A 144,179-nucleotide genomic window follows, 5' to 3' on the forward strand; every position below is an offset into this window, starting at 1 on the left:
CTTAAACCTGTAATATTAGTCTTTGAACCCTATTAAAGAGGATTTCATCAATAGGTTTATGTCTATTTGATTAGCTGTAAAATTAGTTTACATTCTCCATTACAGACTTATTCTTACAGAAGGTAGTAGCTTTAAAACATGACGAGATGACTGTTACATGGTTCATATTAAGAGCTGAAAAGAAAAAAGAATCTAAATCACACTTGGACCCAAATTGAAGAAATGTCTAAGCATCTAGATTTAATCCAGCCCCTGTGAGTTTTTATTTACTGCAGCTATCATTGCACTGTAGTATAAAATAAAGCCAAAAGTTACACCAGATATTTATTTAAAATGGCAAGGAAGATTTTTTTTCAGGACTACTGTAATAAGGGATATAGGCTATTGCAGTGGAAGGGAGAGACTGAATTCAGCTCATCTACAAGAGGACCATGTTGAGACTTATGGACAATGGTAAGGATGAGGAAGTAGATTTAAATTACTAAGAGGGGAGTTCCCACCATGGCTCAGTGGTTAATGAACCCAACTAGTATCCATGAGGACATGGGTTCTATCCCTGGCCTTGCTCATTGGGTTAAGAATCGGCATTGCCATGAGCCGTGGTGTAGGTCACAGACGTGGCTCGGATCTGCATTGCTATGTCTTTGATATAGGCCAGCAGCTACAGCTCCGATTCGACCCCTAGCCTTCCATGTGCTGCGGGTATGGCCCTAAAAACAAACAAACAAAAAAAGACCAAAAAAATTTACTAAGAGGAACATACTTAGGTATCAAGGGTTGGGGAGGGGAAGGAGAACTTGATTAGATAAACAATAGAGGGAAAGAGCTTAACTGGATATCAATGGTAGGAAGGATAAACGGACTTTGCAGGATTCTTTACTACAACTAGACTCTAACAAAGATGGGGTCCAAAGAGAGGCTTCATCAAAAAGAGAGCTCGAAGGAGCCTGACAATGTTTGGGCAAGGAGAACCTCCTTGGCAATGGTTCTTAGGAGTTAAGAATGGCCATGGGAGGGCCCTGGGGCAGCATAGTGCTCAGCCCTAGAATATGATACTTAGAAAAGTTGTGATTGTGTGAAATTCTCCTATCCATGCTAGAAAGGAGGGAAGGAAGGAAGGGAGGAAAAGGAAAGAAAGAAAGAGCAAGAGAGACAGAAAGTGACTTATCCTAAGGAGGTTCATGTGATTATGAAGGCTGAAGAGACTCAGTATCTGTAACAAACCATCTGGAGACCCAAGAGCCCCGATTGTGTAGTCACAGATTCTGGGTCTCAAGGCCTGAGAACCAGAAGAGTCTGGCCCAAAGGCAAGAAAAGACCAGTGGGCCAGCTCCTTCAGACAAGTAGACAACTTCCCTCTTACTCAGCCTTTTTGTTCTATTCGGGTTTTCAATTGATTGAATGAGGCCCACTCACATTAGAGAGGACAATTTGCTTACTCAGGAAACTAATTCAACTGTTACTATCATCCACGAATACGCTCATGAAAACACCCAGAATACAGTTCAAATAGTGTCCCCCCTCCACCCCACCCCCTGAGAGTCCCTAGAAACGCCCTCTCATCTCTAGGCCTTGAATTTCTATCTTAAAAGATCCCTTCTCCTTTAAATTGTAAATACTTGTAAGTTAGTCACACTCAAGTATTAATTAATTTATAGATTCTTTTTCTTAATGGAAAAAAAAATGAAAATATTACAGAAAAGGAAAGGGGCTTTTTTGCATGTTGGATTTAGTTATAGCCCTGCCTAGATCTGGGTCCTCCTTGTCCAGAGACATTTTTAGTGTCACAAATAACAGGTTGCTCCTGACATCTAGTGAGTAGAGGCCAGGAATGCTGTTCACCATCCTACAATGTCCAAGACAGCATCCCCCTCCCACAGCAACAGAGAATTATCAGACCTAAATGTCAATAGTCTGAGGCTGAGAAACTCTTGTCTAAAGCAATGAGAGTTGGACACCCTGAGAACAGAATTTTGTTTGTTGGGAAAGAATATCCAAATGGGAAGGGAAATTAAAGAGTATCAGCAAACTGCCTCTCTTTGATGACAAGGAAACCAAGATTCAGGATTTAAGGGTCTGCATGCTGCAGCTGGTCAGCACAGAACCCCTGTCTACTGACACCAGGGCAAGACATGTTCTGGTTACTCCACTCATCAAATGGAAATCTGATTAAGTACTGCATGCTTTTTTCATTAATTTTTCACTTGTAAAATCTTCATCTGTGTTGGGCAGTTTGTAAAACGGACCCTAGAAGGATCCCCATTCCTGGGGACTTTGTAACCCCCTCTCCTTGACTGTGGGTGGGGCTTGACAGACTTGCTTCTAAACTAATGGAATAGGAAAGAGTGTCACTTTTGAGATTAAGTTACAGAAAAGACTCAGGCTTCTCTCCTGGCATGTTCTCCTTCTCTCTCAGCTAGCTTTCTCTGAGAAGCTGGCTGCCAGGGGTATTGCAAGCAGATTCACTCCCAGTCAAGCCCAAAATGAAGGCAGGCCTGTAGACTCTTTGACCACAGCCTCCTGCCAAATCCTGAGCCAGGGGTACTCAGCTGATCTGCATCCATTATTCTGTAGTAATTTGTTACGTTATTATAGTAATAATAAAAATCCTGAAATAGTTTAAGAGGAGGAGAGTAATTCAAGTGTTAGCTTATCTTTACAACTTGGGAATTTTCAAACCATCTTGAGGCTATCTTATTGAATTGAATTGAATTGAATATAATGAGACCAATAGTGAGACAACCATTATAGAATTAACTCAAATACCATTCAGCTTCTGGGCATATTTATTGCTGATAAAATTTTAATTTGTAGGTTTTTAAACCTCTGGGCATTATAGGAAAGAAAAAAAAGGAAATGAAATCTATGTTTGTCCACAATCCCTATGGTATACATTTATGCAGTAGAAGAAACTGTCACTTAACAAAATAAAAGAAATAACACATTTAATTGATACTATTTTCACTCACATCCAATGCATTTGCAGAAGAAATACTGAAAACTCCCTGGATGTATTTTAAAAAAAAATACTTTACTACCCCCAAGTGGACATAGACATTATTTTTATAGACATAAAATGTAAAATCGGCCTTGTCTTTGAAAAACAGCAAAACAAAATGGTATGCAATGATTACATATCAGAGTCAGAATCTAAGAGCTGGTTAGCACTTTAGAACTTAAAAATTTAGAATCCTAGGACAGTTGAGATATTTTAATTCCCTCTACAATTTATCATACACTGGTACATTTTTAGTTCTGTAAGTTTGCCACCTACCAAGAAAGCTCATTCTCTTTGCAGACAGCTCCATTTAGTTATTCCAGTAAGTCTTCATTTCCCTTGCGACCTGTCTGCAAACCATGCAAGATCTCTGTCACTTACACGACCCTTAATGCTCCTAGTGATTTCCAGAAAAGGAGATGCTACAACTCTCCTAAAAGTCTATTCAAATAATGCACAGAACTGAATTTTGACCTTTCTGGGGTCTACCCTAAAAACCTTTCCGAGTATTTTTTTCCTTTGTGAAAATGACCCTGCTGATCCTAATATACAAAGGAACCCTGTAAAAAATTAATAAATAGTAATCTTAATTACGTAGAGTTGGGATACCAAAGGGGGAGCTCTCATATGCTCCAGTGATATTAGAACCCCAAAGGAGGAAGGGTTCTAGTCTTCTTTACGGGCAAGGACTCAGCCATGTTAACTGTTAAACTTCTTTACGGGCAAGGACTCAGCCATGTTAACTGTTAAAATGAAAAGCCATGGTAACTATAGTAGTCCCAACTTTCTTTTCTCCTCTATAAAAGTATTCTCCTTCTGGTGCTGTGTGAAGACTTGCATGTGGTTTGCCGTGGTTGAAGACCCTGAATTGCAATTCCCTGCTGATCCTGGATAAACTCATCTTGGCTAGAGAAATATCTGACAGTCTATTTGTTTTAGGCCAACATTTTGATGGCCGGTACAGGGACTAGATAAGATCCCTTGAAGGCTCCAGGGCTGATGAGCAAACAAGTTTGGTACCCTGACTTGAATCCACTGAGCTCGTTAGTTTTCTTGCTGATCCCTGTAGTTTAAAGCTACATCTTTCTCCTGGATCCAAGCTCACACCCTCTCTGCCTTTGAAGCTCTCCAGGCTTTATTAGGCATCTGCTTTAAGGTTTCATCTTTCTGATTAAGGTTTTCTTTTGTATGCAAGTACTAAACTGACATTTCAGTCTGAGTTTGAGATGTGTCTGGTTCAGTGAAGCTGGTTGAGATGCCTTCAGGCTATTCCTTCAGGAGCAAGGGCTGCTTTGGTGAAGATGGGCCAGTTCAGCCATCGGCCCATTCCTTTGGAATAGGAGCTGCCTGAGACTAAACTGTTACCTTAGAAAGTGCTGGTATTAGGCCTGAAGAATGCATGCATTGCAAGTTGTTTGAATTGAGCTCTTTGAGCCCTCTGAAAATCGCTCTTTTACTCAAGAGAAAAAACTCTGAGAAATGGAATCAGTTATCTCAGTAGTTTGAGAGTTTCCCCTGCAAGGAGCCTGGCAGATTTCATGTTTAAAAATCATATCCTTTCCTCATGAGCATTTCTAACTAAATGGACCCAACCTGACCAAAGACAATTTAAACTAGCCATGGCCATTATAGGGAAATTTCTAAATTCTCAAGCTTAATTTTCTTCAAACTGAGTTAGATTACAATAGCTCAAAAATTTCCAGCACTGAATGGAATACCTATTTCAACTGCTATTTTGAGGTTTTCCAACCTTATCAGGAATCTAAAACTACCTCTCTGCAAATGCAGATTTTCAGAGTAACTGAGACACACAAATGATTCAAGGAAGATAAAATAGATCTGGAAGTCTCAGTCTGGTCTCCCTTGGCATCTCTGTCTCAGGCTTGCCCTCCGTCTGTCTTGCCCTGCTCCTTTGGCTCCTCAAGCTCATACTCCATCCCTGGTGCCACATTCGCCTTTCCCTTCTATGCCACCTATGCCTCCTCTAGGCCCTCAATTCCTTCATACTCATTCTCTTTTGAATTCCCCCTTTCCTCTGAACTCTCCCACCCCTTTTCCTCTGAATGGTCAGAAATTGTCCCTTTCAAATTAAGCTTTCTAAGGATCCAGAGGCTAAACCCTTAATTTCTTACTCTCCCTGGACTAAAGCTGAGCTGTGAGCCGTAGTCAAATTTCTTCTCAAAGGAACCAAAGATCCTCCAGATGGGCTGGGAAATTGAATATAGTCACTCAAACTTACCAACGTGGTTTCTCCGACTTCTATCAGCTAGTTTATATGCCTGTCAGGGAAAGCCAGCCCGGCATGGGATTGGGAAACGGCTGATTGGAAAAATCCTAAACTGTCTCTAGAATTACAGTGGGGAAACCAGCCCACTAACTGATTATATGATCAGGCTTATAATCACCAGGCAACTTCATAGAGCAATCCCTAGGGCTTTTCCAAAGCCTGTGCATTGGAACAAAATTCAGATTTGCACATAAAAATCTGATTAACCTGTTCATGACTATTACAATTTACTTTATATTATTTTAAAACAAAAGTCTAGTCTTCCTTCAGATGTTGACTCCACTGGGTAGCTTTTAACACTTCTTTATTAGTATACTGAACTAAAATCTTTCCCTTCTACTAAAAAGGACCAGGATGGAATGGGGAACTGTGTTCATTCCAGATGTAGTCAGTCTGGCAAACCTGCTTTCTCTACTGGAGATGAGTCACCTCAAGGAAGAGAGCCAACATTCTTAGTCTTCAATTCCGGCAAAAAAGACCCCTAAACAAAAACAAAACCATCTAGTTTCTGCTGTTATTGCACAGAGTGGGACACTGGTGATGATATGGTTACAAATTTAGGCACTTCAGGTGGCTTCAGCCCTCTAACTAGCCTTTACAACGTCCCTCAATTCCCAATGACAGGGCTCCAAGGAATTACAGGGCTCTTCCCATTCCTCCCACTAATCATCTTGAAAAACATATTTCCATATTTCAAAGAAAATATTCCAGTCCTAATTGGCATGGAGCCACACTCAACTCCACTAACCAGTCTCTGCTCAGAATACTCCAGTTCACACAGTGATGCTTTCATGAACTCCAAGAGATTTCTGTCTCTGAACCTAGTCCCCCCCCCCTTTTTTAGCCCTTTTGAGAGAGATACACGCTTTTCTTCTTAGTTGTGCCACCCATCCATTGATTTGTCTAAGACTTCTTGGAGAAACTCATGCTAGAATTTCTTACGAAAGGGGGGAATCATTCTAGAAACTGACAGTAGTCACCAAAGTAACAAACCAGGTGAATTAAATGACCTCTGACATCTTTTATGTGTTCTACCTCTGATAGCACTAGAGCTGATTCTGGAAGTACTGATCATTTGTTCCTGATAAATCAGCTACTACCCTCCTTATGGGCAAAAGCTCCAATGGAGCAAAACTCACAGTGCACCTCCCATCAAGATTCAGATGGATCTCCCAACGTCCCTTTCCAGAATTAATCAGCACCCTATAGGTTAAAAAAGCCCATTAAGTTATAAAACCCACAGCAGAATATTACAAAGCACAAGGCCTCATATTTTTCCCTGTATTAGTCCCTACAACACTCCCATTTTAGCTGCAAGAAAACCTAAGCACTGAAGGTGGAGATTTGTCCAGGACCTCCACTCAACAAGCATTGTTTTCCCTCCATACCCTGTTTTTTCTAACCTTCACAGGTTACTAATATCCATTGCCATCAGATATAAATTCCTTATTATTATAATTACATACATAGCTCATTCTTTAGTATTCCAGTTGATGAAGCTAGCCAATACTTTTTGCCTTCACTTGGGAAGAAAAAAAAATTCGCCTGAACAGTAATGCTTCTGGATTTTGTGGAGAGTCTTTATTGCTCACAAATCCGAAGGCTGATCTGGTTGACATGTTCCCTTGGGCTCTACTTTGTTGCAATATGTGAGTGACTTGCTTCTTGCTCTCCTTCTCAAGTCTCTTCAGAGAAGACATCATCTACTTCCTAAAGCTGTTAGTCTTAAAGGAATATAAGGTAAACAAAGAAAAACAGCAGTTTGCCCAAATCCAGGTTTTATATTTAGGGCATCTGGTACAAGATCAAGGACCACACCTAGATCCAGAAAAACTTTATGGTATCCTGGGTATCCCAAACCCAAAACTAAGCACCAACCATGAAGTTTTCTCCAGACAGTTGGTTATTGCTGAAATTAGATTCCAAATGTCTCTATCTATCATGGCCAAATCTCTCTGTTTTAGAAAATAATAACCACCTCAACACAACTTTATGGGAAAATCAGGACAGCACAGTTTCTAAGGCCTTAAAGGAATGTTGGATGAACCCACCTGCCATTGGGCATCCCAATTATCATATTCCCTTTTCCTTTTTGTTTATGAAAAGCAAGGGTGTGGTACCACCCCAAAACATGGGAGCCCACGTTGACACACAGGGGTATTATAACCAGCATCCAGACCCTGTGGCATGGGGATACCCCTCTTGCCTAAGAGCCAGTATAGCCACTGCTCTTTTGGTTAAGACCACCAAAAATTTTGCTGTGGGATTCCCTTTAACAATTTCTGTACCTCATGCAGTAGAAGCTCTCCTGAATTCTTATCATTCTCAATATTTTTCATTCAACCACTTCACCTCCTATGAAATCCTTTTGTTAACTGCTCCTCTCATAACTCTTGTGTTGTGATAACCATGGCCCTGCTACTCTTTCGCCCGCCGTCACCGTGGAGGTCCCTTATGTCAGTTAACAGCAACACACAACTTCCTGACGCCTCATGATGACTGAAAGGAAATTCCCCTGGATAACACTGACTTTTCATGATTCAGTGATGATTCATATTTAAAAGGTGCTAATGGCAAATAGTACGCTGAGTATGCTGTTGCAAGTGCTTTTGATGTTGTTGAGGCCGCATCTTTAACTATGGCTGCTTCAGCCCAACACGCTGAATTATATACTCTTACACAGACTTGTACTTCAGCCAAGGGCAAAATTGCCAACCTTTTACTGATAGTAGACATGTTCTCAGAGTAGCTCATAATTTTGGAATGCTGTGAAGGCAACGTGGCTACCTTAGTTCCAGCAGAAATAAACCATAAAATCACCACTACGTGCAGCAATTATTGGGTGCAATGATGTTACTGCCACTTTAGCTGTTATTAGATTCTGGGACCGTCTAAACTCGACTCTCTGGAAGCTAAAGGAAGTCTTCTTGCTGATATTTCTACAAGACATCCTGTCCTTAAAGGAAACAAAGGCAGGTCAAACCTCCATCACGGTCCAAAGGGATATTTTCCCAAATGGTAATTTAGAAAAAACTGGTATAAGAAACCCACAAGTGGCCTCAGAAAAGGAAAAATAAAATTGGAGCTTCAACAATTGTTGTTTTTATAAACAGAAATCTCTGGTTTAGATCAAAAGGCAACCCAGTCCTACTGGAAACTCTAAGATTTCCACCCCTCACTACTATACATGCATTAATTTACTGGTGTACTAACAAAATGGTCACATTCATGAATCAATACTGGTGAGGAACACACACCAAAAAAGCTGCAGAAAGTGCCCTCCTCACTTGTTCCACTTATCCAAAATACAACCCAGGGAAAAACCTGTTCTTACTGCTCTTGGAAATTTTAAACTGCCTGATGAAAAATTCGAGGTCTGGCAAATGGATTTCATACAACTTCTTCTATCTAATGAATATAAATAAGTTTTAGTCATGGGCTGTATGTTTTCTCACTGGCATGAAGCCTTCCCTTACAGATGGGCTACTGCCTCTTCTATGGCTAAAGCCTTTTTGGGAAAGTTTATCCCTGCTAGAGAAACTCCTGTCAAACTTCACTGTGACCAAGGAACCCATTTCACAGGTCAGGTACATTGACAAGTGTGTGCTGTTTGGCTGGTTTTAAAGTTTCACTGCATTTACCACCCTCAATGTTCTGGTTTAGTTAAATGTGTAAATAGCATTGTTAAGACTTAATAGCAAAATCTGCAGTGACCTTCCAAATATCTTGGCCAAAACACTGCCTTTGGTCCTTCTAAGTTTTAGAACTGCCCCTTTTGCAATTTATAATCTTTCACCCTTTGAGATAGTCACAGGAGGCCCAATGCACTTGCCTCCTATTTCTTTTGGTCCACAACGGAGAAAAGGAGAGATACTCCAATATGCAAAGGACTAATTTCCTTCTATTAAAAATAACTATTTTGGAAGACAATCTTCTCACGGTGTCCTCTTAGAAGACAAGACCTGAGCCATCATGCTTTTCAATCTGTACATTTCTTCTAGTGGAAAAGACACCTCCAGAAGAACTCTCTTCATCCTTTCTGGGAAGGCCCCTCTCAGGTATTGCTAACCAACACTTGAGCAGCCACACTCCAAGGAATAGACTCTTGGATTTGCACCTAAAGAAAGCACCCAACCCTGGCTGAAACTGCACATTATCTAGTGACCTGACATTAAAGATTTTCCAGAATAGAAGCAGACAACCTCTGATGAGACAGTTTACCCAAGATGCCCAGTCCAGGCTAATTGGAAATCTTTGATGATGACATAACGCTGCAGATGATCACCAACATCTATGACCTTAATAACATATGAAGAACTTTAGATAAAAAGCATCTGGGAGTTTTCCCTCCTACCTCTCTTAGTTACTCACTTGGGACCTCAGGAGGTTTCCAATCTGTGCACTTTCCCTCCAACATGAGATATCATCACACCAAGGAAAAGCCACTAGGCTTGAGGGACAAAAGGCCTCTAGAACTGAAAAATCTGACTCTTGACCAGTGATGCTTTCAGAGAAAAATCTTGATTCAAATGGAGACTGTAAAACAATAAATGAAAACTTTAAAGTTGACAGATCAGAAGAGGGAACTCTAATGCCCTATAATGACTGCAGAACCCAGTAAGAATAAAGACCTCTCTTCTTTCCTGGAAAGAATTCAGCCAATGAAGAGTGGACCCTCTGTTTGGCCTGGCCCTGACACGTTCCTTTTCCCCAAGTGTTCTTCTCCTGCTGTGTGGCTCACCATGGTTGTTAGCCTCACATTTCAACTCTTTGCTGATCCCAGCAATAAACGTAACTTGGTTGCAGCAGTATCTGGCATACCGCTCCCTACCCCTTCTCTTCAACCTCCTTTATCCATGAGCCTGGCGCGAGATGGTAATAATCCAAGATTTAGATCGGCAGAGGATAGGAAGCCCCTTGTGTGCCTTAAGTTATAAATCGTATGCTTCACTATGGTCGTTTACAGGGCAGCCCTCCGCTGGAGTTTTGGACACGTAAGCAGCTATTAATAAAGTGGCATTTTGTTCTTACTCCATTTTTCCTTATAGATACTACTTGTCAAAGGATCTTATGGAAAAAAGAGGTGTCTTTCAGGTAAGAATTTGGGCATTTTTAGGAATCAGAACCATAATGGCCTCCTAATTCCTGTAAGATTCCATTCTTAAACCAGCTAAGCACATCTTATTCCCCTTTTAGAGACTCACCTTTATTGTGACATTTTAAGGGTCTCTCGGGTTCTACACTCAAGAGATTTGCTTAACTTTGTTTTATTTGGAGTTTTCATGTCTGTGTGGTCATTGTACCCTACCATGGTACTATTACTGAGGGCACAGTTTAGGAAATTAGTATAGGCTAGTGGATCAGCAAATTTTTTCTGTCAAGGGCCATATGGCAAAGATTTTAGGCTTTTACATCCATACACTTTCTTTCACAACCAATCAATGCTGTCATGGGAGCATGAAAGGGACCGTTGACAACAGGTAAATAAATTAGCACAGCTGTGAGCCAATTAAACTTTATTTACAAAAAAAAATTACAAAAAAAATCAGGTAATAAGCTGGATTTTGGAGGGACATTTCCTCTTAGGTCCACGAGCTAATCCTATTTTTTAATGTCTTATTTTTCTTTTTGGCCATATCCACGACATGTGGAAGTTCAGGCCGGAGACTGAACCCACGCCACAGTGCAACCTGAGGCGCAGGAATGACAATGCCAGATCCTTAACCCACTGGCCACCACAGAACTCTAAGGTCACTTCTTTGATGGCAAAAAAATTGGAAGAAAAGGAAAACACTGATTCATCGTTTTTACCTAAACCAATCGGGATTAGTTTATGCTTGAATTTTATTGTTTTGATTTCTCTCTCTCTCTCTCTCTCTCTCTGTGTCTCTCTCTCTCTTTTTATATGCAATTAGGAGTTCTGGTCAGGACAACTGGCTTTCTGAAAAGTGAAATTCTAAAGCACTGGGCAGAAACCCAAAATAGGAGAAAGGAGTATCATGGCCAAGAAAGGATGAGAACCAGAGGAAGAGACCCTAAACGAGAGGACAAGAGGGACTTTGCCCAGCACGCAGCTGCTACAGTTTCTCCTTTAGGCTTCCTTCTAGACCTCTGCCAATTACCAAGGTGGTCTGGCTGCTCCTTGGAGTCCAGTTCATCCCTGATCCATGGGGGTGGTCTTTCTCGCCCATGGGAATAGCGAGAGGTTAAAGGAATAGAGAGGAAAGACAGTCTCCAGGGTCCATTTAAGATTAGCATAAGTGACCAGTAATTATAAATAAATCCAGTCCTTCTTTGTTGTTTTTTCAAATTCTAGATTCACTAAATAATCATTTTTTGCACCCTGTACACTTTCCCTCCATTTATCTGTTTTTCTTGCACAGAAAAATTCCATGAGAATCTACATTCCCTTAGGCTCTGTCTCTACTTTGTCTTTACTTTTTCTTGAAATCACTCCAGTCAAGCTTTTTTGTCCACTTCTCTAGGGAAACCACATTTATTAAACTCAGCAATGACTTCAGGTGTCAATTACCAAGAATCCTTTTGCTCTTCTTTTCCACAGCACTGACTGATTTGATTCTCCTCTTTACTGAGATATTGTCTTCACTGGCTCCCTAGACACTATTCTCACCTTCCAGCTACTTCTCCAACATTTCTTCACTACCGCTCTAACCCAAGCCCTCCTCCCTTGCTTTATCAAACAGCTTCTTAGCTCATTTGCTTGATTCCAATTTTGTCCCTCATAGACAATTCTACACAGGAGATTCAGTGGTAGTTGATTGGATGCTTTAAAAAAGTCCCAACCTGTTCAAAATCTACTGACATTCCAACACACTGAGAACAAAACTCAATACTACTGCATGGCTTACAGAGGCCCTACATAGAATGTGATGCTAACAGCTATCTCACTTGCTCCCAGTCATACTGCACCTACATTACAGTGGCCTTCTTTCATCTCATTCCTATCTCATGGCCTTTGTACTTGTCCTATCTCCCTGTAATGTATTTCTCCCAGGTGTTTTTCTGGCTCGCATCTTTGCTTCATGCAGATCTCTACTGAAATATCACATTTTAGAAGAGCTTCCCCTAACCAATAATCTCTCTTCATTACCCATCCTCCTTATCTTGCTTTGGTTTTATTTGAAATACTTATCACATCTTAATTATGTCATATTTTTGAGTTCGTTGGTCTACCTGCCTCAATAGAAAATAAGGGTAGAGACTCTGCCATTTACTCCTCTATTCACAGCACTAGAATGCTGCCTGGAATATAGCATTCAGGGAATATTTCTTGAATAGGCTGGCCCTGGGATGTGAAATACTTATAATGCCTGGCCTTAAAGAATTTCTGTAAATCTAACTCAAAGTATGGGGTAGGAAGCAATGGAGAATCCTGAACATAGCTGCAAAGGTATGATGCAGATTGTCAACAATAGATAAGCAAAATTTTACAAAAGCATGGTTGGCTTAGACATTGCCTCTGACTAGGGCAAGATTTTACAGAGCAGATGGCATTAAGCTGAATGTTAGTGAATGCATGTTTTCCTTGAAAGAAGGGGAAGAAGGAATCACATGAAAAATGCTAGGGAGGTAAGAAACGATGTTCATTCTTTCGTTTAATGAATCTTTATTGATTTTCTATTATGACTTTGCTAAGCATTGTTCTAAATACTGGGGATTGGGAATGAATAAAACAGAGAAGAATACAAATTACAGCCTCAAAAATTCATATTCAAGTAGGAAAAGTTAGTAAGGAAATTAGCAAAGAAATAGAGCAAACAATTTCAGATCATGAAATGAGAAGAGTTATAACACACTGGAGGATGGGATAAAGAATTCAAAAGGACTGTGCAAGAGACAGAGACCCTGCTTATAGACTTGGAACAGAAGTTCTCTCAGAGAAGTTCTGGAAACTAAAGGAGGAAAAGGAGCCAGCTCTGCACAGAGATAAAGGAAAATCATAGCGGGCCAAGGAAAAGCAAGGGCACAGGCAAAGCATCATTAGTATGCTTGCTGACCAGTTTTGGTTCTTCACCTCCCAACACATGTTGAACTGCATTTCCTTGTTCTTGTGTTAGACAGGGCTCTGTGATTAATTCTGTCCTCTAAATTTGAGCATAAGCAATGTGTATCACCTAATTGCTGATGTAACATCTGCCAGAGTTATGTTTTCCTTCTGGAATAGAAACTAACAATTGTTGGTAGGAATGGTGGCCACTTCAACACTTAGGTCCCTGAATAATTGCAACAAACAATTGTCCCTCTGCTGATCTGTAATGAACAGATAATAGATAGCATTTAATTTCATTTTTTGTGTGGACATTGGTTTTCATTTCTCTTGAGGGGAGGGATTATCTAGGAACGGAATTGCTCAGTGCTATAGTAACTCAATGTTTAGTATTTTAAGAAATTGTTTTCCAAAGTGGATGTGCCATTTTGCATCTCTAACAGCAGTGTGTGAGGGTTCCAATTTTTCTGCATCCTCTCTGACACTCATTACTGTCTTTTAATTATACCCATTCCATGAGTATGAAGTGGTAAGTTGTGGTTTGGCCTTGCACTTCCTAATGACTAATGAACACCTAATTTAATTGACACTAGGCAAGAATGTAGACAAGGAGACCACTAAAGAGGTTCTTTCAAAAGTCCAGTCATAAATGATGGACAAAGTGGTTACAGCAAGGAGGATGTGAACTCTAACTCCTACAGCACAAACACTGTGCTGTGGCACTGGATTTATCTGTAGACTAGTTTCCACCTTCACCAGGCCACATCCCTAAAGGTGAACCCAGTCCTGTGCGAGTATTCACTCTAGAAAATGCAGTGTGGCCAAGCTGCAAAATGTGCCTTGTTCCAACTCACACGGCCAAACTATTCTCGGCAATTCTCCACTTATACATTTCTGTAATTTTCCACTTCCTTACAGCCCCTAATTCCTTTTTGTCCCCACTTTTGTACTTCCTAATAGCCCCATTTTTATCCGTTTTCCCTTTGAACATCTCAGTTACTGTTTCCTTAGTCCGAATGGAGTTCAGTTTAAGACTAGAGTCTCTCCCTTACTGCATCAGTCTGAATAAAATCTGTCTTGCCATCTATCAATTTTTGGTGCCATTGCTCTTTAGGTAAAGAAAATATATTTCAGAAATAGAATGAAGTATTATGATGAAGGACTTTTAAGTAGACAATGAAAAGTAAGGAATGAATCCATGCTGATTCCTGGGATTTTGTCCTAATAAGAAATCTCAGTGATTTCGTAGGTAGGTGAAAGTGTCATTTAATGATAAATTATCTCAGGAGGGTGGGACACATGGAAGGAGAGGAAGGAAAAATTTAAAACTCTGTTTTGAAAATGCCAGTTTTATATGCCTATTATGTCTCCAATTATCAACAGTAAAAAGTCAGGTGGATATATAAATCTGGAATGCAGAAAAAATACAGATATAGATTTGGAAGCCATTTTCATCTATTTGGTATTTAAAGTTATGAGATAGATGAAATCACTGTAGGAGAATGTGCAGACAGAGAATTGGTCTCAGACCAGTTAGTAGAGAACTCAAAGGCAGGACTGAGATGGAAAAAATCAGGGGGTTAAAAAGTAGGATACAAAGGGGCAAATAAAATATTATGAGATAGTAGCTTCTAAGACACCAAGTAAGAGTTTTAAGAAGGAAAGAGTGGGGTGCTCAACAGTAAATGGTTAATGAGAATTTCTAAGACATACCCATTAGTTTTGGCAATATGATGATCATGAAAAGGAAAGGTTTTAGAGAAGCAATGATGGTGAAAGCCAGATTGAAGGAGATTAACAGTGGGAGACAAGGACCCAGATCCAGCACTGAGTGTAGACCAATCCTTCAGGATTTACCATGAGAGAAAATAGAGAAAATATGGTGGTAGAAAAAGCAGAATTCAGATCATGAGAAGGTAAATTTGTGAGAAACTGGAGTATATTTTTAGGTGCAATGGGAATGATTTGGATAAAAAGAAGAAAGCGTGATGCAGAAGGTGGAGGAACTGCAGAAACAAATGCGTGAGAAAGTTACAGGATCTGAATAGAGAGCACAGGAGGAGACTAGCCCTTGATGGAAGAGTGAAAGCATGGAAAATGGGAAATATTTATGAAGATATGTTCTTGACTTGATAATATATGAATGAGATCCCTCTGCTTCTATTTTTCAAGCAAAGATTATCAGGTAAGAGTGAGGGCACGGACGTGGTAGAACACCCAGGGGAGTCCAGTATAGAAAGTTGTGCCACAGAGGAAAAAACAAACTTAACAGGATGAGAATTCTAGGTAGTGTGAGTGCCTATGTGCAGTTTTTAGTCTTGAATTTAAACTGCAGCAGATTAGTCACCACTCTGTGTGTGTCTTCTCCATTTGGGTGCACAATGTTTATCCATTTAGATACAGATATAGACAAGGTAAGTAATAAGATTCAATCTGCTGCCTTGGATTTGGCTAGGCAAACACATCATAGGGTTAGAAAGGCAATGTTATTTGGACTTTGTATAAGGGGATGATTTTCATGCTCGAAAAGAGAGACTGAACTGAGTTAAGAGGCAAGAAGGAATGGTCTGTGGTGCAAAATGGAGAAGTTAAAGCATTGGAGATCTATTGGGGCCAAAATATTGCTGAGAAGACAAAATAATTAAGTCAGAAGCACAGAGGCTGGTGATCAGAGAGGAAGATGCTTTAAGATTTCGGAGGTAATACAGCTACTAATGATAGCCAAGTCTAGGATGAGGTGGGGTGGAAAACAAAAACATTAGTGGAGGTGAAAGTGACCAGTGGATCATCTTTGTGGACATTAAAATCACCAAATCACCAAATCCTCTGATAAGCACACACCTTTTGCATATCCTTCACATTATATTTAAATGGGAGAGCCTCTTAGCCTACAGCAGTTCATTATTAAAGACCAAAGCCTTCAACTGAAGGTATCATCAAAATATGAAACATGTTGTCCCAAGCATTATCAAAGGCTATGTTAATGATACTCCGTGGAGTTACTGTACAACATGTGTAGCTCTATACCGCAGCCCTGCAGACACACTGACCCTGATCAATGGTCTAATGCAGTTGTTCTTAACTGGTGATTCATCTGGGCGTGATTTTGGTCCCTTTATCCCCAGGGAATAATTAGCAGTGTCCAGAGACACTCTGGGTTGTTAAAGTTAATTTTAGAGGTATTGGTGATATTGTTGGGTAGAGGCCAAAGATGCTGCTAAAAACCCAATAATGGACAGAACTTCCCTCTATGATAAAGAATTATGGGGCTAAAGACAGCAATAACACCAAAGTTGAGAAACTCTGGCCCAGTCCTAGAAGTTATTTGGGGGAATTTCTTGTTTTTGTCTACTAGGCAGATAACTACGTTGCTCAGATATAAAACACCATAGCAATTTCTGTATCACAGCATGGGGTTCACACAGACTCCTCTATCAAGTGGCCCGTACCCTCATCTCTCCTCCCCTTCCCACCCATGTTTCTTTTGCAACTTGTTCTTATTCCTGGCTGGAGACTGAGAAAGCATCTATAATCACTAAGCCATTCAATTAATTACCTGATGCATAAAATTAAGGTAATTAAAAAGGAAGAATTAGGTCAATCCTTCTCAATTGGCCACACTCTAGTTATCCCATGAGTGGTTTGTCTAATTGTGGAGGCTCCCTGCTCTCTGACAAATACCCCAGAGGTATTTCTTGTCTTTTCTCAGTCAGTGTGCCAAAAGGCTTGCAAAGGGCGTTCTATGTTAAGCAGCCAATATCAGGGGAGCAAGTTCTGAGTAATGTGCTACTTGTCCTGAGACCTTTACTTATGTCTTGTGCCTCGATAGGTCTTTATTTCAGAAACCACTTCCAATTCCCACCTCTGCCGCTAACTTGCCATGCCACCATGGAGAAGTCATTTTCCCTCTCCAGATTCAATTCACTGCCAGCAGCTTGAGGAGGAGAGATAAACTAGGTTCTGTCCAATGTGCCAACAGGTTTAGCGGTGAAACTGACAGACCTGACTGGTCCTATGAGACATTCTCCAGTGAGGGAAATACAGTTACTAAACACATAATCATGAAATGTGAGGAGTCCATGTAGGAGAAGGTCATAAAATTGCCAGGGTCTTACCATTCAAAGTGTGGTTCTTGGATCAGCTTTATTAGCCTTACTTGTTAAAAAGGCAAGATCCTGGATTCCCACTCCAGACTTATTGAATCATCTACATTGTATCAAGATCCTGCAAGTGACTCTTATGCACATTAAAGTTTGAGAAACACTGTTCTAGGGATCAGGAGGATTTCATGCACTTTTAGTAAGTAGGAGGTGGGAATAAAGCTAGAAAGACTGTCTCCAAATGGGAGCCCAAACTGGCCCTAGCCTAAGATAGAATAAAGCATTTAGGTAGTGGAAACACGGTATCAAAGGTGGTATTTACGAAGATTCAACTGTCCATGTGTAAAAGAGATTGTAGAAAGAAACTAGAAAAAGGGAGACAGTTACTAGATTACTTCAACAGTGCAAGTAATGATATCATGAAGATAAAGAGAAAGCAATGAATAAAACCTAATGCTGTTTTGTATTTCAAAGGTATGCTTACACAAACTACTATTTTATTATTTTAGAGCTTGTGTTCAGCCACTCAGACACTTAAATCAGGAGAGATTTTAAATCTTTTCCCAAAGTGCTTGGGGGAAATTTTTAAATGGAAGCATTATGTAAAATAATATATACAGTTCACATGTACAAGTAAAATCGGCCACTTATAGACATGAGTATTTTATTATCCATGGGTTGCTGGGTTGTTTCCCATGGCCCTAATAAATAAATATTGGGTACTCTAAAAATTAATAAAAACGCATAGGTAAGTCACTTCCCTTTTCTGTACAAGCACCATGCTGACTGCACCAGTGGAGCTCCTCACTTCCCTTCTCTGGAACTCGCTCTTCCGATCAGCCAGTTGTGACCGTCAGATTAATCTCTCAAGGGCTGTTCAACTCTGATGTCGGGGAACTCAACCTTTCTATAGTATCCATTCATTCAGCAAAATATTTATGAGAATCTATTAAATAGGTTCCGTTGTATATATACCACATCTTCCGAATCCAATCATCTGTCGATGGACATTTGGGTTGTTTCCATGTCCTGGCTATTGTGAATAGTGCTGCAATGAACATGCGGGTGCACGTGTCTCTTTTAAGTAGAGTTTTGTCTGGATAATACTACTCAGCCATAAAAAAGAATGACATAATGCCATTTGCAGCAACATGGATGGAACTAGAGAATCTCATCCTGAGTGAAATGAGCCAGAAAGACAAAGACAAATACCATATGATATCACTTATAACTGGAATCTAATATCCAGCACAAATGAACATCTCCTCAGAAAGAAAATCATGGACTTGGAGAAGAGACTTGTGGCTGCCTGATGGGAGGGGGAGGGAGTGGGAGGGATCAGGAGCTTGGGCTTATCAGACACAACTAGAATAGATTTACAAGGAGATCCTGCTGAATAGCATTGAGAACTATGTCTAGATACTCATGTTGCAACAGAACAAAGGGTGGGGGAAAAATGTAATTGTAATGTATACATGTAAGGATAACCTGACCCCCTTGCTGTACAGTGGGAAAATAATAAAAAATTAAAGAATAAAAAAATAAAATAAATAAATAAATAAATAAATAGGTTCCGGCACCAATGCCAATGCGTGTGGTGAGGAGGGAGTCCCACCCCACAGCAACAAGAAATTCTCACAACACCAATTGGGTGTCCTATGATTCAACACAATTCTGACCATCTTTACCCAGAGACAGCATCAGATTCCACAGGTTAAGGGTAGAGTCCTACCAGGCAGCCCCCCCACCATCGCACTTCAGACATTGGTCAAAAGCCCTGGTTGTTACTTGTATATTTCTGCACAACTAGCTATAAATATGAGGTTCCTAAGACCACCAACTTGAGTGTGATTGACTCACTAGAGCAGCTCACAGAACTCAGAAAAACAATCCACTTACTTGTTTGTAATCCACTGGTTTGTTTTAAAGAAGGTAACTCAGGAACAACCAGACAGAAGAGATGCTTACAGCAAGGCATGGGGAAAGGGCGAGGAGCTTCCACACATTTCCCAGGCAGTCATTAGCTATCATCCTATCACCTTCACGTGTTCACCGACCCCAAGGTGTGACAGGAAGGGGGACCCCTTCAGAAACCTAGAATGAGATCTTGTCTAACACTGAGAAATGAACTATCTGAGGAGACATGCGTGCTGACAAAGCAGAAAATTTTATTGGGAAGGGGCACCTGGCAGAGAGCAGTAGGGTGAAGGAACCCAGGAGAGCTGCTATGCCATGTGGGTTGAAGTCTCTGGTTTTATGGGGGGGTTAGTTTTCAGGGTGTTTCTGGCCAATCATCTTGTTTGGCCCACAAGTGGTCTGGCTCAGGATCCTTCTTGGTGCCAAGTGCGCCTCTCAGCCAAGATGGATTCCAGCGCCAAGATTCTGGGAGGTTGGTGGTCTCCTCACTCCTAGTGACCCCTCCCCAATTCTCTAGCTTAGTTTTCAGGGCAGCATCATGCTCCCTATCAGGGCCTCCTGTTGTGAGACAACTCATGCAAGCAGCTATTATTGTGCCTTCCAAAGTGGGCAATTTCAGTCAATGTCCCTAACAAAAGTTCTCCAAGCCCTCTCCTTTACAGTTTGTATGGAGGTTTCATTACGGACATGGATGATTTAATCACAAGCCATTAAAACCTCCAGCTCCACCCCCCCCAGTTCTCTCCTCTCCCCAGGTGTGGGGGAAGAGGGGAGCCTGAAATTTTCAACCCTCCAATCACAAGGTTGTTTCTCCTGGCAACCAGTCCCTCATCCTTAGGCTAGGCTTTCAAAAAGTCACCTCATTAACCTAACCAAACATACCTTTATTGCTATTATTACAGGAAATTCCAAGGGTTTTAGGAGCTGTGAGAAAAAATTTTTGGACAAAGACCAAATATATATGAGAAGTATATTTTGGTTATCTGAATGACCAAATATATATTTCTTATAAATCACAATGTCATACTTATGATTACCCAATTAGCTATCCATGCATGTGGACAGGATGATGAGTTAAATATGCAGCTGTTGCCCTCATAGATCTCTGAGGGAAACCTTATGATCCCTTTGGGGAGACAAACCTTAAGTTGCCACAATATCTCCTGGAATATTTCAAAGCTCAAGTTGGAAAAGTACTTTGCAACAAATGTTACAAATTGAGTGGTTTAAAATGATAAAAATTATTTCTAACAGATCTCAAAGCCAGAGTCCAAATCAAGGTGTCAGCAAAGGTGACATCTGAAGCCCCCAGGGACAATCCTTCCTTGCTTCTTCCAGGTTCTGTTGGCTCCAGCATTCCTTGGTTTGTGTCCATGCAACTCCAACCTCTGTCTTCATTTGCACATGGATCTCTCCTCTCTTCTCCCTGCTCCTCCTCTTCTGCCTCTTATAAAGACATTTGTCATTGGATTTAGGGTCCTCCTGGATAACCCAGGATGATTTCATCTTGAAATTCCTCACTTAAGTACATCTACCAAGACCCTTTGTCCAAATATGACCACATTCACAAGTATTAGGTGTTTAGTTTTGGACATATCTTTTTTGAGGGAGCTACCATTCAACCCACTAGAGAAGGCACACTCATAAAATGATTAGGTATTATTAATCTGGATATATAAATAAAACTATAAGTCACCAAGAGAACCAACAATTGGTACTATCTCCCAGGTTGCCCCAACTTGAGTAAAAAGACCTAAACCAAGAAGAAAACTGAGGTGTTAGAGAGGCGTCACTTTGCCACTTCCATTAAAAAAAAAAAATCCAGGGTCCTTAGGGATGACGGCAATAACCCTTCGGTAGTGCTTGAATAAGCTCACAGAGCTTCAGAAAAGCAACACTTAATTGAGGGGCCAATAATGTGAACCCTTTTGTGGAAAGCCTCCCAATATCACTCATTACTAGAGCTCTATTTCAGTGGACAGGGTAATAAACCATAGTCCCATTATGCTTAGGAAAATGAGTAAAGTCAAGGGAATGAATTCTAAGGCCAATAAGTTTGATAAGCTTCAGACCCACTTTAGTGTTTTTAATCCACAACCATTTAAAGCATTCAACAAATGTGACCCCTCACAGTCTCATTGCTTATTGAATGGGTGTCAATGGACAATAGAAGTATAGAATAAAATAGTAACTATTCTGTTTAATAATTTTATTATCCTTAATATTAAGTTGTAAAATTTCATATCAAAATTTTAATAAAAATTTTGATTAAAAAATACATTTTAACATTAACCACTCTTTATTATTTTAGAGTATAAGTTGGATAAAAATAATTCATCCACCATGAATTACTGAAATCTTTCAAGCCAGGGAATCCCTACATTATGCTCCACTGAGCTTTTATATTAATTTATAAAATTATCTGAAAGTGGTGATATATGTCAGAACTGACCAAAATATAATTATAGCCACAAAATAAACACATTTCTAACTCAGGCCTCAGTCCTAATAAAATTATTAACTTAGCCTAGTGCAAGACACTTCCTCCCCTGTAAGCTTCAGTGTTTTGTTTTTTGAGAAAGGAATTTTCTCTGTGGTCATGCAATGTAGGTCCAGGGAAAAAGGAATATTAAAGTCGAATAATCTTGGGAAGTTGTGCAAAGTATATATTCTTCCTAGACATTCAAAATTCACACTAATATACTAGTGTTTCTAAGAAGCCACATAATCTTTTAAAAAGTATTTATGGAAGCTACTTTGTAGATGTCAAAAAACTAATTCTAAAGTTTACATGGAAAGTCATCAGGTGTAGAATAGCCAGCACAATCCTAAAGAAGAACAGTTTCAATATATACCACCTTATTTCAAGATATTATAACTACAGTGACCAAGACAGTGTGCTAGTTATGAAAGAACAGAAACATAGGTCAGTGGAAGAGCACAATGCCTAGAAATAAACCCTGACAAATATAATCAAAGAGCTCTTGACAAAGACACAAAAGCAGTTCAATGTAGAAAGGGTAGTCTTTTCAACAAATGCGGCTCAAATAACTGAAAACGTATACAGAAAAAATGAACCTACCCACAGACCTTATACCTTACACAAGAATTAACTCAATGTTGGTCATCGAAGTATAAAACTAAAACTTTAAAACTTCTAGAAGAAAATATAGGTGACTTCGAGTTTGGTGATAAGATTTTAAATGCAACATCAAGAATATGATTATAAAAGAGAACAATTGTTAAGTTTAATTTTATTAAAATTAAAGACTTCTGCCCCATAAAAGTCATTGCTAAGACAATGAAGAGACAAGCTTAGGATAATATATTTGTAAAACACATATCTAATAAAGGACTTCTATTTAAAATTCATACAAAAAATTTTAATTCATCAATAAGAAAAAAACAACCTCATTAAAAATGTACAGAAGAAGTGAAATAGCATTCCACCAAAGAATATATATGATGGCATGAAAAATTGTTCAATATCACTTATTATTAAGAGAATACAAATGGAACACTGTGGTATATGGAATGACTGGCCCATGGGAACCTGCTCTCTAGCACAGGGAACTCTACCCCATATTCTGTGATCATCTATATGGGAAAAGAATCAAAAAAGAATGGATACGTGTATAACTGAATCACTTTTGTGTACAGCAGATATCTAAAAATTGCAAATCAATTATATTTCAATAAAACTTTAAAAGAAAAAAAAAAGGCAATGCAAATGAAAATGAGGTACTATCATATACGTATCTTCCTAGCAAATCATCAAACCTGGGGATTTCTTGGAGATCTCAATATATACTACATTCTGGAAAGGCAAAATCAGGGTTTCCAGGAGTTGAAGGAGGTTAAAGCAGAGTGGATTTTTTTTAGGTTACTGAAACTATTCTGTATGATTCTGTAATGATAAATATGAGACATTTTGCATTTGTCAAAACCTAAAAAAAAAAAAACCTTTATAGCACAATGAGTAAACCTAATATACACAGTTAAAAAAGATTCTAAAATCAGGGAATCTCAGGATGAAATGCAGAATGTGACCAAGGAATCCGTGTAGCACAAACATATGAAGCCCCTCACTCATGGGAATGGAATAAACCTAACTTTGGAAATTAATGGAACCTATAAGATTTAAGGCAAAAGGAACTACACATATGCACTGTACCCTAGCTGATAATTTTTTCCCTCATGGAGTTAACAAGTCAACTCTGAAGCCATTACACAGGTATATCAGAGTGGGACAATTAAGGAATTGAGTAGCAGATGGTGGAAGGCAGGTTTTTAATGCTAAGTCTGAACTTACACATAAGCAAGGGGAGGAAGCTAAAGTGGTTCTTGTAGAAACAGATTAGAGTTAGAGACACAAAGATGAAATCTTACTTACCTTAATATTGAAATAGATGGTTAAATGCAGAAACATTTATAAATATGTATATACACATGTTACTATATTTCCATGCTCTGTCAGCAGAGACTTCCTAGAAGCCATGACACTCTAGTTGCAAAAAGCATATCTAACACCCAGATCTTTGTTCTAATATACACACACATGTGTGTGCACACACATACACAGAGAACCAACTAAGCCTTTTTGTAAAAATGGCTGATTCTAGGACTGGAGCAGGAAATGTGTAAGATGAGCCTTAAACATCTGATAGTAAGGTAGTACTAATTTATATATAAATACCCACAATGATGAATGTATGTCAAAATAACCCAGGAGACAACTTAAAAAGCTCCCAATGACCAAAGATGGAATAATTTGAGGAACAAAATAAAATTATATTGAATCATAATAACTATAATATCTGGATTTATGACATAACCCTTCCAAATGGCCACATGCAAGCTACCGTTCCCTGGGAATAAAAGAAGGAAGGTCAGTCCTGCCTTTCAGTGGTTTTGGTCAGTTCACAGTGTCCTTGGAAGTTCTTCTACAATTCTCACTTTGCTATTTCAATTTCAGGTTTGTCCCTCCAGGATATACACTTAGAGCATGATTGGATCCTCTCGCCAAAATGTCTCTTGTTTGAGAGACACATTTCTGTTGCAGTCCTTACCTGACAGGTGAGCAGCAACTGAGTGACCTTCCATTTGGATCCAGCTTCATGTTGCCTTGTACTTGGTGCTATGTGAGTTCAAGCCATGGTCCTTCTCTTTACAAAATGGGGAGCTTGTAAGTGTCATTTTACCCAAGGCAGCATCTTCACCTTTGAAAAAGAGATTATGCAATTACCATGCTGTTCCCATGAAAACACTGTCTCAGTCAAAAAGGAAGATAAATGGCAGTAAACACCATAAATTGCAAATCTTTACCTGCCTATGAAAGCAAAGGATGACTCCCTTAGGCACTCTTCCAAGCATTTGCTAACAATATCATCCTCAAAAGGAGGACAATCAACTCTCCTTATGAAAACTCACCCATCTTTCAAAACTTATCTCAAAAAATCCTTCTTCCATGAAGCTTTCCCCAATTCCCCAGCCCATGCTCCCATAGTTCTCACTACCGTTTTATACTGCTTTATACATCCTTTCCTTTGTACTCAATTTTTTGTCCTGTAGTGGTCATTTCATTCAAGATGGATCTGAACAGTATCCTTACCTCTTCTCTCACTTACCACATACATCCAAGCCATAAATAACCCTGTTCTTCGGTCTTTGCATTTCATGTCCCTCTTCTCATCATCCCTACTACTGTCTACGTCACTGTCACCTATCACTTGGCTAACTCCAACAGCAATCGTAACCCATCTCTCCAGCTCTGGTCTGACTCAGCTCCACTCAATGCCCCACTATGCTACTAGAAAGATTTTTTTAAATTCAAATATCATCATGTCACTGTTAATACCTTTTAGTAGCTTTCCATTGCCCTTGGAGTGAACATCAAAATCCTTAGTATAATGGCTCTTCAATTTTTTTTTGACACTTTACCTCATGTCTCCCCTCTCTGATCTATTCATATACAATTTTCCAAAGTTTTCTAAATGCTTCATTTTCTCATGGCTCAGCCTCCATACTGCCTCAATCCTCCCACCCACAGACTTGCCACAGCTTCCCCATTCCCTTTGTTTGAGTGACCTCTAACCATTCTTTTAAGATTTTTTTCCAGGTGCCATCTTCTGAAAATTTTCTTTGGCTGTCCTCAAGTAAAACTACATTGCCTCTTCTATGTTTTGTAGCCTCTGGACATATTGTTATATATGTATGGAAGGAAACCAGACTACGTCACCCCAAAACTTGCCTCTTAACGTAAAATTGGCTTAATATGAAGGCCATCAAGAAGCAGTAAACACAGAAAAAACTCCTCCTTTTCTGTCTGAAAGACAGAATATAAATACTTCTTCTTCCAGATACAGACTCTTATCAGCCCTGAGGAATATGCACCTCAGCCTTGTTAAACTAACCCTCTTCACTACCGAGTCCTAGCTGGACTATCCCTAGCGCAAACCCCTTCGTCTCGTCAATTCTTCACAAACTTACTCTTTATCTAAAAGACACAAAATCTTCCTTATCTAGTCATTTTTTAGGATCTTCATTCTCTTGTGAAGACTCCAATACATGTAAAATTCAGTAAAAGGTGAATTTGTTTCTCCTGTTAATCTGTATTTATTAGTTTAATTTTCAGACATGGTCAAGGACCCCAATAGGGTCAAGAAAAACTTCTTTCCTTTCTAATAATCAAAAGTGAGTATCTCTTATGCTTGCTATTATTTGTCTCTCCATTAGACTGAGTCCCTATTCAGATAAACAGACAAATGAATGATGTCTATATGATATTCCAGGAAGTTCCATCACCAGGGTGGTTTTTTTTATTGGGAAAGACTGCTACAAAACTAGGATTTTCCTTTTGAAGTAACTGGGCCCATGGCATAGTTTCTGAGGGACTGACCTAGTTTATTGTATACCATAAGCTAGTCTTCCCCTAGTTGTTGGTGACCTAGAACAGATGATAATTTAATTCAGGGGAATGATGTATTAGTTACAGTCACTAATTAGGTGTTTTCAAATGAACTGCTGTCTCTGCCAAATAGAAAACCATCCAGTTTCACAGAATTGAATTCTTGGCCAGTTGGCCCAGGGCCACCTCAATTTTCTGAAGAAGCCAAGCGACCTCCTCTCATGCATGGGCTGAGTAGATGGAAAACTACCTCCGTGATGTGGAGCAAGGAGAAGGCCTGTGAGGAAGATCCCTCAGTACCCCATCCAGGAAAATAGTTTCCCTTCAGAGAATTTTTATGCCAAATTTGCTAGCTCATTTCTTTCATTACAGCAAATGACATTCCTGCAATTGAACTAAAGCAGGGGTTGTGTGTAGTCATTTGGTATGATGTCAAATCCACTTGTTCATGACAAAAATGAAGTTGTTCTTAAGAGGGAAGTTGTTTTCAATAATGAAGTTATTGTTTGGACATAAAATGCCATCATCCACATCTCTGGTTACCAATAAGCTCTCAGTAGCTCAGCTGGGGCTTATCTATAAGAATGTATGAGGAAGCGATTACGGTGGGCACAATTCTATTATAATACTCAGAGTCAGTAAGGACTATACAATCGCCCTGGGCAAAGTAACCTTATGCTGATCAAATAGCTCTCTGAAAACCCTAGGGCATTAGCTCCTGCCATGGTAAAGGTGATTTTTTTTTTCGCCACAGCCATGGCATAAGGAAGTTCCGTGGCCAAAGATGGAATCTGACTCACAGCTGCAATCTATGCTATGGATCCTTAACCCACTGCACCAGGCCAGGGATCAAACCCGCACCTCTGCAGAAACCCAAGCTGCCTCAGGGATAATGCCAGATCTTCTACCAAACTGTGCCACACTGGGAACTCCACAAAGGTGCTTCTTTTACCGGCAGCTGTGAAAGCTCTGAGGTGGCTCCTTGAAGATCATCTTGCCTGTCTACAATGGTGCCACTCTTCCCAGCAACATGCACTACCAACTAGTAACTTTCAGTTTTTGTGCTGACAGCAAGATGTCAGCTCTCAGTTGGCTAAACCACCTTCCCTAAGAACCAACTGGTAGAAAGGCTTATCTCAACTGAATGTGGACTTTATTCCTTTCATCTCCTCTTGCCTGGAATAGTATGGTAATTAATCTACTGTTGGTTTGGAGTTAATTATTTCTTTATTGGCTTAGACATTTTTCTCTGTGTTCTTGGCTTGAAACATTATAATTTTCACAGTGAAGTTGTATTATGTAAAATACTGGCAAAGACAATCTTAGACTCTGAGCATCATCTGACCCTAGACAAAACAAGGGGTCAGCACAATTTTTCTTCAAGAACTTGATAATAAATAGTTTGTCTTGTGAGCCAAGCAGTACAATTGAGGTTATTATGCAAGTACAAATATAACCACTTAAAATGTAATCAGTTAGAAATTCATAAGATACATCCACAGCTCGCAGACTATGTGGCTGGACCTGGCCCTCGGGCTAGAGTTTGCCAACCCATGTGCTAGAGCATCACCTGTCCTCCCCACAATAGTTCTTTGGGTATTTGAAGATTGGACTTATTCCGTCACACTCCCAAATGCTACCCTATACTCAATCCCCAGCCATAGCTTTGACTTTCTTATCCTTCCCTTTTCAAGATCTCCAGACCCTTCCCTCCTAGTATGAGTTGTAATGAGTAATCTATTTAAAGACATGACACTCTGATTATATGCAATACTCTAGCTCTCATTGGTGCACCATAAATTTGGGCCAACATCACGTATTCAGAATCCATACTTCTATTTAGAAAGCTCCTTTGTTCTCCTTCCTACCTCTGCTTCACATAAGCAAGCTCCTACTCAGCATTTAAATCTCAAATTAAAACTCATAGCAGCCTCCTCTGGCCACCGTATCCTCCAATGCTGAACTCCCTCTCCACCATTCATGGCTATTTCAGTGGCCTTTGTTTCTTTGCTTTTCTTCATAGAATGTATCACATGTTGTGATATTTTCTAATCTGTCTGTTTACTGGGGGGGGGGGGGTTGGTTTGTTTCCTCACCCAGCAGAATAAAATGGAAGCATCACAAAAACTAGGGTAAATTCTAGTTCTTCCCTAAATGGAGTAGATGACATCAGATTAAATCTCCCCTACAAAAGCTTCTAGGATAAATTCTAGTTCTTTCCTCAGTGGAGTAGATGGTATCAGATTTAATCTCCTCTCTAAAAGCTTAATATATACAATTACTAATACAAGGATATGAGCCTTAAGAGAAGGGATTCACATCAGGTAAAACCCTCCCATTTATACCAGTTTCCTCTTGAGGGCATTTTCCAAATTGTGATGCAGAGAAAAAGAGTCAGGGAGACAGCAACAGTTTGCTGGGTTGAGGGAAAAGAGCAGAGTTTACTGCTGCTATGATGACTGGGATTTGAGGTGCAGAGAAAGGGGAGGAGCAGAAAAGGAGCCCTAAAAGTCTATGTAAAAATCCCTCTTGGGTCCTGGGACTGGCTGTTAGCGATAATGATGAGGAAAAACCATACCCTTTGTAAAACTGATTGAAATTTACCCACTTCTGGGTGTTTATTTCAAAGAACTGGAGGTAGGATCTCAAACAGACATGCACACGCCCATTACCACTGCAGCATGACACACAATAGCCAAGAGGTGGAAGTAACGCAGATGTCCATCAATGGATGGGGGAGTTAGCAGATGCAAATTATTGCTTTTGGAGTAGAAAGCAATGAGGTCTGCTGTATAGCCCAGGGAACTAGATCTAGTCACTTGTGATGGAACATGATGGAAGATACCTGTGTGAAAAAGAACATATATGTGTGTGTGTGTGTATATATATATATATGACTGGGTCACTTTGCTGTACAGAAGACATTGACAGAACATTGTAAATTAACTATAATAGAAAAAATAAAACTCTTACCAAAAAAAGAAAGAAAAGACAGTCTATACACACAATGAAATGTTACTCAGCCTTAAAAAAGAAGGAAATTCTGATACCCTGGCTACATGGATTAAACTTGAAGACATATGCCAAGTGAAATAAGCTAGTACAAAAAGATAAATACGGTATGATTCCACTTCTATTTAATGTATTCAAACTCAGGAATCCAAAGCAGGATTGGGGTTACCAGGGCCTGGGGGAGGGGAGGAAGGAGGTAGAGGGAGGGAGAGTTGTTTTATGGGGGCAGAGTATAGGTTTTCGAGATGAAAACATTCTACAAATATAATAAATATAGTTAACACTGCTGAACTGTGTGCTTAAAAACGGTTTCAATACTAAGTGCTATGTCCCACGGCATTTACCACAATTAAAAACAAGTAGATAAAAAAACTCATTGGATTTTTTAAATGCTTATAGACACCTCACTTCATAACCCTTTTAACAGTCATGTAGAAGGTGAGGAAGATTCAGCAAAGGTTTAACTAGTGGTGGAAGACATGTTTACAATTAGTAGAAGAGCTAGAACCTGTAAGGAGATGATGAAACTAACAGTAACTTTTTTAAAAATATGTCGTACAGGAGCTCCCGTCATGGCACAGTGGTTAACGAATCTGACTAGGAACCATGAGGTTGCGGGTTCGATCCCTGACCTTCCTCAGTGGGTTAACAATCCGGCGTTCCCGTGAGCTGTGGTGAAGGTCGCAGATGCGGCTCAGATCCCACGTTGCTATGGTTCTGGTGTAGGCCGGCAGCTACAGCTCCGATTGGACCCCTAGCCTGGGAACCTCCATATGCCATAGGAGTGGCCCAAGAAATGCCAAAAAAAAAAGGCAAAAAAATATGTCATACATATTTATAACAGTAATAATTATTTTAACTAACATTTATTGACCACCTCCCCACGCAGATACCATGCTAAGCCCTTTCCATCAACTATCTCATTTGATCAACAAATCTACTTTAAGAAGTACTATCACATGCTGAACAACTGTGCTACACCCTTGGCCCCAGAGCCTCTGCCTCTGTTGCTTTTTTCATAGTAAAGTACAACTTCCTTATTTGTGCTTCCTTGGAACTGAGGTTGTCAGGAACTGGAGGCATTGACACCATTTCTTCAGTTTCTCTGTCCGGATGTGAAAAGTCAGTCTGCTTCCGAGCAACTCTGACCCCGGCTCCCTCAATTTTTCCTACTCATTATCTTCCCCATGATCAAGTACAGATTACCCAAATTTAGGTAGGTTTTAGACGTCCGAGAAATGGAACCTGAAAACATTGGCTCTCTTGGCATAAAGTGTCTCTGAGGACCATGCTTACCGAGGACAAAGGGAAATGGAAGCGGCCATTCATCTGAATGTGCCTATGGATTTGGGAGCCAGGCCACCCAGGATAGTCACTTAAGTGCAATCTTTTGGCCATTTCATGGAAGGACAAATATTCATCCCAAGAGGAATCATCATTTTGGTTAAAAGGGATCCCCATGACAGTAATTACCAATAGGGTGGTTTTACTCTCAGCTCTATTGTGAAATCTCTAAATGATCCCACCCACCCCAGCCCCCACACCTTAATATTCTGAGAATCTGAGAACTATTCAAACTTACATCCCCAATACCCTTGCAGAAACATGAAATATGAACCCTATATCAATATAAAATGCAACTAGGGACTCATACAGCCCAGATCCTCCTCAAGCTCAGGGTTTTCCAATCATGAATAATCTATACTAAAGGCAATTTTCTCAAACATACTCCTTTCTGGAATTACTTCCTAAAATGTCTCAACGAAGCTAATTTTAGAACTGTGTCCAGAAGCTAAGGTTAATCCTGGGTGACGTGGATTGTTAGTTTACTTTCCACATTTATTCCCTCATATTTGTTTATTCAGTGCATATTTTTAAGCACCAACAATGTGCCAGGCCTTGTTCTAAATACAGGATACATGGGAGACAACAAGCCAAAATCCCTGTGCTTGGTTTTATGAATGGGTCTCTTCTTTCAAGCCTGTAGTGGACTATACTTCCCTGCCTATGTGAAGGAAGGGCTTGATTTTTCCAATGAAATATCAGCTATACTGATGCGTGCTGCTCTGGGGCGGAAGTTTTAAAAGCCAAGGTCTGTTTGCCATGCTCTCTTTTCCCTCTCAGAAACTAGCCTAGTTCCTGGAGTTAAGAGAAACTCATAGGAGAGGCCCCAGGAAGCCCAACATAGCTATTTAACATCAGTAAGAAACGAACCTTTGTCATTGTACGTCACTGAAAAATACCTTATTAAAATCTAACTTTTTTGATTGACACAGCCCATTTGTTTTGGACATAGATTCAAAATTCAATCTCTGTCATATAAAGTAAGTCAGAAAGACAAATACCACATGATATCACTTGTATATGGAATCTAAAACAGGGCACAAAGGAACCTATGTCCACAACAGATTCACAGACATAGCAGAGACTTGTGGTTGCCAGGAGGGAGGAGAGGAGGGAGTGGGATGGACAGGGAGCTTGGGATTAGTAGATGCAAACTACTGCATTTAGAATGGAGAAGCAATGATGTCCTACTGTATAACACAGGGAACTATATTCAGTCTCAATATTTTCCATCATGGTCTATCCTATTAAAAAAGAATGTATATGTGTGTGTATACATACACAGAGAGAGACAGAGACTGTGTGGCAGAAATTGGCACAGCATTGTAAAGAAACTATACTTTAACTTATATGGAAAAAAAATACACGAAACACAAAATTCAATCTCAAGATATCCACCGAAGTCCCACCTAACCTGATCATATGGGTTAAAAGCTAATGGTCACCCAAGACAAATCCTGTTGCTCTAATATGAAAGAATGTTGAGATATACTTCTTCAACTGTCAAGGCAGCAGAAGGATAGGAAGGAAGGAGTCTTAGATTACAAGTGAGAAAACCTGGCCTCTTGCTGTCATAAGCTGGCTCAGAATCTAGTATGTACAGGTAGCTCAGGGCCTATTAAATCTGAGGTGTGCAAACCTGACCCATCATTCGCTTTTCTACCTGATCTTTTCGAAAGAATTCTCCAGAAGATCAATAGATCTGGACATGTGCCCTGAAATTAAGCTCCCCATGTGATTTTGATGCATCACATGGCTTTTGCTGTCATTACTCTAAGTCATAAGCCTTCTCATAACACATGTACGTTGGCCCGTCCATGTGACATCACCTCTAACTTGGTTCCTAATTTGCACACCTACTCCCATTCTGAGAGTGGGATCCGTTTCTGAACCAGAGCTTATTAGACTGGAGCCTTGACCACACACATGCCAGTCTCTTTGTTCTGGTGATTGTCTTGTTACCCAAGCTCCCAGCCATTAGTTTCAGTCTTAACATATACGACATGGGAAGGAACATGACACCTCTGTGATTCAGGGTAACATCACTGCTTAAAAAGAGGCCCTGCTGAGTCTCACTATGGAAGATAAAGTCGGGACACCAGTAAGTCCACATTCCCTCATCGGAGAAATGCCCTCCCAACCCCTGGAGGAGTAAAAGTGGGTTCATTTTAACATGTAATCCACTACAAGTCACAGACAACTCTACAGCCTAAAATGCACAAACAAGGCAACATGAGGAAAGCCAAGCCACTCAATGCTAGCAGATAATGGGTGATCTTCCTGGAGAATTTAAACAAAGGGGGAAAAAACCCTAATCAGACACAGGTATATGTTTAAACAGAAAGATCATGTGGAATCATGCAGTCCTGGATGTGATGGTCATTTTCAATCATTCTTAATGACAAGTTGTCTTAGAAAGTTGTATTACAGGGAGAAGCCAATCAACATTCTTTAATGTTCCAGGGAGAGCAAACTAGATAGAGGAGGAACCTCAGTCCTTAGGACCTGTTTGGCAAAGTATATGCCTTTCTGGAACAAAATACAGTTGCCCCTAAAGCAATGGAGGGGCTAGGGGCACCATCTCTCCACACAGTTGAAAATCTACCTGCACAGTATGCCTTCTGCATCTGTGGTTCACTATCAGAAGATTCAACCTACCAAGAATGGTATAGTGCTAATCCACAAATTTATACAAATATAACTGGACCCAACAATTCAAACTTATGTTGTTCAAGGGTCAAAGTATATAGTTGTATTTCATTTCTGTGAAATGCTCCTGTAAACTCTCCTTTACTTGGACAGCTTGAATGGGTTCAGTTCTTGGACAATAAAAAGATTTGCTTATGTTGCATTCCCTTAAGTAGTGAACACTGGTCTTATTCTAGCCTGGAGCTGTTTCTTGGGTATGACAAATTAAACAATTACCCAGACTAAGTCCGTATTTTCTCACCAGCCCGGGCTACTAAAGTCCCAACATTACTCTGAGCTGAGTCAATCTTAATTATGCAAATATTTTCCCAGCTTTATTGATTTATAATTGAAATATAAAATCATAATATACTTCAAGTGTACAACATAATGACTTGATACATATAAACATTAGGAAAGGATTCACATCATCTGGGTAATTAACATACCCATCATGTTATGTATTTTTTTTGATGAGAACACATGTTCTGCCCTGAACAAAATTCACTTATACAATGCAGTATTGCCCACTATAGTCACCATGTACTATACTAGATCTTCAGACCCCATTTATCTTATACCTGAAAGTTTGCACCCTTTTACCAACCTCTCCCCCACAATTCCACAGACCCTAGAAACCACCATTTTAGTCTGTTTCTATGAGGTCAACTTTTTTTCTTTTCTTTTAATATTCCACACCTATACGATACCAGTATTTTCCTTTTTCCATCTGGTTTATTTCATTTATCATAATGTCTCCCAGAGTCATTCATGTTATTGCACATGGCAGGATTTTCTTTTTTTTAAGGCTGTATAATATTTCATTGTGTATATATGCTTGTAATTTTAGTTTCTTAAACTCTCATATTTTTAGTTGTTTTCCATAGTGACTATACCAATTTGCATTTCCACCAACACTACACAAGAGGTCCCATTTTCTCCTTATTCTTAGATAAGCAGTTATTATCTTTTTGACAATAGCCATCATAACAGGTATGAAATGATACCACATTGTGGTTTTTGGCTTACATTTACCTGATGATTAGTGATATGTCTATTAGCATTGAAAAAAGAGACTCTATTCAGACCTTTTGTCAATTTTTTAACTGGGTTATTTGGGTTTTTTGCTCTTGAGTTGTATGAGTTCCTTATACATTTTGGATATTAACTTATTATCAAATAAGTGGTTTGAAAATATTTTCTCTGTTTCCATAGTTTGACTTTTTATTTTGCTGATGGTTTCCTTAACAAAAGCTTTTTTAAGTTAAGGTAGTACCACTTGTTTATTTTTTCTTTCATTGACTTTGCCTTTAATATTAAAACCAATAAATGATTGCCAAGACTAAACTCAAGGAGTTTACCCATTATGTTTACTTCTAGAAATTCTATGGTGTCAGGTCTTACACTCAAATCTCATCAATTTTGTGTTAATTTTTAGGTACGGTGTAAGATAGGGGTTCAATTTTATTCTTTTACATATGGATATACAGCTTTTTAGCACTATTTATTAGAGATTATATTTCCCCATGGTATATTTTTAGAATATTTTCCAAAAATTATTAATAGATCATACATGCATGGGCTTGTTCCTGGGGTCTTTATTTTGATCCATTGATCTTTGAGTCTGTTTTTATGCCAAAGCCATACTGTTTTGATAACTATAACTTTGTAATATATCTTCTGAGCAGGAAAAACAAAAAACAAAAACAAAACAAAAAACTCCTCCTTCAGTTCTCCTTTACTCACCCAACTCTACCACACTTCACTTCTGAAACCAAATGTGTTGATTTTCCACACAGCAAGCTATAATAAGCAGCATCAGCTGCATGCCCTATAATTAAACTCAGTGGTGGCACTAACTACCTGGAGATAATATCAGATCCCACAGGTTAAGGGCTCAGAACCACAAGACTTATCTCCAACTTCAGATGTCCATCACTAGTCCAGGTTGTTCCTTGTACTTCTAACAAATGGCTATAAATCAGAGGTTCTTATGCCCCCCTCCTAAGGTTAGATTAATTTGCTAGAGTGGCTCACTGAACTCAGGGAAATAATTTGATTAACTATATTCCTGTTTTATTATAAAAGGATTTAACTTAAAAACAGCAAGATTGCAGACATTCATTGAGCAAGGTATGTGGGGAAGGATTCAGAGCTGTCTTTCCCAGTATGCCACTCTCCCCTGACCTGCACAAGTTTACCAATCAGGAAGCAATCTGAACCCCACCTAAACCCTGTACTTTGGGGATTTTTATAGATGCTACCTCACAAAAGCATGACTGATCATTACCTCATTCTCCACTTCCACTCCCCTTCTTGGAAGATGGGAGTGGGAATGAAAATTCCACATTTCTAATTATGATTTGGTCTTTCTAGTGGCCATCCTCCATCTTGAACCTATTCAGGAGCCTATAAATAGTCACCTCATTAAAAAAAATATCTAGCCTATCAAGGAGGAAATTTCAAGGGGCTTGGGAGGTCTTTGTTAGGAATCGAGGTCAAAGACCAAATATTATACCAAAAGATTCTTCTAGTGTTCTTAGCACTTACAAAAAGCGCCAAGATAGGGGTGTTAGGATCTCTTTTCTAGGAACAAGATACAGAGAGAAATATTTATTTTTCTATTTTTTCACAGTTTGATATCCGACAGTATGAAGCTTCCAACTTGGTTCTTTCTCAAGATTGCTTTGGCTATTCAAGGTCTTTCTTGGTTCCATACAGATTTTAGAATTTATTTTTTCTATTTCTCTGGAAAACATCATTGGAATTTTGATAGGGATTGCAATGAATTTGCATTTTTGGCTGCTCCCTCTGCACTGAGCCCAGGGGAAAAGGCTACAAGGAGTGATTGTACACTTATTTAACAAATGCTTCTTTGTTCCCTATCATCCATGGGCCATTATGAATGCAAGCCCCATCGACTTTCAGAGCTGGGCGATTTGGGAGACTGTTCCTCCACTTTGAAAGTTTTGGTGCTACATGTACGGTCCATATACTTTTCTTCTCAGGAAGAAGCTGGGAGTTGAGGGTTTCCTCCCAAATGTAAGGTACTGTGCCAGGGATGGGGTTGATGGTGAGAATGTGTCTCAACATTTCCTATTCATTTTGATGCGAGGAATGTTCTAAGATGCCCAACATGTGGGAATCATTCAACTAGTTTCTGGATTTGGAACTGGCTCACATATAGTTATGCATTCAGTGCATCCATGCAGGGAAGCAAATTCAGAAACCTTCTACATGATGCCAATGTTTCAACAAGACTTTACTTTTACTTTCTCCTACTCCTAAATTGAAATACCTTTATTATTCTTTGGATGCTTTTGGAAAATTATGAAAAATGACATGAAAAGATGTTCAAATCACTAATTATTAGGGAAATGCACATCAAAACTATAATGGATCACCTCAAATGGATCAGAATGGCCACCAAAAAGCCTATCAACAATAAATGCTGGAGAGGGTATAGAGAAAAGGGAACCCTCCTACACTCTTGGTGGGAATATAAATTAGTACAACCACTATGGAGAACAATATGGAGGTTCCTTAAAAAACCAAATATAGGGGCGGAGCAAGATGGCGGAGGAGTAAGAGGTAATGCACAGGTTCTCCCACAAACACATCAAAAAAAACACATCTACATGTAAAACTACTCACACAGAACATCAACTGAATGCTAGCAGAACTTATACCTCAAAAAGGGCAAGAAACTCTTGACATAACTGGGCAGAACAAAAGAAAAAAGTAAGAGAAAAGGATCAAGACAGGACTAGCATTCCTGAGAGGGAGCTGTGAAGGAGAAAATGAACCCACCTCCTGAGAAGCCACCTAACTGACGAAAGATCAGCCGAGCTGGAGGGACCTCAAATCACCTAGAAAAGTGTAGCAGCTGGACTGAAAACAGCAAAGCAGAGTGAGAGCTGCACACACCATCTGAACCACCAGCCCAGACACTCCGGCAGGGGCTGGAGCTAAGACTTAGGCTCCGGAGGTCAGTCCCAGGGAGAAAACTGGAGATGGGATAAGGAGCAGTGCACCATGGTCTAAGGAGAGGAGCACCATGGCAGAGGGAACATGGGAGAAGTTCGGACCCAGAAGAGGCAAGACACCATTGCTGGGGAGGGGAGAAGAGGAGGGGTGGACTGCCATAGGAAAACTCCCTGCGCCTGCATGCGCATGCCCATGGGCTTAGAGTGTGGAGTGCTCTGCAGAGGCTATGGGGCAGCAAAAGCTCTTGCTCATTTAGGGAGATTAGGTGCTTCTTGTGCTAGGTACCAGTGGCCAGGCACCTATTGTGTGGGCTAAGGGCATAAGGGGTCTAAGTGGATGTAGTGCCTCTTGCATGATCCACAGGTGGCAGGGACAGACTGCAGCAGTCATCTCAGAGGCCAGAGGGAGATATGGCTTGCCACCACTGAGGCTCCACCTGCAACTCCTGTCACCTCAGGGGTTGGCGAAGTAGAAAAAAGAGGGCATTGCAACCAAGCACCATACACTGTTGCTCACACCCCTGGGAACACACCCACCTGCAACTGCCACTGCAAACGCTCTGATGATACCCAAATGCTTCGTCACTGTCCTTCCCAAGATCCTACAACTAGGAACAACTGGTGCATCACTCCTGCATGGGCTAAGTGGGACAGGGTGCTTCTTGCATGGTCTCAGGTGGTGGGGACAAACCGCCGCATTATCCCTAAGTCCAGAGGTGGGTGTGTCCTACTGCCAATGGAGATATCTGAGCAAAAATCACTTGCAGCCCCATTCACCTAAAGGGCACTACAGAGGAAGGCATTGTGACTGAACACCACCTTCTGGTGCTCTCACACCACTGGGAATACACCCACCCTGCTGCTGCTACTGCCAAACATTCTGGGCAGTACCCACACACATCATCTCTGTCACTTCCCAGGATCCTGCAACTAGGAGCACCCTTTAAAACACCTCATATGTGGGCTAAGTGAGACAGGTTGCTTCATGCATGGTCTACAGGTGGTGGGGGCAAACCACCACAGTTATCACTGACTCGAGAGATGGTCATGGCCTGCTCCCATTAGGGGTCCCTGAACAGTGACCACCTGTGGTTCCAATCACTACAGAGGATGGCATTGCAATCAAACACAAGCTCCTGTTGCTCTCTCGCTCCCCTGGGAACTCACACACAATGCTGCTGCAACTACCAAATGCTCTGGTCACCTTGAAGATCTGCCTAGAGCTTATTACTACTACCCAGGGCCCTGCAACTAGGAGTATTCTGTGCCACCTTCCTGCAGGTCCTTGCTGCTATTGACAGCCCAAGGACCAGGCAGTGACTGCTGGCCCTACCCATTGCCTGCTTCTCCCTGAAAACACACTGAGCATCCTGGGAACAACAGCCTGCTCCCACCAAAGAAAGAGACAGCAAATATTCAAACTCCCACACCAAAAATAAATAGTAACCTCCCCAAAAAAAATACAAAGGAGCATTCTTGCATAGAAGTAGCCTTACAAGACTACATTTTGGCTTCCCTAATCTCGCAGAAAAAGAAAAACACAAGCAAGATGAAGAAGCACAGAGACCAGTCCCAGTTAAAGCAACAGGAAAATTCACCTAAAGCAGTCAGCAATTAAACAGACCTCTGCAGTCTGACAGACACTGAGTTCAATAGGGAGGTATTGAAAATACTGAAGGAAGTAAGAGAGGATAGTAACAGTAATGTAGATTCCTTTAGAAAGGAAATAGAAAATATAAGGAGGATCCAAGAAAAACTAGAAAATTCACTTGCAGAGATACAAATTGAGCTTAAGGCAATAAAGAGCAGAATGAATAATGCAGAGGAATGAATTAGTGATGTGGAAGATAAAATAATGGAAATCACCAAATCAGGACAGCCAACAGAAAACCAAATGAAAAAACATGAAAGCAATATAAGAGACCTATGGGATAATATAAAGTGGGCCAATTTATGCATAATAGAATTCCAGAAGGAAAAGAAAAAGAAAAGGGCATTGAAAATATATTTGAAGAAATTATGGCTGATAACTTTCTAAATCTAAAGGATACTGATGTCAAGATACAGGAAATCAAGAAGGAAATTAAAATACTTTAAGACAAATGATAATGAAGACACATCCACTCACAATCCATGGGATGCTGCAAAAGCAGTGCTCAGAGGGAAATTCACAGGATACAAGACTTCCTCAAAAAAGAAGAAAAATGTTCAATCGACAACTTAACCCAGCACCTGAATTAGAAAAAGAAGAACAAGCAAAACCTAAAGTCAGCAGAAGGAAGGAAATCATAAAGATCAAAGAGGAAATTAATAAAATAGAGATTCAAAAAAAAAACCACAAAATCAGTAAAACCAAGAGCCAGTTCTTTGAAAAGGTAAACCAAATAGACAACCCTCTGACTAGACTCACCAAGAAGAGGAGAGAAAAAACTCAAACAAAATCAGAAATGAAAAAGAGAAGTCACAACAGATACTACAGAAATACAAAAACTATGAGAGAATACTATGAACAATTGTATGCCAACAAATTTGGCAACCTAGAAGAAATGGACATCTTTCTAGAGACTTACAGCCTGCCAAAACTGAATCAAGAAGAAATAGATCGACTGAACAGATTCATCACTAGAAATGAAATTGAATATGTCATAAAAACACTCCCTACAAATCAAAGTCCAGGACCAGATGGCTTCACAGGTGAATTCTACCAAACATACAGAGGAACTTAAACCACTCCTTAAACTTTTTCAAAAGGTTGAAGAAGGAGAAACACTCCCAAAGACATTCTATGATGCCACCATCACCCTAATTCCAAAACCAGACAAAGATACCACCAAAAAAGAAAACTATTGGCCAGTATCTTTGATGAATATAGACACAAAAATTCTCTACAAAACTTTAGCCAACCGAATCCAACAACATATCAAAAAGATCATACACCACGACAAGTGGGATTCATTCCAGGATCACAAGGATGGTCCAACATATGCAAATCAAAGTCATACACCACATTAACAAAAGAAAAGTCAAAAACCACATGATCATCTCAATAGGTGCAGAAAAACATTCGACAAAGTCCAACATCCACTCATGATAAAAACTCTTACCAAAGTGGGTATAGAGGGAACATACCTTAACATAATCAAAGCCATTTATGACAAACCCACAGCAAATATAATGCTCAGTGGAGAAAAGCTGAAAGCCTTCCAACTAAAATCTGGAACAAGACAAGGATGTCCACTCTCACCACTGTTTTGAAACATAGTACTGGAAGTCTTAGCCACAGCAATCAGACAAACAAACAAATAAAAGTCATCCCAATAGGAAGAGAAAAGATAAAAGTGTCACTGTATGCAGATTACATGATACTATATAGAAAACCCTAAGGACTCAACTCAAAAACTACTTGAACTGATCAACAAATTCCGCAAAGTAGCAGGGTATAAGATTACATTCAGAAATCAGTCACATTTCTGTATACTAACAATGAAATATTAGAAAAGGAATACAAAAACACAATACCTTCTAAAATTGCACCCCCCAAAAAATCAAATACCTGGGAATACACCAAGGAGGTAAAGGATTTATATGCCGAGAACTATAAAACATGAATCAAGGAATTTAAAGAGGATGCAAAGAAATGGAAAGATATTCCATGTTCCTTGGTTGGAAAAATTAATGTTAAAAAATGGCCATACTACCCAAAGCAATCTACAGATTCAATGCAAACCCTAGCAAACTACCAATGACATTTTTAACATAATTAGAACAAATAATCCAAAAATTTATATGGAACCACAAAAGACCCAGAATTGCCAAAGCAATCCTGAGAAACAAAAACCAAGCAGGGGGCATAACTCTCCCAGACTTCAATCAATATTGCAAAGCCACAATCATCAAAACAGTGTGGTACTGGTATCAAAACAGACAGACCAATGGAACAGAACAGAGAACCCAGAAATAAATCCAGACACCTATGGTCAATCAATCTTTGATAAAGGAGGCAAGAGTATAATATGGGAAAAAGAAAGTCTATTCAGCAAGCATTGCTGGGAAATCTGGACAGCTGCATGCAAATCAATGAAATTAGAACACACCTCACACCATGCACCAAAATAAACTCAAAATGGCTGAAAGACTTAAATATAAGACAAGACACCATCAAACTCCTGGAAGGGAACATAGGAAAAACATTCTCTGACATCAACCTCATGAATATTTTCTCAGGTCAGTCTCCCAAAGCAACAGAAATATGAGCAAAAATAAACCAATGGGACCTAATTGAACTGACAAGGTTTTTTTTGTTTTGTTTTGTTTTTCTTTTCAAGGGCTGCACCCATGGCATATGGAGGTTCCCAGGCTAGGGGTTGAATTGGAGCTGTAGCCGCGGGCCTACACCAGAGCCATAGCAACGTGAGATCCAAGCCACATCTGCAACCTACACCACAGCTCATGGCAGCGCCAGATCCTTAACCCACTGAGCAAGGCCAGGGATCAAAACCACAATCTCATGGTTCCTAGTCAGATTCATTAACCACTGTGCCACAATGGGAACTCCTGTAAACTGACAAGCTTTTGCACAGCAAAGGAAACTAAAAAGAAAACTAAAAGACAACTTACAGAATGGGAGAAAATAGTTTCAAATGATGCAACTGACAAGGGCTTAAACTCTAGAATATACAAGCAATTTATACAACTCAACAGCAAAAAAACCAACAATCCAATTGAAAAATGGGCAAAAGTGCAGGGAGCCCAGAAGATACAAGAAGCCGAGGAAGGGAGCTTGCCTGATCGGTGCAATTCTGAGAGCAGGCTCCTAATCAGGAAAAGGGGCCTGCCTGAATGGTACAATTCCGAGGGCAGGTTCCTAAACAAGGGGATGCCTGCCTGCACGGCACAGTTCTGAGGACAGGCCCCAGAAGACAATAAGGCTCGCCCACTGACATAGGTGGAAAACTAAACTTCCTAGGAAATAATTTCCATTTTGTGTTGCTGAGTGGGGATTGTTCCATGGATAACTTAGTCTTTTCTGTTATTCATTAGTTATTCAGTTTTCTTCAGTCTTTCCTGATTATTTACTTATTATTCCTATTTTCCATTCTTATTTTCCTGTGGTGATTTGTGATTTAACAAAATTGCAACAATAATATAAGAAAAATTTCATCCTGAAGGACTTTCCCCTATTCATATCCAACTTAATTAAAACATAGTGTTTATCTACTGACTAGTTACAGTAAACTTTAGAGTTAGGATTTTAATGAGGTTTATAGAAGTTAGACATATATTATTCTTGATCAAAAGAAACCCAGCTGTGAGTTTTGTCCTTGATTTTAGAAGCTTCTAAGTGGTAGCTAATTAAGTTGATTTATATTTTCTTATACTGTCTTCCTGCCATAACGCTTAAAGATATATATTGGTCTAAAAATGAGATTTGTAAATGCAAAATTCTTGTGTCCATGACCTCTTCATCTTGTGGAGACTTGCTGGCCGTGAGATGATTTGTACTGAGTCTCCTCCTTTCCACATGATGTATTGTACCTAATTGCCCTTAAATTTAGTTAAAACAGAGATCTTAGAACATGATGTATAGCCGCTGTACCATGTAAAAGTTAACCAATGTACTTTTAATACTATGATGTAATCTGTAGTGAAAAACTGTCTATATAATCAACCACCTATGCCAATAAAATTTGAGCAGTCCAGCGCCCTGAAAGAAGGGACAAAGAGGCTGTCTCCGTATTGTACATTCGCCAATGCCGTCCATCTCTGATCAGGAAAAAGTGTACACTCCCTGGCTGTCGGAGCTGGCCTCAGGCACAACAGACTTGAATAGACATTTTTTCCAAGTAAGATATACAGATGGCCAACAAGCACATGAAAAAATGCTCAACATCACGATTATTAGAGAAATGCAAATCAAAACCACCACAAGATACCACCTCACACCAGTCAGAATGGCCATCATTAATAAGTCCACAAATAACAAATGCTGGAGGGGTGTGGAGAAAAGGGAACCCTCCGGCACTGTTGGTGGGTATGTAAGCGGGTACAGCTATTATGAAGTGGAGGATGGAGGTACCTTAGAAAACGATACATAGAACTACCATATGACCCAGCAATCCCACTCGTGGGCATATATCCAGACAAAACTTTCCTTAAAAAGGACACACAAACACGTATGTTCATCACAGCACTATTTACAATAGCCAAGACTTGGAAACAACACAAATGTCCACTGACATATGATTGGATTAGGAAGATGTGGTATATATACGCAATGGAATACTACTCAGCCATAAAAACAAACAAAATAATGCCATTTGCAGCGACATGGAAGGAACTAGAGACTCATCCTGGGTGAACTAAGTCAGCAAGAGAGAGACAAATACCATATGACATCACTTATATCTGGAACCTACCATAAGGCACAAATGAACCTTTCCATGGAAAAGAAAACCAGAGACTTGGAGAATAGACTTGTGGTTGCTAAGGTGGGGGGGGAAGTGGGGTGGTTGGGGAGCTTGGGGTTAATAGATACAAACTATTGCCTTTGGAACGGATTAGAAATGAGATCCTGCTGTGTAGCACTGGGAACTATGTCTAGTCACTTATGATAGAGCATGATAATGTGCAAAAATAGAATGTGTACATGTATGTGTAACTGGGTCACCATGCGTACAGTAGAAAAAGATTGTATTGGGAAAATAACTATAAAAAAACAACAAAGAATTTTAAAAGACTAAATTTAGCAATACCCTATGATGCAGCAATCCCACTTCAGGGTATATATCTGGATAAAACTGCATTTTGAAAATACATGCAACCTCAGTGTTCACTGCAGCACTATTCACAATAGCAAGACATGGAAACAACCTAAATATCCATCAGCAGAGTAATAGATTAAGAATACATGGTACATATATTAAATGGAATATTATTCAATCATAAAAGAACAAAATAATGCCATTTACAGCAATATGGATGGATCTAGAAATCATTTTACCAAGTGAAGTAAGTCCAACAGAGAAAGACAAGTATCCCATGAGATCACATAAAATGTGGAAACTAATAGAAATGAGACAACTGAACTCACAAACAGACAATGATTTTGATGTTACATTTACAGAACAGAAACAGAAAAACAGACTTCAAAAACAAATTTATGGTTACCAAAGAGGAAATGAATGGGGAAGAGATAAATTAGGAGTTTGGGATTAACATAAACACATTCCTATACATAAAGTAGATAATCAACCAAGACTACTGTATAGAACAGGGAACTATATTCAGCATCTCTAATAACCTGTATGGGAAAAAAAATCTGAAAAAGAGTGGATATATATATATATACATATTCATAACTGAATCACTCTGCTGTACACCTGAAAAAACCTAACACTGTAAATCAACTATACTCCAATATAAAATAAAAATTAAATTAAAAAAAATGTGGCTAGTTCAAACTGAGATGTTGAGAAAGTACAAGGCATAATGATGGATTTTGAAGATTTAATACAAAACATGTAAAAGAGCTCACTGATTTTATGTTGATTACATATTAACATTTTGGATACACTGGGTAAATAAAATACATTATTAAATGTTTTTAATGATAATTTATGTAATAAAGCATTAAATATTTAGGTAAGGTATAGGATATTAAAATACATTCTAGGAGTTCCCATGGTGGCTCAGCAGGCTAAGAACCTGACTAGTATCCATGAGGATGTGGGTTCAATCCCTGGCCTCCCTCAGTGAGTTAAGGATCTGGTGTTGCCACAAGCTTGCAGATGCACTTTGGATCTGGCATTTTTGTGGCATAGGACAGCAGCTGCAGCCCTGACTGGACCCCTAGCCCAGGGAACAACCATAGGCCATAGGTGCGGCCCTAAATAGAAAAAACAAACAAACAAAAAATGCATTCTAGCTTCTTAAGAATCTTCCCCCACCACTATCTCATAAATCCATGTGCCCTGAAGAATTCCACCCCCACTATCTCATAAATCCATATGTGCCCTGATTTACATTGCAACTTGTAATTCAGAGCACTCTCCTACATGCAGGCCTATATTTCACACACAAAAACTACCCAGAGAAACTGAGTAGGAAAGGTAGAAAAGAAAGTAATCCCACTGAAGAATATTTCAGTGATTCATGAAAATCAGTAGGAAAGCAAGATTCGATTTGCATAGATTTTCAGGACATGCCACAGTAAGTGACAGTCAACCCACAGAGGCTCTGCCTCCTGAGACTCTGGAATGAGTTTAGCTGACTCTAACCTCATTCACACACACTGAAGACAATCCCCAGAAAATGATCTCATATCCATATTCTTTCCAGGAATCAAATCTTACTGCAAGCTGGTTACATGCATCTCCACTTTGTGTAACACAGAGATCCTGATGCTAACAGCCCTGCCTGCTTCATATCTTTTTTCCTTCCAGTTTTGTGGAGATGTAATTGGCATACAACACTGTTCAAGGTTTGACTTAATATATCATAAAATGACTTCCAAGATAAGTTTAGTGAATACTATCTTAAATACAAAATTAAAGAAATTTAAAAAAATTGTGATGAGAACTTAGAATTTACTCTCCTGACAACTTTAATTACATTTACCATGTTGTACATGACATTCCCAGTACTGATTTATCTTATTACTGGAAGTATTTATCTTTTGGCTACATTCATTCAATACCCCTTCCCTCAACACCCCCCCCCCCACCTCTGGTAACCACAAATCTCATCTCTTTCTTCTATGAGCGAGTTTGTTTTTGTCTTTTTAGGGCTGTACCTGCAGCATATGGAAGTCTCCAGGCTAGGGATGGAATTGGAGCTGAAGCCACCAACCTACACCATAGCACAGCCACGTAGGATCTGAGTCGCATCAGCAACCTACACCACAGCTCAGCACAACGCTGGATCCTTAACTCACTGAGCGAGGCCAGGGATGGAACCCACATCCTCATGGATATTAGCTGGGTTCGTTAACCGCTGAGCCAGGACAGAAACTCCAAGTTTGTTTGACCTACAATGCTTTTCATCCCCAGTATACAATAGAGTGATTGGATATTTCTACACATTTCAAAATGATCACCATGCTAAGTCTTAAGTAAGACCTGTCACCATACAAAGACATTACATAATTACTGACAATATTTCCCACAGTGTACATTTCATACCAGTGATTCATTTATTTTGTAACTGAATGTTAGCATCTCTAAAGCTCCTTCACCTACTCTCTCCTCTCCCCATACATCTCCCCTCTGGCTACCACTTGTTCATTCTTTGTAACTATGACTGTGTTTCTGGTATGTTTGCTTGTTGGTTTTTTTTTGTTTTTTGTTTTGTTTGTTTTTTGACTCCACATGTAAGTGAAATCATCTTAACGCACTGATTCCTTCTTTTTACTGAAATGACACTGGTATGACCTAGGACACTCATTGTCAAAGGAAAACTGAATTATTTACCAAATTCACCAATGTTTGCTGAGCAAAACTCTCCTCACTGTACCTGTTCTTTCTTCTCCAGAATCAGAAAAAAATATTTCAACATGGATTTATGGAAAACTGATGTTAACAGTATATTTAGTTACTCATCTATAGGAACTATTGGGTGTTTAATATAATTCATCTATTATTAGTGATTATATTTTTGTTAAATTTCTGTATGAGAGTTCGAGAAAAAAAAATCAACTTAGAAGCACTGATTACAGCATAGTGGTTAAAGATGTCAGTTGCCTGGGTTTGAATCAGGACTTGATCACTTACTAGCTGTTGTTCGGGGACATGACATAAAACTTCCCTCAAAGTTTCCTCATCTTTAAAATGAGAGTAAAAATAGAAATAAGCTTGTGGTATAATTGTTAGTTAAGTGACCCAACTCATGTGCAATGGTTAATTTTATGTCTTAATTTGACTGGGCCATGGTGGTGGTTGGGGGTGGGGGCAATGCTCAGATGGTTATCAAACAGTATTCTATGTGTTTCCCTTAGAGTGTTTCAGATGAGATTAACAATTGAATTGGTGGAGTGAGTAAAGATTGCCCTCTCTAATCTGGGTGGCCTTTATCTAATCAGGTGAAAGCCTGAATGGAACAAAAATGTTGAACCCTCCTTGAAATAAGAAGGAACTTTTCCTGCCTGAAAAAAAAGAAAGAAAACAACAACAACAAACTACCCTACTAGGGCTGAGACCTTGGTCTTCTCGGCACTCAGATTCAGGCTGAAACATTGTCCCTCCTGGCTGTCCAGCTTCACAGCTGCAAATCCTGGGACTTCTCAACCTCCATAATTGCATGATCCAGTTCCTTACAATGAGTCTGTTTATGTAATATATACATATATGTATTAATATCATTAGATCTGTTTCCCTAGAGAATCCTAACTAATATACTATGTAAAGCACTTAGCACAATGTCAGACTCTTAGTAAGCAGGAGATAAAAGCTGAGCTGTAATGATAAATAAGACGATGCTGGGTAATGGAGGAGGCAACCGCTGAGATGACTCAAAATCAAAACATTTGCCTTCAGGGACCTCACAGATTAAAAGGAAAGATAGAGTGTGCATACCATTAAATATCATTCCCTGGCTTACAATCTTTCAGCAGCAGGATGTGAGCTACAGGATAAAATGTCAGACTCCCGAGTGTGGATTACAAGCCACTTCATTATCTAGTCCTGGCAACAACTTTGCTTGCCCTCTGTGTTGACAGGGTCTTTTCCTCTCACACACTGACTTCCCTCCTGCTCCCTCTGCCTCTTTGTTCTCTCTGCACTCCCTTTGCACTCCTCAAGAACTCCTATTCATCTGGAAAGGACATTTCATCTCACATCAGGTGTTCCTCTTGTGCAGTCCCTTGAGTACCTTTCCTTCTGCTTTGGAGCAGACACCACCATGTACCACCACTGTGGGTCTGCAACTTCTATAGAGGTCCCAGCCTGAGTCCAAAAAGTACTAATTCCATTTATGCTTTCTCAGCCCAAATTTACTTTTAGAATTTCCTAGAACACAGGATAGGAAAGTATAATAAACTTGCATGGCCAATTCAGCCCTTGCAAAGTTTCAATTTATCTTGTCGAAACCAGTATGTGTGGTTATCCCAGGAGTTTGAAGCACAAAACATGGATCCATTCACCATGTAGACCAAAGAGCCCCTTCAACCTGCATGTATTTAGTGCTAATATGAGAAGATTTCCATCTAAAATGGAACCCAAGGATATGAATTGCCAACTCTAACTCAAGTGTACTCAAAATTGAATTTACCCAAGAGACTGATTTTACGTAACTATCTGAAATATAGAAGACCAAGACTTAGGTCCTGACAAATGAACAGTTGCCCAGAATCTCTCTCTTCCCAGCATCAAACCAGTGAACTCACTGCCTGGACTCTGGCTACATGTCCCCCTCTTTGCACTCCTTGCCCGTAAACACAGCTCATATCAAACCCTCAATAGACACCTAGTGCTTACTACATACAGCACACATTTCCCCAATGGCAGTTCCTCAACTATTCCCAAAGCAACCCAATTTCCGGTCATTTGTGCTTGCCTCACTTCACCTCTTAAAGTTGACACTATCACGGAGAAGAGGGTGGAGTACATTACACCAAAGCAGGGACAGAGCATCCTCCTTTAAGAAAAGCAAGAACAACATGCCCTGCTTTGGGAATGTTGCAGAGGCCACGACTGATGCTCCGCTGTCCCCAAGCCTGTCCCCATAGCTCCCCAACCCCCATAGCTGAAGCCACTTGGTACTCTGCACAGATTCAGACACACTCAAGAGCTAAGACCCAAATTCTTATCAGAAATAATCCTTAATAACATTCATCCCTGTTTTAATTAATGACATGTTATATCTAAAAAACATTGGAAAAGACAGGGAAGCTCAAAAAGCTCAAAAATAAAATTATTTCTAATAACTCAAAACAATAGCTAATATTTTAGTATATATTCTTCTAATGTTATACCCACACATAAAAACATACACACAGAGAGTGGTATTGTATCAAAATATCATTGTGTGACTGGCTATTTTCACTAACCACATAAGTTGGATAGTCTCTCAGGTTATCAAACAATATTTATGTCTTTGAAACACTTTATGGTATGGAAGTATCATAATGCAGTTAACCAATCCCCCTTTTGTTGAAAAACAAGTTATTTCTACCTTCTTTTGAGATTTCAACTTATCTTACATTCATGTTCTTGAGCCATAATCTTCTGGTCTCTAAGGATTTCCTTAGGGTAAATACTCAGGAGTGGAACTATTAGACCAAAAGTTGTGCACATTTTTAAGAATTTTAGAATAGGTTTCCAAATAGTCGCACAGAAGTGTATCCTCTCACAGAGGATATCTCTCCAACAGTAGGTGAGACTCATTCAGAAGAACTTAAGGAGTCCTAATAGAGAGGTAAGACAGCATCCAGCCAGCCACACACGCATCAAATATTGATTCCCTGCATACTCTACGCATGTGCAAGGAACACACAGTAAAAAAACAGACACTGTCCTCACAGTCTAGTATGGAATCCAGACCAGCAATGCTAATACAGATCCGTTTTGCCTTGATACTGCTTCCCTTCTGACAGCATGTCTCAGGGATGCAAGCAGAGAATATGTGAAGCACGTCAGAAAGAGAAAGACAAATACCATATGATATCACTTTATCTCTGGAATCTAAAATATGGCACAAACGACCATATCTACTAAATGGAAACAGCCTCACAGACACAGAGAACAGACTTGTGGTTGCCAAGGGGGAGGAAGTAGGAGAGACTGGAAGTTTGGAGTTGGTAGATGCAAACTATTCCATTTACAAGGGATAAGCAATGAGGTCCTACCGTACAGCACAGGGAACTACATCCGATAGCTTGGGAGAAAACATGATGGAAAATAGTATGAGAAAAATAATCTACGTATATGTATGTGTGATTAGGTCACGATGCTGTACAGCAGAAATTGGAGTGACACTGCAGGCCAACTACATTTTAATAAAACATGCTAGAACCTGGGCCTCCTTCTTTCTCCCCCATTAAGGGCCACGTCTTGCTCTCTTGAGTTCTCTTTCAGAGGCTACAGGATTCTGGAACAGCAGCCAGCCCTCCTGAGACCACTTTCCTCTGTTTACACAAGTTACCTGTGCCAGACTCCAACTGCACATTACTCCTCTTCTCAAAAACTAATAAAAATCATGGCCTCTTTGGGGCTTTACTCACTCTGTGTCAGGCCCTATAGGAAGCACTTAATATAAATTATTTCATCTCATCAAAAGAACAATGCTATGAGAGTGATACTGTTATTGTATCATTTTATGAATCAGGAACAGGATGTTCGAAGGGTTTTTAACTTACGTACTGGCAGACAGCAGATCTGGGATGCAAATGCAAGTCTCTCTTATTTGCATTTCTCTGTACTATTTACCTGGGTCTCTATCTATGCCCTGCTACAATGCTTTGTCCGGCCAGGCTAGACATTCCCTAGTCATTTATTGCTAGATGCATCTGCAAAGGCCTGTCACACCCACTAGGTAGCTGGGGACTGGCACTCTCCAAAGTCTACTCCAAAAAGGTATCAAGCTACCCTGGACAAACCCAATGATCTCCATAGCCAGTGATTCCCAAAGTGTGAACTAAAGATGACCTGCTGTAGAACCAAGGGAGGTCCTGGCTTAAATAAGCAAAATGCAACATATGCATACAACAAAATATCACTTAGCCATGAAAAAGAATATAGTACTAGGACTTAGTGTGACATGGATGAACCTCAAAACACGATGCATGAACCTCCAAGCATATGCAAAGTGACATACATATGTCCGATGCTAAAAGACCAATACTAGATGATTTCATCTGTATGAAATATCTAGAGTATCAAGGCCCACAGAGACAGAAAGCAGCTGAGTAACTGCCAAGGGCTGGAGAGGGTGGGGGAGTAGGAACGGCGGGAAACTACTTAATGTATACAGGATCTCCTTGGGGGTGATGAAAATGTTTTGGAACTAGATAGAGGTGATAGTTGCAGGACACTGTGAATGTACTAAACGCCACTGGATTGTTCACTTTAGGATGGTTAAGTTTATGTAATCTGAAGTCTATACCTCAATTTAAAAAGAAGGCAAACAATCTACTAAGTCTTAAATATTTGGGCCCCTTAATGCTTTTTATACAAGATCCCACATGATACTAGTTTATGTTAAGGTTTGAAAAATCCTCCAAAACAAGCTAAAAATTAAAAGTTTTTTTCAAAGCTTGGTTTTAAGTAAACAAATCCTAAAGCAAGAACGTGATTACAACCAGTACAAAGAGCCCCAAATCAACGTGGCAACACTGATCTGCCTGATGTCATTACCTCCAGTTAGCAAGGAATTCAGAGGATTTGCCTAGACCACATGCATCTGTCCAGCCCAGTCACTGGGAGGGGAGAAACAGGACACAAAGCAGGGGACAAAAAAGGAATGGTGACCTATGTGAAGAAGAAAAAACATGAGGTCACAGCAGGAGAGATCTTGGCTAATCGATGTGATCAGGCGAAGTAATGGCATAGCCCCTGCATATCCCTGGATGAAAGCAAAAGAGAATCCAGGAGCTAAAAACCATGACTTCAACAAAGCTATTAAATCATGACGATTCCTTTTGAGGCAAATTAATTCCTCCATGGCTGTGTCCTCTGCTGCTCCCAAGAGTCAATATTCTTCTGGCAAGGGATTTGGGTGGCATGGTTCCCAATAAAGCTTTGTAACCATTTTTTTTTTTTTCCTGCCACCCATTTTATCCCTGTGGGAGGGGGACTTCTTAGCTTTGGATGACATTCACTGGTGCATTGTTCTTGCTTCAACCCCTAAGTCAGCTGCTTTATGTTGCACTTAATCTTACCTGTTAACACCCAATGAGAGGCCAGGTCTCTTGACAGTTAAGTGCTGCTGTAGGTACCCTGCCCAAGGAACCCTATCAAGTCACCATGTGTTCTCTTGCCCATGAACACAGCAGGAAGTCTTAACCTGTGACAGGTGCTGCATTAAGAATATCATAGGTATTTGTCTTATTTAATTCCTGCCACTGCTCTATGAGATAGGCACTATTTTGTCCACTTAGTGGATGAGGAAATCAAGCCTTGAACGGTCGAGCAGCTGTCCAATGTCTTGTGATTGATCAATGTGTTTCCTCAAGGGAAACCCTCCAAGACTCCAGTAAATGACCGAGTCCCATCCCGCCCGCCACACACTGGAGTCAAAGAGGATATCTGAGGACATCAGACACACCAAGAGGGGTGGTGGAATTTCTCCCAGCTACAACGTCTATGTTCTGAGGAACACTGACCAATAGGTTTCTACAGTCCCCTGCACTCTTACCAGTCAAAACTCTCATTTACAGCCAGCCAAGTAGAAAGGAAGAGGGGACTATTTCAGGTGGGCGGATACCAAGGACATCAACCTAGACTGGCTGCAAGGAGAATACTTGTGCAATACATAAATATAAAATGAAAGCCAATGATTTCGGGTTGAAGAACCCAGGTCCTAATTCCTGGCTCCTCCTTTCATGTGTATGACCTTTGGCAGTTTTGGCCTTGCAAAGAATCCATATTCCCATTTGTAAACCGGAGATGTGTATCTCACATGGTGGCTAGAAAGAGAGAAAGTGGTATTCCACACAAGAGCACTTGGTACGGTGCCTGCCTTAGAATGAATTCTTAAGTGCTAGTGGCCAGTATTATTCCTAAGACCAGACCAGTGTCAGGCCAACAAAATCCACACATGCCGCCTTAGCCCTGCCTGGCAGAGATTCGGGTCTGTGCTCACAGAGACCTGGCTATTCTTTCCACGAATCAGTGTGCCCCTTGCTACTTAAATTCTCTGACCTGAGTTTACTCAGCAGGTAAATAGAAATAATAGCCTTATCTAACTCCTAGGTTTGTGGTCTGGAATATTAAAAAGAGAAAGGTTTTAGAGACAGCCTGGCTCTTGAGTTTATGGATTACATCACCCATCGTAATACCCTCCTTTCCCAGAGGTTTAGACTCCACCACTTTTTTCCCAATGCTGCAAAATTCGTTGATTGGAAATTAATGCGGTGTTTTAAAACTGCATAGGGCACGCAGCCAGAGAGCATGGAAGAAGCCAAAGCTTCCAGCTCATGGCACTTGGAGTGTATGGCCACTAGGGGCCGCTAGTAAGCCACAGAAAGCTGGAAGGATGCCCACCCTGCAGGTTTTCAACACCTAAGTTTCCTATTTACAGGGATTTACGGACTACCAGAAATCCAGGTCAGGGCCCCTTGCAAGGAAGGCTGGATTTATTTTCTACAGGAGAGTTAACCTATTTGCCCCGGAGGTTGGAAGGAAAAGCAGATGGGCCATAGCCTGCCTCTCACCTGGTCTGTGAGCCACGAGGGGGGGGGAAACACCTGTGCAGCGGCATTTGTGAAATCTGGAAAGATCCTCCACCTCCAAGAATCTCCCCAATGACTCAAATCGCTTTAATTCTTATAACACTGCAAACTTCCAAAGCCAGTGATACGTGCAGATTTTCAGGGAAGGGACCACGTGTCAGGCCACTCACCATAACTTTGTACAGGAAAAGGAATCTGCACAGCAAGGAAAAGCATGCAGACCTGGAGTTCCCAGATGCAGGTGTGAATTCTAGCCTAACCAGTAACTAGCTGTTAAGTCTGAAGGCAGGAGGAAACCCAAGTAGATGTCTTCAGTTCACGGAGGTCCTGATTATGCAAGTCAAGAAACTGCAAAATGTGTGTTCACATACTCAGAATTCTTTTCCCGCTGTGTGTAGGGTGTGTAATGGGGTAGGTGGGTGTGTGTGGGGGGTGTGTGTATGTGTGTGTAGTGAGTGTTTTTATAACTACAGCTCAACTTTTTAACCCAAATGACAGAAAACTTAAGTCCCCTGGAGGCAAGACACCTGAGGCAAAATCAGACTTGAAAAAATCTCAGTTGTCAGAGAGATCAGGAAAAATGACAGATACTGTAAGACTAACCAGTTTCAGATCTCATAGTGGGAGAAACACAAAGCAGATCAGAAGAGCACATCCACAGGGGAGTGAGTGGCTTGTGTTGGGGACACAAACAGTCCTCAGAGATGAGCTGATGAAATGTGGGATGACCTCTATTAGCTATTCTGTGGCATGCTGGGCAATGTTTTAACCAACTCTTAAAGAAAATTAAGCGCTAACTGTAGTACTATTTGACAATTTCGATGGGTAAATACTCCTATGTTGGCCAATTTCAAGCTGCCAAGTCAAGTCAATCAACTCACAAAAATCCTACAAGTTTAATAATCAGCCTTCATGAGATTATACAAGACAGATCCAGTACAGCACTGAAGTTCTCTCTCCTCATCTCCCCACCCCCGTCTCTCCCCCACCCCCACCCCATCTCTCTCTCCCCCACCCCACCCCATCTCTCTCTCCCCCCCCCCCCACCCCCCCCCCCCCCCCCCCCCCCCCCCCCCACCCCATCTCTCTCTCCCCCCCCCCACCCCATCTCTCTCTCCCCCCCCCCCCACCTCTCTCTCCCCCCACCCCATCTCTCTCTCTCATCTCCCATGGTTACTCCCATGGTAGTTCTCTGTGATTGTCAATGAGGGTTCTTCCCACAGGGTAATTTCAAGTACTCAACCTTAAGGCCATTTAGGAAAAGGGCAACTGGGGACCACATAGTCACATAACTACAAAGACATGGAAAAATACTGGTCCCATGCCATCCCTGATGGCAATTTTCTTTTTATTCTTCTAAAGAGCCATACAGGATATAATCAGGATGGCAGTTTCAGGAATCATATTTTTCAGTTCAATCATGGCTCTGTCATTTGTAAATGGTATGATTTGGAGTGATTTACTTAGTTTCTATGTGCCTCAGTTTCCTCATTTGTAAAATGGAGATGAACATTTCAAAGCACTGTTTTGAGGATTCAATAAAATAATATCCAAAGTGTCTTAAAGAGACTTAGGTAGTATTGTAAATACACACATTTAGTAAGTGCCCATAGATCCATCTTCCAGGTGCAATGGAGGGGAACTTATTGGCCCTCACCTCCCATTCTGAAATTCTGACCCTAAGACTCCTTGACTTGCTGTTATTTAGTCCCAACCAATGGTTCACAGTCCTTTGAAAAGTTGCTGATCCTTTTGGAAAGTAAAGCTATGTATCCTCTTTTGAGGAAAATATACATAAGAAAATTTTACTTATATTTTCAGTAGAATACCTTGACACCCTGAAGCCCATCTTTAGCCATGCCCACTAAAGAAAAAAAACTATCTGCTTTCCATTTAAATGTGTCAGTTCTTGATTTAGCTCCCAGATCCTTGACTCTTCCCTCTCCTTTTCTACTCTCCCCATTTTCTCAGATTCTTTATACTTGCAAGGGTTTTCCAGCCTCTGCTTTTCCTGCCTCCAATCCTTTAAAGCCAAGATAGCCCTGTCATCCAATGGCAGCCCCCCAAACCACTAAGAATCAAAACAATGTGGTCTACACCTTCAAGTATACATTGACAGGTCTAGAGGGAATCCTTATACTGAGAAGATCCTGAATTACCTCCCTTCCAATGTCCCTTCCTTAGACCCCAGTTTACATGCCATCATATCCACTTTGGCCATTTCTAAAGCCACGTTTCAGTTCATAATAATACTTTAAGTGTTATTGTGTAAGCTGAACAAGCTTGATACTGTGGCAATCTATCTTCCACAAAGAATAAGCTCAAAGTATTTTCTTCCAATGGCAACACTTCATTGGAATCTAGGATGAAATTCATTCAGCAGGTCCCCAGAGATAAGGCACTGTCCCTACAGAGCATGGTTAATGAGTAGAGAGATCTCAGCCTTTTTCACTTCATGGGGTCCTAAACATATGCACATGTGACCTTCAGCAAGACCCTCTGAGCCTTGCCGTAGTCATCTGTAAAATGGAAGTAAGAAAAGGAATAAGGGTGGTGCTGAGCACTGAATAAGAAAGCCTGTTTTTTAAAAAGAATGAAATAATGCCATTTTCAGCAGCATGGATGGACCTAGAAACTATCACACTAAGTGAAGTAAGTCAGACACTGAAATACAAACATCATATGATACCACTTATATGTGGAAACTTTAAAAAAAAAAAAGATCAAAATGAGCTTATTTGCAGACCAGAAACAGACTCACAGACTTTGAAAAACATATGGTTACCAAAGGGTACAGCTACAGACATGGAATGGGTGGACTGGGGGTGTGGGATTGGGATATGTGCACTGAGATATATGGAATGGTTGGCCAATGGGGACCTCCTATATAGCACAGAGGACTCTACCCAATGCTATGTAATAATCTACATGGGAAAAGAATCTGCAAGAGAATGGATGTGTATTGTATGACTGAATTGCTTTTTTGTACAGCAGCATTATCACAACCTTGCAAATCAACTATATTAAATTAAACTTAAAAAAGAAAGCCTACATTTATTGTTCAGTAGTCACATGTCATCTGAACACCTGTTTGCTGACAACTTGCTAGGAGTTGGCCATCACTAAGAATCCAACTCTGAGAAAAATATAGTGTCTCCCTCAAGTTGCTCACAGTGCTTTGGGGAAAACACATCTTGCCCACTCTGTGTGAGAAGAATGTACAGAATGCTCCAGGAATCCAGAGAAGGGACAGAGAAAATGCTTAGCAAACAGCAGGCACCAGCAAATGTGCCTTCTTATTCCTCTCTTAGCTGACAGACCCTCCAAGGAGCAAATCAATAACCTTTACACAGATGGTGCCCCAGGGGGTAAGTTATGTAATGCCTATCTTCTCAGACACAAGTGGGTGACGTCTCCCATCATCCACTGAAACCAAAGGGAGAAATCCCCAAAGCTTCATTAGTCAGAGACCATAGAGCCATTTAGACCAAGCGAGTTGAGCCCAACTGCTCACTCCATTCATTAGAGAACTCACTGTTCTCATCTTGTGGCCAGGGAAGCAATAAGAAAGAGAGCAGCCAAGAAAATTAATCAGGATTCAGAGAATTTTAATAAAATGTTATTAGAAGTCAGGGCAAACTGTGGGGAGGAGAGGCAGCGCAGCCTCTGGGGCACCTGTTTCTGTTTTAATTGGATGACTAGGTCTAGCCAGTCCATTAAAAAAAAAAAAAAAAAACTCCACCGATTCCTAAGCTTGCCTTGTGGGGCTCATTTGGCCTATAGCAGAATTGCATTTTTAGCTCTCTTCCTTCAGCCCCTATGCTGCTCCACACCTGCCTTCATCATACTTGTTTTAGTAACCCCCTTCCCTCCATTCCAGAGGCCCTGCCTATAGCCCATTCATGGCCCTTTCTGGGGCAGACCACTATTCAGTATTAAAAATCAAATGACTAGGCTTTTGGCCCTGGCACCTGCATCTAACCCACCATGGAACCAGGATCAAAATCTACTTCCTCATGAGGTCTCAGATTTCTCTTCTGTAAAAGAGGGACATCAGAATTGACCTCTTTCATTATTTCTGTTGTCTTTTCACTGTTCTTTGATTTGAAGAAGTACACACGTACCTGCTAACTCTTAATAAAGGATTTTAATAATAGCTGTACCCCTACCTGACACTCGAGGGCAGGATGATCTGGCTGTATTCTCTGCTGTTCCTATTTAAAAATTCAAGCCTGAATAAAGAAGCCGACTTCCTTGCCGGCTTGGTAGGAACCAGCTTTCTCTTTGCATCTTCCCTACTCATTCTGCCACTGGGCTCAGTGATTTCAACACCTCAGCCTCCCCTTCCCTTGCGTGGCTGAGACAGTTCCTTGCACATAGGTAGTGCTTTGTTCTTTAAAAGTCTGCCTCATCCACCAGACCACCTCCAGATCTCCCATTTTTACCTTTGAGAAAATGAAGGCTGAGAAAAGGGAATTACATTGTTAACATTATGTATCAATTAAGTGAGACTCTAGATTGAGACACTCTCCCAATCACTGCTTTTTCCACTGTATGACTGTAGTCTGCTTAGACACCTACAAGGATTTCCCACAACTGTAACATTCTGACAGTCTAGGATAGTGAGAGGGTGATACCAATTTCAAAATTGCTAAAAATATAGATTTAAACATAATGGAGATGTGGATCAAAGGATAGGAAGGTCAAAGTATAAGTAAGGAAAGAAAATGAAGAATGATTTTGAAGAAACTAAAGAAAATGACACCAACTGTAATCGAGGTGGAGTAGCTTCTCAGCAATAGGAAAAAATATTGCAAACACAGCTTTGAGATTAAATTTTTTAGAAAGAACAACGTCAGGATTTTTCCCTTATTTTTTAGTTTTTTTATTTGCTCTTTTATTAATATTCTATATTTCATAGTTACCCAAAAACCCTTCTACAGCATAGTGAAAATAAACTGGTAATGTCAGCACTTTTTCTTCACAGCTGGGTCCCAGGTTGGTAATGTTTTTCTCCCATAAAACCATAATCCCATACAATTTAAGGTTATTAAGTTGCAGGTGAATAATTCATGAGGCAATTATGAAACATTTATGATGGAATATTATGAGCTTCCAGATAAAACATTTGGGATGGCCAAATTGGCAAACTTTGGTAGCTGTGCTTAGATCTCCCTTGAGGGTCTACATGGGTGCTCTCTGCTGCCTTGGACATTCAGAGATGGGCTCAAGTCCCTTCAAGAGATGTCTGGAACATATCCCAATAACTCAGCTGGCTGGTGTCACAATCCATGGCAGCAGACATAAGTACTGGCCGAGGCCAATAGTAATGGCACAAGGAACAAAACCTTGTCGGGAGCAACCTGGGTGCCAGGCCCTGTGAAAATCACTTCATGTGTATTATCTAATTCTCACAATGAACCTCTGAAATCAGTATTATCCTTGCCAGCCCCATCATATGGACCAGGAGATTGAGGCTCAACAGGTTTAATAACTTACCAAAGATCATATATCCTGCAAGAGGCAGAGGCGGAATATGAACACAGGCAGTCTAGCTCTTCATCCCCACTCTTAACACTCATGTTCTTAGGACTTCCAGGTAAGAACATGTCTGGAGAATGATGAGCTGTGACCTCATTAATGTATCATTTGTACATAGCATGTCCTGTTCTCCAAAGCCCTTCTATCTGCATTATTCCATCCCCACAAGGCTTCTGTAATATGATTGTTGGCTATCGTGGGACAGCTGCTATTGTATCCATTTTTCAGATGACTATTGTGAGGTCCAGAAAGGTTAAATGACCTGGTTAAAGTCACACAGCAAGTTAGTAGACACATCACAACTTCAAGGTCTAATTATAATGATGCATCCACCATAAGATAACAGAATTAGGAGAAAAGTTTCCTTGTTAAATCTCCCATCCATCACGGTCTCTGAAAATAGGCCATCCAGCCTCCATGTGAGCCTCTCTAAATGTAAGGAGCTTTGTGCTTGATGCATGTATTTACCTCCTCAGAACTGACTACTGTTTTGTCTGGATGGACATAAACCTTCTCCAATCTCCTCTTAGCAGTCACGTGCTGCCTCTCCATCATGCGTTCCTCTTCCATCACTCTCGGCTTATTATTCCCACCCCAGGATTTTCAAATATTCATTATAGAACATGTGTTTCTAATCTGTTATCTCCTTTCTCAGATCTTTCTATACGCACCTACTATATTAATAGCCTCCTTCCAACAAAACTGAATCCCATCTCCAAGGATAACTGTTTGAAGTTAGGGTACCCTACCCCCATCAAGGAGCTATAAACCATCCCTTCTCCTACTGATAAATCTAGCAAAAATCCCAGGAACTCTTATATAATGCATTTATACAAACTGGCTACCCTACCCTGAAACTTTTTCAATGCTTGTCAAACTAAATTCCCTTTACTGTGTCTCCCCTCTGCACCTATTTCTTTCATCTCCTGCAGCATACGGTTACTTTAAAACATCTTCTGGTGCAGGTGGAAATAGCATTCCCAATGCCATCCCATTTGTCTGCATTCACTCTGCCATGCTGAGGAGTATGGCTTGAGCCTCTGAGGATCCCCAAAGTGGTCCAAGGAAACAGAGGGAAGAGTGTCTACTGGGCAACAGGATAAACCATCCTCTCTGATGTAAGTTACATCTGTTCTATTAGATTCTCAACATGATGCAGCTAACATCTGATCAGTGCCTACTTGAGAGGGATCTTATAAACAAGTCTTGTCCAAATCTCCTGTCTTAGAGGAAATGCAGGCCCAGAAAAAAAAGTATCAAACCAATCAGTGTACTTGGGAACCAAGTACAGGCCTTAGGAGTTCAAGCCACAGTCAGCTCCATTTGAATATTGGGGATTACCTGGTCTAACGCCTCCCAAATTGAACACAAAATGATCACCCAGTTCAGGGGCTCTCAGAATCAAGACCAAATCCTGGTTTTATTACCAGTGTTTTTCAATGGTGAACAACAACAATAGGAAAAGTCACCTGCATTTTGGCACTGAGGGCGTCCAGCCCCATCAGAGAGTAACACCCATATCCTTGATTTCTTTCAGCACCATGGGCATTTTGAAGAGAGTCAGGTCTCATCCTGACTAGCACCCCACTGCGGTGTGTTCTCCAATAAAAAAACCACACTTGATTCTCTAGGTCTCCCACTGAGGACCTCAGAGAGGAGAATTTCAATGACAGGTGGAAATCACAGGGAGATCCACCTGCACCCTCATCAGGGCCTTCTGCCTGCCCACCAGTGAGGTCAGCTCCCATCTCCACTCTGGGGAAAGATCCACACTGAAAGCTCCAAGATGAGAACTCGCTAGCAGTTCTATCATGAAGGCCATTGCAGCATCACTCGACTGTCAATATTCTGCAAATAATACCTACTTGCCGATATTCTTCAAGTAAAAGTCTGTTACTCATTCTCTTCAGATAGCACATTGTTACCAACCTTCTGTCACAGATATTCATTTTTCTGCTTGTTTTCTGCCTAAATGTGAGGACAGTCAGCATCTCTAGACAGAATTCATCCCACGCTAGGGATTAATCCATGCTGTTGAGTAAACTCAGGGGATGAACAGGTTTCAGTGGAGGAGACTCGACACAGGAAAGGCTTAGGGTGGTAACCTGCCTAATACTTATCTTAAACTGCAGTAATCTTTCATCTTACCTAGATTTTGCATGACTAGTATATTTTTAAGTTAAAAAAAAGATGCTTCACATGCTTAAGGTTAAGGAAACATCTGTAATTGTTCACATCAAAAATATAATTTTTATTTGACATGATGTGAGTAGGGGCTGATGGGGTTACAAGGGAGGGACGCCCACCTCCACTTCTTTTGTGGCTACTGTCAGGTACCAACCACCAAGTCAGGGAAAAGGACCAAAAACATGAACAAAGGCAGGTCTGGAATTTCCCATGAAGGTTCTCAGCTCTGTTCTTTTTCAGCCAGCCTCCAACCCCACATGGAGGCATTGCAATTCCCCACACACAGACACCAGGAGGTGACATGTGGATTCCGAGCAGGTGAGCTTGCCTCCTAGAGTTCTGGCAGGTAAGCCCAGGTTAAACAAAGCCACCTGCACCCTGCAGTGCCAGCACCTCTGAAGAAGGATTAAGAGCACTCTATCACGGGGATAGCAGAATCTTAACTGAAATCTAAGTTGTTATATTTGCATCCCTAGAGAGAACCTGGGCCTTTAAGTTTCCCAAATTGGGAGCGGCCATCACGCTAAGAATCCAGCTCATCTTAAAGGTTCTGAGCCCATAAATATTACAAGTATACCTTCTTCCCTAATGCACCTCCCCCATAGCCAACTGGGGGGCCAAAGAGTGGAATCTCACATTAGCGTGGAAGATGGGGCACTTCCCCCTCATTTGCTTCTGATTTTCAATTACATTGGCATAATGTACTTAAAATCTGTCTTTTAGTTGGAAGGATAAACACAGCAGTTTGGTAATTTCATTGCTATGTCAATTTGCAAAGAAAATTCTATTTAAACTCAGTGACTGGCCCATTGCCACCATCCCAGCCAGAGGCAAGCTGTCTAAAGGGACACAGAAGGTGCCAGCTGAGTCTCTTGGGTGGATGATACAGCTGGCAGAAAACCTCATCCCCACCCACCCAAATATCCCCTGAGATGCACTAGGGGTTTTCTCAGCATTTAAAGCCCAGATTTAGAAACAAAGACAATTTTTTAAATGCTTTCCAGCCAGATTGCATACATATATTACTTAGATCTCTATGATGTGTCTGGAACTAAGCTAAGTGTTTTTTACACACTAATTCATTTGATCCCCATGACCATCTTTGGAAAAAGCTGTTCTTATCCTTCATCGAATGGGTAACAAAACAAAAACTTGGAAAAATAAATGACATGAACAAATTCTCCTATTTTGTAGTCCCAATGCAGTCCTCGATTGTCCACAGCTAACATGTTTAACCATTATTGTAAACTGGCTTTTCCTCCATTCACCTGGCCCACCTCTAGCCTATGAGGACAAAGTAGTCATTCAGTAAAATTTGTTAAGGAAATGAATGATTGAATGGCCTTGAACTTATTCCTGATATTGGCTAATGCTCTGTAATGGTTAAGCCCTAATCCAGATCATATGCTGACTCCGATCTCAACCTTGTTCTAACCACAAGACCTCTGTAAATGCTGTCCCTCTTTACATGTAAGTATCGATCCAGTCATTACTTCCTCAGAGACGCCTTCCTGACCTCCTGGTTTGGGTCAGGTTTCTTTACTAAAGACTCTTACACAGCCACATCTCTCGTTTTTCACAACCTTGCCTCCATCCACGGTCACTCAGCCATCAATCACTCTGTCTCTCCTGCCAGAACAGAAGTTCCACGACAGCAGGGGGTGCACCTGTCGTTACAACGATGAATCCCCAGTGTGCACAGTAGAACCTGGTTTATGTCCATCAACAGTTGTCGGTGAAGGCCTGGACCATGTCCTCATCACAGCCACAGACTTCTCACCCTGGCCACGAACTGGAAACTCATGTTTTAAAGCTATCAAATAAGCACGTTGGTACAATAGAGTGAAAGGCAAGAAATTATAAAAGAGTAAGTCAAAAGTGTAGGTCCTGCTGATACTGAATCATCTTTCAAAATGAAAGACAGAACATTAAGTTAAACAATCTAGAACTCCTAATGCCCCTCCCTATAGCCAACTACAGATCCACAGAGTGGAATCTCACATGAGTATAGAAGGTACAATACAAGAGATATATCGGTGGAATGCCAGAGATGTTTTCAAAGGTTTCATGTGTTTCTCACCCTTTCAATTTCTTCCCCACTCTCACACAACGTCAAAAGGACTTATGGTAAGTAAGGTATGATTACTTTTCTACCTGTCTAATGGAAATTCCATTATATCAAATTCTAAGGGATACTTCAAATTATTTTGTTCAAAGTTTTGTCATAGAAAATATGTATTAGCTATCATTAAGCCATTCACTAGGGCTGGAAATAGAGGCACTTTACAGAAATTTTTATTGCAAGGTTGCAAAGCTTGTGGAATATGATTTAATATGTAAATCAATCATTTTGGGATAAGGTAAGCTATGGGAAATGATTGTGTGATGTGTGTACTTACTTGAATTGCTGAATTAATTGCTTAATTCATCAAGTATTTACTGGACGTCTGCTCTGTGCCTAACACTAGGCTATCTCTTCCTCAGCAAAGCATTCTGGTTTGGTTATGTGCACTCTGTACAAGGCAAGGAAACAAGTACCCAAAGAGGTCGAGTTGCTTACTCCAAAGTCACACATGCAGGGCTAATGCCAGAGCTCAAAGACCATTTTCCCAGGAAGACTTGTTCAGTTGCCAGATGGGCCCCAGGGCACGTAGAGTCGGGGGAGGGTGACTGTGCAGCTGGGGCTGAGCTTTAGACCATAGCTTTAATCAGGGAATGCTCTGGAGTCAAAGTACAGCTTGTAAGAACAGAAACTCTCTGGCTTATAGGATAATCGCATTCTTACATTTTATTTTACTTTTTTGTAGGATAAAATAGAACACAGAGGATCAAGGTGGTCCTTGGTTCAACAAAGAGAAATGATTTGTTCTAGTAGAAGCAGTACAAGTGAGGAGTCAGGAAATCTGAGTTCCTGTGCTGTCCAGGTCACTGACTCTCTTGGGTTCCTACCTCCTCTCTGCGACAGTACCTCTGTGGGCAACCATGGATCCCCGGCTGTAAAACCAATGGACTGGACACAGCAGTGACTCTTAACCTTGACTGTATGCTGCAGTCACCTGGGGAGCCTTAAAAAAACTTGGATGGCCTGGTCCTAAACACACTGATTCTGATGACATTTGTGTGGGATAAGCCTTACAGCATCAGGAATTTTAAGATATCACCAAAATATTTCTAATGTGCAGCAAATAATTTTGAAAACCACTGGGCTAAGAGGTCTGGGTTGGGGTGGGGGACTCTTTCAGCTCCAATGTGTCATAATTCTACAATGCAAGAGAGTAGTTATCAAGCTTTAGCATGTATAAGAATCACCTGAGAGGTGTTCCCATGGTGGCGCAGTGGTTAACAAATCCGACTAGGAACCATGAGGTTGCAGGTTCGATCCCTAGCCTTGCTCAGTGGGTTAAGGATCCGGCACTGCTGTGACCTGTGGTGTAGGTTGCAGACGCGGCTTGGACCCCGTGTTGCTGTGGCTCTGGCATAGGCTGGTGGCTACAGCTCCAATTAGACCCCTAGCCTGGGAACCTCCATGTGCTGCTGGAGCGGCCCAAGAAATGGCAAAAAAAAAAAAAAAAAAAAAAAGACAAAAAAGAATCACCTGAGAAACCTATTTAAAAAATGTATTTCTGGGGTCCATCGTAGAGATCCCAATTCTGTAGAATGGAGGTGGGCACCAGGAATCTGCATTTGAAGGTAGACACATTCATCTAAACAGTAGCTCACAGGCAGGACTCCATTTCTCATTATCATCATAATCATCAAACAGGCTTTCAGACCCAAAGCTCATAGCAAGAAGGGATAATGGCAAAGGCAGAGCTGCCCAACCACCAGTATCAGGCTTATCAGTTGACTTATCATGGGCATGACAGATGGCAGGAGGAGGGCATCTTGGTTTCCAGGAGGAGTAACCCTATGCTACAGCATGCCACTGCAGAGGCAGGGACAGCCCAAGATGGATAGTCCACAATGCTGCTGAAACCGACCATCACCTGAGCATCTTGTGACATCAGCAGCGATGTCACTGGCCATTATCAAATCACCCAGAGTACCCAAGATTGATTTACAGCTGCAGAAATGACACCTACCAGCTCTAGGTGCACAGGCAGGAAACAGGTTCCAAAAGCTGACTGTAATTTAGCATTCATTTGCATTTTTAAATTAGTTAGGCTGTGGACCGTTGCAAAGCAATGACAGAGAATTTTTATAATAATTAGCCTTGTGGGATGGGGGAAGGGAGGCAGAGAATGGCTCCGCCTCATGATTTCACTAGAAGGAAAAACACCATTCAGCATCTCAGATCACCATATCTAATTATGATTTCCTGATCCCCCCCCCCCCAACCTTGTGGACCATGGTAACTTGTCCAAAATCTCAGCTGAACATTCATGTCTGTATCTGTCCTCCTTTTCGGGAACTAACTCTCCCTTCCCCCCCTATTTCCCTACATAGCCCAACTAGCATTTCCCTATGTTGGCTGAATGCCACTACATTCCCTTTTGTTCCTCTTCTTTGTGGCTGAATTCAGCTCCATTCTGTACAAACACTTACTCAGTATGTGTCAACAGCATGATGTGCCTGCTAAAAATAACTGACATTGATAGAGCTCTTCGCAGTTTGCAAACAACATTTCCATCCATTATCTCAAATGAGTCTCCTACCATTCTCTGGGAGGAGGGTAATCAGGGTAGCAGTTATGGCCCCATATTTTATAGCTACGAGAACTGAAACTTGGGGAGATCTGGTGACTTACACAACAACACACCACTAGTAAATGGCTTTGCCAAGATTGGAATGGGATCTCTGAACTTCAAAATCTGTACCAAGTTGTTTCAATTTTAAGATACATTAAAAGGCATATAGGATTCAAAAGAAAGAAAGGTAAATTTCTGCTCTCAAATCATTCTGAAACAGCAAGGGACTCCCCCTCTGAGCACATGCTTGAAGAGGAATTTTGAGAAGGAAACTGTTAATTGGAAAAACAAAGATTTTTAAACTTTGTCATGCAGGGAATGACAGAAACTAGGAACTCTGAATCTAGAGAACACTTAGAATGCTGATAAAAGCTTCTTCAAGCAACTAAAAGGGATTCATAGCGAGAGAAGACCCCTGTTTTGTCTGGCTACAAAGAACGTTAGGGGCACATTTCAACTTGTTCTGAACAAGTTGAATACCATGCTTTGGTTAAGGGTTCTGAAATCAAACTGCCCACATTCAAGACTTCTCTACCACTCCACCTGGATAGGGTCAAATTTGTCATTTCTAATCCCCAGGCTACTTTTATGTATGAAAGACATAATGATGGCTCCCTTACAGGACTGTTGGTGCTGCTAAGTAAACTAATTCATACCAAGCCATCACCATTAGTAACTATTCAATAGGTCATAGTTATGACTGTATCTTTGTTTTAAACACCAACCAAAGAGCTTTACACTCACTTAACCCAGAAAATCTAATAAGCAGATTTTGGTCTTCTGTATATAGTTGAAGAATAGTTCCAAAGTAGAGTAAGGCAAGAGAAAGCAACAAATAATTCTCCTTAGCTATAAGGGACCCTTGCAAACAATTACCAGCCCACTACTTCCATTCACTAAGGTTTCTGGAGTCCAAATCAATGAAGTTGATCATGTTGCTTTGAGGGACACATGCCCCAAACTGGGGAGAAACTGGCTGCATGTACTAGGACTGCTTTTATACAGCATTGTTTTGGTCCTAGCTATTGTCATAAACAAAGAAAGAGAAGGCAGAAAAATAGTAAAATACATGCATAAAATTCAAAAAAGCTTACAGATATTAATTGAATCAAGCAAGATCACTAGATACAAGGTCAACCTACAAAAATTAGTTGAATTTACATTTTTTTGTTAACATGGGAACTTACAAACATAAAATTTAAAAGAGTGTATCATTTCTGAGATCATAAAAACTCCAAATTCCTCATAATTAATGTTATAAAAATGTATTAAACCTTTATACTAAAAACTACAGAACATTATTGAGAAAAACTAAAAAAAGACCTTAGTAAATGGAGGATTGTATCTGCAGATTAGATGTCTGTGGATTAGAGGCATTGGCATAATGTAAATACATCAATTCTCCCCAATTTGACCTACAAATTCAAAAATATAATAAGATTTTATCATGGCAATTGGCTTCTTAATCCTAAAACTTACGTGGAAATTTAAAATGCCAAGAAGAGCCAAGGAAATCTTGAAGAACAAAAAGCCGCAGACATATGCTACCACATTTCAGGACCGATTATAAAGCTGCTGAAACACATACACATGCATATGTATATACTGTAATATTCTTTATATTTTGTTTTATAGGCTTTTAGTGTAGATGACTATGCATCTTTTTTTACATTTATTCCTAGAAATTTGATGTTTTTATGCTACCATAAATGATGTATTCTTTTAATACATACATAACAATTTCCTTACATAATATTTATGCAAGAAAATAGCAAATTAATACATGGCAATGGTGACACTGCAGTTTAGTGGGCAAAGAATATTGTAATTAAACAAAGTGCATAAATTGGATATTCATATGGGGAAAAAAATCTTGATCCCTACTGACACACATACATATATTCATCACAAGACAGATTTAGGATCTAAAAGTAGAAAAATAAAGGAATAAAACTTATAGAAGAAAATTCTTAAGAACATCATTATAATTTTGAAATGGCAAACATTTCTTAGGTAGGATTCATAATGTGTTAATGATGAAGGGAAAATAAAGAATTAGGAAAGTATTAAGTTTAGAAATCTCTGTTCAAATTAAAACAAAGTCCTTAAGTGAAAACTCAATCCACAGAGATTATGTATGTATTCATAAGATACATACCTGACAAGATTCACACTTAGAACATATAAAGAACTTCTACAAATAATTAAGAACAGATAATCCACAGAAAAAAAGACTAAAGGCTTACATAAGCCTATCACAAAGGAGGATGTCTAAACAGTCAATAAATTTATGAGATTGTGCCCTACCTCTTCGACATAAAGGGAATACTAATTTAAATCAGGAGATTTTTACCAAATACCCACCAGAATTTCTAAAAAGAAAAAAAAAAGAATAAAAATCCAATTCCAAATATCAATTGGAATTCTCAAACATTCCTAAAAGAACTATTAATATAAATACCCTGGAAAATAGTTAGGAAGCCTATACTCCATGAATCAAAAATGACTTAGACATTAACTCAACATAAATGCATACATGTGTTAATAAAAATATACATAAAAGGATGTTCATAGCAGCATTATTCATAATAATTTCAAAGAGGAAACTTAAAATACCTATCAATAGTAGAATAATCATGGCAAAATACACAAAATGAAATTCAGATGAGAATATACAAACTACAACTACACGCAATGACATGGTTGAATTTCACAAATGTGATCTGAGACAAAGTGGCCAGAGAAAAGAACACTTATTTCTGTATTTCTATAAATTTCAAAAATAGCTAAAGCTGACCTATAATGTTAGAAATCAGAATAGAAAAGCATATGAGATGGGCTTCTGGGACATTGGTAATTAATGTTCTGTTTTTTGATTTGGTGTCAGTTATAAGGGCATGTTGATATAAAAATTTGTCAAGCTGTGTACTTAGAATATTGGTGCTTATCTGCATGTAATAATTCAACAGAAAGTTCAAAAACATCTAAAAAAGCATAAAGGAGGAGGTGCCTTCTTGGCTAAGACATGAGATACTTGAAGGAGAGTAGAAATACAATAAGAAATGGTAGCTGGATCCATATTGACGTAGACCTCAAATTAGGGCATAGATATCCAGGCAACCACCTCCAGATCAAAATGTGGAAAACTCCTTTAGTGAAGGGATGGATGGTAACTATTTTAGGTTTTGTATACCACAAGCTCTCTGTCACAAACACTCAATTCTGCCATTGTATCATGAAAGCAACTGTAGTAGAATACATAAATGGATGTGCATTACAGTTCCAATAAAACTTCATTTACAAAAACTTAAGGAGGGCAGATTGCCCAGGAAGAGCCATGGAACATTTCTGAACAGTTAGTAATGCAGGAAGAGTTGGGCTTTGGGAAAATCATTATGACAGCAAATACAGAGTAGAGGGCTCAGGAAAACCACTGCATTCATCCAGAAAGACATAACGGGGGAGAAGACTACGAACTCAGAGAGTATCAAAAACTTTCTTCCTTTGGTCTGTTGGTGTCTTCACACCTCCTAAGGATGAAATTGGGTGGAAGGCTTGAACCCCAGCTCCACCTCCAGCGCCTCACCGCACCCCTACACATATTCAAGTAAGATTCATGATTATTTGGTTGATCAGAGTCCATAAAATGGATTGGGCTTCTTATTGTAGAGGTGGTGCTCTCAGACACACAGGCTTGATATCACTTCCTGGGTGATCTCTGCCCGCCCCCACATCCAGGATGTTTTCTCTTCCTCTGGCCTACTAGCCAAGCCTTAATTTTATCTGGTCTGAAATAGGTTGAGGGGATAATGGAAGAGGATGCCATCTTTCCACCTTTCTTTCTCTCTGCTCTCAGGTGTATATTCTCATAGTGCCATAGTGGCAGGTATTCACCTTTGGGAGAAAAGCTGACCATTTGGACTTTACTTGCCCCCTTAGACTTCCCCTGGCCTCAACAAGAGGGAGCAGACACCTGATCCAGGCCTTTCTTACTTGGGGGTTTAAGATGTAAGCCCAGCTAATAAGAATTTTTGCACATGGCAAGAGGAATAGCTAGACCAAAGCAAGACGTGTGTACTCCTGGGTCCTCTGGTCGTGTATGATCACAGTCACCCTCCCTTCACGCCACTGCAGTACCCCTCACAGTTCTCACTCCACTTGCCAGGCAAGCCTGCTTTCCAGGTAAACACAGGAAGAATTACCTGACCTGAACTTCTAGACAATGGAGAAAATGGGTTAAGGAAATGAATTCCTCCGTTTCTCCTTGCCTCTCTTCTTGCGTCCTTCTAGCCCACTTTCCTCTTCTCCTGACCTCCCTTTATACACTGAATGAGTAAAACTGAGAGCAGAGAAAGAACCAGACTCTCCTGGTGTCTAAGCTTACTTAAAATTCTTATAGCTCCCGCAAACGAAGGAAAGTCACATGGCCTCCTGTCCTAAGCCATTTTCCCGCTGGCACTTCCTCTCCACCCCTCCCTCCTCCCAGCAGAGATATTCACCTTGTTAATCATTCTACCAGCATCAGAAAACATTACCTCCATGACCACAAAATAGCAGCCTCATTACTAGAACCACAGCCCGCAGTCAGATGGATTTCCCCAAAGGCCTCCAAACCTTTCCCATTATATTACCGTGTCACTCCTCATTTTAACACATATTAATCACAAAGATACATTTTTCTTGGGCTATGGATTTAAGTCGCCCTTTCTAAGCATTTGGTAAAAGTTGGATCAGGGGAGGAGGAAAAAAAGGATGATTAAATTTGCAAAGTCAAGTTTCTCTCCCCGTCTGTATATGCACAGAGTAGGAATCTCTGGGTTGCTGCAGACCTCAAAAATGTTTAGAGCCTTATTCTTTTCGTCGATAGGAGGCTATAAAGCATACTGAATACAGACTGGGAAATCATGCTAGGTAACTATGGCTCCACTACTTACTAGCTGCGTTACCTCAAACGACTGGTCTCACTTTCTTGACCCTCAGTTTCCACATCTATGTGATGAGAATGCATCATTTGGAAGTGACTATGGGGCTTAAATGATACAGACCCAGGGCCTGGACCACAGGAAGTGCTCAGTATACATTAGCCAGTATTTTCCTTCTTTTCCCTTGGTTAAAGGAGCCACACTAAATCTCAACTCACTTTTTAGAAACAAGGACCATCCTGGCTGCTATTTTCCTTCTGCTTTCCTGCTGTTCACAAAGAAGGATTAATATTTGTCCTTATACTCTTGTTTGATTTCAGAGAATTAGAAGCAACCTTCCACCATTTTAAGGTAGACAAGGTAAGTTATTGATTAAGGTCAGAATACCCATGGAAAAGAAGAAAATTAAGGTGTGTATTTCTGTCGGGCAAAGACAGTGCATTGATGTGGCTTGGGGTCTGTGTTTTTTTTTTTTTTTTTTTTTTTTTTTGGTGGATCTGGGCTGCCTGGATGCAACCTAAATCTCACATGGTAGCCTCCATTGCTTCTTCTGAGCCAATACCCTTCAGTGCCAGAGGTCTGGTCAGGGGCACAGGCGTCGTCTCTGACACAAGGGAAAGCTCATCAGCTTTTACAAGGATGAAAACTAGCATTATGGCCTTTCAGGGCTGAGCTCAAAGCATTATGTCCACAAGCATAAGTTCAGAATGGCAAGAGACAGACAACACACTAGGCTTGGTGTAAGGGGATCTGAACTCGAAACTGAGGTCTGCCACCAAATGACTTTAGGATGTGGGACTTCAAAGCCTCTCCAAAGAGATCAACTCAAAGAGCCTATGGCCAGAATAAAAGTTATCAGAGCCTTATTGCTCCTCACATCCCACTGCAATTGTTACAGAGTTCTCCAGCCCCTCCTGAGCAAGCTGCCTTACTCCTTCCTGCCCCCTACCAGGAAAGTATTTGGCCCACTCCTCGCCCCACCCCTATGGGGCAATATGCATCCCTAACAAACCAGCAAGTATACCCTAAGACCTCTCCTCTCTCCTTTAGCCCTGGACTATAAAAAGATGCAACCACATGCTTGGAGAAGGCTCTCCCTGATCATCAGGAAGTCGCCACCCCCCCCATGCTAGCAGTGTTTCTTCCTCAGTAAACTCTTCTTTCTCTTCACACTACTATGAGTCTGGAAATTCTTTATCCAATCCACACACACACACAAAATGGGACAATGACTATCACACACACACACACACACATGCATACACATGTGTGTATTTCCACCCCCTGGCCTCAGATTTCTTGGATATTAAATGAGGACATTAGACTGAATGCCCTTTGAGAATCCCTTTGGCCCAAAGACTGTCTGTCTACACTAGTGGAACCCATACTTACATGAAGTTGTATCCTTTGCTCTTCGAGGTAAGTTGACTAGTAAGTACAGTCATACTATATTAAAAGGGAGCTCCCAATCCACATCCGGATAGTTCTATCATGTGTCATCTTCTTTGCCAGCAGAAGACACTGCTCTAACTCTTGCATAGAAAAGGGAGGTTAAGTCAGCACTGGGTAGTGCTCAGAATTGAAAGAGGATGAGTCAGTATCCTAAATGGCATGGCTTTGTGAAGCCAGGAAAGAAGGAGGGTCTCGAGTTTTCCATGGAAGGTGGTCTTTTTTCCCATTCAGCCTTAGAATGACTTTGTCCTAAGTTGTTGCCTTTCTTACATGTTTCCATTGAGATCAAGCTCTAAGGAAGGAGAATCAGATTGGTGTGTCTTGGGTCACCTGTCCTCTCTGTGGTAGGGGAGTCCAGTGTCTTGTGGTTGGCAACCCACCAAAGCCACATGGCAGGGAATGATGGCAGTTCTCCCGAGGTTGACAGAACGGAGTCCCTGTGCATCAAGCCAGAGAATATTACTTTCCACCAAGTTGGTATGGCCACTGTGGTGTTTTGTCTGCCAGTTCATGGGAAAGTAAAAGGATTGGAGTTTGGCCTCTTAAGGTAGGCATAGGTCATCACTGTCATAGTTGGAGCAGATTTGCCCAGGCAATTTCACCAAGTAGCATCTACCCTGAGCCAGGCTTTCTTTTCGGCCCTTTACTTTTGAACTTCTGAGAGGCAGGCATTATTAATCCCTTCTTTAGTGGTGGAAACCAAGGCTCAAAGAAGTTAGAGGAGCTGTCTAAGGCCACGGAGCAAGAAGCAAAGCTGGGATTTGCACCCCCATTTGTTTGGCTCTAAAGTCTTGACTCCATTCATAGCACTCTATACTGACATAGTAAAGGAACAGGGATGGTTTCTAAGCTCTAATGTGGCTAGGCCTGGAAGCCTGAGAGTTTGGATGAGAACTTTATCCTTGGTCTTGATCCCAGGCAGCATCATTGCCTCTGAAGAAGAGAGCCTAGAGACCATGGAACTTAAAAGAGGTGTTGAAACTCCACCCTCTACCACACACAATTCATGCTTCTTGTTACTTTACTAAGCTTTGCAAGTTCATGGCTCTTGAAAATAAAAAAAGCAGATATGATTTTTAAATTCAAAGATGGTGAGGGAGAGAAAATGGAATCATATTTCAATCCTCTCCAATGCTTTGAGTCAAGATTTACTTTAAGTTCTATTAAAAAAAAAAAAACCTGGAAAATAAGTTCTATAAAACTACTCTTAAATAAGAAAAAAAATATAGAACCTATCTCAAAAAGCTGGAAGTTCTCTCTTTTTTATTGAGTTGCGGTTTCTCAATCTGCTTCATTCCTTGAGGTGAGGATGAACAGCCTCAATGTTCCCTTTTCTCAAATATTGACTCTTCCATATGCAGCTTTCAATTGAATCTGCGATTTGTCTCATATTGATTCGAACTCCAGAAAACACTACTGCAGTGACAGGTCTCCTTTGCTTTTGCAACTAGTAGACTAAAAGATCCAAATTTCCTATTTCAGATAAATAAACTGAAGATCAGGGCGAAGGTGATTTCTCAAAGTTACCATCAGGAGAACAGGGCCATAAAATATACAACACATCCTTTCCCCCTCCTCCAAAAAAAATGTGTTCCTCTATGTGCATAAGTATTCCTTGGAGTCAGGATGATAAGTAGATGTCTTCCTGCCAACCCTGACCCATTGGTGCAGTGACTACCAGAATCACTGAGTAGTGAGAGCCTGGGAGGACACATTCAGGGTTTCATCCAGCAGGAATAAGTCCAGTGATGGATTGCAAATGTCTGCTTTGGTCGTAGAAGTGACAACATATGTTTTGAGTATGTGGAGTTGTAGCACAATTCTGATTCAGAATGACTAAGATCTGAGTCTCAAATCAGTTAAGGGCAACAGAGAAAAAATGAGAGAAAAATATACTTGCATAGTTGACTGCCACTGGACAAGGGACAGGGCGGTCCCTTTCTCTATAATACCACCTTAACCACTATTTCTGTCCTCTTCCTTTGAACCATTAGGGCACTGGAGAACTTCTCTAAGTTCAGAGAGAGGAGGGACTCTTGGTTTTTTTCCATGTTAGCTTGCCACTTATTAGCTCATAAGTTAATTACCCACTAATAGTTTAAGTGTCAGGAATACAATAGTTCTCAATCATTATTGCACATTACAATTATCTGGGTGAGCTTTAGAACCCTCAATTCCCATATCACATCCCAATTAAATCAGAAGAGCTGTGGGTAGCGGGTGGCCATCAGTAGGTTTAAAGGATCCTCAGATGATTCCAACGTGCAAAGTTTGGGAACCACTGAGCTAACATCGAAGCAATCACTAATAGAGGTAAAATACCAGAATCACAGAAGTAGCAAGTAAGTGGGGAGCCAGAACCAAAGTTCTGGTTCACAACTCTGTGGAGGGTTCAACCAGTTCTGAGAAAGTCAGATGAAGGGTTCCCATGTGAAGACCTCAAAAAAATCTCTTATGACAGTGATACTTTCAGCAGGAATTCACTTACAAGAGTGACAAGTGTTATTGGAATCATAGAAGGTGAACACTAAGACAAGCACTAGATATCCTCTACTCCAACTCGTACATATTATGGATGGAGAAACTGGGACCCAAGGAGAAAAAAGAACTTGTCAGTGAACCAAGGGCTATTTCAAATCTTATACAAGTTCCTCAGACTCACATTCCTCTTCTAGTTTTATCATCCGTCATTACCTCCCTGGCCTTTTCTCTGGGGCCTTATATGTCTAAAATGGAACTGGTCATTCATTTACTCACACCATACTCTTCCCCAGCTCCCAGTAGCCTTATACAAAATTATAGTGCCTCTCTACAGCCAAGCCATCAGCAAGTCCTTTAGATTCTATTTTCTAAACATACTATCAATATTTCTGCATCTTGCTATCTTCATTGTCATCTTTCCAATTCTAAGCCACTCCCTGTTCCTTGAACCATGGCTACAGTGTCTTAATTGGGCTCCTGGTTTTCCTCTCTGGTCCCTTATCCACACAGAAAGCTTGATTTATATTCTTAAGATGTAAATCAGATCACATAGCTTCCAGCTTACAAAAAATTTCAAAGGATTCCTATTGCACTTAAAGTTTCAAGTCCTCACTGTGGCCTAAGCTTTGCCCCTCTCCAACCTCAACTCAGACCACTTTCTGTTTCCTCACTAAGCTCCTGAAACCTTGTTTTCTTTATGATCCTAGAGCCATCTAAATCCTCTCCCCAGAAATGTGGCACCTTCCTCACCCCATCCCTCTCACTGGGCTAACCCCTCTGGATCTCCAGTTTCAGTTACAAAGTCTGTTCTCTGTCTTCCCTCTGACCTCCCTAAATAAGTTAGGGCTCTCCTGTTTTATGTACAAATCTTGGCTGCTTTTGATTTCCTTTCTAAAATTTGGTATAAATAATAATTATTTCACTTATGCATTGTTTTAGTTTTTTTTTAAATTGTTTTTCTCCTTCACTAGAATATGAGCTCCACAAGAGAGGTGAGAAAATAAACATCTGCCTTGTTCATTGCTGTATTTATTCCCGGCACCCAGCAGAATACCTATTCATTAAAGAACTATCGAATGAGTGAATTAATGAAAGCAAATGACTTTACCATGGCTTAAGCTCTTTTTGGAGGCTTTAATGGCCAAGTCAGGACTTGAACTCAGGACTTTTGAAGACAACATTAATGATCTCTATTCAGATTATGCCTCCTGATGCTGGGAATCAGGACAATCTAGGATAGTCAAACAATCTCTTGGTGCCCCAGGAAGACAAATCCTTTGCATTACAAAACAAAGAAACTCTTTTCTTATATAAAAAAAGTGTTAGGAACACATTCAGCAGCTCCTCAGACAGGCTGAGACCTGGGACCTGGGGACCTTTGCTGCTGGGCTTGTATCTCAACAAACATCTCCTTGAGCAAACAAACACAAAGAAACCATAAGGGAATACCAACAGCTGCATCCATGTGCAGTTGAGGCAGATTACAGGCGATGAGATTCCAAAAGACAAAAACCCAACTGTCATTTCTGAGGAGTCTGGAGCAAAATCAGGGTGTTCTGCATGCCGCCTGCACACAACACTACTGGGGGCGGAGGGCAGACCACCTAAGCCACCCCTCTGGCCTGACGTCTGGGCCCACCCCTACCCTCACCTCACCTAAGGAACCAAAGCTCACTCCTCCTTCAACAACCAAGCAAGGGAAACTGTTGCTTGTTTTCACTCCCCCTGGCTGCAGCAGGAATCTCAATAAAGCCTTGCCTGAATTTGGCCTCTTATCAAGTTTTAGTGATTAAGGAAGGCCAAGAACCCTGGTCTCTAACATGCAGACTACAGCTCTGGCCTCAGAAAGGCTAAACATGGGCAGGTACTTGCTCTTGTTTCAATTCTGGCTCTGCCATTTCCAGCATGATTTGCAGCCATTGATTTGAACTGCCTGAGTCTCAGTGTCTCCATCTGTCAAATGGGGGTACTAAGTCTATTCTAAATGTTATTAGAGTAACATTAAAGAATAAAGGAGATAGAGGGTGGGAGGATTTGAAGACCTTACACTCCTGTCAATATACATCAGAACACCAAAAACTGACAGCAACAGAGACGATATTATCATTTACAGAAAATTCTGCTTTTCCAAGCCCTTTCCTTTGCCCTCTGTCTTCTGCTAGCCCTAGCATTTCTTTTGTGCTTAATAAAAACAATGAAAAGGGGGAAGAGTGAAATTAGGAGAAAAAAAGGAGAAAGAGGAAAAGAAGGAAGAGAAGGAGAAACAAGAAGGGAAGAAGCAGACTGTACTGATCATCTTCCATGTGCCAGACACTATGGATAGAAGTTGGCAAAGATTAGAATTACTATGAGGAAAGTGCTATTAACAGTTCTATTTTACACATTCCCAAGGCTCAGAGGCAAGCCAAGTCACGCTCTGGCACATTAAGTAACTAGGAAGCTGAGACTCAGACCTAAGTCTACCTGACTCCAAAGCCCAGCCTTATTCCTCCATACCATGCTGTCTCCCTGGATTAATGGAAGAAGTTTCCGGGCTGGAGTGATGAGTAAAAGCAAATCACAGTGGGGTGGTTGGGGAGCTTGGGGGTAACAGACACAACTATTGCCTTTGGGATGGATTAGCAATGGGATCCTGCTGTGTAGCACTGGGAACTATGTCTAGTCACTTTTGATGGAGCATGATAATGTGCCAAAATACACGTATGTGCAAAAACAAAACAATTTGTACATAGATGTGCAAAAAACAAAACAAACACAAACAAAAAACCGAGAAGAGCAACCACAGAAATACACACAACCTAAAAAAAAAAAAAAAAAAAAAAGAAATTAAATTTCTCCTATCTTACCATTTGGAACTAAATTTTCCTTAGTCTGTCTCTATTTATTCCATGTTGATTGCTAATTCAGCATTATTTTAAAATGCCACCTCCTTTTAATAAATTTAATAGTAAGCATTTGTTTAAAAAAAAAAAAAAAGCAGGTCACACCCACACACAGGCTGCAGGCATGTTTACAGCCCTGGCTGTTCATTAATGTATTTTACTACCAAAATGGCAGTAAGAAATCATCTAGACACAGAGATGGGTAGGAGAACAGCACCTGCTCCACCTGTTGCAAATGGTCCATAAATATGGCCCATGTGTTTATGGAAACATTTTATTAAATTGTGGTAAAATGCATCTGACACAAAATGTACCATTTTAAGCATTTTTAAAGGCACAATTCTGATGTAGAGACATACACTCAAAGTTGCACAATCATCACCACCACCTAGTTCTCCAACATTTTCACCTCCCTTGGTGGAGATCCCAAAATACCCATTAGGCAAATATTCCCCAGAACCACCCTTCCTCTCAGCCTCTGGCAATCACTAATCTACTTTCGGTCTCTGTGGATTAGGCAAACTCCCTTGGTTTCCTCTTGAACAATATACTTGGATAAGACCCTTGAAAATCTCCGTTTCACAAAACAGCAGCTCCACTTCTGCTCAAGGTTCTGCCACAGCATGTCCACCTGGCTCCCTAGGGAGTTACCAGCTAATTACCTAATTGGAGGCACAGGACCAGGTGAACAGGCAGCTCTCCTCCCAAGGGAACAATTGCACCAGCAATTGAAGATGCATAAGAACATTAATGCTCATTAGAAGTTATACAGATCTCTGGGGACAAGCCAGCCTTTCCAGGAACAGAGGTGAGCAGGACTGCAGGGTGATACAGAAACAAGCAAAGAGTTTGGAATTAGACAGACCTGAATGTGAACCCTGGCTCCTGCACATATTAGCTATGTGAAATTGATCAAGTCAACCTTCCTGAGCCCTGTTTTCCAAAAAATGTCAAACTGAGATAGTAACATCTAACTTAGTATGGTATTGGGGAAGTTAAAGGGGGAGTAAATGTGACACAACACACATATTTTTGTTTCTTTAATTCTTGGACCCTGCCAACTCAGAAGACGTTACATCTACTGATGTGAAAATTAAGTGAAAGGGTAAGAACCTGTGAAAATTAAGTGAAATGGTAAGAAACTTCTTTCCCAGGTGAAAAATTAAACAGGCGTTATTTGTCTTTGCTGGTTGGAAAGAAAATTTAGTGTAAATTTTAGTTCATACCTTGGTTGCATTCCTTCCTATGGTCCTTGGTCAAGGATCAAAACCCAGAAGCCTCCGGGCCAAGGCATTTAAGAAAAAATTAAAGTTCTCCATTTGCTTTCCGTTATATGGTTAACACTACATTAAACACTAGTAATGCTAACTTTCAACATATATATATAGTAGAGAAAATCAATCCCTGAAAACAAACTAATCTAGTCACTGTGCCAGGTTTAGTTCGGATGGTGCCAGGCACCCTTCTGGGTTCTGAAATTAAAAGATTAATAAAACAAGAAGAGTGTAAAGAGACAGTCTTGATTTCAAATCCTAACTATGTAACCGAGCAGGACCCTATGGGACCTTCCTGGAACAGACCCTCGCCCCGTACCATGTCTTACACCTGCCTCTTGTCTGTAGAAAAACTTCAGCTTCCTAGGCCTTCCCCAAGCTGCAAAGAATAAATTTAATCAGATAAGTGAGAAAATGCAGAAAGTAAGGAAAACAGTCAACCAGGACAAAAGCATAATATTTTAGCCATTAAACAAAGACAAGAACATTTAGTTTCTCCTCAAGGACTATAGATAATACTCTGAACCATATCCTTTGAACTGTTTTGCAGAGATTGAAACCCCTACCAGGTGGACAAAGTTAACTGTGTGCTAACCACAAGCATGTAGATCCCAGACTTGTTGGAACCAGAAGGTTAAGGATGTTGTCGTCTTATTACCTCACTACCAACCTATCAGAAGAATGTCCATGAGCTGATCACACACCCTCCAATGCCCTCCCTTACCATGTCTTTAATAATTTTTCCCTGGAAAAATTGTTCCTTGCTTGGTGCCCCGCAATAAATGCTGCAATTTCCTTTACCACAACCTATTGTCAGTAGATGGGCTTTACTGCATGCAGGTGAGCTGACCCAAGTTTGGTTTCTTAACAGCTACATTCGGAGTATGACTTTGAATCAATTACCTCAAGGCTCAATTTGTTCATCTATATAGTAGGGATAATAATAGTCCTAACTTAATAAGGTTATTTGAGGATTAAATGAGATAATTTTTATGAAGTATTTAGCACAGTATACTAAATCAGCAGTCAATAAACATGGGATATTAGAATTACCCTTTTTAATATTAAGTAAATGCAATAACAGACAAAGATGAGTTCTGTTGGGCAAAAGTGCTGGGAGCCCAAGAGGCCAGGATTGTTTCTGGAGGAAATGATTATTAACAGATAAATAGGATCCAGATGGAAAGAGCAAGGTCATTCCAAGAACAGCGAAGAGTATAAGCAAAGGCCAGAAAGCACAGAACAGCTCACTGTATTATAGAGGCTGTGAGCAGCTTGGTAGGAGGGACAAATGTAAGAGGAACAGAAGTAGATGAAGACTCCATGAGCCACACCACAATTTGGTCTCTATCCTGAGGCAGTAGGGACCACTGAAAGGTTTATAGCAGGGGAGGACATGCTTTGTTGTGAAAGATTCCTCTGGCAATTGCATGCAGGGCGAATTTCAGAAAAAGAATGCAGGAATTAGGAAAAAGAGTCTGGAAGCTGTTGAAATAAGTCAAACGAGAAGATGGCAAATGGAACTAAGACAAGAGCAGCAAAAACAAAGAGAAATAAAGTATAGTAAGGTAAACCCAGAAGTTGCGGCAATTGATGGATTAAGGGTGAGAGAGGGGTTGTCTGGAGGCTAAGTTTGCACTGGGGACTTTCACTCTAACTGGACACACTAAAGGTGGACAAGGTCTCAGGAAGAGGATGAGAAGTTCCCTCTATTGATCAAAGTTTATTACATATAGGAACTGACTAACCTGAGATGTGCCATTAGGATCCTCCTCCAGGAATGAAGGTCTGGGGAACCAGTCCTTTTCGAGGATTGCCTTGCTTGGAGACAGATTCCTGACTACAGCCAGTGGGTGGTGGGGAGAAAGGCTGCCTCCGGCCAACTCACAACAGCTCTGCAGCGTCTTCTCCGTGCCGAGCCCACGAGCCTCTGTCTTCCCACCCACCTGCTATACTTCCTTTCCTCCCGCAGGCGTGAGAACACTGACCAATGAACATCCTGCCTGCCAACCTCCACCTGAATCTACTTCCTGAGGAACTCAACCTGCCACACATGTATTTATTTTACTCCTCACAATAGCTCTGGCAGAATGTAAGATGAGAAAGACTATCTCTGTTTAATAGGTGAGGAAATGGAGGACCAGATACAAAACGGAGCTCTAGAGCACGTGGGTTGTTAAAAGTGGATCCGAATGAGATGCCTTATATTCCCTCCTCTATTTGGCTACCTGATTTCTCCTCATGGTACCTCTGAGCAGGTTATCAAACCTGGATGCCCATGAATATCAGCTAAGGAGGCTATAAGTACCAATATCTGGAAGCCAGCACCAGAGATTCTGACTCTGGGTCTGGATGGGGCCTCTATAATTTATCAGAACCCAACCCAAATCAGCCTTGGCAAAAAAAAAAAAAAAAAGTGTGTTGGGGAATACTTTATAATTTATAAGGATATTGAGGTATCTCATTAGGGTAAGGACGAAATGCAGCTGAGCCCCAGAAGTAAACAAATCAAAGTCTCCAGTCATCAGAAGTCCTTTTCTCTTTTTCTCCTGTGTGCCTGCTTCACTTCTGTCCTGCTCCTTCCTTGAGGTATCACATCATTCATGGCTAAAGACAGAAATGACCACAAATAGCTTCCAAGATTTATATCTTATCTAAACCTGAAGAGAGTCTAGATTCCCTTTCTCAAGACTAGAATCAAATTTTCCATGAGAACCTCTGACTAGCTCAACTTTGAATAGGTACCTTGCTGGCCCCTGAATCAATCAGTTATGTCTTAGAGATGAGGGCATAGTATAATACAGTTAATCTTTCTGCAGTGATTTTGATCATGGCAAAGGTAACTCCTTGCAAAGGGGTGCTGGGCAGACAATTCCGAAGCTGTCCGCTACAGCACCTTGCGCTAGTTCTTGGCCTCTCCCAGTCTCCTTACTCCTGTGTTTTTAATCCTGACATGGACTATTGGTGGTCTAACTTCCCTGTGTTCTCAGTGTCGAAGAGGCTAAAGAGGAGAGGAAGCCCACTGGGATCAAGAACATAAGAACAGAGGAGCCTCTGACATTAGAGATAGAGGAAAAGCCTTGTAGAGATTCTCCCTATAAAACCCTGCAATTTTTTATCTCATTTTAGGAAGTCAAGGCACAACATGTTTTGAGATTTCTCAAGATCACATTGTGTAAGTCTGTGACAGAACTGGACCTAGTACTCATTTTTCCAGGCTTTCCATCTAGTATTTTTTCTTTACAATCAATCGACCTGTGTCTTGAACCAATTACCAGCTGAAAAGAATTCAAAAATTAAAATCAAACACTTCTGAGATAAAGTACATCAATGGAAAAATGTGATTTGATTCGTGCTAATCTAATTTGTGTGCCATTTTCCCCAACAGTTTCCTCAGCCAGTTCCAAGGTAGCTACCATGACAAGTAATCGTGAGGCAAATATATTCTTTTCATCCTTGAATGGAAGCAACAGGAGGTTTAGAATTTGTTGAGCAGACCCCTAAGTAACAGATCAATTGCCTGGGGCTTTAAGAAGGATTATCAGAGGAGAACTGTGGGGCTACACAGGCAGTTAGGAAGCTCACTGATGGGAGGTGGGAGACTGTGGTGGTGCCCAACTGAGCCAGGCATTTCCCTTCTCTGGGCCCCAGTGGCCCACTTATAAAAGGAGTTTGAGCTAGAAACGCATTTCCCCATCTCTAGCTATGCTATCTTGCTCATCAATAACTGAACACCAGCCTCATCATCACTTCGTTAATAGCCTTTCTTTATATCGACGCTCTTCACTTAAAATTCACCAAGAAAACCTTATCGTTGTTCTACACCAGCACCACTTACACCAGCTGAGGACAACTATCTTAGCACGTGTGCAATTATTCAAAAAAAAATGTTTACCTAGGTCCCATAAAAAAATATTCTTGCTACCACAAGTGGTATATAAACCCCATGATAGGGCCAAACAATTTCAAGCTCCAACTCAGTATGACCCCTAGGAATGGTCAGAGGTCATGTGTGAGGGACCTCACACATAGAGAATCTTCTGAGGCCCCCAACTCCCTGGTTCAGGGCCCAGATCTTAGTGCACTCACTTTCACACCACTGCCCTCAATATGCAGCCCACGGTCCTGGCCTAGGCTTGCTGACTTGTCTTTTCATGGCACCTCAATCCCAGCCCTGCCATCAGGTTGGCTCTGAGAAGGACTGGCCTGATAGCAGCTTCTTGTTTGGTCCCAGCTCAGGAAATACTGGATTTGAATAGAGGGCAATGCCTTAATATACCACACACACAAACATATCACACACACAGACACACCACAAACACAGACACACACACATGCACACATCACACACATACACATACCACACATACAAACATACTGCCCCCTCCACACACACCCCACATACACAGACACCCACACACACACACATACACATACATACACACATGCCGCATACACAAACACACACCACACATACACACACCACACAAACACACCACACACACACAAACCACACTCACAAACACACCACATACACACACACCATACTCAAACACACACACACACACAAACCACACACACACACTACATACACGTGTGCACACCACACACAAACACATCACACGATACGGTTTCTCACCTGATGTTGGAATTTGGGGTGGCTCTAGCAAAGGGTGTGGAGGAAACTAGAGGAAGGACATGTTCCAGTGTCACCTCTCTCATTCTATTACCTCTTATGATTCCTTCCCTCTTTCCCTCCTTCCTGCCTTCCTTATTATCTTTTCTTTTCCTGCCTACTTGTTCCTGTATTTCTTTATATTTCTTTCTCTCCAATCTTTTTTTCTCCCATGCTTCAAATCTATTTTCTCTTTGTATTCTTTCATCTCATTTTTTTCTCTCCCAAATTTCTTCAATATCGTCTTGGCAAATACTTATTCAGAACCTTCTCACGGACAGGCTTTGGGGCCACTCTTCCCCGCTGCCTCCCCTCACTTTTCCCACCACCCATCCATCCATCCAATATGCATTCCAAACCCACCTCTCGGAGTCTGCTTCTTTTCCATCCCCTCTTCCGGCCCCTACCCTGTCCCACCTTCTGACCCCATCAGTGGCTGGCTGATCGGGCACAAAATCCCCCAGAGGAGCTAAAGCAAACAACAAGAGTGTCGACTCCAGCGAAACATATGGCAAATGTGCCAGATGAGTCTGGAACTCATAAGTAAATATCTGGGACTGCAGAAAGAGAACAGAGAACTAGACTCCCAGCACTAGCCTCCAGCTGCAGCTTGGGGATGGGAGGGCTGGCGTCTGTCTGCTCAGCAATAGAGCCATCCACTCCTTTCCCCAGGCAGGGGCCGTTGGGCACTGCAGATCCCAGACCAATCTCTTGCCCAGACCACAGGTCTAGTCAGACAGCTCAATCCTGAACGTCTCCAGACTTTGCAGAGGCTGAGAATGGACTTAATGGAGACTCCAGGGGGGTAGAATCATAGGCCAGGAGAGCTGTTATTATTCAGCTAGCACTACACTATTTGTGCATAGTTACAAAAAATCAGAGCAGGGAAAACAGGGATCTTTGTGGACCACAGGTCACAGCGAAGTTAATGGGACAGAACCCAGGTTATATGACAAGCAAGCTCCACACTCCCGTCACCGAAGCTTTCTCACCTCCCTTCTGATACCCTAAAAGCCATGTTGGATGAATTAAATCATGAATATTTACGCTTTCTGCAAAGAAAGAGTCTAATTATGCTGCTCCACTTTCTCCATTGTCTGAACCAGATGCCCTACAAAATCAGTACAATAATAATGAAAAAAAAATGATTCATTAAGTGTTTACCATGTTAAGTACTTTATAGGCATTATCTCATTTAAACCTCACAGCAACCCTCTGCTGTAGGTATTAATACCACCCCTAATTCACAGAGGAGGAAAGAGGCTTGTAGAGAATTCATAAGGCCATATGATTAGCAATTATTACAACCTAAGTAAGCAGTTCACGTTCTTTACAGCAGAACACAGACAAGGTATCTCAAAAGTAGGGGTTTCTGAGAGAGAACTTGTATATGAATTAGAAAGTAGTTAAGTGGGGATCTGAGAAGAGTATAGAGTCCAGGCTTCTGAGATGCCAGAATCCTTGCTCCAGGCCCTGTGTCTTTGGGGCTAAAGAAAAGGGTGATAAAGCAGACCTTCACCATAATAAGGGCCATTCCCAAGATGGGGTGGTAGGAGTTGGCCCTTAAAGCCGGACGGATGGAGATGCCTGGAGATGCAGGATGGCTCTGTTAGGGCTGAGAGCAGGGTGACATTTGGTCTTCAGAAGGCAGCAGCCCAATAAGCAGAACCAATGAGGCTACATAGCCTGAGGGGCTTTGTCACCAGCCTCAGCTGACCCCGGGTTCTCTGATGAGGGACTGGTGGTTTCCAGGAGGTGGAGGAAGGCTTAGCTTATGATGAGGGCTGAACAAACAGCCCTAGCTATGAAGGGCTGAATCTGGGCTACCAAGGTGTTGTACCAGAAAATCAAATCTCTGAGTTCAATCTCTGAGTTCCAATCTGAGTGAAATGAGGCATGTCTCCCATTACCGAAAATCTGTCAAGGCCCCTGTACCCCCCAGCCCACTACCAGTGACCACAGGACCACCCTGTACCTGTAGCCCACCACCAGTGACCACAGGACCACTCTGTACCCCCAGCCTACCACCAGTGACCACAGGACCACTCTGTACCCCCAGCAAGGCATTCAAGACATGTCAAGATCCACATTCCAAAATTTCCTCAATTTCCCATCCTGCTGTTTCTTATTCTCAGGCCATTTTTCCAGGCCATGCCTTTGCTTGTGCCATCTTCCCAACCTCTTCACCTGGCTGACACCTCCTTAGCTTTGGAGCTCAGGCAGAACCTCCTTCAGGAAGACTTCCTGGATTACCATGGCCCCTAAGGCTAAACTGGATATTCCTCTTTCCTTCCCTTTAATTTCACGGCCTCTGCATATCACTGTGGTAGCCAAATACTATAATTTCTTATTTATGTGCCTGTGCTGATCTTTCCCACTAATGTGTGTTCCTTGAGGCCAGGTCAGTGTCAAGTATATCTCTCCATGCCTAAGGTAGGCTCAGCACATAGAAACGACTCAATCAGTATTTGCCAAATGAATGAATGTAGAAATAGCTTTGTCCTTATGTGACCTAGAGAATTCCCCCATGACTCGGTTTACCTAGCTAAGAATAAGACTCCCTGTCCTACCGGTTTCACAGGACTGCTGAAAGATCAAACTAGGTGATATAAGTGAACCGCTTTGAGAGCTTTAAAGCCAGCAGGAGTGTGAGGCTTCTTATTATCTCAGGCCTCCCTTGGGCTGCCTGAGTGGCTAGACTATCTTCTGCTGCCTTGTCAGTCTTCAGAGGAAGTTTTCCTCCCAAAGAAACCAATTCAAGTTTGCTCCAGATAAATGACGATAAGCATCATACTGATATTCCTCCTCCTCCTCCCCGTCCTATTTTCATGACAACGGCCTGCCCCAGAAGAGAGGGGAAAGTGAAACGTGAGCAGCATGCCCTCGCTAGTGATACCTCTGCACACAGCAGCAGGCCAGAGGACCCCTGTTGCCAAATGGAAAGGCTGGGGGAGCAAGGAATGCTGATTTGAGATCCAGGAATTCAGGTCACAAACAGGCATTCCATGGGTGACTGCTGTTTTCTCACTGACCTTTGAGATTTGGTTTTTGCCTCAAGAATAAGTGGTTGAGGGAACACACAGGGTGCAGGGCACCTGGTAGGTATGGATGTGGGCTTTGGTCCAGCCTTAGGATCTAGCTGTGTGGTTCCAGGCACGTCCCCTTTGCTCTCTGGGCCCCACTTCCTCACTTGGGAAAGGGGATGATTGTGATATGACAACCTAAGTTGAGCGAGCACCAGCCGTGCTCAGGGCTGGCCTCAGCTTTGTGCTTTGCACAGGTTTCGTCCATGGATCCTGTCCCATTCTCCCCACTATTCCTTTCAGCTTTGGCGAGGAGAAGAGCAAAGTTCAAAATGGCCAAGGGACCAGCCTGAAGTCACAGAGCTGGTGAACTGGGAATGGTGGGCCTGACTTCAAAGCTCTCACTCCTACTGCATTTCCTAGCCTGAACTACATCCTCATGGAAACCCATAGCATGGATGTTTGGAGGAAAATTAAAATTCCACATGACAGGGGGTATTATTACAAAAATGCAGCTTATCCTCAGTGATGTATTAGCCTTTAGAAGATAATGGTGCCGTTTACAAAGCTGCAAAGGAGAGTGAGAGCCAAGCAAGAGAAGGAACTAGATAAGATACTTGTGTTTAATCTAGGCTTTCTCTTGCCAAAGGTAGCTATTGTAACTTTACAGAAATGGAGTCAGGCAACTAAGTAGGCTCACATTTTTTGCCCAAATACTTTAGGTACAAGAACAGGTGAAAGAAGTACTCTTTTTGTTTGTTTGGTTGGTTTGGTTTTATATAATGATTTTTTTTTTTTTCCATTATAGCTGGTTTACGGTGTTCTGTCAATTTTCTACTGTACAGCATGGTGACCCAGCACATACATGCACACATTCTTTTTTTTTCACATTATCATGTGGAGCCCAGTGTTTCAAATGTGTCATGTGAGATGGCCAGTTTGACCTTGGACATGACACAGTATAGTAGTGATGAGAGACAGAGACTTGATGAACAGTCAGGTACTAGAACCCCAGCTCTGCAGTTTACATAAATACCACTATTCATCTTTCTTCATTTAGAGAAAAGATAATAGAGCCTAGAGGTGACATTTCTACCATGATTTAGTATGTGTTCCATGCACCTTAAGCTGGCCTGATAACAATTAACCAGCCGAGCAGGTATCAGATACTTTATAGCCAGAAGACTACAGCACAGGAGGGTGTGTAAAGTGCTAGATTTTTGAGGCTACATGTTGGGGCTTAAGTCCCAATTCTGCCTTGCCTCAAGGGGATCGAGAAACTCACTAACCTTTCTCAAGCCACACTCTCTCTCATCAGTACAAATGCATCACTGTAACGGAGTCAGTCCTGCACACTTCATGGGTCTGACATGAAGGTCAGTGATACCTAGCCAGGATGAGAGGGTCTACCTATAAGGGACTTCGGTGCTGTCCACCCTCCTCTGATGGTGACTAATGTATGTCCCATCCCCCTTCAGATCTCCGTCTACGTCACCTCCCTGGGGAGACCCTTCTGGAACCCCTACACCAGATCAAGCCTCCAAGGGAAACACACTCACTGAAGCATGGAATCTGCCTCCACAGTACTTCCACTATCCATACAAGACATCCTGAGATTATTTGATTAATGAGCCTCTGCCAGGAGCACAAGCGTCTCAAAGGTAGGGACTATGCCAGTTTGCTCATTGGTATATTCCCAGCACCAGCATAGTACGTGGAAAGCTGAAGGTGCTGAATAGATGTTAGTTGATTAAATGAATAAATGAATGAATATAAGGAAGGAAATAAGGAAGGAAGGGAGAGACAGGTGGAATAAGTCAATCAGCCAGGTGGCCAGTCAGGGAGGTTCACAGAATCTCTCAACAAGTTTCATCTGCACCTTCTCAGTTCCCAGGGCTGGAGACAACCCAGGAGAGTGAGATGGTCTGGGAGATAAATTTCAGATAAGTTGAACTCCAGAGACCTTCTTTCACCCCATCGCAACCTAAGTTAGAGCCATAGCAACTCTCTCAGAACTACGCTTTTCCTTCCTAGTACTGGTCTTCCTTCTGAGCATACCTTCCTAGCACTTCACATGGCAGGTATTCCAGGCGTTTCTACTGACCACATGGCCCACCCCCTTTACCCCAGCGCAGCCTGGCACAGTCCCTGGCACCTGGTAGGTTCTGAATAAATGTCAATCATCTATCTACTGCCATCGGGGATCAGGGCTACAGAGAGGAGATGGACAAGGCACCTGATCTTAAGAAGCCATCGATCCAGTGGGGAGCACAGGAAAAATAATGGATGTGATATACCTGTGTGCATACATATGATTACTGAGTTCCTTCCTGTGAACATAATAATATGCTGAAGCTTCTGATGCTAAGGACTTCTGGGGCTAAAATCCTGAAAGTAGGGTGTTTTAGAGACTAATTCTCTTCTAAAGCATCATTTGTTCATTCAACAAATTCTTACAGAGAACCTACTATGTGCCATGTAATGTTACTGAGAATAGATCAGTAAGCAGGACTGGTTAGATGCCAGATTTCATGGAACTGGAAACTCCTAGAAATAGCAACTCTTTCCTCCTCTTTTCTCATCTTCAGTACCTTACTTCCCTGCAAACAGAGGGGCTTGCTGTCATATACTGCAGGATCATTATTCCTGGCTCATAAAAAAAAAGAAGCATTTACACTGAAGGAACCAGTCTGCCAGGAATCTAGAAGCTTCTTATGGATTTACAAAGTCATATATCAGCCTAATCATTTCCACTTGAAATATCCAGCTTCCTCCCACCATTCTCACTGTGGTCCTCACCTCACACACCTTTCATTTCTCCTATGCAGGTCCCCACCCACTTCACTTACCTGGGGTCTAACAGAAACTTCCTTTCAATTTCCAAGAGGAAAAGCCACCCCAGCCACAAGACAAGGAGGTTCCAGGGAGACCCAGGGAGAGAAGATGATATAAGCCAACCATTAGTCCCTGAGTCATTAGGGGAGCAATTCAAAGAGTAGCTTGGAGGGAGGAAAAGGAAGTTGGCTTCTGGGGACGCATAAAATAGTCATTCAAGTTCTAAGGCAGTGACAACCCCGTCTATCAAATTTGGCTTGAGGGAGACTTGCCCAGTGATGTGGACTTCAGAGAGAGCCCAATAATGTCCATATCTAAAGGGCCACCGTTCTCTGTACTGATGATTTTCATTGTAAAGATGCCATGATTCCTCAGGTAGAGGAACTTATTGAGCCTTTATCTAGCATTCAACCTGCCTTCAAGGCAAGATGCAGGGAGCATTGGGGAAGAGAGCATCACAGTGGTGGATGATAGCCACTCCCTTGTGTCCAGAGACAAGTGCAAGTTGAGGGAGCAAAAAGCTTCCAATGTCAGAAGGGAGCAAAGGAGCAGGGTAGAAAAACCCACGTAAGGAAATGATTCAGAGGAAGTGCATTTTGATGCCTGCACTGTCACTAATTTGTTGCATCAGCCAGCTAGGTGATTACACTCTCAAAGCCTGTGTGTCCCCATTTCCTGAGTGAGGGGTATGGGCTCCACAGGGCACCCAACTGTTCTCACCTTCCTACAGACCTGCTTTTCACTTCTCAGATCCATTGTCCTTGTTCCCCCAGAGAGAACACTCCAAGCCAGCCAGTAATGTGCTGTGAGACCTGGTGCAGCACGATTTACTGCGAGGCAGCCTGGATACCCAATGGTACCTTTGGAACGAGCTCTCCATCCACAATCTGGAGTGTCATCATCATTGGCCTCGTGGGAGAAGTTTGTTTCTTCCCTGCCCTTCGATTCTCAGGACAAGGTGAAAGTCTTCTGCTGCTTTCCCTGGGCTTGCAAGATCCACATCTCAGAACACAGGGAGAGATCCATTTCAAGGGCTGGCTTTGGGAAGAGGAGAAATGGCCAGCCCAGATACAACATCAGTAGGGTACAGTTCATTCATTCCACAAATCTATTTTGAGTTCCTACTATGAGATCCCTACTGTGTACCTCTTTTTGCCTCACCCCAATCTATTCTCCACCTGGTCTCCCTCTGCTTGGAAGTGCTTTTTACCCACCTCCCTCCAGCTTGTATTTAACCTCTAAAATCTCTTTTATCATTCAGGTTCCACTCAGATAGTGTCTCCCCCATAAAGTCCCTGATAGGCCCACCTAACTAAGGGCTCCTCCCTGTCCTTTGGTCTAGGACTTGCTTATGCCTGCACTTCATAGCCATTTAAGATTTCTCTGTTCTGGAATTAGGACGTGTGCATCTCTCTTGTGCCTGATGACTGCCAAGTTCACCGAGCTGAAGGAAAACATCATCTCTGTACTTGAGCTCAACCAGCATCTTTACCCTCTGGCCTTCCAGGTGTGTTTTCTCAGTTAGAGGAAGCAAACTAAGAAACTCTGAATGGCACATACTTGCTAATGCAATGGTTGCTGTCACCTAACATTTTTGAATGGATTTTTGCTACAGCACACTATCAACACTCTCTCCAGCCGTGTCTTTAAATACCATGCTAGGCTAATAACTTGGCATTTGGACTGTTACCTCTGACTCGTATACCAAGCTATAGCATCCTCTCTCCTCTCAGATGTCCAGTGCCCATCTCAAATGCAATCCATATGACCATAACAGAACTTTTCATTTTTACCTCCAAATGTGTTCATCCCCAGTCTTCCCCAGCTCAGTAAATGGTACCACCAGGCATCCACTTGCTCAAGCCCCAAACCTAGAGGTCTCCTTGACTTGTTACTTTGCTTCACTCCTCCAGTAACTCTTCTAAGCAATACCTCCAAAGTATTCCCTAGATCTGTCCTCTTCTCTCCATCTCCATTTCTATGAACCCAATCCAAGCCACCATTGTCTCAACAGTCTCACGGATCTTCTGTTTCTCCTCTTTACAACCCACCTATCATCCACCCTCTAAGGTTAAAAGTGACCTTTTAAACAGATGAACCATGCAGTATCCCTCCACTTCTCAAAGCCCTCCCATGGAGCCCCAACACAGTTAGAATAGACTCATCCTCGGACCTGCTTACTTGTTCAATATCATGCCCCAGAAGCTGCCCCCTGGTCAAACACTCTGCTCATCAAGCTGGCCAAGCTCATTCCCACAAGACGCTCCCTCTGCCTGGAGCAATGCTCCCCTAGAGCTTCATATGGTTTTCTCCTCTTTATTAAAGAGACCTCCACTTAACCGTCACCTCCTTCCCTTCCTGCTCATTCTAACATGTCTTCTCATGCCCCACACAACCTGCTGTCATATTACCCAGTTTTAATTTTGTATAGCACTGAGCACTCACTGAAATTACCATCTTTCTTTTTAGTTCAGTTCCCTTTAAGATTACAAATGTTAGGAGACCATATAAACTTTATCTATCTTGTTCATCTTCATATCTTTAGGATCAAAAACTGTATCTGGCATGTATTAGGTATCACAGATACCTGCAGTCAGCCAGGTGAGGTGAGATGAGTGACAAGCTTAAAAGAGGTATAGCTGGCAGAACAGTGGGGGCTCATCAGCCCAAACAATAACTGGTGACAGAGCTCAGGCTGGAACACAGACCAGTGGGGCATCTTGCCTTCTCTGGTCAGCCAATTTCCAAATTTTGGTCTGGAAACTACATGCTTAGATCGGGAAAAAATAAGGACATACCCGATCTATAATATTTATGAGAAACAGTAGAAGCAAATCCCTTAAATAATTGGTATATACATCATTTCAGATGTGAGTAATGATGCAGGGCTGGTGATTTATTTTCAATATGAGAGACTTTTAAAGCATAGCCTCGTTATATTTAACATCCTTTCTAGAACGAAAATGGGCTACCCCAAGAAGAAATGAGTTCCCTGGCACTGTAGCTATTCAAGCTAAGATTATCTGGCCACATGGCATCAAGGTGAGAGAATATTAATCATCAGACTGAGACTGGGCTGGATGTGCTCAAAGGACAATTCAGTGGTTTGATTTCAACTTTCCCGTAATAATACCAAAAACGCTGCCGAAGATGCAACGATGCTCATAAAGAGGATGCTGAGGCCACGGTGAGGATGACGATGACCACGCAATGGCTAACTTCACTGAGCTCCATCCATGCTCGATTCTAAGCATTTTCGAGTACTTAATTGCTTTATACTTATTATCTCACTTAATCCTCAAAATACACCTGCAGAGGAAATATCATTACCTTTATTTAGCAAATGATGGACCAGAAGCCAAGAGAACTTTAAACATTTACCCAAAGTCACACAGCTCATTGGGAAGTGGCAAGGCAGGTATTTCAGTACAGCACTCTCTCTCTCTTTTTAATCTTTCCTTTTTTAAAAAATTTTGTATTTATTTATTTATTTTTTAGCTGCCCCAACCCTATGTCGCAGCAGTGACCATGAGGAATTCTTTAACCCACAGTGCCAGGCCCAGGATCGAACATGCATCCTTGTGCCATAGAGATGCCAGCAATACCGTTGCACCAGAGCAGGAAGTCCATCAGTACAGCTCTTAATGACATACTTATAACCATAACCCCAACGGTCAGTTTTATAGGGGCAACTGCAGAATGTGGTTTTTTTTCTTTGGGTGCTGGGATGTAATAAAACAAAGATAGTTCTAGCAGATATCTTAAATATAGGTTATGCTGGCTTCTCATGCATAAATTCATATAGATGATATTAACACCAAGGTGAAATAGAGCATCCAAATGTAACTCAGAAAATATTGATTCTGGTGTGAGATCTGTCACTGCCTTGATGTGTGATCCAGGTACATTGCTTTCTCTGTCTGTACATCCTCAGTATCCAATGAAAATCGGGAAAGAGAGGATTCTTCAAGTCAGTTCCAGAAATGTTTAGGTATCCAAGGAAACCTCATCCCATATATTCAACTATCAATCTATATTTAGAAGTCACCAGGAAGTAAATTACCTCCTTTATGGACTTAAGCAAAATGCAAATTCAAAAAAATCCCCAAGTACTCCTCAAAACACCAGGGATCTCAAGCTATGGGTCAAGTGAGGAAATGCAAGTTATTTCTAAAGTAAAGTCTAGAAACTCCAGAAAGCATCTATTTCTTCTCTAGGAATTCCAGAAGGACTCCTTTAGAGGGTAAGATGACTCCTAAAATTGCTTGTCCATTATTTAATGTGATATATACTCTGTTTCCTAATCAAAATTAGATGTCTTATGTGAGTACACTAGGGGCAAAGGCACTCAGTTTATCACTGTCACATTCTGGAGATGAATAAGCATATCTGATCCTCTTCTACAGGCCTTGCAAGAGAACATTGCTTCCTTAAAGGCTGCCATATGCAATGAGGAATAGCTTCTAAATCAGAATCATATATACTTATTAAAAGAAAAAAGCTATCTTTCAAGAAAAAAAAAAAGTCACTCTGCTCGTTTTCCGATGAACTGCCTGCAAGCCCTGATTTCCCATGTGAGTTCGATCCATGAATCTGCTAGTTTTGTTTCGATATGAGTTTGATCTCCTTTGGGAAGCACAGATAAAGCATTTCTTAGTCCAGCCCACTTTCTAGTCATGTGACTTTGAGTGAGTCCCTTCATCCCTCCAAACTTGCCTCTTCAGGGGAATTTTACTGGTAATGGAAGTCAGCCAGTTTAAAGTGAATCCACTTAAAACAAGTTCTAAAACATTATACTAAAGAGTAGAAGAGATACCATTAGGACTGCAGTTTAAAAATAAAACCAAAATCTTTAAAATAAGTTATTTCTTGCTTTTATGTAGGGAATTGTTGTAACTCTCTGCTAAATCTCAGAAATAATGAAGAATAAATCAAGTATGGTGGGTTTGGGTCACACTTTTAAAAAAAAAGTGAAAAGCAAGATACAATCTTCTTTTCTTTACATTTTATGTTCACAGATGACCATTAACAAGTCATGTTTTCAGAAATGTTTGAGTAAAAAAAAATTTCCCAAAGGCTTCTAATAGTCCTTCCATTAAACATTTTCTTTGAAAAAGTCTGTTGTGTTTCACCTAAACTACTGTGTTAAGAGAGGATGAAGAGAGTCATTCTCTCTTCATCAGTTGTTAGTTCTGAAAACTCAGATCCCCATTTGCTTATAACCCAAGCACTTTTCCAATAAAACGTTCAACAGCTTCGTGCGATTATCATCTTTACCATTTTTGGTAATTGTACTTTACAAGCACACTAGTCTTGCTTGCATTATTCTGATGTTTATATCAGCTATTAGCAGACCTGCCAACAAAAATATTGATATGATGGGTGGGGGAGCAACCATTAAGCAGAGAGGAATATTTCAGTGGGGCTAATTCTACAAGTGGTCAACTCATTAGTGCATATTTTCATATTAAGATGATATTTGCTCCTCTGCAGACTATACAGAGGCCTTGGACAATCCCCGACCTTCATCTGGCCTCTCTCACCTCTGTCAGGTCTTTCCTCAAAGGTCACCTTGATAAAGCCTTTGGTGAAAATGCTGTTTAAAATGTCAGTCCAGGAATTCCATTGTGGCTCAGTGGGTTAAGAACCTGACATAGTGTGCGTGAAGATGTGGGTTCAATTCCCACTTTGCTCGGTGGGTTAAGGATCTAGCATTGCAACAAGCTGCAGTGTAGGTCACAGATGCAGCTCAAATATGGTATGGCTGTGGCTGTGGTGTAGGCCAGCAGCTGCAGCTTCAATTCAACTCCTAGCCCAGGAAGTTTCATACACCACAGGTGCAGCCCTAAAAAGAAAAAAAAAAAAAGAATGGCCGTCCAATTTCAAGCTCATATACATCCACTCCATTTACCCTTTTCCTGCTTCGGATTCTTTATCGTGCTCACCATACCTAACACCCTGCATATTTACTTCTTTGTTTATTGTCTGTCCTTCCCCTGCTTACACTAGAATCTAAAAAGTAATACGAACGAATCTTTATACAAACAGAAATAGATTTACAGACATAGAAAACAAACTTATGGTTACTATAAGGGGATCAGAGGGAGGGATAAATTAAGAGTATGGGACTGACAAATACAAACTACTATGCATAAAATAGAGAGGCAATGAGGATTCACTGTATAACATGGGAAAAAAACATTCAGTATCTTACTTATGATTACCTAAATGAAAAATGATCTTGGAATTTCCACTGTGTCACAGTGGGTTAAGAATGTGACTGCAGCAGCTCAAGTGGCTGCAGATGCAATGGTTTGATCCCCAGCCCAGCAGTAGTGGGTGTTGGTACAGGTGTGGCACAGCTGTGGCTCGGATTCATTCCTTGGCCTGGGAACTTCCATATGCCACGGATATGGCCATAAAATTAATTAATTAAGTAATCTAAATAAAAATATTATATAAATATATATGAATTAATTTGCTGTATACTTGAAACTAACATAATCCTGCAAATCAATTATACTTCAATTTTAAAAAAAGAGAGATGGCTTCATTTAAAACAGAATTACAGGAGTTCCCATCGTGGCACAGTGGTTGGCGAATCCGACTAGGAACCGTGAGGTTGCGGGTTCAGTCCCTGCCCTTGCTCAGTGGGTTGGGATCCGGCGTTGCCATGAGCTGTGGTGTAGGTTGCAGACGTGGCTCGGATCCTGCATTGCTGTGGCTCTGGTGTAGGCTGGTGGCTACATCTCTCATTAGACCCCTAGCCTGGGAATCTCTATATGCCGCAGGAGCGGCCCAAGAAATGGCAAAAAGACAAAAAAAAAAAAAAAAAAAAAATCAGAATTACATATTCTATTTCTCTGGCCTGAGGTAGTCCTTCCCTCAGACAAATTGCTATAGTCTCCTGGCTTCCTCGCAAAGATGTTTCTTGTCACCACCAGAGTCCCATGGCACCCAGGACAACCTCTCCAAGTGACAACCCCTCTTCTGAAACTATTTGCTGGAAGATTCCAACAAAGCTCTCCTACATAAATACTACTGCTTAAAGTTCATCAAAATTGTAAAAGCCAGCCGGCAGCTGCTTTGAATCTTGTTCACACAGTGTTATGTTATATCATATCAAAATTGCCTTCTGAGCACTCAACGGAACTTTCACCAACATATGGTTAATTTGGAGGGCAGCCAGAGGGTAGCAAAGATTCGACAGTGAGCTCATTCCTACTTTTACCAGACCCTCCCCCTTATCTTCAGGCCTTACCCATGGAGGGCTTCCAGCTCCACCAGGCCAGGAAAGAGAGATGTCTTTATTAGAAAAGTCATTCTGGAGGCTGCCAAGCCCTGTGTACACAGGAAAGCTTGCTCGGCAAACCAAGGGGTCACCCAAGAGTCTGAGATAAATAGACGCATGCTGAGGTTTCAGTGACCCAGAAAGCCCTGGCAAAATAATAATAATAATAATGATAAGGCTTCACTTAGGAAAAAGAAAAAAAATTTCCATTTAAAACAGCTGATGGTAAGCCAGCTATAATGGAAAAAAAATGAAAATCATTATATATTTAAAAAAAAAAAGAAAAAAACAGCTGATGGGTGTTTTTCCCCTGCCAAATGGACAAAAAAATACCTTGAGGAAAAGGAAGGAGAAAGGGACACTTTTCAATTCCCTGAGGAGAAATTCTTGGGAGAATTAAGAGCCAGCGGGAAGGATCATCTGGAACCGGAGCTCTGCTGCAGCACGATGTGTGCCAGACAAGGACAGAATGTGGCCAAGTCTATTTTCAGTGGAACTCATGCTCCCCGCTGATGAAGTCTCTGATATAACAGGCCGTGTGGTTCATGAGGGCAAGGACAGTGTGCTGTTCGCCACAGTCAGCCCCGCTCCTTCCAACACCTGGCCCGCTGCAGGTAGGTGCTCAGTAACCTTTGGAGAGAGTCCATAAATCTTACCCCTGTTTCACCCTACCACTTTCTTTAGACAGCAATGCCGCATGCTGGAGGCCCTCTATGAGATTATTAGTTTCCCAATTTTTTTTTTTCTTGTTATGGCTGCACCTGCAGCATATAGAAATTCCCAGGCTAAAGAGTCATATCGGAGTTCGTGGCGCAGTGGTTAAGAATCTGACGAGGTTGCAGTTCGATCCTGCTTGCTCATGGTTACGATCCGGCGTGCTGTGGTGTAGGTCGCAATGCGGCTCGGATCTGCGTTGCTGTGCTCTGGCGTAGGCTGCAGCTACAGCTCCGATTACCAAGAAATGGCAAAAAGACAAAAAAAAAAAAAAAAAAAAAAAAGAGTCATATCAGGACGACAGCTGCTGGCTACACCACAGCCACAGCAATGCCAGATCCAAGACTCATCTGCAACCTACACCATAGCTCACAGCAATGGTGGATCCTTAACCCACTGAGCCAGGCCAGGGATCAAACCCACATCTTCGCAGACACTCCATTTGGTTCTTAACCCACTGCGCCACTATGGTAACTTCTAGTTCCGTAATATATTAATCTTACTTGTATTAAGTTTTGTATACCAACACAGTAACAAAGGCTGTCTCTAGTATTACATCATTTAACTCTCACAATGTATTTTTGAGTTAGGTACCCGTTTTTTTGTTTTGTTTTGTTTTGTTTTTTGTCTTCCATTCTACAGATGAGTAAACTGAGGCTCAGCGATGCTAAGAAAATTGTTCAAGGTCACAACCAATCTAGACTCAAAACTAGGCCTGATTCTAAAGCCTATGCCTTTAGTCCTACCCCTTGTGACCTGTGCAACAACTTGGATTATCTCTAAGAGAGAGCCTCTCAAGCTGTCCTATTCACACAAATCGTCTTGTTAAAATGCAAACTGATTCTGAGGTCTGGGCTGGGCCTGAATCCCTGCATCTCTACAAGGTCCCACGTGGTCTGCAGACTAAACTTAGGGTATCCAGCCTGTCTAAGGGATCTTTTCTTTCTGATGTCCTCCATATCTATTAAACAGTAATTATTTTTTGACCTAAAAAAATGTTTGATTTCACTGTGTATGTGCAGCTAGTGAGATATTTAGCAGAGGATTTCTGGTATAATGCAAACTCTCAGGGGTCTGTCTTAGAGCTTGGAGGGAATGCTGAAGGCTTGGGGCAGAGATGTGACATGACCTTATTTGCATTTTAAAAGGTATCTGGCTGCAGTGTAGGGAACAGTTTGGGGAGAGACAAGATTGGAAGTGGCAGGGCAGAGAGGAAATTATGGCAGTGGTCCAGGCAAGAGACAGAAGTAGCTGAGAGAAGCGCACCTGCCTTCTTGCTTCTAGTTTTAATCCTTCCACTAATGTGCAATAATTAGAATCAAAGGAGCTCAGAGGGAACTAGAGAAAGTATTGAACCTAATTATATAATTTTACAGAGAAAGACTAAGGTTAAGAGAAAATTCCCCAATGCATCTAATTCATCTGCTGCAGCATTTTTCAAAATACTCTCTACTGGATGTTAACAAGTGCTGTGAACAAAAAGTGAAAAGGGATTCAAAGGCATTTAAGAAACACTTGATTAAATAGTGAAGCAGTTTTCTTTCCTGCAGGACTTCTCAGAGCCTTTAATAAGCTAATGTTTCCTGCGGATTTTTTTTTTTTTTTTTTTTTTTTTTGCCTTTTCTAGGGCCACTCCCACAGCATATGGAGGTTCCCAGGCTAGGCATCTATTTGGAGCTGTAGCTGCTGGCCTACACCGGAGCCACAGCAACTCGGGATCCGAGCCATGTCTGCGACCTACACCACAGCTCACGACAACACCTGATCCTTAACCCACTGAGCAAGGCCAGGGATTTTGAACCCGCAACCTCATGGTTCCTAGTTGGATTCATTAAGCAGTGAGCCACGATGGGTACTCCTCCTGTGAATATTTTAGAGTGATATAAATGTAATCCCCAAAAGACTAGAGAATTTTTTGTACTCGTGTTTTGTAAAAATACTTTGGGAAACTGGTTTAAGTGATCTTTCCCCAGCTTATATCAAACTGCTTCTCATTACTTGGCTGAATTAGCTGTATCTTCTTAATATAGACCTGCCCCACCTTCCATAACTCTCAGAAAAACCTCCTTATAGCCCATACAAACCTCCCTTTGCCCAGCTAACTCTTCTCCCTTTAATTTCTCTTCTATCACCTACTATTGTTCGTCAAGTATGTTTGTTTTTTTCAGGAAGTATGAATTAACTTGGTTGGTCTATACTGCCTGATCACTTAACAGAAAGTTACTTTCAAATCAAGGAAAGTACAGTTATAAGATTGAGTGCAAACTGGAGCTTTGTTAATAATATCTTTTTATATAATCATAAAAAATACAACCCATTGAGGCTTAATGTTTTTCCTCATTGTTCAGATAATACGGCATAACCAGATTATCTTTCCTTCCAGCTCCATGTCTGTAAAGTGAACTTCTTGGTTAAATTCTCTTTGATCTCTCCCACCAAGGTCAGACACTATCTGACAGGTCGGTGACATTATTGAACTCAAACTTCCCTGCTTTACTTCCACATTCTCCCCTTGGACCCTCCATGCACTGCCCCTGAGAGGTATGCCTAGACCTAGCAAAATACACCTGTGTGTCCTCATCCAGACACAGAGTTAGGAGCAGTCCTTCTGAGAATGCATGGTTGTCTTTCTACAGGCACCTGGCTTTCCTCACTATTAGATGTAAGTAGCCCAGTGAAAGTATCCTGATTTCTTACCCAGCCCTCTCCCAGGCACCATGGCCTTTGAATTACACCAAACAACTCCTCTCTCCTAGCTGCCTGGGTAATCACCAAAGCTGCCACCCTTCAGAGAGCGACACAAATTCCTATCAGGTCCACACTCCGTCATCATGTGCCTCAGAGCTGCAGGCCCAGGCTGCCTCAGCCAATCCCAGCCACTTTGGTCAGGACGGAACAGCCTGGGGGAATACAGGTGGCTCATTCAGCCTTGTTTCAGCTATGAGCAAAACCTGCCAGACCTCATTCTCCTCCTCTCTTCCTGCCCTCTTCCTTTTCCGGGCCTCCCAGCCCATCGTCTTTCAGACAGGCTTCCCAGAGGAACATGGTGTCTCTTGCGGTTGGACTCTGTGTGCATATGGAAATCTTACCTGAATAATTTATCATTCCCAATGTATTCTTTTTCCCTTGACTAAAGGGATATGGGTCTATATCTGTATCAAGGGAGACAGAGAGGTTTTTATATACTGAGTGTGTTTATGCATAAATATATGCTATTTGCCAGTCACGGAACAAGCCACATGCTTTAACACTTCTGTGTCGTTGCTTAAGCTAGTCCCTGGCTAAGAAGGACCTTCTCTTGTTTTACTTCCTATTGGCATCCCATCTCCCTATGGAGGACTCCTATTTGTCAGCCTTGGGTAACTCCAATTTTCCATTTGAGAATCCACTCTGTCATGGGATTAAGTTCATGTGGTTTGTTGGGAATGATGCCACTCTGGCTCTGGGATGGGTACATGATCCAGCCTTGGTCAGTCAAAGACTATAGTTGCCTGGCCACTGGGATTGGTTCAGAGATATGCCACTAACTTGAGGAGACCAGTGGTGAGCAGGCCAGAAATTTTACTAGAAATCATGAGAAAGATAGCACTTTCCATTGAGAAACTAGGAGGGCAGAATGTAAGCCTAAACTTACAGCAGCCTTCTCTGATACAACTTGGGAGTATGAATGGAGCCATAGCAAGGAAAACAGAGGCCACAGTAGAAAACCTATTATGGAAAATACTGCTTGAGACTCTGAATCTAGCTGTGCTTGAAACTAGCCCTATACACTGGCTTTTCAGAGCTGGCGCCTAAATCAGCATAAGCTGGTAGAATGGATGCTGTGGGGTGCCAAGCTGATCCCTCTTCAGCTTTGAGCATTCATTCCATCAGTGGACAAATGCTGCCTGCTGATGACCCAGCAATTGCCCTGAGCTGAATGAAACTGTCTCATCCAGGATTATGTTTCCTTCCAGAAGCAGCTCACATCTGATGACTGATCACTGTAGTAGTACATAGGGCCAGACCCCTTGTCTCAATTCCAGACAATTCTAAAAGGTTCTCCCATATCCCATCCCCCCACGGATTTGAATGAGGCCTCTGTTATAACTCAAGAAGAGTCTCCCTCGAGAAGAATCTCCAGGAAACCCCCTGCATGCAGATGGTCATCTGAGTCTATTTCCTATGGAACTTAATCTGACAGTGGGAGTTGTGCATTTATAACCAAGGAGTCCTAACTAATACAAAATCCTGCGAGATCCAACCCAGATGTCCTTTCTTCCATAAAATCTTCAACAATAAATGCTTATTCCTGAGCTCCCAGAGCATGTTATTTGTACACTTTCTTTTTTTTTTTTTTTTTTTTTTTTTTTTGTCTTTTTGCTATTTCTTGGGCCGCTCCCACGGCATATGGAGGTTCCCAGGCTAGGGGTTGAATCGGAGCTGCAGCCACCGGCCTACGCCAGAGCCACAGCAACACAGGATCCGAGCCGCGTCTGCAACCTACACCACAGCTCACGGCAACGCCGGATCGTTAACCCACTGAGCAAGGGCAGGGACCGAACCCGCAACCTCATGGTTCCTAGTCGGATTCGTTAACCACTGTGCCATGACGGGAACTCCTATTTGTACACTTTCAATAAGACTCTTTTTTTTTTGGCCACCCTCACTGCATGTGAAAGTTCCCAGACCAGGGATTGAACCTATACCACAGCAGCAACTAAGCCACTGCAATAACAATGCCAGATCCTTAACCTCTACACCACAAGAGAATTCCTCTTTTCTTTTTTCCATATTCATCTAGACTTATCCATTCCTGCTCACATTTCAGTTGATGGTCTGTTTTTCCTCCTGCAAAACTATAAACTCACAAAGTCATTTTTTATGTCTGCCTGAACCCAGACCACTGTGCACATAACTTGCACTCCTCATAAAGCTTGGGTGTCTGTGAGAAGTATCCACGTGAAATTCCTCCCTCTAATCACTGTCAGAAAGTGCTCAGAATTGTACTAGTTATCTAATACTGTATAACAAAATATCCCAGAATTTAGCAGCTTAAAACTACAAATATGTATGCTCTCACTACTTTCTGGGGGTAGGGATTCTAGTTTAGTTCAAGTTATCAGGCAGACCTGGAGACATATGAAGGCCTAAGTGAAGCGGAAAGACCTGCTTCCAAGACGGCTCACTCACAGTGCTGTTGGCAGGCAGCCTCCATCCCTCACCACAAGGACCCTGCAAAGGGTTGCTTGAGCATCATCACAACGTAGCAGCTGGTTTCCCCAGGAGTGAGGGAGCCTAGACAGGGCGGGGGGTTGGGGAGCATGCAAGAAGAAAGCCACAGTGCCTCCTTTAACCTATGGTCAGATATTTCATAGTTAAGAAGGGTAGAGTTAGAACTTCCCTTGGGAAGAGAGGAGTCCCAAAAACTTGAGACATATTTTAAATTCACCACAAGGATATTGCATGTTCTATTGCCCAGGTTCATCTGAGCCATGAAAGAATCTTCTCCAGTCCCAACAGGTAAAATTGTAACACTTTACAGAAGCAGCAGTTTTTAACTTCTGTGCACTGTAAACTGGATAAGCGATCTTGTTTTACTCTTTGCTCCAAAAACTTAAAACCAAATTTATAGCCCACCTCCATCAGGGGTTAAATGTTTCATAGTGTATATTTTATATGCCAGCCTCATTTCTAAGTTTTGCTTTTCTCTTCCCTGGTTTTCCTTCTGTAGCATTTTTCTTATTTTAAATTTACTTTAGTTTGCTATATTCTATGCATTCTAATAAGCTGCCTTATATCTTTTTTTAGGACAAGGCTAGGTAGAAATAAATAAGCACAAGCATATAAATGTATACATACATACCTAAAATAGGGTTCTTGATTTACTAGTATACATCCCTAGATTCAGAATACCAAATCATTTAAGCAGATCCAGATTGTTTTATCTGACAAATCCCGTGGCCAGAATAACAACATGTAAAATAACTGTTAACATTCATTGTGTATTAACTCATTCCCTAATTTAACCTTCACTATGTTCCTTGAAGAGAAGCACTATCATGATTCCCACTTCACAGGTAAGGCTTGGAGAGGTGAAGAAACTTCCTCAAGGTCATATTTCTAGAAAGGGGCAGCACCAAGCTTCTAATGCAAGATTATCGGATTCCAGAGCCAAAGCTACATGCTGCTCCTGCTTTATTAGAAAAAATGGAAAATATGTTTTAACATATCATCAATGAGAAGACTGAAGCCCACAGAGGTGAATTCAAGTTATCAGGTGTCCTGGTGCCTTACATTGTTGCAAGAGGTTTGGGGGATACACAGGAAGGGGAAAATGTACAACTAAGGATTTCATAGTCTGTGCAGAAACAGCTAACTTACAAATGTTAAGCAATTTCAAAATAGAAATTACATGGGACAAAATGAATAGTGTATACATTAAATGCTACCACTGGTCAAATGGGGCAGAAAACTTCATGATCTGAGGTTACAGAAGCTTTCTAAGGAAAGGTGAGATTTCAGCTGGACCTTGAAGGATGGACTGAAATTGGATAGATAAAGAAGGTACAGCATGGGAAGAAATACAAAGATGAAATTCTCCCAACACCAAGTAAATAATTCCATAAGCTTCAGTCCCTTAGGAACTGCCTCTTAGATCAACCATTAAGAATCTGCCTCTTAGATTCATGCAGCTGGTAACTTGTAAAGAGGAAACATGAATACACATACACATATACATAAACATATATGTACATATATACATATACATACAAATATGCATGTGCATATACATATACATATATGCATATATACATACATATACACATACACACACACATGTGGGGAGGAAAAGTCAAAATCAGTAAGAAATATAAGCACTGAAACAGGAAATCAGAGAGAGTGCAACAGTAGCCCTCTCAAAAAAAAAAGAAAATCAGGGATCTACAGGGCACAAGGATCTATAAGCCACTATCCTGTCATTTCCGATTTACAAGATGAGGCAACAAGCCTACTTAAACAAGAGAGGAAGAGAATTTTTGTGGGGTCATAAATCATATACCATAATCTCAGCTTGGCCAGGGATGAGGGGACTCCTGAGGTCTACCCATCTGTAAGATGGGGATAGCACAAATCTTTTCTTTGTGAAGATCAAGTCAGATAATTTCCATGAAAATGCTCTCCAGCCCACAGCACACAAGAGTAATCTCCATAACAAATCACTATTAGAAAGTTAACCCAGCTACTGGAGATAGCCTTGTACAAACATATTCTTAGTGGTTGAATTCCCACCATAATCCCCATAACTTCTGCTTCAACTTTTCTGGGTCAAGGTTCTTCCTTCCACACAAGACTGGAATTGTCCATGTAAGTCATTAGGGGACAACTTAAATTGAACTAAGAGCTGCCTCCTGGCATTTTTACTAGCCCCAGTTTTATCCCCTGGGATGAACAGAAAAAAATGTATTCATTTTGACATATATTAGCTCTTCAAGTGTTTACAGCAAATAATTAACCACCGCTGCCCACCTTTCAACCCAAATCCTAGACTATTCTCCAAAATGATTCCACTTCCTTCAAAGGTTTTCCAGATAACATGATGCCAAGACTTCATACCAACCCAGTTACGCTCTGTCAGCCACTCTGTAGATTGCCGGTGTGGTGTCCAGCACCAAGAACAGTACTCAAAATTTATCTGCAATTAGAAACATATGACCGACTCTAGGCTACATAATTCTACATCCCATGCTTCTGGATCATCATGATTGACCACATGCAGGGATCTGATTAAACAGATATTTGAATGTTTCAACATTCAATAACAGTACCTGAATCAATGAGCACACACCAAGAAGACAGCAATCTAAGTTTATATTAAATAAGCCAAAGTAACTAGTGTTTATTGAGTATATATTGTGTTCCCATAGAATATACTAGACAAGAAGGCATTTTTTATTTGTTACTTGTGCCTTGTCTGTCTCCCCATCTCAATACAGGCTCCATGAGAGGAAGGAATTTGTCTTATTTTTGTACTCCCAACTACCCCCCCCAAATGATGTCTGGCAAACAGAAAATTCTGGTTAAATGTTAGTTAATTAATTAATGAGATACTGTCCTACAGAGAGACTGAAAAAAAGAACTTGGGGGAAAAAAAGACAATATTTATTAAATGAAGCCTTCTAGGAAACAGGTGGCTCTTGCTAACTGCCTCCTTCTCACTGTGCCTCAAACCAGTGGGACTTTAATCAGATTAGTCCAACCCTGGGACCCAAACTGGGCTGTGTCTGTAGGTGGAAAGGGTCAGTGTACATTAAAAGGTTACTCCTTAGGTATCGTTTGCTTGCCCTTTTCTAGTGATCCCAGGCAGTTGGGATCTAGGGCAATATTGTCTAGATGCCATTTTTACACCATTAAATCTCCAGAATTCCAAAAAGTGGTGTGGCTTGAACTACAAACATTAGAGTTGATCAGGAAAAGAAGATCAGTAGAATTGAAATCGGCTGGCTTCAGAGAAGTTGAAAGTTTTGACCCAAGCTTTGGAGGATAAATGCAGACAAGTTCAATGGAGAAATATAAATGGTAGAGCACGAATCCATTTCAACTGAAGGTAGGCTCAGGAGATGGAAAATTTGGAATGCTTTGCTAAGATGTTTATATCTTATTCTACAAGCAATGGGAAGCTACTGAAGGGTGGCGAACAGGGGAGTGGCATGATAACAGCATCTTTTGGGAAAGAAGAATTGTTAACTGTTCTTTATGATGCTTTGAAGAGAGCAAATCCTTTAAAGAGTTTGGGTCAGGAGAACAAGACCATAATCTAAGCTCTGCCATTAATGTGCAGATTTATCTTGAAATGCTTTATTTGATGGGTCTGACTTTCCCTGCCTAACAAAATAGAAGCAATGAAGGTACTTAATGTGTTGCATTACAAGCGCCAACTCCACACACTCAGCAGCACATCTCTAAGACACTGTGTTTAGAAGGATTTTGAGGCTCTATCTGGGCTAAGAGGAAAAGTGCTGCCTTCAGCTAGTAATGTCTGCATAGGTGCCTAAATGAGGAGGAGAGGGAGACGTGCCATATATTTGACATTGATGGTGGGTCAGAGAGGTAAATACTAACAGCTTTACAAATACTTTTCCACTGTCAACACAACACTATCATTCTCTTCCGACCGGTCCCACCCATTCCCTATACCCTCTCATTCCTGGAGTCTAGGATTGGAATTTTCAGTCTCCTGCATCACAGTAAAGTAGAAGTGAGCCACAAAGAGTCTCCCAGCTTCCCTTTCTCTGTTCCTACCAGGGGCCCTTTGGAAGCACCTCTCATTGACCTCTTGCTCAGGCTCCTAACCTGCCCTTGCAGGGCAAATCTGCCTGGGGAACAAGGTGAAGAACACCATATTTCCATGCAAATGTCCCCTTAATGGGTAATGAGCAGCTGGATCTGCTGTGTAAGGCTGAATGTCTTGAAATAGAATATGGCTCCAAGTTTTCCATGGGGTACCTGCATCAGCGATTCTGTAAGTAAGTCACCAAGGGGAAGCAACTTTCTCTCGGGCATCTTTGCCCCTAGCAAATCACAGCAGCGCAAAGAGGAAAAGTAGGGTAAAGATATGAGGTCATCGCCTGGGAAGGGGCAGGAGGAAGGAAAGAGTGAAGACAAAGGAAGTAATCAGGGCAGCATCCTCATCTCTCCCCACTCATTCTCGAAATATCTGGCATCTAATATACGGCACAAATGAACCTTTCCACAGAAAAGAAACTTGTGGACTTGGAGAACAGACTTGTGGTTGCCAAGGGGAAGGAGTGGGGTGGACTGGGAGTCTAGGGCTAATAGATGCAAAGTATTGCATTTGGAGTGGATAAGCAATGAGATCCTGCTGTATAGCACAGGGAGCTATATCTAGTCACTTATGATGGAACATGATGGAGGATAATGTGAGAAAAAGAATGTATATATATATATATGTGTGTGTGTGTGTGTGTGTGTGTGTGTGACTGGGTCACTTTGCTGTACAGTAGAAACTGACAGAACTCTGTAAACCAACTATAATGAAAAAATAAATAAAATAAAAATCATTTTTAAAAAAATGTTGCCCTTACCACACTAAACCACATGGAGGTTGTGTGCTGTTTCTCTCTTCTGGATTTGTTCATGCTGTTTCTTCCCCCTGGAATGTTCCATATTTGTTTAGCATGACTGCCCAGGCCCTCTCTTATGGTGTTAACTGGGTGTCACCTCCTCCAGAAAATCCTCTGAAATCTGTGTAAGGATCCCCTATACTTTCCCTAGCATGGCATATCATTGATCACACCATATACTAATTATCTTACTTCTCTGTCCCTCACTAATAAAAACAATGGCCAAAGTCAATTGAGTGCTTAAAATGCGTTAGGCCCTGCAATAATCATCTGAAACACAGATTATTTCACTCAATAGCACAGTCACTCTATAAGGTGATAGCCCCCTTGTGCAAATGGAGGAACAGGCTCAGAGAGGTTAAGTACCTTGACCAAGATCACAAAAGTTATACAGCTAGCAAGTGGCAGAGCTATGCTTAGAACCCAGATCTGCCCACATGCTCTTAACCATCATGCTATGTCACATCCCCTTCCACGTGCTGGCCTCCCCGGCTCCAGGGGGCAAGGACTGCTTCCAAGTGGCATGGTATTCCAGCCCTGGTGTGCCTGCTAAGTTTATGATACTTAATATACATTGGTTAATTAAATGAAGGCCCCACAGACTGAATGTTTGTGTCCTCCCACAATTTCTATATTGAACCCCTAACCCAGCAGATGATGGTATTAGGAGGGTGGGGCCTTAGGGATGGGATTTATGACATTATAAAAGGGGCCCAAGAAATCTCCCTTGTCCACTTCTGTCATGAGAGCCTACAGTGAGAAGACTGCATCTGACCCAGAAGGGGTTCCTCATGAGATTGTGAGGCTGGCACTCTGATCTCAGACTTCCAACCTCCAGAACCATGAGCAACACATTTCTGCTGTTTATTAGCCACCCACTCCATAACACTTTGTTACAGCAGCCCAACCATTCTAAGGTGGAATGAATAAAGACTAAAATGAATGAAGAGAATCATTATACATTAGGAATAAAACAATCCACAGGGTCAACTCCAATGTGAGGAAATGAGGCTAATTGAAGGGAATTACTCTCATGAGAATGTGTGTGTTTCTCAGGGCATTCAGAAAAAAAAAAAAAAAAAAAACACAGAATTCATCCTAATTGACAAGGGAAGCCATAAGTCAGAATTAGAGAAATAATGCCAAGGGCCAGCCCCAAGGAGGGGGCCATGAATGGGAAAAGAAACAAGGGGTCAGCAGCTGTGGAGTCTGGGAATAGGTAAGGATGCAAAGTGTTAGAAAGGTCAAAAGAGAGAAGTCAGGAAAGACAATAAACTAAGGGGGCGACTGGAAGCCTATGGTGACTAGTGCTAGTCAAGCAGGGGAGGGTGTAGGCTGGTTGCCTTAGAGTCATAGATAGATGCATAAAGGTATGTAATCCAGAAAGATCCATATGGCTTAAATAAGAAACTGACCCCCGCACCTGCACCCTTGCCACTACTGCATGCTGTTCCTCCAAGCACTGTCTAATCCTTCCAGCATTCTTCTTCTTATTTATAAAAACTAAGATTCTTTGGACTAGATATTTTTTCTCACACGATTGTCCTCAAAGTAGAAAGCTCAAGTGCACCAACAGGCTGAGAAACGGAGTCATCCATAATCAGTGCAAGTTCCAGGGTAGGTCAGTAGAGGCTCATTTATAAGTTGTTTCATTTAGTACACTGGGCCCATTAAACTACATTCCTGCAAAATCCATTTATTATCCACAGTGGCTGAAAATGTTAAGAATTCTATAAATGCTTTTGCAGTGTCTTTTGTGCTCCAGGCAATAACCTGGGAGATACAGAGACGGTTAATACAAGAGTAATCTCTAAAAGCCCAGAAAAGGATTCTGTGTTCAATGAAGGAAAGCCAGAACAGAGTTTAAAGTCAGAAGATCAGAGTTCAAGGCAGGGTCCCGGTCCAGGTCTTCTGGGATAAGAGTGACCACTCACTTACTGTGATTTGGAGCAAGTAAAATAACCTCTCTGTGTCCTAGTTTCCTCCTTGTAAAATATAGTATCAAAATCAGTATCCTTACCTCAGAGGGTTGTCAGGGAATCACATGGATTAGCATATGGGGAAGCATTTTGCAAAACTGTAAAGCACTATGCATATTCAATTGTCATTACTAGAAGTTTCCCTACCTCTTTATAGTACTATGCTATTTAACAAGTAGATTTAGCCATATCTCCAGGATAGAGATTTGAATCCCACAAGCACAGACTTGCCAAATAAAAGAAACCTCAGTTGAGTCCAGCTAATCTGAATTAATGTATATTGCAGACCTAGGCCACACCAAACAGAAAAGTCTAATTAAGACTCACAGTTGTGTCAGCTCAGTGTTGCATCCCTATTTTAAAGAGGCTCGTAGAGGTAAAGTAACTTGCCTGAATCAGACAAAAGGAAAGAAAACTAGTATTTATACACAGGTCAATTAGTCCTCCCTTGTGCTGTGTAGCCTTTTTCGGGCAAATGTTTTATTCCGTCTCTAAACGCTGCCCACCACCAGCCTCTGACAGTCCATCACAATGGACCTCCATACTCCCTAACCCAACAATAACAGTTCTCTTCTCTTCACAGTGCCATTATTTTGCAAGAAACCCACAAGGGACAGGCATATCAGCAATGAAAGGAAAGGCATATATAAGCCAGTTTCTTTATCAGCCTCTCCCATGCTTGTGATTTCAGGCTGTGGAGGAGGAACAGGAGCTGTAAGTAATGCTAATAGCATCATCCAAGGAGCAGCAGATAACAGTTTCCGCAGTCCCAGGAAAGAACTGCCTTTGTACCATATGGGGTTTTTTGTTACCATCCTGGCTCTGAGATGTGATTCAGAGAAATCAGATGTGATAGGTTTAAAAATTCCATTAAATCATGGCTGGTCCACAGTTTCCCAAAAGAGGTACAGGAGCAAAGAAGGGGTCCACCTGTAAATAGCCCTGGGCAGACATTTGCACTTCCATGCCCGTTGTGACCCTGGCACTATTCACTTAGGAGGAGAAGAGCATCAGGAAGAAGACTTTGTCACTGTGATGGGCTTCCCCAGAGCACAGAGGGCTGAGCAGGTAGAAATTGAACTTTGAGGGAAAAGCAATAGGGAGACAAAGTCATCTAGTATGAAGGGGAAATTAACATTCCATAACAAAGTGGGTTCTCTGTCCCCAGAATGCTCAAGAAAAGCTAGGAAACCTCAGAAGGAATGTCACAGAGCCTATCTATGCATTTGATGGTGGTGAGGTGATCATGTGACACCAAATTCTGTCCCCAAACTAGGATTTTGAGTGGGAGTATGCAACACAATGGTCAAGGTCATAGAATTAGAGTTCCGTATTTTCAGTTTATTACTTGTGTAACCCTGTACAAATTACTTAACCTCTCTGGGCTTTAGTTTCTTCGATGAAATAGGGATTATAATAGTAGTAGCCTTATGTAGTTGTTGTGAGAATTAAATGAGTTAATGCAGTGGCTCAAGGAGTGTTTGCCACATGGTAAGTACTGAGTGGATGTGTCCTAAGCATGTGTCAGGTGCCAGACACTCTTCTGAGCCACAGAGCTAGATTAAACTCTCATGAATAAACACATACATATAATTTCAGATTCTGGTAAGAGCTATGAAGAAAACAATAGAATATAGTAAAAGAAGAGCATGTTTGAGGAGAGGTAAGGTGGCGCTAACTAGGGCAGGTGGACAGGGTCCCTCTGGGCTGAGTTCTACTGAGTTGAGGCAACTAGGCAGAGAAGATAACAAATACAGAGACTTTGAGACGGATCAAAGCTTGGTAGGTTAAGAAACAAGAAAAAAACGCTTAGGTGTCTTGGGTCAGAGTAAGGAGGGAGAGGGGACGCAAGATGAGAACAAGGCCAGAATTCCCATTGTGGCTCAGTGGGTTCAGAGCCTGACATGGATGCAGGTTCAATCCCTGGCCTCGCTCAGAAGGTTAAGGATCCAGAGATACCACAAGCTGTGGCGTAGTTCACAGATGCAGCTGAGATCCCGTGTTACTGTGGCTGTGGTATAGGCTGGAAGCTCTAGCTCCAATTCAACCCCTAGCCTGGGAACTTCCAAATGCCGCGGGTTCAGCCATAAAAAGAATAAAAGAGAAAAAAATGAAATCCAAAGCCTCATGTGCCACAATAAGGAGTTTGGAATTTAGTCTATGGGAAATGAGAAGACATGGAGATTGTAGGCAGTGAAAAATCCTGGACAATTTACATTTTAAAGCAATTGTGCCCTTGAGCCATAACCTCCCATGCATGATACTTCCTGTTCTTTTCCCCTTTGCAGAAGTCCCTAAGGCCCTAAAAGAGGTCAGAGTGAGAGGACAGACACTGTCTGGGTTTCTAGATAATCTCATAGGCATCCTCCTGCTGTCCAGGAACACTCATGCTGGGTTGTCTTGGAGTGAAAATCAACTTTATGTAGTAAGCCAATGAGGGAGGGAAGAAAGGAGGGAGACAGGGAGAGGGTAAGAGCATTCCTACTGCTATGTGGAGGATGAAAATTTGGGGTCAGGGCATTAACCACAATGGAAGCAGGAGCCCTTTCATCTCTCTCCCCCATAGTAGCTTGAATAGAGCAGGTACTTTTTGTAATAAGTGGACTCAGTCAAGGACCAGCCAAACTGTGGCATGAACCAATGGTCAACCCTCTTTCTTGCAGATGTTATCTGTAATGGAAAGTAGCAGAAAATAAAAGCAACAGAGCAGGTTAGCCTGAAACTGTATCCTCCAGCTGTCCTATCTCCCTTTTCAGAAGCCAGGTTTAAAGTGATTTTACTTCTTTCCATCAGACCAGCCTGTATTTTTGAGTCCTTCTCAAATGGGTACCATTTGCTTCCATAGTTATAAACCACAAAGATGACAAGGCATGGGTAGTTGAGTTTTAGGCAATAACCAGGCAGTTGCTAACCCTGTGCATTCTCTGCCAGCTACTGTCACCACCCAAGAACTGCAGGCCCATCATTTGCATGCAGATGTGCATGTTCACTCTTTCAGCAACCATGGACCAAGCGCCCACTCTGTCCTTGGAACTGGTCTAACACTGGAGATACAGTAGTGAACCAAACAGATAAAGCTTTTATGAGACCTTCCCAGAACAGACACCCCACTTCCCCTGCCTCTTATCTATAGAAAAACTTTAGCCTCCTAGGCCTTCACTGAGCTCCAAGGATAAGTTTAATCAGAAAAGTAAGAAAATACAAAAAGAAAAGGGAAAGAGTCAAGCAAGACAAAATTATAGTTTAGCCATTAAACAAAGTCAAAGATATTTAGTTCCTCCTCAAGGGCTATGTATAATTTCCCTTTATTTGTGTGTGTGACTTTTTTATTGCAATATCCACTTTATTGTGGTGTGCCTATAGTGAGTATACTTGACTATCTAAATTCAAAGATAATATTCTGAGTCAAACCCTTCACACTGTTGTACAGATATTGAAACCCCCACCAGGAAGAAGTGAATTGTATGCTGCTCACAAGCATGTAGACCCAAACCTGTTGGAACTAGAAGATTGGTGGCATTGACTCCTAATTACCTAACAACGAACCTATCAGAAGAAAGTCCATGAACTGATCACGCGTCCTGCAACTGTCTCCCTCACCCTGTCTTTAAAAACTTTTCTCTGAAAGCTTTTAGAGAGTTCAGACCTTTTAAGCACTAGCTACCTAGACGCCTTGCTTGTTGCCCTGAAATAAACACTACACTTTCCTTCACCACAACCCAGTGTCAGTAGATGGGCTTTACTTTGCACAGGCAAGTGGGTCCAAGTTTGGTTCAGTAATATTTTCTTGCTAAAATAGTCAACAACCATTTACAAGATAGATAAGGTTCCTATTCTCATAAATAAATAAATATAATTTCAAAAGATGATAAGAACTATAAAAAATCATAGGGCATAGCAGGGTATAATATGATAGAGTATATTTGAGGAAGGGGCAGGGAAATATAACCCAGGGCAGACAAAGATACTGACATTCTGGTAGGGAGAAAAGAGACAATAAGCAAACAAGCAGAATGGGTGTCAAATGCCAATCAGTGCTGTAATGAAAAATAATGGGGGGGGGAACAAGGTAGGGGAGGACATTAAGAAGTAGATTAAAGAGTTCCCATCATGGCTCAGCAGAAATGAATCTGACTAGCATCCATGAGGACATAGGTTCAATCCCTGGCCTTGCTCAGTGCATTAAGGATACAGAGTTGCAGTGAGTTGTGGTGCAGGTCACAGACAAGGCTCGGATCTGGCATTGCTGTGGCTGTGGTGTAGGCCAGCAACTATAGCTCCGATTCAACCCCCAGCCAGGGAACCTCCATATGCCTCAGGTGCAGCCCTAAAAAGACCAAAAAAAAAAAAAAGTGGATTAATATAAGGGATATCTATGAAGTTTTATCTTCAAGCTTTACAATGCTTTCATTAGAGGGATAAGGAAAAGGGAGTCAAGGATACATCCTCTGTTTCTGGTTTGTGCAATAGATGGTGGTGTCATTTACTGAGACAGCAGATACTAAAGGAAGACTAAATTCATGGGGAGAATGACCTGAGGTGGGTTTGGAACCTTCCTCTGTAATATTCAAATAGTGATATCAAGTACATGAAGGGCACTGACAGCATAAGAGATGGTGACTTAAGTTTTAGCTGCTGTTGTGGACTGAACGCCACCCCCTGCCTGAAAAAAAAAAAATATCTGCTAAAATTCTAACCCTCAGTGTGATGGTCTTAGGTAGTGGAGCCCTTGGATGTTGATTAGATCACGAGGGTGGAGCCCTCGGGAATGGGATTAGTGCCCTTATAAAAGAAATCCCAAAGACTTGCCTCACCCTTCGGCACCCTGCAAGGATAGAATGAGAAGAGGGCCATCTATGAACCAGGAAGTGGTCTTTACCAGACACTGACTCTGCCAGCACCATGATCTTGGACTTCCCAGCCACTGGAACTATAAAAAAATGTTTGTAGTTTAATCCACCCATTCTGCTATGAGTTTGCTCCGAAACCTTGGGAAACTCATATCCCCTCCCTGGACTTGTTTTCCCATCTGATCTGTCAAGTTTCTTGTTGCTCTAACACATCCTGACTCTGTGAGAATAGGGGCTAAGTAGATTCCACCGAAAGCAGGGAGTGGGGAATACAGCCATACAAACAGAGTGTTGATTTCACTGAGAAACCGACCTTTAAATATTCCATTTTCTTATTGGTGGTTTGGAGAGGAGCCCTCCAGGGAACTCGGAGGGTAATTGCTTTTGCCTGTGCTTGAGAAGGGACTGACTTAGAGCAATGCTGTTCTCATCTGCAGGTTTAAATTAGCTCTTTTGTCTGCATTAAACTCACAAGGAACTATCCTTCGTGTGGTGCCAAACACATCACATGGCCAGCCATTTCTAGCTGAATTTAGACTTGCCCTTTCAGCTAAGGATCTGAGGCTAAGCTTAGCTAAGGAGCTACGGATCATCTGAAGGCCAGGTTGGGCTAGCTGATGTCCATTTCTCTCCCTAGGGATCCTCTCTCAGGGAGTTTTGGGCAATCGGAACCAGCCACTGGGTGTCAGCATTGCTTTGTCCAATTACATAAAAAAAAAAATAGATATTTGTGTGGTTTGGGAGTTGTTTATGTAATAAGTGTGGGCCATAAAGCAAGCACCACCACAATTCACATTTTGCAGCATTTAGCATTAAACCGAGAGTTCTCTTCTAGCTTTGTATCTGGACTCTCCCTACTCATTTTAGTGCTTTTTGGTCCTTCGCCTGGATTACTGCAAAATCCTACTTCCAGTTTTGTATCCTTCAAGTCTATCTTCTTTGCATGGTCACAATCAGAACTACAGCAGGCTCGACTGTGGGATAAGGAGCCCCCTTGTCACTGGGGGTTTGCAAAAAAAAGCAGCCAAATCACTTGGAAGGAATTTTGCAGAAAAGGAAAAAATGTGTTTTATATATATAAATCTATATCACATACATATATATATCATATATAATTTGTTTTAATATGTGTATATAAAATTCTAGTATATTACACTACATATATTATAAATATACATGCGTATATGTTGTGTATATATGTATGTATGTATTTTCCCTGCTTGAAAACTATCATTGACTCTCTGTTGTCCATAATATGGTAAATTCTAAACTGTCTAGCCTAACAAATAGAGCTGTATACAAGCTGGCTTCCCCAACTCCTCAGTCTCATCTCCTGTCTCAAACATCAGGCTTCCATAAGAATGAACTTTCCCAAAGAGTATTTCCCATTCTTCACTCTTTTGCTCATTCTTCTTACCAGGAAACCTCTAATCATCCTTCCAGAGCCTCCTCCAGGAAACTTGCTGGTTGCGCTTCCCCAACGCCCACTCCCCAGCCTATGCTCAGTGCCCTTGCTATAGGCACCCAGGGCCCATCGACTAAATATGTAATTTTCCGCAGTGGATCCAAATGATCTGCTGTGTGTCTCTCATTCACTAGGTTAAGAACTGCTTTAAGACAAGGACTTCACATTTTTCATTCTTGTACCTCTGGCTCCTACCACTGTGTTAGGCAGGCTGTTGTCACTATATGTTCATTTAACCAAATTCAACTGAACCCATATGGTTATTAAGATTATTTGACTGAGTCGGCTATAACTTTTCAATGCATCCCCTGTTTAGAGTTTCAACTGCAATCACCCTGGTATAATTTTCCAAAATTGTTGCTTCTTTTGTCCGATAATTTTTGCCATGCCCGTGTATCACATGAGCTACTTTTTAAAAAGGCTTTTTCTTTACATCCAGTTATATTTGTCTTGAATAAATTTGTTTAAAAAGAAAGCTTTTATTACTACCATAAGTCAAAACTTATAACACAACACAAAAACAAAGTTTAAAAAAGTAGCAATGACATATTTCCATTTCTTTGTATGATTCTCAAATTCCTCCATGAGTGTTTTACAGTTTTCAGAGTATATGTCTTTTACCTCCTTGGTTAAGTTTACTCCTAGGTATTTTATTCTTTTTATGAGATTTTAAAAAGGACTGCTTTCTTGCTTTCTCCTTCTGATAATTATGTGTATAGAAAAGCAACAGATTTCTACATATTAATCTTGTATACTGAAAATTTCCTGAATTCATTTGTTAGTTCCAATACTTTTCTGGTGGAGACTTACATATGTTATCTGCGAATAGTTAACAATTTTAATTTTCCCCTCTAATTTGGATGCCTTTTAATGTCTTTTTATTGTCTGGCTGCTGTAGCTATGACTTTCAATATTGTTAAATAGAAGTAGTGAGAGTAGCCATCCTTGTCTCATTTCTGATTTTAAAGGGAAAGGTTTTCAGCATTTCATTGTTCAGTATGTTAGCTATGGATTTGAAATGGGAGAATTAATACTGCTAAAATGTCCATATGACATATATAAATCTACATATTTATTTATTCATTTTAAGTGATTTTTATTTTTTCTATTATAGCAATTTACAGTGTTCTGTCAATTTCTACTGCACAGCAAATTGACCCAGTTATACATTTATAAATATTCTTTTTCTCACATTATCCTCCATCATGTTCCATCACAAGAGTCTAGATGTAGTTACCTGTGCTATACAGCAGGATCTCATTGCTTATCCACCCCAAATGAAATAGTTTGTATCTATTAATCCCAAACTCTCAGTCCATCCCACTCCCTCCCTCTCCCCTCCCCCTTGGCAACCACAGGTCTATTGTCCAAGTCCATGAATTTCTTTTCTGTGGAAAGGTTCATTTGTGCCATACATTAAAGTCCAGATTTTAGCTTATATCATATGGTATTTGTCTTTCTCTTCCTGACTTACTTCACTCAGTATGTGAGTCTCTAGTTCCATCCATGTTGCTGCAATGGCATTATTTTGTTTGTTTCTACAGATGAGTAGTATTCCATTGTGTATATATACAACATCTTCTTAATCCATTCATCTGTTAATGGACATTTAGGTTGTTTCCATGCCTTTGCTATTGTGAATAATGCTGCAATGAACATATGGAGGCATATGTCTTTTTAAAGGAAAGTTTTGTCCAGATACAAGAGTGAGATTTCTGGGTCATATGGCAGTTCTATATTCAGTTTTCTGAGCTATCTCCATACTATTTTCCATAGTGGTTGTACAATTTACATTCCCACCAATAGTGAAGGACGGTTCCCTTTTCTCTGCACCCTTCCAGCATTTGTTATTTGTGGACTTGTTAATGATGGCCATTCTGACAGGAGTGAGGTGGTACTTCATAGCAGTTTTGATTTGCATTTCTTTACTAATTAGTGATGCTGAGTATTTTTTCATGTGCTTGTTGGCCATCTATATCTTCTTTGGAAAAATGTCTATTCAGGTCTTTTGCCCATTTTTCATTTGGGTTTTTGGTTTCGTTGCTGTTGAGCTGTATAAATTGTGTGTTTTAGAGATAAGCCTTTGTCAGTTGCATTGTTTGAAATTATTTTCTCCCATTCCATAGGTTGTCTGTTTTTATTGTTCTTTTTTTTTTAACACCTTCCTTTACTATGCAAAAATCTGTCAGTTTGATTAGGTCCCATTGGTTTATTTTTGCTTTTATTTCTGTTGCCTTGGGAGACCGACCTAAGAAAACATTTACATAGTTGATGTCAGAAAATGCTTTGCCTATGTTCTCTTCCAGGAGTTTGATGGTGTCTTGTGTTACGTTTAAGTCTTTAAGCCATTTTGAGTTTATTTTTGTACATAGTGTGAGGTTGTGTTCCAGTTTCATTGATTTACACGTGGCTGTCCAGTTTTCCCAGCACCAGTTTCTGAAAACACTGTCTTTTTCCCATTTTATATTCTTGCCTCCTTTGTCAAAGATTAATCCTAGGGAATGAGAGTGACAACAGGTTGTGCTAAGTTGCAGTGCCCTCTTTTTTGTGGACCTCTGAGGTGACTGGGGCCACAGGTAGAGCCTATTCACAGATCCCTAGTGGTGCTGGGCCACACCGCACTCTGGTTTCTGAGATAACTGCTGTGGTTTGTCCCTGCAGCCTGTAGATCATGGAAGAAAGGCCAAATTGCACTTAGCTCACAAAAGAGGTACCCAGTATCCTGCAGCCCAAGCAAGTGGCCACTCACCATCTATAGACTGCACCAGAGGGCCCTGCCCTCTGAGAGCTCATGCCTGTGCAGGGAAAGAAATTTTTATGGTGGTCTGCCCATCCTCTTCTTGCCCTCCCCAACAAAGGCACCTTATTTCTCCTGTGGGCCCAGACCTCCTCCCAGGTTTCCTCGGCTGTGGTGTTCCGCTCCCCAGCCCGTGGCACACCACTCCCTAGCCCTTAGGCAGTCTCCACACAGCCAACCCTAACCCTCTCCCTGGAACTGACCTCCAGAGCCTGAGTCTCAGTGCACAACTCCCACTTGAGTGTCTCAGACTGTGCTTTCCTGGGCAGTGGTGCAGATGATCTTTGAGGCTGCACTTTGCTTTGCCCTCCTCATTCCAGCTACTGTGCTTTTCTCAGTGACTCTGAGGTTCCTCTGTCTTGGCTGATCTCCCTGTCAGTAAGGTGTCTTCCCAGGTGAGTGTTCCTTTTCTCTTTAACAGCTCCCTCTCAGGAGTGCCAGCCTCATCTTGGTTCCTTTTCTCTCTCTCTCTCTTTTTTTTTTTTTTTTTTTTTTTTTTTTGTTCTACCCATTTATGCAGAGGATTTCTTGCCCTTTTTGGAGGTTTAAGCTCTTCTGCCAGTGTTAATTAGATGTTCTGTGCAAATTGCTCTATGTATAGATGTGTTTTTTTGATGTGTTTGTGGAAGAAGTTGAGCACGACATCTTACTCCTCTGCCGTCTTGATCTTTTCCCTCAGAAGTCTACATATTTAGTGCATTCCTATCAAAATACCCATGACATTTTTCATAGAATTAGATAAATAGTCCTAAAACTTATATGAATTCACAAAAGACCCTATGTTATCACTTACTTGTGGAATCTAAAAAAAGGACACAATGAACATCTCTGCAGAACAGATACTGACTCACAGACTTCAAAACACTTACGGTTTCCAAAGGAGACAGGCTGGGGGGTGGGGGGTACACTAAGGATTTGGGATGGAAAGGCTATAAAATCTGGTTGTGATGATCATTGTACAACTATAAATGTAATAAAATTCACTGAGTAATAAAAAAACTCACAAAGGCAAATAAAATAAAACAAAATTGGACTTTCCTACTAAACACAAAAGTTAAAAAAATGACCCTAAGTTGCAAAGCAATCCTAAGAAAAGAGAACAAAGCTGGACATATCATACTCTCTGACTTCAGACTAAGCTAAAAAGATAAAGTATTCAAAACAGCATGTACTGACACAAAAAGAGACACACAAATCAAGGGAACAGAACATAGATCCTAGAAATAAATCTACAAACTTATGGTCAATTAATACACAACAAAAGAGGCAAAAATATGCAGTGGAGAAAAGGCAGTCTCTTCAACAAGTGGTGCTGGACAAACTGGACACCTACACATAAAAGAATGAAATATGAACATTTCCTCACTACCACATACAAAATAAATCCAAAATGGCTTAAAATTTAAATGTAATATCAGAAGTCATAAAACTGGAGAAGACATAGACAGAACGCCATTTTAATCACTGTCGACTATAAATCACAGCAATATTTTTTAGATCTGTCTCCTAAGGCAAAAGATACAAAAGCAAAAATAAATAAATGAGAGCTTTAAACTTGAAGCTTTTGCACAATAAGGGAAAACATCAGCAAAATGATAAAGACAGCCTATTGAAGGGGAGAAAATATTTGCATATAATATGACTGACAGGGGTTAATATCCAAAAATATATATATAGCTCATGTAACTCAATATAAAAAAAACATTTAAACATGGGCAGAATACCTGATTTTTCTTTTTTTTTTTTTTTTCTTTTTAGGGCCGCACCCGTGGCATATGGAGGTTTCCAGGCTAGAGGTTGAATCAGCACTACCGCTGCCAGCCTACACTACAGCCACAGCAACGTGGATCCAAGTCAGGTCTGCAACCTGCAGCATAGCTCATGGCAACGCCGGATCCGAAACCCACTGAGGGAGGCCAGATATTGAACCCTCATCCACATGGATATTAGTCAGATTTGTTTCTGCTGCACCACAACAGGAACTCCCAAGACCTGATTTTTCAAGACATACCGATGGCCAATACATACATGGGAAAATGTTTCCATGGCTAGTCATCAGAGAAGAGCAAATCAAAACCACAATAAGATATCACCTAATACATTTAAAAATGGCTGTCATCAAAGAGACCACAAATAACCCTTGCACACTATTGAGGTAATGTAAATTGGTGAGCCACCATTAGTGGAACAGTATGGAGTTTCCATTAAAAAAAAAAAAACTAGAAATAGAATTACCTTATTATCCAGCAATTTATCTCATGGGTAAACATCCAAATAAAATGAAAATACTAATTCAAAAAGGTGCATGCATCCCAATCTTCATAGCAGCATTATTTACAATAGAAAATATATAGAAGCAACTTAAACATCCACCAGCAGATGAACAGATAAAGAATTTGGAGTATACATACATGATGGAACAATACATGTCCATAAAAAAGAGTGAAATTCTGACATTTGCAACAATGTAGATGAGTATTATGCTTAGCGAAATGTCAGACACAGAAAGATAAATACTCTGTGTCCTCAGTTATACATAGAATCTAAAAATTAAACATATTTATTACAAAACAGAAACAGACTTACAGATGTAGAAAACAAACTAATGATTACCAATGGGATGAAGAAAGTGGGGGGGCAAGGTGAGGTATGGGATTAAAAGATACAAACTACTATGTATAAAATAGATAAGCAACATGGATATATTGCTCAGAATAGGGAAATACAGCCATTATTTTGTAATAAATTTAAATGGAGTATAATCTATAAAAATATTGAATCTCTATGGTGCATACTTGAAACATGTAATACTGTAAATCATCTATGCTTCATTTTTTAAAGGTGAATAATTCTGAAATCTGATTACACCATGATAAATATGGTTGATAACCCTGTATTGTATAACCAAACTGTACTGAGAGTAGAACTTAATGTGTCACAAGAAAAAGAAAAACCAAAAAGATAAATATATGACATGATGGGTGTGATAATTAACTAGATAGAGAATCCTTTCACAATGTATATGTACATCAAATCACCATGATGTGTCCTTTAAATACCTAAGACTTTTGTTAGTCATACTTTGATAAAGCTGGAAAAACAGAAAATAAAAAATAACAATTAAAAACATGCTGCAAAATAGCTTCCATGGCATCTATACTGTGACCATTAATGATTATTTGGTTCCTTCTTGTATCCATTCCTTTTTGCCCCATGACTCTAAGTTCCTCTCACTAAATAGGCAGAGTCCGTTTCTCCATTCCTTGATTCTATATTTGGCCATAGAACTTGCCCTGGCCAAGATTGTGTTAGAAGATTTGATACTACAGAGGCATGAAAAGCCCTTGTATGACTGGAATCACTCCTCTGCAATGAGAATGTGCCCTTTCTAGCCCCATGGAAGGATGTGAGAAATGCATGAAGCAGAGCCCAGTTACCCCAAGCCAGAGTCAGCTGAGAATCTAACTGAATTTTTTTAATTAATCAAAGAATTTTATTACATTTATAGTAGTAAAACGATCATCACAACACAAAATTAAGAGAAAATCCAGTCCAAGGCCAAAGGAAACACTGGCCTCAATGGCTGATGTGGACTCTCAAGCTAAATAAAATTCTCCAAAGTCACAGAGGGTTTTCTGAATGTTTGCTGCATACATTAACACAGAAATAGGCAATGTATGTACCTGCCAAGACTCTGAGCCTGAAGTATGTTTTTTCTCTTTGTTAAAAGTGTAGGTTAGAAAGTTTTAGGGAGGTGTTAAAATACTTGCACCAACTGAGAATGTCTCCTTGAAATAATCAGATTAATTGAAACGAACTGTAAAGGAAATAATCTCACTTCAGAATCCAATGTAATTCGGAGTTCCTGTCATGGCGCATGTTAACGAATCCGACTAGGAACCATGAGGTTGCGGGTTCGGTCCCTGCCCTTGCTCAGTGGGTTGAGAATCCGGCATTGCCATGAGCTGTGGTGTAGGTTGCAGACGCAGCTCGGATCCCGCGTTGCTGTGGCTCTGGCATAGGCCGGTGGCTGCAGCTCCGATTAGACTCCTAGCCTGGGAACTCCATATGCCGCAGGAGCGGCCCAAGAAATGGCAAAAAGACAAAAAAAAAAAAAGAATCCAATGTAATTCATCATAGTTTATACCTAAAATTGTCTCTGTACTTTGCCACATGTTGAGATACATCGCCTTAGTACTTGCCTTTTCTGCCTTTTTTTGTTGTTGTTGTTTATTTGTGGACAATGGATATAGCTTCCAAAATGGTCTTGGGCTCACTGCCTGAAAACTGAAGCCCACACCTGACTCAAATTCCAGGTGCTCCATGCTCTGGTCCCAGGACTTCCTCTCTAGACTTGCTCCCACTGCTTCTTCTCTTTGCATAAACACTACAACAGTCCAACTTCTTCAGTGTTTACTGAGTGCTTACTGCTAGTACTAAGCCAGAGCTAGGAACCTAGCTAGGGGGTTGGAGCAAAGGAAGGTGATTAAAATGCAGCTGTAAAAGCATATAAGCAACAAAATAACACTAATTCAATATGTGAAGAGTGCATCAGAAAACCATAGAACTACATGATTGTGAATGGTCAAAAGCAGAAGAAGCATGAATCTGAGAACATTTCAAGGGGAGATGATTCCCCTGGATAAAATGAAAGCTCTCCTGATCCCTCTGCCACAACCTGGAATAAGTGTTCATTTATTATGAAGCCCCATAGCACTGTATAGCTCATCATATATTATTTATACTTAACTCATCTAATCTCTCAAGCTATCAAGTTTTTAAGAGCATTGATCATTCATCATTGCATCAACCACAGCAGCAGCAGGTCATAAGGCAAACCCTGGGCACTAACACATGTTTGGCTGATGGATGGGCGAACAGATGGATGAATGGATGTATAAAAGGAAGGTCATGAGAAAAACAAATCATAAGACAATCTGTTGGCTCTCTCTGTAAGTCATTCCATGTAGGGGGCAGCCTAATCATGTGGCTCCCCAAACTGACAGCCCATAAAGTATACCCAAGAAACTTTAAAACATACATATTCCCAAAATCTGCTTACTTAGGATATTCAGATTCTATGGACGTGGAATGGAACCCAGAAATCCATATTGTAACATACTCAGAAAATTCTGAATCATCTAGTCCAAGGACTGATGCTTGAGGATTATAAGTCTAACCCACATGAGTGTCTTATTGGCTCCATACTCTCAAGTTCTATTTTTGAGATGTACATTCTCTCTTTTTACTGATGACTCAGGCTATTCTGATAATTTGCCCGAGTAAAATACTCCTAAGACTTGGAAATTTCCACAAGAAGTGGTAAAAACAGTAATAATAATGTACCACCATATATAAAGTACTTAACATCAGGCATTCTGATAAGTGCTTTTAAGCATAGTTGCTCATTTATTCCTATCAGCAACCCTAAGAAGAGTTCTTTTAACAATTTGTTGAGATGCGATTGACATACAAAAAGCTACACATATTTAATGTATACAACTTTATGTATTTGTAGATTAAGTTTATCACCTTGAAATTACCTACATATCAACTACAAAAATATCTCCCTCTTAATCATAAATCATTATTTTGTGATAAAAATATTTGACATATGAGCTACCCTTATAGCAAAATTTTAAGTATCTAAGACAGTATTGTTCACTATAGGAATAGTGCTGGCCCGAATGTTTGTGTCCCCTAAAACTTTTATCCTAACCCCCCAAAATGATGATGATGTTATTAGGTAGGACATTTGGGAAGTAACTGGGTCATAAGGGTGGAGCCTTCATGAATGGGATTTATGCTCTTATAAGACGGATACCATAGAAGAGATCCCACTGTGGTGCAGCGGGTTAAGAATCTGACTGCAGCAACCCAGATCTCTGCAGAGGTGCAGATTTGATCCCAAGACCAGTGCAGTGGGTTAAAAGATCCAGCACTGCCTCAGCTGTGGCATAAATTGCAGCTATAGCTTGAATTCCATCCCTGGCCTGGGAACTTCCATATGCCATGGGGTGACCATAAAAAAAAAAAAAGAAAGAAAAAAGATACCAGAGATCCCTAGTCACTATGCCATGTGATGCTACAAGGAGAAGTCTACTACCTGGCACCCTGATCTGGGACCGCTAGCCTCCAAAATTGTGAGCCATAAATTTCTGTTGCTTATAAGCCACCAAGTTTGTGGTATTTTGTTATGGCAGCCAGAACAGACTAAGGCAAGCTGTTAGATCTACACTACAGATCTCCAGGAATTATTCATCCCACTGAACTTTGTATCCTTTAACTAAAACTCCCCATTTCCATCTCCCCCAGCCCTTGACAGCCAGTACTCTACTCTTTGACTATTTCATACTCATCAGTAAGTGGTATTTGTCTATCTGTGATTGACTTATTTCACATAGCATCATGTCCTAGGGTTCACTCATATTGTTGCAAAAAATTTTTTCAATTTTTAAGGTGAGAAAACATCCCATTGTATGTATATACCACATCTGAAAAAATCCATTCAAGTGACAATGGACATTTATGTTGCTTCCACAGTGAGACTATTGTGAAAAATGCTGTGATGAACATGGGAGCACAGGTAACTCTTGGAGATGATCTCATTTCCCTTGGTAAGTACCCAGAAGAGGAACTGCTGGATCATAGAGTACTCTCTCTCTAACTTGTTGAGGATCCTCCATACTATTTTCCAAATTTGCTATAAATTGTTTCCACACCAATTTAGATTCCCATCAACAATGCCTAAGGGTTCCTTTTTGTTCATATTGTCACCAACACAAATATATATATGTATGTATTTTAAACAGCCATTCCAACAGGTGTGAGGTGAGGTTTTGACTTACATTTCGCTTTGATTAGTGATTTTGAGCATCTTTTCATGAGCCTGTTGCCCATTATGTTTTCGTTGGAAAAACGTCTACTCAGATCCTTTGCTCATTTCAAAATTGGATGTGTGTGCGGCATTGCACGTGTGTGTTTGCTATTGAGTTGTGGGGATTCCTTGCATACTTAACATAATAACCTCTTATCTGATACATACTTTGCAAATATTTTCTCCAATTCCATAGGTTCTCTTTTCATTATATTGATTGTTTTCTTTTACTGTGCAGAAGATTTCAGAGGTACTTTTTTTAAAACCCCAGTTTTCACATGAAAGAAAGACAGATACAGGGAGGCTAACTAACTGTATGTAGTAAAGCTGGAATTTGCCCAGGTCTAACTGACCTTAGAATCCCATGATCATAGTGTGTGAAGGGTATATCCATAAGGACTACACACCTAGCAGACTGAAAATAGAACAGTGGGCACGGACCAAATTGAAGTGGATGAACCTCAGCAGGACACAGAGATCATGACAGGAGACAATTAAACAAGTAAAAAGTGCACTAGGCAGGGAGTTAAGTAATCTGGACTCAAATCCTAGTGCTGTCAACAACAAGAATAGGAAGCGCGTATTTGTAGTCTACTGTGAGCCAGCTTCTGTCCCAAAGGCTTTGCATATTGTAATGCAATTAATCCGCACAACAACGTTATGAACAAAGTACTATTACTACCACTCTTTACAAAGAGATTACACAGCTAGTAGGCAGTAGAACTGGAACTCAAACCCAGGCTATCTGGCTCCAAGTCCACACACTCTTAGTCACCATGCTTATTTATTTATGTTAATCAAAAAACTCTGGCAATTCCCATCCCTTCTCTGGGTCTCCACCTAAATACAAACTGGAGGAGTTGGCTTAAACGACCTTTAGAGTTTCTTCCAAACTTCATCTTTTTCTGAAGTCTAACTTTATTTAAAGGTCATAAAAGGAGATTATAGATTCCCCTTTCTTGCAAGAATATTTTTAAATTAGATGTTTTCCTGAGGAAGTATTAGACACAGTCATGCCTAAAGCCTAGAGGTGAGGTAGATAAACTCTCAAGGTCATGAAATGAAGAGTGAGAGCTCAACCCATAAGGAATTCCTACGGACCAAAAATCGTGACCCCCTTCCTTACAAAGTGATGCATCTCATTCCCTTCAAGCTGCCATAACCAAAATCCATAGACCAATCACTCAAGCAACAGCCATTTAATTCTCACAGTTCTGGAGTCTGGGAGGGCCAAGATGAAGAAGCCAGCAAAGTCAGTGTGTGATAAGAGTCCACAGCCTGGTTTATTGTAACTTCACATAGCAGAAGACGTGAGGAAGTGCTCTGAGGTCTCTTTCTCAAGGCCACAAATCCCATTCATTAGAACTCCACCCTCATGACCTAATCGCTTTCCAAAGGGCCTACACCTCCAAACATCATCACATTAAAGGTTAGGAGTGCAACATATGAACTTGAGGGGACACACACATTCAGTCCTTTGTAACATGTTTTATCCAAGGATGTTCAAAAGTTGCAATCCATCACTAAACATATGGCAGGTCCAGTTCTCCCCTAAAATGAAAGAGTGATTTGGAATGTAAGAGTCAAAGGACAGAAAATAGACTTTTTATAGCTCTTTGATTGCTTTGAGAAACACAGCTATGACAAGACAAGAAAACAAGAATTCCAAAGAGCCAATGTAGTTAAATTTTGGCTCTGTCACATAAAAGCTATGTGACACTGGGGAAGCTACTTAATCAATAACGCTTGATTTCCTCATCAGTAACACAGGATAATCATAGTACCTTTCTCACAAAGTTGTCATAAAGTTTGAAGATAATACAAGCACAGGTGGAAATTATATTAGTATAACAACAATAATAAATATCACGTATTATTCTGAGCAATTGACAACCTGCTAACCAACAAAAACAAATTCATCATATCCTTTAAAAGTGACCACCCAGCCTCTTCTTGAACCTGCAGCAATTTGTAACTTACGAACTGCTAGCCTGTCTCTCAGGAATGGATTAGATGTCATTTCTTAAATAGGTCTTTAAGCATCATATCAGTGACACACATGAAGGATCAACAATTCTGTAGGTGTGGGTTATTGTTATTAATAAAAGTTTCTAAAATAAATTAAACACATAATATTTAGTTAAATAATAATAATAGCTAACATCAACTGAGGATATATAACATTACTCTACAGCAGGGATCTCATTTAAGCCTCATGGTAACCCAGTGAGATACATACTACTTCATTAGCAATCCTGTTTATAGAAATATACACTATGGCACTGAAGAAGCTAAGTAACCTGCTCAAATCCCCAGACTTTTTCTGGAGTAGAACAGTGGTTTCGTCCAGAAAGTTTGGCTCTGACATTCACAGTCTCACAATACCATATTGTCTCTATGGGATGTGCCAGTGGGAGGACCCCAGCAATTAGCATCCTTCTCTTTGCAGTAATCTTCTTTTCATCAAAATCTTTTCACTTTATCCAGAGTGAAGTGCACACAGCTGGAAATTGAAGGGCCTTGTGTCTTAATGCCCATCATATATTTTCACTGAGCTTCCTGGATTCCAACTTAAACAACGGATGGTGCCCTGCAGTTCAGGTTTTGCACGAAGTTGCAGATGAGTTGCTGGTTAGCATGTCAGCTGAAGGACAATATATTTTAATGCAAATGCAATGAGCTGGAACGACAGTATTTTCTCCAAGAGCCTTTACTAGGTTAGCATGACCTCAGAGAAGGGCCAGAATCCTAACTGCAAAATTAGAATAGAAAGGCTTTTGGAGATTTCTATGCTAATCAGCTATGTTTTACTGGAACGATTATGTTCAGCACAATGGCCACTTGCCAGCTTCAGCCAGGGCATCAGTTCTGATCAGGTGACCAACTGAACATAATGACTCAGAAAGTGCAGGGGAGGCCACAGTAAGGCCACAACACACTAAAAGTGGTGGCAGAAGTGGGAGGAAGTGCTAGGACCCCATAGAAAGAAGATTTTCTTAGCGGAATTCTATCACACACCTTGCCTGCTATGCAGTCTGTGCTGCAGTAAAAATCCTGTTTGAGAGTTGATAGAAACAATGTACCCCTGGGACATGGAAACAGGGAAAAGGAGAGAAAAACAAGAAATCAGTTCTGTCCAGTTGAGGGTTTCCCCTCACATCTAATCTTTGCTCCTTCTATGGAGCCTGTATTCTGCTGGTGTCAAGGGGAGATGCCTTCCAGCCTGGCAAAAATCTCATCATCCGTTATATTTGTTTTGTTTTGGAACTTGGGGAGTGGACATACACTGAGCTAGTCAGACGCAGACACAACTTAAAAAAAAAAAGAAATCAAACCAGACTTTCTCTAGTCTACCCATACGTGAGTCTGTAAGAGTCAACAACAATCAAAGAAGGAAAGAAAGAACTGAAGATGGACCACATTGCCCCTTGGTATTTACAATGCAATCCGCACAGACTTCTAATGGTGTTCAAAAGATGCCTTGGCATCTCCCCAGAAATACTGAATCATAAGCACAAGGGGAAACAGAGGAGAAATCATCTATATTTTTCAATAAGCTTCCCAGATGATTCTCATGCGGGACCAGGTTTGGGAATCTCTGCTCTGGACCACACGTCCTCACATCTCACACAAAGGAAAAGCAGTGATGCTGTTCTGGGTCCATCGTGCCCGGAATTCAGGCCCTACACATACAAATAAAGCTGTGATACAAGGAACATGGTTATTCTGTTTCCTGACCTTGACCTCAAACAACACTAAAACAATTAATATGCGCCTAGCACTTAATATGAGCCAGGAACTTTTACATATATTATCTTGTTTTGGCCAAAGGTTAATGCTGCTTAAATATTTAAAAATTCAATACCTAGATGTGTTACTTTTAGTAAGGAAGGTTTAACAACACTACCATTATATGTACTTGGGTCACGCAATTTTGTTCATACTTCAACTTGGATGAAGATGGAAAATTGTTTTGCTGGTAACTGAGCTTTCATTTGTCTATAACCCTCATCTAACAGTAGAAAAATGAACAAAGTGATCATTCTAGTTTGAATCCTGCCTTCTTTAAATGGTCACTTTAGGGAGTATCAGTCTCCTTAGAATGAAAAAAAATAATAATAATCTTTCAAATAACCTCTCCCCGCATCGTCAGCAAGAAGAATTTTGGGTATAAAGGAAATGTGGAGAGAGAGAGAGAAGTTTACAATTGTGGTTTACGAGCATCCACGGTGATATATAGGTAGAAGGATGGCCTCATGTCTGCTATGGTCCAAAGAGCACATCCCTTGTCCAACTGGTGTCTGCTTGCCCCCCAGGCCCACACAGCAGAAATAGAAGCTAGCAGGATATGGCTTCTCATTTGCTCTCTTTCTTCAACAAGAGCACAGATGGGGGTGGGAGGGGGTGTCCCTCACTGCCTGTGCTTCAACACCACAGGCTGCTGACAGCAGAGACCTCTCTAAGGTTTGGCTGGGCCTCTATTCTCCCCACCTGAGGGGGTCTACCTTGCAGTCTTCACTGCAGGGTCAGCTTGCCCCAGCCACCGTCACTCACCCTAGCAAGATTCTTAACACACTCTCGGTTAGTCTGGGACCAACCTACACCATGTACGACTGGCAGGTCCATCTTGTGCCCTATATTGGCAAAGAAACAAATCTCCTCTCAGTGTTGTCCCAGTTTCTCTGATGAGCCTCCTGCTTCCTGTGCCAGAGTCAGCACAGAGATGAGAAAATGAGGACCCTGGCTCTTTGCTCTTCCTTCCCGCTCTCTTTTCTCTCCTTTTCTTTCCTACTCTTTGGAGCCAGAAAAGGACAGGCTCTTCTACCTGGCCTTCAAGGGCAGACATCCCTTAGACAAAACCTGCTTTTGATGCCAAACAGGCAACCCCCTCTCAAGACTACAACCTGGTTTGTGGGTGTTACTTTCAGCTGTATTCCTCCTCTCCCATTCCTCTTCTTACCCTTCCTTTCTCTAGTTAAGAAACTGCTCCAGCCAACTAGAGAAAGGCCACTGTAATTGGGAAGATAAAAGATAAAAATACAAATTCTTTTTTTATGGAGTTCCCATAATGGCGCGGCGGAAACAAATCCGACCAGGAACCATGAGGTTGCAGGTTCGATCCCTGGCATCGCTCAGTGGGTTAAGGATCCAGCATTGCCATGAGCTGTGTGTAGGCCGCAGACGTGGCTCAGATCCGGTGTTGCTGTGGCTGTGGTATAGGCTGGCAGCAACAGCTCCGATTAGACCCCCTAGCCTGGGAACCATCAAATGCCACAGGTGCGGCCCTGACAAAAGACCAAAAAAAAAAAAAATTAAAGTGTAAATAAGTTAAAAATATATTACACCATTGTATACGTATATAATACTTTATGATTTTCAAACTGAGTTTGACTTTGGAAAGGAAGGCAAAATTGGGATTACTATCTGCATTTTACAGAGAAAGACACCAAAGCACAAACTGTCATATGATCATTAAGTGCTCTGGAATATTGTCCTTTGTTTATGTCTAGAACCATTTCTTTGTACGATACATTTCTCTGTTTAGAGGTATTTGTTAGCCAGTGGTTTCTCCAGTAATGAGGCCCAGGAGAGGGGCCAAGTACCATGTGGACCATCCTATCATTCTACCTATCTATTCCATCCTGCTGCCCTAAAAGGCCCAGGTCAGGTACCGTCTCTTCCGTATCACTTCCATAATCTTGTTCAGGTTTGAATTCTTTTTACCTTGTAGTTCAGACAGTATCATTTGACATGTAGTTCAATACACCAATCTTGTATTGCTTTCTAATTTATTTATCATCCGTGGAACTCTTGCTCTCAACCTATCTATAAATTGTGCTGCAAGCTCTTTGAATGCCTTCAAAGGCATTGGCAAAGCACGGCAAAAGCATGGCAGGGACCATGCTTCTCCATTCCTGTTCCAGTGGTTAAGACAATAGTTTCTGAAGCCGCATTGCTTAGGTTCAAACCCTGGTCCTGCTGCTTTACTCTCTGAGATCCTGGGCATGCCACTTTACCTCTCTGAGCCTCTATTTCCCCCATTCCGCACCTGTTAAACAGAGATAATAATATGCCTGTTCACAGGGATATTGGGAACATTAAATAAATGAATACATTTAAAGCATTTAGAATAGTAGGAGTCACACAGTAAGCTCTATATGCTATTTTATGACCCTTAGCCTCTTAGCACATAGGCTGAGTACAGCTGATATTTGTTTATGCTTCTGAGTTGAATTATTTGCATTAGCTGCAGATTTCTCTTTTAGTGTTTTATTTTCAATAATAAAATTGCTGAGATGCTAAACCAAATTTACTAACCTTTAAACTCTTCAGATAAATGAATTTATGAGTCTAAAAAATCATTTTATTGCCCAAAACAATCACTGTCCTCAATACCACATCTCATAAAAAAGAACAGTCCCCATCTTCCTGAATATCTGTAGAACATAAAGAAACTACTGTCCTATTTTTTTTCCCCTTTAAGTATAATAACTAACCTCTGAGAGGTTAGTTAAGTCAAGGACTGGTGCTCTCATTTTACAGGTGGCAAAACTGAGGTATTGTGAGTCAAGAGGCTGGACCACATCATTGAGAAAGTTCTCAGGGAAGGCAGGAATGGAACCCCAAACTCCCTACTCCCAGAGGCACTTCTGGGCCCCAGGGCTGCCAGTTACAAAACATTTGAATGCCCATGATCTCATGTAACACTTTCAGCTTCTCATTCCTCACTCATCATGTTTGGTTCCACATGCAGGAACCTCAGCTAAACTAATATTCCTGGCCTCTCTTCCCACTTTTACTCACACTTCCCAAGGGAGAGGAGATTTATCAGAGTGTGCATTTGGAAGGGTAATTTGGCGTCTGTTCTTAGCCATGCATTAGGCTCAACAAAGGAGATTCCCACTTTCTAACGGGAGGCCTGTGACTGCCCATTCCCTCCTGGTCTGAGAATGTTCTTTGCTGGGATGCAGTATTACAATATCCATTGGTACCTCATCCTTAAGCCAAATTCTCCAACCTAACTTGCATCAGTAATAGACCTGACACTTTGATATCCATTGTCCTGATTCTCACATCCACCTCTGAGTTGGCTTAGACTTAGAGAAAAAGGTAAATATTTTCTACTGATTCCCTAAAATTCCAACAAATATGATCTGCTGCCAGGATAATCGATATTACATAAAAATTATTTCCAAGCAGAAGTCTCCTGCTCCTTTACATTCCATCAGATGTCTGGCATGGTTCTCAAGGCTTTGGCTGCTATGTTCAGCAGCCACCACAACAGCCTGCAGCCCCAGGATGCCAGAGAGATGAAGCAGACTGCAGTCTCCAATGCTTCCCAATCTCAGATCTCAGGAATGTGCTGAGGACAAAGCTGACTCATCAGGGTCTTCTTTTGTGGGTCTCCCACTGTGATAAGGAACAAGAGCCCAGCTAAATCTCTGTCACTTTCTTAATGTTCTGATGGATGAGTTTCACCTTGGGTGTCCCCAGAACCTTGCCAGGGCAGATGGGGAATTCTAGAAGGGTGACTAGACGTCCAGTCTATTTTGGTTCTCCAATTCTCCAGCAGCCTGGTGTCTGAGCTAAGAGAAATGTGACTTGTGTCAGAGTACAAGACAACGCCGGTGGCAAGGGCTTCCACATGTCTATTTCTGGCTGTCCCCTGATGCTGCTGTGTCATTGGAGGAACTATGACATCACAGCCTTTGCCTTTTTACAAGGGCCTGACACTACAAGTGACTCATAGAGAATGTCAACCATGGCTGCCAGCCTGGCTCAATATACGCAGACATAGGGAGCCATGCAGAGTGACTTGACCTGAGGTTGGATAGGGGCATGAAGATAATCATAGACTATTACAACTAGAAGTGACCTTAATTGTCCTCCAGTAAATCCCCATCAAAAGCCTGAGCCCTTGCTATTATATTCCTGATGAGTGGCCCTCCAGGTTCTGCTTGCATACCTCCAAGGACACTGAACCCATTATCTTCCAAGGCAGCTGTATCAGGACAATGAGAGCCACAAGCCACAGCACATTTACCCACACAAACTTTACCAACTCATTGAACAAGAAATGTGCAGGAGAAATGGCACCAGAGTTGGTCGTCTTCCCAAGAGAGTCGCCAAATTCCAAGGTCTTTCCATCTTGTGTGAAATCAGTGATGATTTTCCTCATTGGCTCAATGATCTTTATCTCCTCTGTTACCATTAAAACAAGAGAAGTGGTGACAGCAGAGCTTTCTCCTCATGCATCTCTCCCTTTTAATAAATGGAAAATCTTCCCAAGGTCCCAGAAGACTTCCCTAGTATTGGTCAGAAAAGGATCCCATGCCCATCCCTATACCTATCATTGGCAGAAGTGCAGAGGACTGCCCCGGCTGGCCTTGACCAATTGTGAATCAGGTCTTAGAATTGGACTCACCGCCCCCTGTAAGCAAAGAAAAGGGGGAAATGGTGATTAGGTCTAAGAAATCAACTCAATCTGCTACAATAGCCCAATCCTTGTTGAATTCTTTCAAAGTTCTTTATACAATTGGGTTGGGAACTGCTTGACCATACAGCTCCCCAACCAGCCAGAGTCGATTCTAGATCTACTCTGTTGCCTCATATAGAAGATGTTTCCATATGGTAACTTGTAGCACATCTGAAAACTGATGGTTCAGTAAAAATCTCCCATTTTCTGCATTCTTCATTGCAAGATCGCACAGTACAGAACTCTAAAGTCAGACTGCCTGGATTCAACGCGCAAGCCTACTACTCACTAGCTGGGTGATCCTGGGAAAGTTCCTTTAACCCATTTGCACCAAATTCCTTATCTGGGCATGAATATAATAGCAGTGGTTACCTCACAGCATTGCATAAGATTAAATAGTTAATATATATAGAAAGTCCTTAAACAGTGTCTGCCTTACAGTTGATACATTTGAGTGTCTATTATTATATGATCTGTTTTGAATTTTTGGTTGCTTTTTCCTGTTGGCCTGCATCTCCATTAAAAAGTAGAGGCAGAAACTTAAATCAAGATTTCTCCATATATGCCCTTATACTGTATTCATGGCTGCCTCAGGAAAAGTTAAAAAACAATAACGATTTTTCATTCACTACTGCTAAATCATGTCTTCAACCTGTACCTGGGCAGCTGATGTTTTTGAACTTGGATGAAAGTCTTACATTTATTCTATCACATCTCATGGACAAAACAGTAGGACTGAAAGTATACCTGTGACCCCAGGAAGGGGAAATGAAGAATATAAAATCTTAAGTTCTCCAGGCTAGATTAGACTGCTCTCCAGTCCCTGGGTCCAACTACCTCATCCTCTTCACTTTGACTGCTTGGATTTCACCCATTACTCAGCCTGGCCTCTCAGTGCCCTATCACTTCCATGAGCCAAGGGCAGTGTTAGGGGCTGAATTACGTCCCCTCAAAATTCGCATCTTGAAGTTCTAATCTCAGGACTTCAGCATACAACTGTATTTAGAGATAAGGTCTTTAAAGAAGTGATTCAGTTAAGCGGGGCTGTCAGGGTGGGCCCTAATCCAATCTCACTGGTGTCCTTTTAACAAGAGGAAATGTAGACACACAAAGAGACACCAGGGCTGTGTGCACCCAGAGGAAAGATCACTTGAGGATGCAGCAAAAAAGTGGCCACATGCAATTAGGGGGGCCTTAGAATGAAATCAACAGTGCTGATGCTTTGATCTTGGACTTGTAGCCATCAGAACTGTGAAAAATAAACTTCCAGTGTTCAAGCCACCCAGTCTGTGGTATTTTATTATGGCAGCTCTAAAAAACTAAAACCAGCTGCTTGAGTAGGTTTCTGCTGCTTGTGATCAAGACCCCTGTTAAAATGTACCACTAATGCATCCTCCCCCACTTCCATCACAACTACCATCACCTTCTCCATCCTCTTTTTATCTCCTTCTTTTTAATCACCTAGGGCCATATCAATAGTCATTTTTCTGCCTGGTTGTACCTACTTTACCAATCAGGGTGGCCTCAGGGTCCAGCACAAGTGTGGTCCTCAGACAACAGAACCTGGGCAGGGGATTTAAAGTGGGTGCTCCTGGTCCCTACCCAAAACTAAGTGAAAGAGGATACAGTTATCAAGCCTCCTAGCTGACTCTCACCCACATTCCCAAATGCCTGTCTGTTACAAACAATTTATTACTTTTGTAGCTGGCTTTGAAGATCACAATTTGGAATAATGAGAGGAGAATTTGCTATGGGGCCTCGGAAAAGTCATTTTTCTCTCTGGACCTCCATTTGCTGTCTAAGATAGCAAGGCACATGAAGCCTAAGTTCCTTTCTTGATCTGTTAACTTTTCTAACTAGAACTAGATTTGGGTCATAAACAGGACATCATGTCAAACTGATATTAACTATGGTTTCTAATTGAGAAGTACCCTTGGAGGTAAGGGCTAGTGTGCTTAAATTGAGACAGTACCTTGGAGGTAAGGGCTAGTGTGGCCGCACAGTTCAGAGAAGCCAGAATCAAAACCAGACAGTAAAATTTATTGGCCCCTGATTTAGGCAAGAAGATGAAAAGACAAAATTTGGTTGATGGACAGACAATCCCTTGCAAGCTATCTAAACACCCCTAAGACCTTTACTTCAAGAAGCCCATCTAGACTAAATCATGCAACAGAGTGATCCTCCTGTTCTCCACCTGTTGACCCAGCAGAGACCAAAACGGGAAGAGTGTCACCAGGCCTTTGACCACAAACATCTGGGAATGAGGGCAGAGATAAGGAGATAGGTGTAACTGTATGTCCTAAAAAGGATTCAGCTGACGCAAGCAGCTGGGCAAACATTAATTCACAGGCCACCCCCAGTGGCAAAGTAAAGCCAAGCTCTGGGAATCTGTCCTCCCTTCCCTTCGTGTGGAAAATTGGCCAAGTCTGTCTAATTGGGTGGGGGGAGAGTGAGATGAAGAGGGCAGTAAGCGATAGAAGGTGAAGACAGGACCGAGTGGGGATGGAGCATAGGAAAAAAATCCTTGGGGACAATTAGCCTTAGCTGGTCAGTCAGCTGTGCTATCAGATCCTGTCTCCAGCTTTGAGCCAACCCTTGGTTCTGTTCCAGTCCTGAATACAGTATATCACTTTAAATAATTCTGTATTTTTCATCCTGAAAGCAAAGGGACCTTTTGCCTTTGCACACAAAATGAATGAAAAATACATTTATGCCATCATTCAATATAAAATATATTCCAAGCTACAAAATATGGAAACACAGGTTGCTCCAAGGGAGGACTACTACTCCAGAATCTTAAAAACTCAGACTCTCTTCTAGCTTGTTTATTAATTTATTATTAGTATATTCATCTGTTTGTTCATTCAGTCAACAAATATTTCCTAAGAACTCACTGTGTGCTGGACATCGTGAGAAACACTGAGGATAGTATAGTGATCAAGACAAACCGAGTTCCTCCCCAGGCTACTGGAGGAGAAAGACAATAAACAAAATGCAAATAATACGTAGTTTCAATTTTTGCAGGTGCTGTGAAGGAGACACACCAGTTGCTTTGGAAATGTTTGGTAGATTTACTTTTTCTATGCAGAGTCAGGCAAGGCTTCTCTAAGTTCTGAGCTGGCTCTGCCACTGCTTTATGTGTATTATTACAATTCTCCTTGGCAAGATCATTCAGAATCATTAAGCCTCAATTTGCCAGTCTGTAAAATGATAAGGCTGAGCTCAGAACTCCAGTGTCTCTTCATTACATTGTGATTCTTGTATCTGTGAATGTATACAAAACACACACACACACACACACATATATATATCCCATTACAAAATGAATCTAGGAAAACTGGAACAGGAAACAAGATGACCTTTCTCAGTACAGAGACGGTAGAAGAGACGGCCCCCACGCCCTCCTCCCAGAGACCAGTTTCTCCCCCTGAAATATGGCCAGTGTATCACTCCAACCCCCGTCAGACTATCTCTGGACTGGCAGTTTGCAAATGTCCTTCCCCCAGCCAAAAGTATATTACACCAGCATGCAGGCAGAATGACAGAATGGGGTTAGGACATGGAGAAGAGTGACACGGTTTATTTCATCTGAGGCACTGCAGAGAAGGGGGTGGCAAGGAGCCAAGGGTGGTAGCTCTCTGGGATGAGGCAAATAGGGGTGCCTTGTGAAGAAGGATATGGGAATTCGTCAGGAGTACAGGCGTTCAGGGTCTGGAGAGAGGTACCAAATCCAGTAACTCAGACTGGAGATCTTCCCCTGCAGTTACGTTTCTATTTAATTTTAGTCAAGTCATGGATTTTCTTTGGGCCTCAGTTATCTACTAAGTAATTAAACACTTCCTTTAACTAGCTTGATGATATTAACATGGTAAAGGTTTTGTGGTCAATGTGTTAAAGAGATAACCAACTTTTTTAAGACAGCCATTCTTGTTTCTCATTAGCAAAAAACAATTTTAGCTGTAGCTAAAATTTTGGCCAAGTGGGTCACCTTCAGTAAAGAGCTGTATAATAGCAAAAAAGCAACTGTCTCTCAGGACTTCTATGATATATATGCAAAAGTGCTTTGTAAACTGTAAAGTTCCATGTTCATGTATGATACCATATGTTATAATAATTATTCTAAATATCATTATAATTATTATGAACATAATAATTATGAGAAGTTAAATATTCTTAACTGGGTAACTGAATGCCTAGATGAATAGTTGGAGAGACAGATGATCAGGGATTTCAAAAGTCAAATACAAACATGTTTCCTAGACATAATAGAGATTGCAGGAAGATCTCTATGACTCTTGTTAGAGAGAAATCTAAGAGAAACAAGTGCTCTATAAACTCATACTACATGTGAGTTGGATTTTGATGATGGTATGTAAAATGCAGATAATTTAAGTGAACGACGAAGAGCATCTTAATAAATATTAAGTCATCTGATGCGCATAAGACAAAGAATTATTTCAGAATGGTGTTATTATTCATTTTGGTGGATATGGAGACTGAGCCAACAAAAGTTAAGGACTCGACTATGATCCACAATGCTTTAAAGAGAAAATGAAGAAAAAAAAAAATCTAAGTTTTCTTGCACTGAAATCATGGATCCTTCAAAGGCAGCCTATGGAATGGGAGAAAATACTTGTAAATCATATACCAAAAGGGGGTTAATATCCAAATTGTATGAAGAACTCCTACAATTCAAGAATGAAAAACAAATAACCCAATTAAAAATGAGCAAAGGAAAAGGTATTTCTTCAAAGAAAATATACAAGTGGCCAAGAGGCACATGAAAAAATTCTCAACATCGTTAATCACGAGGGATAATCAAGTCAAAACCACAATAAGGTATCATATCATACCTGTTAGAATGGCTGTTATTAAAAAAAAAAAAAAAACAGAAAATAACCACTTTGGGTGAGTATGTGGAGAAATTGGAACACCTGTGCACTATTGGTAGGAATGCAAAATGCTGTAGCCACTATAGAAAACAGTGTGGATGCTTCTCAGAAAATTAAAAATAGAGCTACCATAGGATCCAGCAATCCCACTTCTGAATATTTATCCAAAAGAACTGAAATCAGGATCTTGATCTATCTCTCCACGTTTATTGCAGCTTCATTCACAGTTGAAAGGTAAAAACAACCCAAATATCCATCAAGAGATGAATGGGTAGAGAAAATGTGGTATGCAGGCACGACGCAATACAAAGGAACGAACCCCTGCCACATGCTACAGTGAGGACGGACCTTGAGGACATTATGCTAACTGAAATAACACAGTCACAAAAAAACACATGCTACAGGATTTCACTCATACGAGGTGTGTAAAATAGTCAAACTCATCAGAGCAGAAAGTAGGGTGGTTCCCAGTGGATGGGAGAAGGGAGAGAGACATGGGGAGTTGCTGTTCAGTGCGTAGAGAGCTTCAGTCACACAGAGGGGAAAGTCCTGGAGATTTCCTGTACGGCACTATGATTGCAGTTAACAATCCTGTTCTACTCACTCTCAAGTTTTTTAAGAGGGTGGATCTCACATTATGTGTTTTTTAACACAATATTTTTTAAAGGGCTCTCTGGATTGCTGTTCTCGTTGTTATCAACACTCACAGTTTGCTACATCTTGTGTTATATAGCACAATGCCTGTCCTGGCAAACAATAACAACAAACTATCCTTCCAAGCAGCCTAGAGCCATGTATTGCAATGACTTTGCTCTCAGAAATAAAATCACAAAATGACAGCACCAGGAGAAACTTAGAGATAAGCTAACTAACCTTTCATTTCACAAAAGAGAAACCTGGGAACTAGAGCTGGCAAAAGACTTGAATGAAGTCCTATAACAAGTTAAATAACTGAGTTTCCATTTCTAGACCAATATTTTGCTTAGAGAAGTCATTTGGGAACCTGATTACATATCAAAACCACTTGGGAACATAAAATACAAAAGTCTAGGTCCTAGCAGAACTACTGAACACAGAATCTCTGGGGGTGGGGTGAAGAATCTATACTTTTCAAAGCTTCCATGGTGAGTCTCATGCAGGAAATCTTCCAACCGGTGTTCACCATTTTGGTTAAGCCAAACCCTTGGTTTAGACTGAGTGCCTGCTATCTACTGGAAAGCAAAAGCCCCGCTGATAAGCGTAAATCAATCTTGATATGGCCTACTTAAAAAACTAGGCAAGTGTTAGCCGACATGAATATCATTTCTTTTTTGAAAATAACTGGATAGTGACAGAGTTCGTCAAGGATAAATATTCATTCTCTATAAACTAATTATAAACGCTTTTTCTTTGCAGACTTTTCTCTATCTATACAGCCCAACAATGATGTTTCTCAAGTTCCAAACTTCATATTTTTCAGAACAGAATATAAATCATTTTCACTCCCACGTTTGCCTCGCTGAATGAGGGTCACACATGGCAACAAAATGAAGAGCTTCAGAAGGGCTTGTCTTTCCCGCTGCAGTGAAAAGGTGAGACCCAGGGACTATAGCACAGAGGTTGAAGGAACCAGGAAAGGGAATGCCAGAGTCTATTACGTTAAACTCAGTCGTCAAAAGCTCATTAAGAGGAAGAAGTTCCATTTGTCTGAACTTCCTTCTTTACCATGTTCTATACCCCGTTATTCCCTTCCATCCCCATCATTCCCTAGTGTTGTCCTCCCTGGGTTTTATGCTTAGGGAGATGACCCATAGCCACGTATTGGCCTTTAGGTGATGGAGCTGTGACTCAAGCGCAGGTCCTCTGACCACAAAGCCTGGGTTCTCTTAACCACTGTGCCATGGTAGGCCCAGGAGCAAAATGCCTGCATCTCAGGTACTGCCTACATCCTCAAAGAGTTAGGAGTTCAGCTGAGGGACAACATGAACACAGATAAAGCATCGCATCCCGTTTGAAAGATTGCTAATATATGAAAAACACGTACTTTACCACTGTATAATATTGGTCAAGTCACTGTTCTCTGACTCTTGGCTTTCTTATATTTTAGGTGGAAGGATTAGAAACATTATTGTTATTATGAATCCAGGTTCTAGTATATAATAGCTTGGCTTGAAATCATGTTCTACTGCTAAGCACAAATCTAATTCCTTTTTTCCAAAAGCCTTTGGAACCAGATGATTTTCCAATATGGGGGCTGGGGAGAGTTAGGAAAGTCACATACAAATATTACATGATATACTCCTATCCTGAGCAAAGTCTGGAGTAGTATTCAATAATTAAGCACATAAATATTTCTGTAGCAAAACATGTGAATATTAACATTAAGTGACATAAATAATTATAAATAGTGTGATGTCAGGTCAGGTCAGGCTTTACCACAAAATCAGTTCAAGTCACACCAGGTTTGGCTGACAAATATGATTTAAAAAAAAAAAACTTTCCATTTCAAAGCCTTTTGTATTTAACTGACTGAACCTATAGCTATTAATCATAGAAAAATTAATAAATTTCTTTGTATTTCCATTTCTCCATTTGTGAAATGAAAATAATTTATGTGTATACTTCACAAGGTTTAATGGAATGAATGCAAGTAAATCACTTAGAGTAATGCGTGGTTCACAGTAAATACTCATACCCCTACCAACCATTGTCATTTTTATTACCCCTTATATACCTCGAACCTCTGGTATACCATGATTCTAAATAATCAAAGAATATTTAAATAAAGTTTTAAGTTCCCAGTACAAGAGGTTTCATGATGCCTGATCTTATGGAGTAATTGCTTTAAGAATTCTATAGGACTGGAGTTCCCATCGTGGCACAGTGGTTAACGAATCCGACTAGGAACCATGAGGTTGCAGGTTCGGTCCCTGCCCTTGCTCAGTGGGTTAACGATCCGGCGTTGCCGTGAGCTGTGGTGTAGGTTGCAGATACGGCTCGGATCCCGCGTTGCTGTGGCTCTGGCGTAGGCCGGTGGCTACAGCTCCGATTCAACCCCTAGCCTGGGAACCTGCATATGCCATGGGAGCGGCCCAAGAAATAGCAACAACAACAACAACAAAAAAAAAAAAAAAGACAAAAGACAAAAGACAAAAAAAAAAAAAAAAAAAAAAGAATTCTATAGGACAAAATTGCTATAACGCTTGTAATAGAAAACTCAACACCCAAAGCTATATTCAAAAAAGGTTGCATAGACGCACTGGGATATAAGGTAACTGTATAAGCAAGTGTGGTTTTGACAGCGAAAATGGAAGAGAATACCATCAGTTAAGCAGAAAGATAATAAGTTACAGAATCAAACATATCTGGCTTTGAATATGGCTCCAGCACCTACTAAGTGAGCTTGGACTAGCCATTTAACTCCCTTGAGTCTTTTCTACTATTTAAAGAAGTGAGAATAATATCTACCCTTCTAAATTACAGGGAAGCTTGGAAATTATATATATGCATCATGTAGAACAATGGCTAACAAGTTCTGCATATTACCAACAACGAAAGGAAAGCAAACAGATTTCCAGTTAACATAACAAAGACCTTTCTTACAGCCAGATCTTCTCAACACTGGGATGGTTTACCTTGTGAGGTACTGAGCTTTCCATAACCAAAGCTGCTTGATAAGAACTATCTCTTTTATTTGAGAAAGGATTACTGTTTGGGGAGATAACGAGATTGGTACCATCCACTTTCATCCTTTCCAAAGCTGAGACTTTATCATCAGAGATTATAATGAGTTATTTTGGAATGCATTTTAATTCATGTTTTCCTTGTAAGAGGAGGTTCTAGGCTCTGAGAGTCTAATTCAGGCAAGATTGAGGACAAAAGAGAGAAAGTTACATTTGTTGAGTGAATTCAATCTTTGAATGCCAGGATACGGATATGACTCCCAAATGAAATAAGAGTGACATATTTTTGAGGGATCTTTCACTCTGCAGGCTTCCTGTAAAATAGCGATGCTTCCTGTTTCCTACAGCAAAGAAATTAGAACTCTTTGATTTTGTCTTTTCCCTGTTCCTCTTCTCAGTTTCCTCCTTCCTTCCTCTTCCTCTATTCTTCTTCATCTCCACTGCCACTGCCATTTTCCCCAACATGCATCTCAACATTACCATCATCCCAAAGTGGTTTGTAAGAGACCCAGTGCTCTAAGTTAGGAGGAGCAATACGGCCACTTACCCTTCCCTGTGTATCTGAACGTCCTCTCAACTCTTTGGAGGAAAGATACCAAATAAACCCAAGCTATTATTATAACCAAGGGCCATACAGTACAGAGCATATTATTGGTGCCAAATAAATAATTCCTCTTGGCAAGTCAATAGAGCGAGAGTGTGACTAGCCTGCAGCCTGGCTGAGACACAGGTTATACGGAGATGGAGCTTCAGAAGAAACCATATATCAAAATAATGGCCTAAGATGTCAGTGCAGGACTCATGTCCTTTCAAGTGGGTGGTTTTAAATAATTCAAAGTTCATGGAGGCGTTTCTGGGAATGAGTGTCCAATCTCCCCCTTAGAGAGTCAGATTTGGGTCTGCTAAGGTCAACAGGCTCATCAATATTTATAGCGTTTTTTACTTATTTAGCTTTTGTCAACTTGTGCTAATATAAAATTTGAAATTGGAAAAGTAGGAAGCCGATATTTGAAAAATCTAATATACGTATTAACAAATACAATAGTAATAATTCATTGAGAGTAATATATGTAATATAATTAATAAGTAATATAATATATATTAATAAGTAATATAATTAATAAGTAATAATATGAGCAATATAATTCATTGAGAATTAGTTTATACCTTTGTGAGAGATATGGTAAACTCTTGATATGTATTGCTGGAATAAAATGCTACAATAATCCTACAAAATTAACATTATTGCACCCGTTTTACTATTGAGAAAACCAAGGTTCCACAATATTGAAAAAATTTCCTAGGGCTACATAGCTGGGAAGTGTGGGAATGGAATCATTCTGACTGCAATTTAACCTAAGCCAATATGACTCCCTTATTAAACAAATTAGTATTTTAACATATTCAGAGGAAATGTTTAAGAAACCTTAGAGAAAATTATTTTTCATTCTCACACAAATTAAT

General features: G+C 40.9%; 1 long non-coding RNA gene across 1 annotated transcript; it reads right to left on the minus strand.

Annotated features, from left to right (window-relative positions):
• On the minus strand, positions 18,995-81,381 carry LOC110257249. The gene is made up of 3 exons (XR_002339611.1): positions 80,804-81,381; positions 24,380-24,529; positions 18,995-20,756 (listed from the first exon to the last, which is right to left on the minus strand). It is a non-coding gene; the product is annotated as an uncharacterized LOC110257249 (long non-coding RNA).

The sequence above is a fragment of the Sus scrofa genome, chromosome 16 (assembly GCF_000003025.6).
Source record: "Sus scrofa isolate TJ Tabasco breed Duroc chromosome 16, Sscrofa11.1, whole genome shotgun sequence".
Taxonomy (NCBI): Eukaryota; Metazoa; Chordata; class Mammalia; order Artiodactyla; family Suidae; genus Sus; species Sus scrofa.